Here is a 144,179-nt window from a genome sequence, read left to right on the forward strand (position 1 = left end):
GCGCTCTTGTAATGTTTCTCTGGCTACCAGTCAGGAGCTTCTGCAGTGAGACGCAACGACTTTACCTTTGACAATTGGCTCTTTTATTTAGAAGGCGGGACCTATTCCGCCGTACCGCGCATTTTGCACTGACTTCTCTTATTTTTATAATAATATTATAAATTGACCGTCTTGCTGCTCTTATATCTAAAGTTTTCGCGACTCAAAGAGCACATAGATGATAGCAAAGAAGCAAAGCTAACGAAAGCAGCCATGGCACTGAACGAGCAATCGTTATTATAATTCAAATGGGCAAACATTATTAAGCAAGTTGACCCGATGTAAAACTGCGTTATTAATCACCATGACTGTAAAGTGGACTTTAAAAGCTGGAATAAGCATTAAAAAATTCAATCGTCAAGAGAGGAATAACATGGATGGAACTTTCTTGGAAATAAGGATTGTGCATCACACAGACAGGTACAAGGAGGGAGAAGACTAACTTCTATGGGTAAGACAAAAAGTTTAATTTTCGCTACTTGTTTATTGACTTATTAATAACATTAAGCTAAGAATATTTGCCGGTCGGGTCTGTGTCTTCCCGGACGGGTTCGGGTCCAGATTTTAAATAATAGACGGGTCTTCGTCGGATCCGGGTCCAGCTTTTAAATAATATACGGGTCCGGGTCGGGTCCGGGTCCAGCTTTCAAAACAACAGACGGGTCCGGGTCGGTTCAGTGTAGCACATTTGCGGGTCTGATCGGGTTCGGGTAGGAATTTTTGGACCCGTGTAGACCTCTAGTGTGTGTACGTGTTCACTACTCACTTGATGGGTTAAATGCAGAGGTCAAATTTCAAACATACCTTACCATACTTGGCCATCACATCACTTAACTTCACAGCAATGCATGCTGGTCCAACTGGTCTTTTCGTTAAGATACACAGTTGTGTTAGTTTATCTTTACTGTTTTTTCCACTTCATTCCCTTCTTTATGATGCCAAATCTATGCATCTATGCATGCCACTGTCTGCAGTTTTTTTAACAGTAATGGGACCTGACAAGAGGAATCTTTTGCTTTTGCTAGGGAAAAAGGAGGGAAAATAGTTAAGCAGACATGGCAATAATTTGGCAATGGAAGTCAGGTCAAACTGTATGCAATGATATATTAACACAAGGATGTGCTTTATCAGTCTTTCATACTATTTTTTAAGGGTTTATATAAGGGATAATTTATCACAAAATACAATTTTGTAATACAATATTTACCCACTTATCATTTCAAACCTGTGTGTGCTTCTTCTGTGGAACACAAATAGACTTGTGCTGCGTCCGAAACCGCCTACTTCCATACTATATAGTACGCGAAAAGCGGTATATACGTATATACAGTATACTATACCTCCATACGACAAATTGCTTAAAGGAATAGTCCACTTTCATAAAAATGAAATCCAGATAATTTACTCACCCCTTATCCAAATTGTTTATGTCTTCATTTCTTCTTGACTAAGCAATTAGTTTTCTGGGGAAAGCATTCCAGGATTTTTCTCAATTTACTAGACTTTATTGGACATCAATAGTTTACAGTTTCAATGCAGTTTAAAATTGCAGTTTCAACGCAGCTTAGAACAATCCCAAACGAGGCATAAGGGTCTTATCTAGCAAAACAATTGTCATTTTTGAAAGAAAAATAAAAAATATGCACTTTCAAACCACTCATCTTGCACAAGCCTTGTGATGTGCCAGTATGACCTCACGTATTTGTGTAATTACGTGGAAAGGTCACGCCTTACAAATGTGAGGCACTCTTGCTGACCATTTTAAACACTAGACTGACACAAAGACATTAATTAGTATCATTCATATCACAACAACATCTAAACGGTCCTCTTTCTCCACACTTGTAAACACTGAAGCAGTAGTTTCACATAATGTCATACGTGGCCTTTGACGTGATTAAGTAATACTTAAGGTCACATTGGCGCATTGCGGCTAGTGAGAGACAAGAAGTTGTGGTTTAAAAGTGTATATGTTTTTATTGGCAAAAATCGTTTTTCTAGATAAGACCGTTTTGCCAGTTGGGATCATTTAGACCAGGGGTCGGCAACAGGCAACCCGCGCCCGCCAGCAATATTTTCTGGCCCGCCGGATTATTTTGGAAGTTCGTTTTTTTATTAGACTATTTTTATTTTACAATAACAGTTTACAAATATGGCTCCTATCATTCCTTCATTCGTTTTTTCGTTTTTTAAACCAAAAAGAAAATAAAGAAAAACGACTTGTTTCTCTATTATTTATTTTTTGAACTAAAATGAAAAAAAAAAACAAATAGGCCAAACGACTCGTTTTCCGATTTTCTGATTGTGCGCTCAGATCAAAAATAGAAAAAATTAATGAAACGGGTTAAGACAAATTTTTATTTAACACCTTAGCAGACATATACGAATAAAATAATTTTAAACAGATCAGGTACTATTGTGTTAACAGATTACAGCCGTTTTAATAATGGTTTGAATAGCAACCATGCGCCAGTTTTATTCGCTTACAGTCCGACTTTTGAACTTTTTTCATTATTATTTATTCGTAATAAATAATATGTATTCCCTGATAAAACATATTTGCACCAAATGCTGCACAAAACTCTTCCACTAGCCTGCTTGAGAAAAGCCGTAGCCGCGCGGCGATTTCCCCGCTGCATACTGTATGAAGCGCCCAAAAGGATTCATGCGGTGCATGATGAAATTTTAAAGTATAAAGACGGAACTCTGGGGTACCTATACTTTGGACGGAGCGTGTGGTCTGACTGACAATAGCCCTTTCTTGACAGCGTATCCGCACTTCATTCTGACCACCTGTACAGCTTTAGGAGCTGTTTGGTGCTGAAACCATTGTCAGCCAACAACATTATTTTTTGTGCAAGTAGTTTGAAATAGTTTGGCAGAAAATAGCTTACTTCATTTGTTAGTAGGGCAATATGGTTTCCGTTTATGTTGGTTAGAAATTTGAGTCATAGGCTTTGTCCTATTTATGTTATTTATATTTCATTATTTTTTCTGTGACATTTTTTCTCTGCTGACAGTACAATGTTAAAATAATATTTATATTGACACGAACACAATTTTTGTATAGCATTTATAATTGTTATAGGCTACTTAATCTCTCTCTTTCAGTTAGAGACATTTGAATTTGAGATTCTGGAAACTGTCGTGTTTGGGTTCTTTGTATATCTTATAAAGAAGCAGCAGAGCACAACGACATGGCATACACACTTTTTTATTCACACTCCAACTTCCCTATAGTCCTAGGAAGCCCCTCTACTGCCCCCTAGTGTACAGGCATACAACATTATTCTTGATCACACCACATCTCCCTTTCTGAAAAGCAATAAACTTTAGATGTAATCCTTAAGTTACATTAAACTCTTAATTTCACTTTTGTAACACTGTGAAATATCAGGTCTACTATAATACATTTTTGTACAGACCTATTTAACACTTTTCTTACCAGAGAACACATAATAAGAAACCAGATTACATTCAACAATATCAATATTCAGTTATCTATCTTTTTGTTATTTTTTTTGTTTGTTTGTGGAACACCAGTAGTCTGAAAAACATTCAACACTCAACAGGATTAAACTTCCCATTAAACCCACTTTTAAGACTTAACACCTTTAACCATTTATTTCCCTGTTGCTTTCATTGTAGTTTCCACAGGTCCAGTCTATCTGGCTTTTTGATAATTCTGCCAGACTTGGTTCTTACAGTTTGCGGAGAGCCCGAAGGCCCGTCCAAAGACATCTGACCTGTCTCTGTTACTGTATCTTGCGGGTCAACCTCTGCAGCATGACCAAGCGCTTCACTGCTGTTGTCTGCTGATATGGGCACAAGGTGACGACGGTTTCTCCTTAAAGTACCCTGTGATCCACTAACCAGGTAAGACCTTGGTGTTTCATGTTTAGACATCACAGTACCAGTAGATCTTGTATCTGTAATCCACACTTGATCTCCTGGAGACAGGTCTGGAAGGTTTCTTACTCTGTGTCTACGGTCATAATTGCTTGAGTCCATCCATCTTTTCTCCCTTTCCTTATGCTGTAACGACTGAAGGTCTGGGATGGCTGGCTCCAACATCGCCGGGTGAACTGGCACCATTGTGCGCAGGCAGCGCCCCATAAGCAGCTGAGCCGGACTAAAGCCATTGCTCAAAGGAGTGTTCCTGTAAGCTAGCAGCGCACGATACGGGTCAGTTGCTTTCTTTGAACGGCACGCTCCGCCTCTCCGTTACTCTGAGGGTATCTTGGGCTGCTCGTTACATGCTCAAACTCATACTCAGTGGCGAAAGCAGTCATGTGAGCCCCCTTGAACTGAGGCCCATTGTCAGTTACTAGAATCTCAGGTATGCCGTGCCTGGCAAAAATTGACTTGAGGTGATTTACCACATCTGCACTTCTTGTCGGCCCCAGCTGGGCCACCTCCACATACCTGGAAAAATAGTCCACAACAAGCAAGTAGTCTTTGTTTTTCAATGTAAACAAATCACCCCCCAGCTTCTGGCATGGCCTATCTGGTAGCTTGGAAGGCATAAGAGGCTCTGTCACGTTGGCACGTTCTTTAATGCACAATGTGCATTTCAACAGCAGCTCTCCTATCTGGCTACTCAGCCCCGGCCACCACACAGATTGTTTGGCGCGTTCAAGGCATTTAACAATTCCCTGGTGTCCTTCGTGAATTTTCTCTAGCACCCTATTTCTCATTACTGAGGGGATAACTAGCCTAGTACCCCGCAATAACAGCCCATTGTGAGTGCTGAGAACAGATCTTTCAGTCCAGTAGGGTCTTACCAGAGCATCCAATCTACTGCGGTCTGGCCAGCCTTTGATGCAGTATTTCATCACTTCAGCACACACGCTGTCTGTCCTTAGCTGATCCCGCAGGTCAGATAGGTAGGTTTCGCTTGCTGGTAAATTTGCAATCACAGAGTCGACATAAATGTTTGTTTCCTCCATCAAGCCATCACCATCAGTCTCTCCATGCTTCAGCGGCACTCGTGACAGGGTGTCTGCTGTAGTGAGGCTTTTCCCTGGGACGTGCCTGATCGTGTACCTGTACCTCATGAGTCTCATCCTGAATCTTTGTATTCTAGGTGGGAGGGAATCCAGCGCTTGACTGCCCAGCAGGCTCACGAGGGGTTTGTGATCTGTCTCTAACTCAAAATGAAGGCCGGTGATGAAGTCACTGAATCGTTCGCATGCCCAGGTCAGTGCCAGCGCCTCTTTTTCGACCTGAGCATAGCGCTGCTCTGTGCTGGTGAGTGCCCTGGACGCATACGCCACCGGCGCCCAGGTTTCCTGGCATTTCTGCAGCAGAACACTGCCTAGCCCGAATGACGATGCATCAGCAGAGATTTTCAGCTCTTTGTTTGGGTCGTACAGCTGCAGTACTGGAGTGGACGCTAACTCACGTACAGCACGTGTCTTCTCTGGGTCTGGGCTTATCCCTTCTGCAGCGATGATGTACCCGAGAAATTTCACCTTGGTTTTGCTAAACTCACACTTCGCTATGTTAAGCGTGATGCCAGCCGCCTGTGTCCTCTGCAGGACTGCATGCACCCGTGTGTAATGCTCATCCTGGGTGGAACCCCATATAAGGACATCGTCCATGTGGCAGACAACTCCTTCTAAGCCTTCAGTCACCTCAGTCACCATTCGATTCTGAAAATGTTCAGGAGCCGAGGCAATCCCAAATGGCAGGCGGTTAAAAAAGTAGCGCCCAAATGGGGTGATAAAAGTGGTGTAGTGGGCACAGTCTTTTGATAATGGGATTTGCCAAAACCCCATCTTGGCATCCAGTTTGGTGAATATCTTTGCTCCCGACAACATGCCTAGCGTCTGGTCCACAGATGGGAGGATAAACTTTTCCCTGCACACGGCTTCATTGAGGGGAGATAGATCTACACAGATACGGATCTCATCCTTCGATTTTTTTTGGTGCGACCACCATGCCAGAGCACCACTCTGTCGGCTGTTCGATCCTGCTGATGACCCCTAGCTGCTCCATGCGCTGGAGTTCCTGCTTTACTTTTCCCATTAAGGGCAGTGGGACACGGCGAGGCACCTTTAAGGACACTGGCTTAGCATCTGGTCTGAGTTTAATTGTGTACTGATGCTGTACTAAACCCAACCCGCCACACAGCTTTGGATATTGTTGTTTAACAGAGTCCAAGTCAATGCTATCTACTCTGGCTACAAGTCTGAGGCTAACTGAGGCGGGTCTACTTAGTAGAGCTGTGTTCAGATGTTTCACAACATAAATGTCCTCGGTGGTGCGTTTATCACCACATTCCAGAATTTCTCTGGCTACGTCCACTACAGAAAGGGGTACACGGCCTGGCCCAAACCGTGTTTTGTTGCTTGGAGTGAGGCTGTATGCGGTGCCACTGCATATCCATCTATACACCTGCTCTGGTATGACAGACACATCCGCTCCAGTATCAATTTTGAATCTCACTTTTGCGTTCCTTATGTGTAAGTCTACAGTCCATGCATGATCTCCAGCATCAACAGTTCCCAGAAATATATCATCGTCTTCAGAAACAGCACTCACACTTTTTGTGGACTTGCACACTTTACTGTAATGTCCTCTCTTACCACAATTGTGGCAGTCTGCATTCTTTGCTGGACACTGGAATTTAGCGTGTGACTTACCACATTTTGGGCATGACTTAAGCTCTGCTCCTGAATGTGTTTCATGTTTGTCTTTGTGCTGTTTCACTGGATGTCTTTTATTTTTCCAGGCTGGCTGTTTTCCTTTCCTAGTGTGTACTGCATACACTGTCATTTTAATAGCATGTGCTGCATCTCCTCTCAGATCCGTTTGTTGCTGTTTAATATCCTCCGCTTGTCTGACCATATTAATGGCTTTAGCCAGATCCAGCCTGCTCTCCATTTGCATTTTCTGTGAAAGCACCGTGTCTCTAATGCCGACTACGATCCTGTCTCTCAACAGTTCATCACGCAGTGCCCATATTCGCAGTCTTCCGCCAGTGCATATAAAGCAGTTATGAACGAGTCTGCAGATTCGGACGGCCCCTGAGCTCGCTGGTTAAACTTAGCTCTTTGGTATATCACATTTTTCTTCGGCACGAAAAAGTTTGTGAAGCCGTCTCGGACGGAACTATATATCAGTTTCTGTTCCGTGGTCAGTGTTAAGCCTTTCAGCACATCATCTGCCTCGTCCCCCATGCAGTAAATAAGCGTGTTCACCTGATTCGCGTCAGACGACTTATCCAGGTCGCTAGCCACTCTGAAGCGCTCGAACCTTCTTATCCTCGAAGACTTTTCCCAGTCTTGTGGCTTCGAAAAATCGAAGGATTCCGGCGGATTTATTGAGAACGTTGCAGATGCTTTAGCAGGAAGCAGTGGAGGATCGTTCTGTTCAGCTTGCTGTCCTCGTTGTGCTTGCGACATGCTTGCTAAGTTTACTTTACTGTCTCCCTCTTCTCATATAATATCCGCTATCCTTTCGCTCAATGAAGCACCACTTCTGACACCATGTCGTGTTTGGGTTCTTTGTATATCTTATAAAGAAGCAGCAGCGCACAACGACATGGCATACACACTTTTTTATTCACACTCCAACTTCCCTATAGTCCTAGGAAGCCCCTCTACTGCCCCTTAGTGTACAGGCATACAACATTATTCTTGATCACACCACAGAAACGAGATTTAGGTTTTGTGTACCCGATCAGGTCGGGAAAATAAAGCGTGTGAACACAGAGTGTATTTTAAGCGTTGCTGAATAGAAACTTGTGGGAGCTGCAGACCTTCTTAAACCTTAGGTGTGTATGTGTGTGTCCCGAATAAATTATAATTAAAAAAGGAATAAAGTTCAAAAGCCGGACTGTAAGAGACTTTCATGGGAGCATAAATGCCTGTAAAATGTTACTACTAGTACTTGATCTGCTTAAAATGATTTCATTGATATATGCCTAAAGGTGTTAAGTTCAGGAATAAATAATAGTTTTTTTCATTTTTTTATTTTTGTTTTTAATGTGAAAAAACGATTGAACGAATGATACACGGACCCATCATATTCCATGATTATAGGCCTATTGCGGGTGCAAACAGACAAAGAAACAGCAGAACAACCATGTTTTAAGCAATTTTTAAGGCCGTCTTTCGTCTTTTAAATAGGAAATTAAAACAATGTTGCTTGAGAAAAGATCAGATTCAATTCAAAATTTAAAAAAAATTCAGCTGGCCCGCCATCTACTGGCTAAAAAAATATTGGCCCGCGGCCAAAGTTACTTGCCGACCCCTGATTTAGACCTTGATTAGCCTGTTCAGGTGTGTTTGATTAGAGCTGGAGCTAATTTCCACAGGACTGCGGCCCTGTCCCAAATGGCACACTCCGGACTTGTGGTCCTCCTCAGAGTCCACACTTTGATGACATCACGTAGTCCAGACTTTAGGGACCCTTGATGCGAGTCCACGTGGGTGCACCGGAGTCGTATTTTGGGACAGACTCGAGCATCACACCGGAAATAGGTAGAGAAGTTGCCCGTCAGTGTGAACTACTCCCTTCCGTCGTCTGATTGGTCCGATTGCCCTTTCGCAAGGACTTCTGGGTTGGCAAAGTGCGCGAAGCCTGCTGCAGTGCGGGCTTCGCTGAAGACCGCATCAAGGGGGCAAAGGAGGCGCTGATGAGCACACTTCAAAGCGTAAAAATGACAGATGGGACACCCTACGGACTCGTAGACTAAGCGAGAACGCGCAATTTAAGGCCACGAGACCGAAAGTCCACATGAAGTAAGCCATTTGGGACAGGGCCTGCGGCTCTCCAGGACTGACGTTCGCCACCCCTGGTTTAGTTGAAACGCGTTGACATGTAGCCATTTTTTGATTAAAGGCTTTTTTACATTTATCAGGAGTGCCCCATTTTTCTATTTTCTCAATCCTTTAAATGTTTACTAATCTTTGTAAGTTACTTTACTAATCTTTGTAAGTTGCTTTTAATAAAAGCATCTGCTAAATGTAAATAAAATATAAATGAAATGTAATAACAATTATAGGCAACCTTAGCTTGCTTTTATTAAAACTAAATTTGATAAATTATTTGATTAAAAAATTAGCTAAATTATCTTATTAAAATTATTTGGCTTATTTTGGGTTTTTTTTGAGGGGGGGATCATAGCAGTTGCAGCACCTGACCTCTGCAATGAATTTACATTTAACAGATGTCTACTTGGATGCTGGTAAGCTTTTGCCTATGATATCAAATCCATAAATATTTTTTAAAATAAAATTAAAATTCTAGTTTTACATTGGTTACATCACCTGACACAGAAAGTGTACCAGCCTACCAATTACATTACAAAGTTGCTATTTTTAGTATTGTGCTTTGTATGAGAAACTTTTTAATCTAGACAACAAAAATTATAATGTAATCTTAATAAACCAAACTAGTGTAGTGCTTCAATTAATTCGATGGCAAGCACTGCAAAGACAACTTGGCGACACTTTGTCATAATAAAATGAAACCTGGTACTGTGGAAGGATCACATCAGCTTGGTGATGGTAAAAAATAGAAACAATTCTAACAGAAAATAGAAAAAATACCTTTCTGGGGTAGTTTAAAACTATTCATTTTTTGCATGGAAAATATTTTCCAGACGTTTTTTTCAGTGTTACAAGGTGGTTTCAGCAATTAAACATTTCCTCTCACATAGTATAAAAAATACACACAATAGGCTCAGTCTTAAAAACTTCATTTTATTTTATTACTTTTTTTAGTAACTACTAAATCATGTTACAGAAACGGGAAACAAAAACACATTCTTGTCTTTTCCAAAAATGATCTCCACTAATTTCACTAAAAAGGTTTTAGTATGTACAACGTTTAATAAACAGAGGAAAATACTTCATAAAATAAAGAATAGAAAGGTTAGTCTGTTTAACTATTGCCATTATGATGATAACACAAATCTCTAGAAGGTTAGACAACAATTTGAGAAAAATATCTTGCAGTTATAATAGGTCAAAAGATTAACAGTACTAAAAATATACACTAAAAACATTTAAAAATGTAGGCTCGCTCACGCTTTTATTAATTTATTCCATATATTTTTTTAATAATCTCTTAAACTGTGAACTTCAGTGTATTCACTCTTTGCAAAAATGGCAGTTTTTCAAGCAGCATGTTAAGGAATCACCCTGAGATGCTGTTTTAACAGTTATGAAGGAGTTCTTTATCTTTTCTGGCCTCTTGTTGTGGCTGCTTTTTTGTCATACATTTTAAAACATTTTTATTAAACAACCTTTTAGTTTCCCAATGAAAGAAACTTGTATTTTTGCACAGTTGAATGTTTGTCCACATTATACATTGTCCATGATATCATGTACATGTGCATGTTGTTTTTAATACTTAAAATTGGTGTATTTTGCATCTCTTTTAATTCAGATTAAAATTATGAACTGTATGGTAATTATTAAGATCAATGATGTATACGGTCAAACTAGTGCCACTTCCTCCTCATCATCATCATCATCATCATCATTATCTTCATCGTCATAATACCGATTCCTCTTGATTATTTCCTCCACAGTCAGAGACTCTTCAGTTTCCTCATCATCCCAGAAGCCCACATCCTGGGATGTCCTGTGGGCTTTATTTTCCACATGTGGAAGAGAGAGGGTTTTATTCTCATCTTTCCCAGGACCTTTCAGAACCCCATTTATTCCTTCTTGTGGCTCAGACTCACTTTTTGCTTGTAGCTGAGTCTCAGTTTTTGTTTGATGAAGCCGAGTTTCCTCTTTAGTTTCTTGTGGCCCCGCCTCTTTTATTAATTGTTGTGGATCAGCCTCTTTATTCCCTTGTTGTGACTGGATTTCCTTTTTTGGTTCTTTTATTATTTGTTGTGACTCAGACTCCTTTTTTGCTTGTAGCTGAGTCTCAGTTTTTGTTTGATGAAGCTGAATTTCCTTTTTAGTTTGTTGCTGAGTTTCCTTCTCTGTTTGCTGTAATGGAATCTCTTTTATTTTTGGCTGTTTCAGAATAGAATGGGGCATCGTTTCCTTCTTGAGCTCAGTAGATATCTGTGCATCCTCTTTGGAAGTGGTATCTTTATTCTTTAACTCATTCTCCTCAGTTTGCACTTCAGTTTTCTCTATTTTTGATATTGACAGCGAGCGAAGCTCCTTCAGTGAGCCTCGTCTAGGCACACCAGAAGATCTGAACTCTTGTTCTGAAGGCTTGGAGAGTGTCAGGCCAGGTGCTACAGAAAAGGGACGGCTCCGCTCCTTGAGAGATGAACTACGTCGCAGGCTTTTCAGTTCTGCTCTTTCGAAGCTCTTTTGAGAAGGTGGAGCTTCCCCCTCTGGAGGCCACTTTGTTCGGAAAAGCCTGGATGGCCCCTTTCCACCTTCAGCGGGTGTGCTGGATACTTTGGAGCTTCCCTCACTGTCAGCAGGTGGTGGCCATGCGACTCTCTTTCTTCTTGTTTCTGGTACAGTGGTTTGTGATCTTTGTATGGAGCTGGTGGCTTGAACTTTATTCTCGAGAGCTGTGATGTGGTCAGTGAATTTTGACTGCGACAGCTCCTCGTTTTTGGGGCTCAGCTGTTCTTTGTTTTCAGGCTTTATGAGAACCAACGAAGGATCTGCCACAGAAGCCTTTGGCTTTTCACTTATCTCAGTCTCATCTTCCGTTGCCCGCGGTGTCCACAGTTCCTTATGAGGACGATGACCAAAGCCCTCGTCGTAGTTGCCTTTAGACTTGAAAAGCTGGCTGAAGTGAGGTTTACAGTAGATGTGGCCATGTAATGATGCAAAGGTCCCCAAACTGACCAAATGAAAAGGAAAAAAAAGAGACAAGATTTTTTAATTGCAAGATATCCTCCCTGTTATTACTTTGTGACAGTTTGTTGTATTACAGTATGACATACAGTCATAAGAAGCTCATAAATATTGGGGCAGAGGCACACTTTGTGTTATTTCAGTTGTTTACCAAAAATTTTTCCAGTTACAGTTATATAAATGTTGGCTTTAAGTGTAGACTCTTAACTTTACATAAAGGGTATTTATATCCAAACTGGCTGAAAGATTTAGGAATTACAGTCGTTTAGTATATAGCTTCTGCTTTTAAAGGGGTAAAGTTGACTTTAAAGCTATTTTATGGACAGGTGCTGTCTATTTTTTAAATCATTTAATCTTAAACGAAGGATGTTAAAGGTCTGGAGTTGATTATAAGTGTGCCATTTGCATTTAAAAACTGTGGCTGTGAATCCACATCATGTGGTTCAGGTAGATCTCCATGCCAGTGATACAGACCATATGTAAACCCCCTATGTAAAGCGAGAGTCTGTACTTTAAGCCAATATCATTATATGACTAAAAGAAATGTTGGAAAACAGCTCAAATAACATAAAATGTGCCTCTGTCCCAATATTTATGGCCCTAACCGTACATGGCCTAAAGTAATATAATCCTTGAACAACTGATGTTTGTCAACATCTGTGAGTACAGAAAATTATTTTAACTTGCCAATTAAGTCTATAAAGTAAACAACTATCATACTGTTTTACAATTTTAACCATACCACTTAAACATTACATGCGTTACTGCTGTGATATAATACTGTAGCTTACTGTTCATTTACAATGATTTAACTATGTAAATCCAGCAATAACACACAGAAAGAGACATGATCCAAATATTTACATTGAACCAATTAATGCACAGCAGTAGCACTAAAAAGTGTCCCTTATTAACCAAAGTTTTAACCCCAAAGATTTCTACTGTAAGTTTTGTAAGTACTATAAGATTTCTATAAAAATCTTTCTATAAACTAAGTCACTGATATGTTAGGTGTTTTAAAATGACCTGAGTTTGGTACTGCAGAAGGCACAGCAGAAGCAACTCTTGTGGTAAATCTGCTGATCTGCGATCATTTTCTCCAGCGGGTAAACAGTCTTCTGGCACGATACACAGCTCTCCTTTACAGGCAGATAAAACTTCTGTCCATACAAACAACAGTATAAACATCTCTTCAGTATTAAAAGAGTACTTCATCATTTACTCACTCATGCCATCCTTCCTCAGATAAATACAAAGAAATAATACTGTCTAAAAATTTGATACATAATGACATTAAAATGATCTTTTTATTGGGAATCAAAAATGTCAAAGCTTCATAAAGTTGATTGGCTTTTGTTTGTCTCATGATGAAATGCACCAAATTGACAATTATTTACAAAACGCGTGATGACCAATGATATATATATATATATATATATAAGTTATTGATTTATCACTGTATCTGAATTTTGCTCAGTTTCAGTTTAGCTTAGATGACATGAGAAAGAGTGAGAAGATAATGTTTATATTTAGATGAACTATTCCTTTAAAGGGACAGTTCACCCAAAAATTTAAATTTTGTCATTTGTTTTTCCTACTATACATGGATATCAGCTGACGTCACTCACTTGTCTTCCGCCATTTTAAGGACTTGAAGTGGTCGCAAAAGAACTAGAAGCTATGCCTTCAATATGCTGTGAGCATCAAAATCGCTATTTTAAAAACACTAAGAAGGCTCAACACAATATGATATTTTGCTCGAAGTATCGCCTATGTCTCTACACGTGAACTCGAGCATTGAGAACATTGTTTGTGAACAGAGAGTTAACTAAAAAGAAGGTTTTGAACAACTGACTTTGGATGATTTGGCGTCAGCTCGCCGCCTTCTTCCCAGTCAAGATGTATCGATCTCCAATTGCGACGTAAGGAGGGAGGATTGTAAAGATTGATATCTCCTAAAGCATAGTTCCATAAAAATGCACGGATAAGTCGTTGTTTTGTCGCAAGTGAAAAACAATATTGACCTTCTAGATGAAAAAGGAGCCTCATATGATATTCATTCATTCCCCTTCGGAAATCGATTATTTACGTCTGGCAGAGATGACAAGCGGACACCATAACAGCCAAAGTCAGTTGTAACAAAACCTTTATTTTTAGTAAACTCTGTGTACACAAACAATGTTCTCAATGCTCGCATTCATGTGTAGAGATCCAGGCGATACTTCGAGCAAAGTTTCATGTTGTGTCGCACCTTCTTATGTTGTAAAATAGTGGTAGTTCGGTAGCAGCGGACAGCGGCTGGAAGAACGCATCAGGGATCGAGAAGGCATCACACCCTAACCAAGATATATTTTTTTAAAGTAGCGTTTATTTTCATGACAGTCGAGATGCGACATGTTGTCTTTCGTAGCCCTTTACTGTATCCGTAAGAATCATAGACAGTAAAAGATAAGAAATCCGTAAATCGTAGCAAGGTAGCCAATGCTTGTCAATAGCCTACTGGTACTCGGTAGGTCCTAAAGATGGCGGCATGATGTAAAAGGTCACGTGACTGAAATCCATCTATAGAAGTCAATGGTTACAATCAACTGTGTGCTTTCAATCATTTATCAAAATATCTCCTTTTGTGTTCATCAGAAAAAATAAACTCATACTGGTTTAGAACAACATGAGGATGAGAAAATGACAGAATATTTATTTTTGAGTGAACTATCCCCTTAAGCATGTTGTGTTTATAAAATCTCATACTGACTGGTAACAGACTGCCTAACAAGCTTTAAAGCATTTTAACAAAATTGCATAGTTAATACGACTGACTAACACAAATGATAAGATGCATCATTTTTAGTTACATTAGCCGTAATATTGTTTTCTCTATGCAGAGTTAAACCAATGCCAATCAATCATTTTATGTTGCAGGGTAATGTCTTTTGTTACAGTTATGATATAATTTACTTTGGTAGAAATTATTTTTTATGCTACTAACCTTCAATGGTTTAGGTGGATCTTTTTTCTCTGAAACAGGAGCTGTTGTGAGACTTGTTGTGGGAACATGCATACCTTACGGACACACAAATACATGACAGGTCACAAGATATTGCATGTTGCATTAACTACCTTTTAGACACCAGCTTTATCAACTTTCTTAAGATAAATCACTCATAAATCCATTTGTATGTCAAATGTCATATTGAATGGAATAACATTTATGTAAGAATGGTTATACAAATTATTTACACATTTAATCTAATTGTGTCTAATGAATATAAACTAGTGACAATAAACACATAAATGCATGCAAAAACATTTATCCGAATGATAAAATCAACTCAAGGCTTTATTACAGAATTGCATAGAGACAAAAATGAACTCACCATTGGTCTTTGGACAGTTTGACTCTGGAAATGTGTTCTGTTTAACAATCAGAGAGAAAGATGAAGGAGAAAATAAAAATATCAAAATAAAATAGTGTTTGAGCATTATGTTTGGATTTTGACACTACACTGGAATGTAAAGACTGGAAAATAATTTAAATGCAAATTTGGAGTGGACTCTTCTTCATTTTTTCCAGAGCTGTATGTCATCACAGTTTTGACCTGAACATACATGCACAGTTTTGTCACAGTGACACCTACTGGTCCTGAGATATGAAAATTTTTTGATAAATCAAAATACTTTTGATTATAACTTCTGAAAACTTTGGTCATAAATCATGAGATTAGAATAGTTTTATATATTAACAATACCCAATTTTCATCGGTGCGACATTTCGGCTACACGGATGTGTTAAAAACAACACAATCAGTATTAGTTTAGGGACAACACACAAAATGTGTTGTTCCAGAATACACACATATTTGTGATATTATTTGAACAACACATTTAGTGTGTTACTTTCAACACATCTTCTGTTTTATTTTAACACAAAATCAACACATATTGGGCCCTATCTTGCACCCAGCGCAATTGACTTTGTCAGTGACGCATGTATCATTCGTATTTTGCACCAGCGCACAGCGGGTTTTTCCCGCCACAGACGCACTTCCGCAAACTAGGGAATGAACTTGCGCTCCCTGGGCGGTTCTGCGCAAAAAAGGAGGCGTGTTGCGGCGCAAACCATCCCTGATGCTATTTTGCCGTTTCAAAAACAATTGCGCCACTGAACAGAAAAAAAAAGTTTAAAGTCAGTGGCGCGTTGCGCGTTGTTCATTATGCTATTTTAAGGGCGCATGCTTGACCATAATGTATAGCGTGCACAACGCGCACACAATTTGCTTATCTAATCTACACAGATGCAACAGTTATTTTTGCAAATCATAAACTGTTACAATAAAAAATATTAACACATGAGATAAGGGGAATCATAGTGGTGAGCATTGTGGTGATAGTTTTTAGTTATTGTGTGGCTGCGTTAAAAAATTCTCATGCAAATAACGATACAAATATTTTCATAAGTTTGTTGTGTGGCTGTATTACATTTATTTTATGTAAATGATAATTAAAATGTTTTCATAAGAAACCTTAATGTATATGAACTTGATTTGTAAGTTTACTTTGGGGTTGGACCTTGCTTTGTATTGGCATTTCTTGGGTCCGATTTCAAAGCCCCCAAACCCTTTCAGCGGTGAGGGTGGACGCAGCGATGTCCTCTGCTGGCGTCTGTGTAGAGGCAGATCCACCTCCCGTTGCACGGCGTGCCCGATTTATGCTGGCAAGCTTGGGATTCCCCGTCTCCTGACATTATTGTAGCACTTGGCGCAATGATGGGGATGCCAGCTGATGAGACTGTGGCTATTTCCTCTCACGCCTGTTTAACCAACGCTGATTTGGGTGGGTTTCTCCTATCCCCATACAAAACAACTTCTCTGTCTTTGACTGCTCTTACAAGAACGTGGGTCTCCTCGGCTGTAAACCGCTCCTGGCGTGCGCCTGGTAAATCCGTCATAATAATAGCAACCCGCCATGGAACTTGCGCCCTTGCGTTTAAAGGGAATGTTGGCTAGCGTTCTGATTGGTTTATTTGACGTAACGCCCAAACCACACCTATGAATAATGAACCTACTTCAGACCAACCCCTTATTGATTTGCGCCTGGCGCAAGAGTTATTTCTCCCGCCGGGAAAATAGCAACAGCGCCCAAGATCCGCCCACAAACTCAGAACGTTAAAATAGGGCCCAATGTGTTAAAAGATTTTGAAACGGGGGCAAATTTGGCATAAAACATACAGAGACACTCCTAGCCAAAAGTTATGAAGTTCGTGTTATTGATACAAATTTGACAAGAAGACGCCCAAATGATCATGCAGCTGCATTGTCGCATAAATTTTGTGTATTGACATAAAACTTTGTATGTTTCACTATGAGCACTTTTGTCAATCTCAAGTGTTTTAAGTGCTTTCATCTATGTTTTAAACTGAAAGTCCTTATCAGATATGACCACATTTCTAAACCCAAGCAGAATACGAATGTGAAGTGTAACTGGTCTTTCTTATACTTTTATACACATTATAAAACATGTACGCACCACTGTCTTTTCATCACTTCTGGGGGGCGTATTCTCGTTATGATCCATGCTGGGAATACTTCCCTCTGATTGGTTAACCTGTATAAAAGTGACAACCACGTCAAGTCAATACACAATGATCCAATACTCTATATAACAACAATTATTTTCTATGCATTTTACACTACTGTTCATTGTATTACTGCAAATTATCAATGAATGTAACACTCCAGCTCTTTTCAGGGTCATTTCCATGGGTGGGGCAGTTGTGGCCTAATGGTTAGAGAGTCGGTCTTGTAACCTCCAAGTTGCCGGGACCCCCAAGGTAGTGACCGATAGGTGCCCTTGAGCAAGGCCCATTTCCCCCAAGTGCACCCAGGGCACTGCTTCGGGTGTCGACTTGCACTGCATGTGTTCACTACTCACTAGGATGGGTTAAAGGCAGACGTCACATTTCGAGTTTGGGCTACCATACTTGACAATCATGTCACAATAAGTTTGAAAGGCATGTCTAGTTAATATAACGCATGTCATCTATCTTATTAACTATTGGAGAAAGCTTCCCCTACTGCAATCCACCAAAACAGACAAGGATCTGCTTGGAGCCCTTGCAAAAAGTATAAGAAGTTGTGGGAACTTTGGGAATGTGGCCCAGATAGGGTCACAAGAGGGAATGAGATACAGCCTTATGGCAACCCTAAGAAACCTAATGACCAGGTCGTGTATGCTCAGGGACTGTGTCGCAATGTGCGGCGATTCTGTTCATACACACTTTCAAGGAAAAGGGGATGTCTAACCTCCAACTTTTCCTGCAGGAAGGAAAGCACCTATCCGAATGTGGGTATACACATCAAGAAGCACACCTATCTGCAAACAGGTACAACCTTAAAGCATCTACAGATGCCTAGTAGAGCCCTGGCTTAAAAAGGACCAGGACAATGAGCCAACAGTGACCGCAACTCTGCCATTGTTGTTTTCTTGCAGTAAGGACGTGAACCATTCACTAACACTAGAAGGCACGGCCCACTAACGAGAGACGTCGGGAATGGTGAAAAATATTGACCACAACCAGGAAGACGTCACTGACTGAATGGCGTCTTTAAAAAGAACCTCTGCTAGCATGGTGATCATTTAGCTTAGCTTGCTGTAAAGGGAACACCCTGCACTCATCTGTTCCCACCCCATACAATACAAACTCATTTCAGTACCTCTGGTCAACAATGCGTGTCAACTTCTCGCTTTGAAGACCAAACCTGAATGAGTAAATTTCACTTGCCAATTCTCATTGGCCTTATATTGAATATCAGAAGTCATTGAGGCTCCCTGTATCAACCCCTAATGCCATTGCATTGACAAAATTTGTGACAGATAGGGAACTGCACACATTGGATTTTAAACTGTTATGCCTTTAAATTATCATGTTTTAGCAAAATCCTAGAGCTCTGTGTGTAAACTGTGGCTAAATATACTCACAGAGCGTGGTGTAGTAGAGGTGGCCTGTCTGGTGACTGCAAGCTGATACTTCGCCATCCTGTCTCTTACAGAAGCACTGCGCTTCAGACTGGGTGTACCTGTGACAGTAATCTCAGTTAATAATAAAGCAGAAACATGCAATTATCATAACCTCAAAGCACATGCATTTAATGATTGTGTGTCCTGGCAGCTTATATCTGAACGTTGTCACTAAAACTATTACTGACACTTCTCATGTTTATTATATTCTTAAGACAAATAGCGTATTGGTTTTTCAACTGTAAGTCAGTTTGGAAGAAAGAATGCTTAATCAATAAATGTAAAAATAAAATAAAAAATTAGGGAAATGTTTAAAATACTACTACATTGAACAATACAGAACATGACAAACTCTACATTATTACTATATTTAATATGTCAAAAGGCAACCAACATCCCAGAGTTTAAAACGTGACTTTTGTCAACCTGCATAACGTTTAAATGTTTAGCTTTTTAGTTGTGCTTTTCCTGCTTTAAGGAGTTCTCTCTTCATGTTTAACCATTCCTTTCCTTTTATGTAAAATTTACCTATGTTTCCAGTCTGTGTGTCCATGTCCTCTGTGATGCTGCTTGCTTCTGTCTGTACCTGAAAAAAATAGTAACCCTGAGACATCAGACAGATGTATAATTCGCTGATAACTTTTCATACATTTAGAAGAAATTTCAGTCTGAAAGTTTTTGTTGAATCATGATTTGTTCGTGAAGACGTCCGTTTTCACATTTCATGCACAAAGTCGTGTGTATGCATTAGAGATGCATCAATATTAAATTTTTCCGCAGATACTGTTAGCCGATTATTCAGACAAATATCGGCCAATACCAATGCCGATAGCTTGGCACATAATGTTCTAAAATGACATATGATCTGTTAATTAACATTAAATTTACATTAAACAAAAATTAACTCATTCTTTCTTAAAGTGCAGAGTCGCAGAGTCACATTTTTTGGAAATCCTGCATTTTATGTGTTATCTAGTGAAGTTCATCAGTTATGGAACATTTCCGCATACTAGTAAAACAACTATGTTGAAGAACAACTATGGTGGCAGCACGTCAAATCTCATTCGTTTTCACAAGTTTGTCACATGTTGTCATGTGCCTGTTTAGTAACGTGACACAAAAGAAACATGTGAATTAATGACTAAATAAGATCAAAATAAGATTTTTTTACAAACGTATTCTTTAACTTAAGAAGACATTGATTTAATAACCCAATGGAGTCTTTTATAATGAATGTGCTTTTTGGAGTGTAAGAAATTGGGCAGTTTTCAATGGCATTACCAAGCTGGAAAGAGGCGAGTAAGATCCAGTATGGGCTTTCAATTCATTTCTGAATTAATAACTTTTTTGCGATCCCGAAATAAACAGTATTACATTTTAGTTTAAAGCTAATAGCCATTTAATTTGCTTTATTACAGCAAATAGTACGTTTAATTTTATGATATAAAAATTTAATTTTTTTCATTACTACATGAATGGAAATTTGGAAAATTATCTTTGATATTTATCACATAAAGAAACAGATGTTATTAAGGTATTCAAGCTACAATCAAAGCAAAGTAAGAAAACAGCACACAGAGATTGTCTCATTATCTCACCTTGCTTTTCTCTTTTTCAAACGTCATTTTGCGGCTGTTGAGAGGGACGGCAGTTTTCTCCACAGAAGAAGATTGAGATCGTGGATCTGATTCAGCTCTGTTTTCTGCCACTTCCTCCACCCTCCTCTCCTGTTTGGTCTCCATCTCTCGCTTTATTTTTCCGGGTCTCTCATGGGACACTGGCTGCTGGGTCGAGCTGGCCTGTTGCACGAGTTTGTTTGGTTCTGGTGGGGCGCTGGGTTTGGAGAAAATGGAATGGGTCGCTTTGCTTACAGGTGCCACACTCGGCTGAGGAGCAGCTTTGTCCTTATGTTCCCAGCGTTTCTTCAGCAAGCTCAGGTTTCCAGATCGCAAGGATGAAGACAAACTGTCAGCAGACTAGACAGGGGAAGTGAGATTTATTATGTGAAAAATAAGCAGACATTCAAATAATATGAGTGAAGTTTGCCATGATAGCAGGTGTTGCTATTAGAGTTTTACTTTTGTTGTCTTTTATATAATGCTGATCATTAAGTTCGTCTCCTTAATAATGAGCATTATGTATCATTCACGTCTAAAATACAAATGCCTGCAGTACACGTTACACTTAAACTTTCAAGTTAGCAGTTTTGGTCAGATCACTAACAATAAAAGTAACAACCTATTCATTTTTCATTGTTGCTATTTTCCACAATCTTGAATAATCATCAAACGACCTTCTCAGAAAAAAAGATTAAAAACTAAGCTGGCATGATAGCCTTTCAAAAAGTACACATTTGTTCTGTACCTAAAGAGTGCATATAAGTGCCTCAAAAGTACACATTGGTACAAATTGTATAAATATCTGTGTAACATGTAGTCCATTAAAAGGCATAAAATGGATCTAAATGCAAATAATAGGACATACAGCGGGGAAAATAAGTTTTTGACACATCAGAATTTTTGTCAGTAAAGGCACTTCTGAGTGGGCTATTCCCTTACAAAAATTAACCATGGTTTTACTACAGTTAAAACCAAAAAACCATGGTTACTGTAGTAAAACCATGGTACCACAAAATAACCATGGTTTTGACAATTATGGTTTTCAGAAACCATAATTAAACCATGGTTAGTGTAGTAAAACCATGGTTTTGCTGATAGAAATCTATACACAAAAAAACTATGGTTTCTACACTTTTACCACAATAAAACCATGGTTTGTTTTCATACACATAATTTCCACCAGATGTAGCCATCAAGCCAAATATTTAATTCATACAAAGAAATCAGAACATTTAAGTATACAAGTTGAGTCATAATAAATGTAAAATGTAAAAAAGTAAAATGACACAGGGAATAAGTATTGAACACATGGAAAGTTTCTGGAAATTCACTGGCACCCTTTTAAACCTATTTGCTACTACGATGAGCAACAAATTATTGTAAACAACAAGGTTCATACGCAAGCTCCCATGTCGTCTTCTCCATTTTTAGTGTATCTCAGTGGCAGAATTACAACGCCACATACTGGTCTGACATGTATACTACATCGATTTTTTGTCAGTTTCGGTGGTTTCATGTGTACACCGATATTTCTTGAGACGACGCCATGTTTACAGACTTTATTTTAGAATGAGGAAAAATTAGGAAAAATACGTCCAGACAGGGTTGATGAAAACATATTCAGGAATGAATCACAACCATACCACATTATTACCTGTAAAGCACTGTAATTTCTGCACTGTAAAACTGTAATTTCACCAAACTACAGGCATATTTCTTCTAACACTGATGTAGCAGAAGAATTGTATTCAAAGCATTGGCAATTCAAACAAAAAAGTTTTTTTATCTTGTTTTGTCTCATCTCTCCAGCCCACAATAATACACTCAGAAGAAAGAGCATAAAACATTCATGCAACCACAGTTTTTGTGAAACCTTTTCAAATGAGACACATCAAAGAAAAGTTGTGTGAGATGGGAGGAAAGACCGGGTTGGACAGGTTGATATTTCAGTTTGTTCTCCATTCTGCTTGCTCTGTGCTCCTTGGATGTCACATCAGTGATAATACTCTGACAGACTACTAGAAGACACTTGAATCCAGAATCTTTGAAAAACTCATATGAAGAAATGAAGGAGAAAAGAGAGAAAGAATGTGTGTGCGTCCGTGCATGTGTGTGTGTGTGTAATAGAGGGGTGGGGGATGAGTAAAAGATGCCTGCAGTGAAACCTGCAGACAGAGAATGATGCATGTGATGAAATTTAACTCTTTTCTGTCTATTCTGAAAAGTCCTTACATGAGCATGTTAACCCATTTTATCCCAATGAATGCAGGCTTAATAAAAAGGGGTTTAACATTAGGGTCAGGATATATAGTGTGGCATCAAAAATCACATGCCCACTTTAAGTTGAAAATTTTTAAAATGTAAATGCTTAAAGTATTACATTAGGACATTGTTTCCCAACCCTGGTCCTCAAGTACTCCCACCCAGAAAGTTTTAGATGTCTCCTTATTTAACACACCTGATTTAACTCATCAGCTTGTTAGGGAGACATGTTTACCATTTTGGAAGAATGCTGATGAGTTGAATCAGGTGTTTTAAATAAGGAGACATCTAAAACTTTCTGAAAGGGGGTACTTGAGGACCAGGATTGGGAAACACTACATTAGGAGATAAACCAAGAAGATAGTGTAGTATCACCCAATTATAAATGCAATCGCACCACTGCTCTAAAACAACAGTATATTCATTTGAATAAAAAGCACCAAATTATGCATCATTTGTCCAGGTTACCAGCACACCACAAATCAATAGTCATTCTTTTCATATTTGACCAAACATCTGAAGAATTAATCTGACAATTATTCAAAAGAAAAAAAAAACATAGCCTAATTTTTATAAATTACAGGTGTTCTGTGTGTGATACTGATTAATTGTCCATGTTACCAACCAGACCAGTATGTCTATTGTGTTTTGACACATATACCTATGGATATATAAAAATAAGCTACTGTAGGCGGTACCCTGTACACCGCATGCTCCTTAAATAACCTTTTCCCAGCTAGTTTCTTGGGAGCTAAATAAATGAAGTGACGTTACCTCAAGGCCAAGCATGGTAACCAATTAGTACAGAAGATTACTTCAGGACTTCAGTCTCCCCAAAAGATGTGCTTAGTGCCAAGGAAGGTCAAACTAAATACTGACTTTTTCCTGAAGAGCCACTTTGTTCAGAAAAGTGTAGGTTTAAATAAAGGTACCTGACACATTATGACTAATGCCACCATATTTGATTAAAGTGACAGTAGCAGTAACCTTTATAAAGTAAACTCAAAACTTATCTGTTTACTCAGTACTACCATTCATTCTGTATGTATATATTTAAACTCTTGCGATATGCAATCACTTACTGTATGTCTTGGACGGTGGCAAATGTCTACTGCACATTTCTGTGTTCTCTTTAATTGTAAATTGTTTGATCTATTATAACTGTCTTTGTAAAGTTTCCCTGAGCATGGTAAAGGCGCTATAAAAATTAAACATATTATTAAAATACTTTAGGAGAACTTACTGGCTTTTTTCTGTCTGCACTATTCTCCTCAGCAGCTTTCTGATATCTAAAAACAAACAAACAAACAAACAAACTTGTTAATATTACTATAAACCTTACATTACAGTCAACTTTTTATCACTGTATCAATGTATCTGATTGAAAGAACTATATTATAAAATGTGATTGTATAAAGGCTGTTATCCTATTATTCTCACTGGATGTTCAAATTTAAAATATCAAGCTTGAATTGTTGTTTTAAGCAACAATTAGACTCTTAAAAATAAAGGTGCTTGTCTTCACAGCAATGCCATAGAAGAGCCATTGTTGGTTCCTCAAAGAACCATTCAGTCAAAGGTTTCTTTCATACCTTTGTATAATCTGAAGAACCTTTTATGAACCTTTTGGATTTTTAAGGTTCATTATAAAGACCTCTTCAAAGGTTTGATTAAGCCAAAAAAGGTTCTTGCATCATGAAGTACCTTTAGTTTTAGAAGTGTAAGAACTGGAATAGTATAATGAATGATGTTCATTGCTATTCCAGGGGACATGAATTTATAAAGTGCTTGACAAGTGCAATTTTGTCCTGTATTGGCATGTGTCCTATTGCAGTACACAGTTTAAAGAATGATGTTTCATCCTACCACTGTAAATATATTAATATTTACTTTAACAAGAATATAAGCATTAGCCTAATACAGTGTTTCTCAACCCTGGTCCTCAAGGACCCCCTTCCAGAAAGTTTTAGATGTCTCCTTATTTAAAACACCTGAACCAACTCATCAGCCTCCTTCCAGAATGTCTCCATATCAAGCTAATCATTTAAATCAGGTGTGTTAATTAAGGAGACATCTAAAACATTCTGGAAGGGGATCCTTGAGGACCAGGGTTGAGAAACACTGGCCTAATAGACACACGCACTGACATCTTTCAACTAATAACCAACAAAATTCCAGTTTTATTTCATGGATTTCATACGAATAAACTGTACTGAAAGTGACCTATAAAACCAAGGCACACTTGTATTGTTTTAGGTATATTTGTATAAATGACTTTAATGTCCTAATAATATCTAAGGCTTAGTCCTGGATTCATCTAAAGTGTGTTCTTCAGAACTGTGCAGAATTTTGCACACACAGTATAGGCTTTTCATTAAAGTTCACACAATCCTCTTAAAAATGTTATCATATGTAGACAGTTCTCTTACTTTGAAAAGCGTTCAGCGATGGCATTGCTTTTACCACGACTTCCAACCAATGAGATCTCTTTGGCTGTTATCCGTAAAGACTGCGACGCCCACTGTTTCCTGCTAAATGGCCCTGAGTCCATTTCTGCCTCTACAATAAAACATTTATGAAAATATGAAATAAAGATAAATGTTTATTAATGGATTTACACAAACCACAATGAACAAATACAACTTCATAAAAAGACAACAATCTAGTCAATACACATATACATTTACATATTTATGTCATGAAGTTAAACTATGAAGTGAAAGTAATGTGAAATATACCTGAAAAAAATGATATGCATTGTAGTGAAAACACGCATTGCAAGTCGTAAACAAAAAGACACACACACACACAAACACACGCACAGCGTGTCTCAAGGGCACCTCGATCAACCCCACTTGTTCTGTTGATTTTTGCTACCTTGTCAGATTTTGCTACATCCCTTAGAAAACATCCACACAGTAAGAAATGATTATGTGCCTTAGTAGATTTTAATTCTTGTTTTTTTTTTTACCAAAATTTGAGTCAAAATAACATTAAAATGTGAGTAATTGAGTAATTCTAAATAAACACATGCTTGTCTCGCACTTCTGTGTCCCCCGGGATGTAATTTTTACTCTAATAGGCGTTATGCCCAGCTGCACTATTTCATGAACTTCAGCCAGCTCCTTGTTTCATGTCTGCCATTATTGGACAAACTGATTAATCCAGGTGTGCCTGACCTCAGTAGTCACAAACAAATTGATTAATCCAGGTGTGCCTGATTATTGTTGTTGTGACTACTGAGGTCAGGCACATCTGGATTAATCAGTTTGTCCAATAATGGCAGACAGGAAACAAGGAGCTGGCTGAAGTTCAGGAAGTAGTGCAGCTGGGCATAAAGCCTATTCAGGTGTTTTCAATACCCAGATGGTAATATGAGGTATGTGCTCTTCAGTTTCTGATTGGCTGTCTGTCTGGTGCTCAGCATCGAGCCAGAACATTCTAACACTTCTTCCTTTCACACTGCACACGACTGGCACCACAATGTGGGGTTAATCTCACAACAGCGGTGCTAACCCTACTTTGAAGCGGCGTTTCATAACCCTGGGTTAATTTCAGGGATAACCCCGCTTCTGAATTACAAGTGTGAAACGCTCCTTAACCCAGGGTTAAAAGTGGGGCTTAGAGTGAAGATAACCCGGGGTTAAGCACATTGTGAAAGCCCTATTGAGTAATAACTGTGGTATATAATAATAAATATGTAAAGACATTTTTACATGATTAAATCAAGAAATTTTTAAGTAGATATAAAAAAAATTCAGTGCAGGACTAACCCCTCCCCCAACCTAAACCCAACCCTAAACCTAACCCTGTGAGGGTTAGACAATCTAATAGATAGGATTAAATATTAGACATCAAGTAAGTATTTGTTTAAGGTATGGGTCATTTGTCTATTAATGTATGATGATGTTACATCATGACAGTCGCACTCATACTGGAATTGGCTATAAAATGAGGACTTTGACCTGAAAGCTGCTACTGACTGACTGAGAGAGATTCAGAAACGAACATTTTGTCATTATGTACTCACCATTGTATTGTTTAAACCCCTTATTTCATTTTTCGTAAACAAAAAGGAAGTAACTGTTGTTTTCGTTTTTTCCTTATAATATAGTGAACGCCTCTTGCTTCCAAATGACACAAAAGCTATTATAAAATAATTCATGCAACTTGTGCTGTATAGACGGTTTCATCGGACGCACGTGATACACGTCTGGATCCGAACCTTACTTCCGGTTTCGTTTTTATAATGGTCTGACTAGTTACTAAACTGATCTCTTGAACGAATGCCTCGTCAAAAATAACAAATGTTTTGGTTTCTTAGGTAATCTATGTGTTGTTTTTTTGCTTGTTATATAAATAAACTACGTTTAAAGAACTTTGTTGTTATTTATTCTTAGCGGAGTTTACCGGAAGTTACGTGCGGACCGTGACAGCCGCTTGTTTATATTGTTACTGCTGAAACGGTCTATATTTGTGTTCTAAAGGGTTTAATATAAAACAAATTAAGGGCGTATTCAGACTGGGTGGTTGCCTTGAACCGTGCCCAAGTTGGATTGTCCTCATATACAAGAGTGAGTACTGACGACATTTTAATTTAACGGCGAACAAATAAAAGTTTTGATCTACCTATACCAATAGACAAACACTGCTGGAAACACAAAATGTAGTAATAATTAAAAATATAGTGCTTAGTCTGCGTTACTGGAATGCATAAGAAATACATCATATAAAAAATAAAAATAGGAAAAACTAAAATAGTTTTTGTGTGCATACATAGAAAAGCTTCCATTAGACTCATCGATTCATTCACATTTTATTTTCTCATTGATAATATCACCAGCATTGTAATGCAGGCTGCTCCCTTTCAGATATTTTAGGGGATGTCTGATTTTCCTGGCTTCACAGAAGTGGAAATACTTTCCAGTCTGTGCTCTATTAATCTTAGACAAAACCAGACAGTTATTTTTGGTCTTCTGGTGTCATTAAACAAAACTGGAAAAATAATAAAAAAACATGTTTCCAAGCACTCCCCTGCTGTCTGCTATTGATCAACCTATAGCAAATGGCATTGGTTAAACCAATGTTGCCGTATTAGATGAGCCTCTCACAAACAGGGCGAGATTTACCTCTTACTGTGTGACATAGGGAAAAAGATATCTTAGGCCCATTTTTTTACAACCCAAAAAGCAAACAAAACTAAAAGTTGGTTGTTTTCTTCCTCATTTTTTTAAAGGGTGTTGCACACCGGGCGAGAAGCGCAGCAATTATTTTCCAAAAGCTTGGCATAATAATTCACCACAAAGTGCCACTCACATCTTTTAACATAGAATAATATGATATTTCTCACAAATCAATGTTAATTTACAAAACAGACTTCACCCTAGGCCCCGAGATACTTTGATGAATGGGAAACCATTAATACTGCAAAAGCTTTTATAGGTGACATAATTCCACCACATATTAAACAACAGATAAAATAACTGGTTTATCCACGTCCATTTTCCATTACCAAACATACAAGATATTTTACATTTCGTCATTTATACAGTCATTGTCTTCTGATATTTTAGCATTAGAGTGAAATAATAACACCAATAACAACAATTAATGATGATAATAAATATTATTTCGGCCTCCACTGGACATGCAAGCATAGGCACCTGTCTACTGTAGATTGCCAATGCATAAATTCGGCCTTGCCAACACAAGTTAAGTGACTTACAGTTATTGTGTGATGTTTTGAGGCATTTTGAATGCATTTGTTTCATGGAAGTCAACACATGAAAATTGTCAACTATCAGTCATAGGCAAAAAGTGAGTAGTGTACAGGACTTAGTTTTAATCCTGTGTTTAGTATTGTAATACTGCAGTATTGAGTATAGGTTTATTTTTAGCAGCCGTCTACCAGCAGTTTTTTCTTGCTGTGTTAATGTGTAGAAATGTCTATTTTTCATCATTATTTATTGATGTCACACAAAAACTAAACCGTGCTGTCTGTCTCTGTGTTTCACATGCTGCTGTTTTTGCCACAGGGTGTTGAAAGAGAGATTTTATAGTGAGATCACAGTGCATTTGTTTCATTTTGCCAACTCAAAACTGACTCTGCAGGTCTGAGTTTATATAACTCGCTTAATGAGACAATGCATGCTTAGACAAACAAAACAGCAATGTTATGATAGTGTTTATATAGTTGAAAGTTTTATACAGGAAGTATTTCAGCATTGAAAGAAAACTTTAAAAGTCCATTATATATATACATTTACATATACTATCCAGCAGTATGACCTGTACAGCTATTTAGAAATGTAGTTATGGATTGTTTTCTTTTTGAAAAAACAAAAATACACTTTTAGTTGAGTATCAGTGTCATGTTTCATTTAGAGGAACAAATAAAGACCTTTGATCGCTCATTTTGATATACGCCCTCAGTAATGATTGACACACTGTAACCAAAGCAAAGACCTAAACACTGAGTCATCAAGAGCAAAGACACCTGAATACACAATATACATACACGAAATGCAAACAAAAAACAAGCGCCTACTTGTGTATTCACCTATAAACAGGGTTTTTTTATATAAACTATAACTTCATTTTTTAAGAGATACAGGGTTGCACTGTTTGGAGAAGCAGACTGAAGACATTAGGTCACTCATAGGTGAGTTTGCTTTGCATACAAGTCAGAGTTTGCAGTTAACAGTTTTCCAAACAAAACTAGGTGAAGGTATAATGGCTGGTTTAAATCCGTTTTTTTCTTCTTCGTTTTACTTAGCAGTTAAGTGTGCATACATGTTTGTCTTGTCTGCTCTGCACTGCTGTCACTCTGGCAGAACACAAAGGCTTTCCTCTTCCTCAAAAGGTTAGTTGTCAAACTGGATCATCACCTGACGTGGAATACCGGCTGGCGGAAAACCTTTCAAACCTCCTGCTAAACTGCACGTCTGTTTACGTCTGACTAAAATCTAAGAAATGTCTAACTTTTAATTTGTTTTTAGCTGAAAAATACAGAAACTTTCTAAGTTCATTGCTATTCATCAGTTTCTTCTCAGCATGAATATTTGAGAGACCCACCTCTGTAAGCCAAATGCAGTTTCTCCTGTCTTCTGTCAAAGGTTGTGTTTGTGGTTCAAAGGTTCAGTGTGTCTTGTATTTTCTTATTGAAGACTGCAGTTCAATTACACCTGCTTTTCGATGAGTCACTCTGGAGAAAACCTTATATGTGACCGATATCTGACACTGCTTGCTGTGCCTGTTGAGGTGAGTTTGTCCCGTGTGACTTTACAAAGGGAGGAGTCAAGAGAAAGGTCCACCAGGAGTGGCTGAAGTCTCATCATGTGACAGCCAGCACCGGTGGACTCAGGCATCGTGTGTCACCTGACAGGTGTGGCACAGTAGCCGAGGTGTGTGTGTGTACCTGTGCTATTTAACGTTTCTGCTGTTCTAATGCAGGGCGTCTCAGACTTGTCCTAGTCCAGCACATTTTGTATGTTTCTCTCATCTGATCAGTTGAATCAGGTGTGTCAGATGAGGGAAAACATACAAAATGTGCATTACTAGGCCCTTCTTTAGGACAGGTTTGAGAAGCCCTGATGCAATGGGTTAACTGAACAAGAGATGACTGACTAGTATGTACTGACTTGATTAAAGTGCAATGTGTCTTTGTTCTGTTTACAGAATTTAGATCATGTCAGAGTTCATCATTCATAATTAATTTTTAATCATTAAAATTAGTAGTAAGATGTTTAAGTTCAGTCATTTGAATAAGCCCTTAACCCTTAGGAATTGCATTTGAATACATAACTCACAATTTAATTTGCTCACAATTAAAGTTTTGCTGTACACACACATACCAGCGCGCCCACACACACACATTTGTTTTTATACATCGTGAGGATTTTGTAATGATTTTTACAAACTATTATTAACTAACCCAACCCCCTTAACTTAACCCTAATCCTCATGCAAACCTTTTAACATTTTCAAATAAACATAATTATGCTGCAATTTGTAACTATTAGGGGGTAAAAATTAACGCAAGTCAATTATTGAGCAATTAAGTACTTAAATGAACAGTGTTTAAAGAGCACCTATTGTCCGATTCACGTTTTTAAATTTACTTTGGTGTGTAAGTGTGTATTAGTTCATGTTAACCATATGCAAAAGGTACAAACCTCAAAGTAAACAATGTCGTGAGTAATCGTCTCCAAAGAAAATCTCTTTTCTTGAACTACAACAAACACGTGGATTGTAGGCAACAGTTTACTTCCTGGGCCTGTTGAAGTTGACACGACGCTCATTATCATATATCCTCCTGCTTCGGACTCACAGCCTGTAAGTTTACTCATGTTAGCAACCGAATATTTCAAACATGGTAAGGAGCATCATATTTCCGACTGACGTCAGATATTTAGACCAATCGCAACGTACAGATTAGCTGGCCAATCAGAGACACAGAGCTTTTCAAATCTGTGCTTTTTTAAGAGAGTGAAATCTGGAGTTACAAAAATGTACCGTGTGGGGAAAATAATGTGTAAACAATCCTAATTTGTGTCATTTAGTCACAACTGGAGGTCCCGGCTACTACTGTACATGATATTACACGTGTGTGCTGCTATGGATCATGAAGAGTTTGTGTTTAGCCACTGTTTAAACTTAGATGGCAGCATTTATACTGTAAAGTTTTAAACAATACTTATCAGAGAAATATCATGTATGTCAGGGGTTTTCAAACTTTTTGTGTGTGTGGACCACTATTTGTAATCAAGAATTTTCGCGGACCACCTCATAATACTTATTATAAAATATGTCTACACAAAGTCCTGAATTAATCTGCACATCTAAATAGTCTTACTAGCACTAAAACTATAACTGGTCATCGCATCAGTACAACAGGTTTCTTAACCTTTTATCATAATTATTTATATACATATTCTTAGTGTTGGGAAAGTTCACTTTCTACATGAACTACCCAGCGGGCACCTTGACGTCAATTTGACATCAACAAATAGTCAAGATTTTGACCACCATGTATAACGTGCATGAATATGCATATTTTCATTATATTTTGTAATTATTTCCTTGTGGTTGTAAAGAGGCCCAACAAAGGTATCGATCTGACATGTTTTTTCTGGTCCCTATATCTCAGGTCAATATCAATGACATTAAATCGATGTTGATTTGATGTCAGGAAATAAGATGTCAAATTGATGTTAAATTTATGTCAAAACAATGTCTGTAAAAGTATATTTATTACTCATTGTAAATCAATGAGACTCATTTTTAACATCTTGAAAGTTGTAGGTCTATGTATTTTGCATGTGTTTTTTTTATTTATTTAAATCCTAGCATGTTTACAAGTAGTTCACATTTAAAATGACACTATAATTGCATATACTATAAAAGGTCAATTTAATCTGATATCGAAGCTTGATATTGAATGATCCAAGCAGTCATATGACCGACCTTCAACGTTGAAATTTGGTTGAAAAAGCTTAGTTGTTTGTTCAACGTTGACACAACGTTGAAACAACAGTGAATGGTAAACAGTTGCAAAGGGTCAATAAAATAAATGTTTAATGACATTGTAATTTGTGAATCATTCAGTAAAAAGCTGTAAAAACTCGTTTTATGAAACTGATAAAAATACTATTTAAAAATTTACCAAAAGTAATTGGGAGAGTTAAAAATGTAATAGACACATGCAAATAAACTATTATTATTGTTGTTTTATTGTTATTATATTTTCATCACAGTGTCTTAAATATAACATGTTAAATATAAATTTTAAGAATACCATTAATAATAAAATACATCAAGACTTTTATCGGTTTAATTCATACAAGTCAGTTTGGAATGTTTGATCCTGACTAAAAAAGTAGCGAGGTAATCTCGCGAGATTACAGCCTCCCCATATAGAGATTACACGAGACTGGAGAGTTTAACGGCTGTCTGCGTGATCATCGAGAAAGTGCATTGAGGTAAGGAAATATCAAGTCAATAAGTCAATGTTTAAAACGCGTAACATTATTTTATTCACACATAAAATGTTTTATGTTTAATATGCATCGTGCTTTTTCTGTTATTTTTGAACGTATCCGTTATAATGGTTGATTCGCTATTCCACGGCATGTTCCCGCCGAAATTGGACTACGGTTACATTAATATGATTGTAATATGAATATTAATCAATTAATATGATATCTGGTCTTATCAACTTAACCACTTGGTTGTTTATTGCTTCAGAAAAGCACCTAAATGTAAGGGCTTTTTGGACAACTGTTCGGTAGAAAAGCGTTGATATCGTAGTTCAGTCAGTGAATATCTGATAGGTCTTACAGGCGCCACAGACACCTCTGTCAGTCATTTGTAAAGAGGAGCAGCACGGCAGCTGGATGAGTGCGGTCAGTTAATTAATGCTGCTTGCTTAATTTCATGTTACTGATTAAGTGTGTATACTTAACGTTAGATGAGATGTTGGTGTTTTATTGCTCGCGAATTTGCAATAACTGCATTTATCAGGCATCACACGTTACGTCACACGCTTATGCTTGTATCTGCGGTCCCTCGCGCTGTATCCATGATTTAAAGCGGAATAAAATTCTTAACTCCTTTGTAAGGAAAAAGTCAAACAGTGTAAGTTGTTGGCATGTGCTATTTGAATTGAAATGAAGTGTAATGGTATTATTTTGCTTACTTCTCTTGATGAATAATTAGCAAGTTTAATGGAACTTGAAAATATTAGTTCCAGACAAATGTGCTCTTGTTTTCAGTGTATTTTTATAACTCTTTTGTAATGTCTTTGTTATCAGAGCCCTTCAAATTAAAAATACTGATGGTGATCTTGTCAATGCTGAGATTTTAATGCATCAACAGCCATTACATCTGGCTGGATCAGGTAATGTTGTGACATGTTAACCCTGATATTTCACAGTATATACTTAAATGCATTAATGCAAGTGTATGCATTACATTCTGATGAAGGTCATCATTTATAGAATTCTCTTTTACTATTGCACTAATTTTACTTTTTTTATATGTTGTCAGGATTGAACAAGAATCAGACAGCAAGGGTTGTCACATCAGAAACGTAATAACACAAACATAAGAAACTTCACAGGTAAGCTTTTTAAAACCACCTACTACTTGTTTCTCAGTACTGGTTTATCATTGTCATTAGGAAAATATAAGAAAATAATTCAGGATGCAATGGTCTCTGTTCAGCACAGCAATTAATTTCTTCTGTATGTCACTATTCCCTCTATATTATATACATGTTTCACACCCTTTGTTTTCAATAGACAGAGCCAGAATTTAATTCATAGTTCAGAGCAGATGTTGATGGAAGTTTTGAAAAGGGTTCATATTGACAGACAAAATGGATCTTTGTGGTTGTGTACATAACAGCTTTCTTTCCTTCTTATCTTTATTAGGGCTGTGACAGTGACAATATTTTACCACCGCGATGGTAATGCACCAATTCACCACTGTGGTGCGGTGGTTATAGAATGTGTTTGTGTGAGGGGGGAGGTATATATCTTTTATATATATAAATATATATATAATGCATACATATATTTTGAAATATAAAAATGTAAACAAAGATCAGATATGATGTTTCTTAACAAATGTGTGTGTTCATAGGCGGCAATTTCTTTTTCCGCCGGTGGGTGCTCATCACAACCTCAAGCTTTACTTCGCAATGCCAGGTGCTCTAGAGTCTGGAGCGCTCAAAGGCTTTGAAGAGGTGGAAAGTGGCGCAGTCACGTTTTCGTGTGAATTGTGAAGTTAAAGGTAATGTTTTTCCTGTGTTTTTGATTGTGTTCATGTTTTGTGTGAAAAAACAGTATTTTTCACACAATTTACTGTATAGTGCTGTTTTCACTGTCCTCAAAACGGGCTGATGTCTTCCTTGTTCTATGAAGTCCCTCCTTCAGAAATATGTAACGAGTTCTGTTGTGTAGTTTGTTTAGTGTGTTGTGATTCAACAGCAGCTTAGCTTAGTCAGAGCTAGGGCTGCACGATTAATCAAACACGATTGTCACGCACATCTCGTCAGTAAAGCTGGTTCCTTGATAAGTAATAAATCCCCATCAGCTGCTTTCAGATGGAACACCATTTACTACACAGACCCGACAAAAGGAGAAATCATTGCCGATTATGAATGCGATATTTTCCCTTTTGTCAGTGAACTACGGCTCTGTGTAGTAAATGGCGCTCCATCTGAAAGCAGCTGATGGTGATTTATTACTAATCAAGGAACCAGCTTTACTGACGAGATGTCCGTGACAATCGTGTGTGATTAATTGTGCAGCCAGAGCCATTTGAGCTTAGCTGGCGACTGACGTGTTCCTGTGGGCGGAGGTTAGTCAATGCTCGTCATTCAACCAGGAATTAGAGTGCTATAGTACAAACTGGCCGTTCACTGTATGGTTTGAAAGGGGAATATATCGCTTGGCAGTAGGCTTGTTGCGATAGTCGGTGAAACGGTGATTACCGGTGCTTCAGCCTCTCACCGTTTAGATCACCACCGCGACACCGTCTTTCACCATCGTTTTGATATTTTCTTGTAATTTAATCATTTAGTTTCGTTAGAGAGAGCAAACACTTACAACTGAATGTGTCTGCTGTTTGAATTCAGCGGAGCTGAACGCGCATCATCACAGAGCAGCGGCTGCGGGTGTCAGATTTCATTTATTCCTGTCAGACTGCGGCGAGCAGATGATGGCAGAAGCCGCGTGCTTACTCGTTTTTGTTATAATATACATATATGATGTTTAATATAGGTCAGATCGTTTTGTTGTTGTGTTTTTCATTAAGAATAATAATAAACCCACCATTCAAGCAGCGTTTTATGAAGGAATAGCCGGTTGCTCTGCTTGGGACTGGCGGGTTCTGTCAGAAGTACCTGCGCACATTGACTCAAGCACTTAAACCAGCTGTTGTACTCGCATTTGCACGCAAATTCATACGCAATTTAACGCAGCGTGCACAAGCGCTGGATTTAAACAACAGTTGCATCTAATTCAAAAGTGAAAGTAAAATGCCCCTATATAATGCATTTATAAGCCCCTTGGTGAAACCGGTATCACCGGGTTTGTCACGCGCTGATTTACCGGTGGGAAAATTCTGTCACCGCAACAACCCTACTTGGCAGTGAACTTAGAGCATAAATAATACCTTAGCTCAAACAGCAACATTACACACATTACACACGAACTAAATTTGCGATCAGGAAAAACAGTACCTTTAATGTGAATAAACTGAACATATGTGCTTTGCCATTTCGCTGGGTGCTTGAGCCGAGCTTCTGAGCACCCACGGGATTGGCGCCTATGTGTGTTTATTGTAGCACTTCAATCCATGAAACAAAAAGTGAGAAACCTTATTGGGGTTACAATGTTTTCAGCAGCACTAAAAACATGTTCTGATGGTGTACGGGTAGCGCAGATTGATACTTTTTCGCAACCTTGAGTGACCAAGAAAGAATATTTTGCCTCTGTTCTGCTCCCAAGCCACCGTGTCATCACTGATATCAGTTGCAAATAGCGCTCTAACTCTGAATCTGCTGGCTGTTTGCGTTCACACAAACTTGAAGATATCTCGCTGGGGGAGATTGTACTTTATATTTTTTCATAGTTTGTGACGTGCACGCAACCGCAGGCCGCACTTTACCACCACGGTGGTTATGAGAACTGTCACAGCCCTAATCTTTATGTATTATGGCTCTAATCATCACTTTTAAAATTATGGCTATGCCCATGAGTTATAAAATTCAAGTTATCACCAACCATTGTAATCCACCACCAAGCTACCATGTAGTAATGGAACCTTACAATAGATTTTTTACTTGTTTTGGATTGTATTCCGATCAAATTCTAGTAATCCTAATAATTAAGATGCAGTGTTTTGTATTTCACAATTTATGTTTTCTTTTTAAAAGGGGCTATGACTTGTTTTTTATTTTTTTATGTGTTTTATATTGTAGGCAGATCACCGTGCAACTTGGTGAAGTCATGTGTCTTTCCAGATGGCCAAATCTGTACCCCTCAAAAAGTAAGGAAATAATAGTGTCCCATGACAAAAAATGGAAACATTCTTAATTTTTTTTAATAGTTGTGCTTGGGCCACAGTTTTTTTATGTTTTTGTACAAATGAAATATGTTTTTTTTTTCAGAACTTTATTAAATGCCATGATAGACAAGATGAGCCTTAAGAGGAGATTTGGGAAGATGCTGTTTCATAAGTCTTTGCTTTGCCAGATTATTTGTGGTAAGTTTGTAAAATCTATATTAAAAATAGGACAAGAATATCTCCTAATCAAAATTTTTTGATCAGGTTGGGGTGTCTGCCAACGTGATGCCTTGCTGGTCTGGTTTGAGTTTGAAGTCTCTCACAGACAGTCCAGAAGGTCTGGAGTCCATCTTAGCTTTCATTGGTAAGTGACTGCACAAGAGGCTGTTTGACCCACACGTAAGGTAAACAGTCAATGTTTGCTTTGTTTAGCATCTCAATTTGGGGGGGGATATAGAGTCAATATCACCCAAGTATTCAGACCCTTTACTCTGTATTTAGTTAACGCACCTTTTGAAGCAGCAGTTACAGCCTCAGGTCTTTTTGGGAAGGATGCAGCAAACCTTGCAACACCTGGATTTGTTTTTAAAAAAACAGTTAGAAGCACCATTCACTTCCATTGTATTCTTTTATCCTGCTATGGAAGTCAGTGGTGCTTCTGGTCAGTTTGGTTACAGACATTCCTCAAAATATCTTTGTGTTCATCAGAACCCTTTAAGGTGTAGAAACATCAAGACCAATAGGAGACACCTGAGCTAAATTCCAGGTATTGTTGGAAAGGGTCTGAATATGTATAATGTAAAAAATTATACATTTGCAAACGTTTCAAAAAACGTTTGCAAATGTAAAAAAATGTATGAGGAAAAATGTAAACAATTGCAGTATCATGAAAGAACATAACAAAATTGAAAAGTGAAGAGGGTCTTAATACTTTCTGAATGCACTGTAGATGATCTTAATTGAAGCTCATTGTCACATTTGTAAACACAACAGCTTTCTTCCTTCATCAGCTATGCTATGTTTCTAGTCAGACCATTAAAGAACACACATCTTGCCTTCATGTGCAATAACTTTTTTTATACATGGCCTAAAAAACAGCATTTTTGACAATGAAATAACATGCGGTTTGTTTTTCCTCTTTAGATGCTGTCATCATTTTTTAAGTGCATGAGCCAGAATGGACGGGTGGTGGTGGCCATAAGAAGACTGTCAACTAAACTAGGGTGACCATACGTGCCCTTCTTCCCGGACCCGTCCTGTCCAGTCTTTTGGAACTCGTATTTGTCGACCGCATACGTCACAGAGGATTATTATTATTATTACAGAAAAGCAACCGTTACATTTTAAGGTAAGAAGAATGAAACTACGATTGTATATCTTATGTTTTTAACTGAATGGCGTATGCGGTCAACAAATACGACTTCCGGAAGACGCACCGAAATCCTGGACGGGATGCGTCCGGGAAGAATGGCACGTATGGTCACCCTAACTAAACCAACAACAAAATTCATATTTGCAGTTATAAATGAAATGACTTTTAAACCTGATTTTGTTTTCTTATTTTATGATTTCATTCTATATTTGGAATATTCCATTTTTGCACTACTAACTGGAAACTGTTTGAAAGAATGTGTTTTTATTAAAAGACAAATTTCAAAGGTGAATCATATGCCGGCTGGGATATCAAAATAGCATTAAAATGACATCAACATCATAACATCCTGATATCAAATAGATGTAGAATTGACATCAAAATGACATCAGCAGGGGTCAAAATCTTGACATCAAATTGACATCAACACTTTGACGTCAAAATGACTTTCATTTTTGACCTATTCTGTGACGTAATTTTGACGTCGATGTTTGATGTCAAATTGATGTTAAATTGACATCAAATGCCCGCTGGGTAGTTTAGTTCACAGATCACAAATTTTAAAATGAACTAGTTCAGTTCATAGTTCATATTTGAAAATGTTAAACTAGGTCACAGTTCCAAAAATGAACTAATTTATAGTTATTTTTTCCCATATTATTTTTTTAAATGATTGCCATTATAGCCCATATAGAACCACCAAACAGCAATTATTTGATCAGTTTTAACACTGAAGCTAAATGCGTCAGATTTCATCTTCATGTCCAACTTTAAATCCTTATTCAACCAGGGTTTACATTAGCGTTGACTGTCTTTTAATTTTTGTATTTGCTTACACATACCTTGAAAGGCTAGCTGGGTGGGGGTCGCACACCGGGCAAGAAGCGCTGCGAGGCATTGCGTGTTTGACAACTCGCAGGTATTGCACTCCACACGTGCACGTTAAATAGCGGGAGCTTAGTCAAAGTCTATTTCAAGATCCGGAATATGCGTTAGCAGCCTATGTTAATCGTTAACGATTTAGGACAAATATGATGTTATTTAATGTTAAACTATTTGAGTTGCGCGGCAGGAATTTCAGAAGCGTCGGTGTTGTTGTGATGACGCATGCAGCGTGACTGGTGAACACCGAGTGGTGGCGGTGTTGCCAGATTGGTTGTTTTTTCCGCTACACATTAAGGCCTGTTTACAGTGTGTTTTAGTCGGGTTTTCGCCTGGAAGAATATACAAATCTGGCACCCTATTGAACGACGTTAAACTGAGAGAGCGTGCCGTTCACAGGCACCAGAATGAATGAGTTCACAGTAACGTTTATTAGGCAGCAGTACACGTTCGCCCAAAATATGAAGTTTGTATATTAAAATATAAATATTCTTATTTTGCCTTTTCACTGACCACCTGCAGTACCCTCACGGACCACTAGTGGTAAGCGGACCACAGTTTGGGAATGGCCGATGTATGTGACATGTGATGAATTACTTTAAATCCTGAGATGGCTTTTCCTCTTAACAGGACATCAGCAACATGATTTATATTAAAACATTTGGGTTTTCATTTATGTTTTCAGATATGTGACCTTTATGATGTACATTTAACTGTCATGTGGATATATAATGACATATCCGCTCTGATGCGGTGATCACAGACATTAGATTCATTTGTGTAGAATGGCAGAGTGAAGCACAACACACATACAGGAAATTACTCAACAAATAAAGAGGCACACATTACAGATTGCAGCTTTAATAAACAATATGAATTGTGGAGACATACAATCCTGGTTTTAAAGTACAGACAGAAATATTGGCAGCCTTAGTGAACATGGCAAAACTGGCATGGTGGCTTGGTTTCGAGCATACTCGGACACCTGATACTTCAAGGTTTCACAGGTTGAACAGGCATTTGCAGTGCACCTTTGCCAACAAAATGCTGCCACCTGGTGGAGAACAAGGTTTCCTTCCAAGGCCTGTAAGTTTACCTCGTCCCTGCTGGCAAGAGCTTACAGTGTTGCTGGGAAGGTCGCCTCCAACTGTACGCCATTCCTTGTTGTGACACATTTTGCTTAACTGTGCGGAGTTAAGGATGCATAGAGAGTTTGCCTTCTTAATGCTGCTATGTCCCATGGTGGCTTGTTTGGTAATATTGTCAAGGACTTCGCCCAGCAAAATCTTGATGGTGAAAAAGCAGACTGATGCCATCAACGGGTGTCAGCCTTCTAAACACTGAACGCATGAAGATGTGCCATGGTTTAAAAATCTCCCTGACTTTAAGTTTATCAACTATTGATTTAATTTGTTAATTTTGTTAATTAGTTGTTGTTTTTTTACATATAAGAGGTCATTGTAAAAGTTTCAAAACTTCCTCATTAATGTTATGAAAAGCTTTTTATTAAAAGCAAGTTATCAAAATGTTTTGTGTCAAAGTTTGCCTCAGTTTGATTCATGAGCATGTAGTTGGAGGTAAGACACAAACACAGGAGTACTCAAGCATTAAAACAGTAGAGATGCCTCCAAGGATTATAAAACAAGAAAGTATGTTTTTGCATTGCCTGCATAAAACAGAATGCACAGCATGTTGTTTTTTATTAGATTCAAGAGCATTATCTATATAGGTTTACATGTAAAATGAACAAAAAACAAAGCTTCAAGCCACAGGTTGAAGAATATCAAGACAAATGCAGAACTGAATGACAGTACTAAACTGAAGGAGTGGAGAGGATCCTCTAGGTCAGTGGTTTTCAAACTTTTTTGATGTGTGGCCCCCCAAAGAATATTTATGACAAAACATTGTAAAACGTAAAATTTGAATTAAACAAAACTTATTAAAATATACAATGTATTGCTGTTGTTTAGTAACCTTATTAGAGGTTTAGTTACATAGAATTCATGATTAATTCATGTATTTTATATTAAATGTGATAAAAATGTGATCTCGTGGGCCCCCAGTTTGAGAACCACTGAGTAGTTTCATTATTGTTTTGTGCATCAGATGGATGTACTGTACACTTCATTTGACGCCAAATTAATACCTAAGTCCTGATGAATTCAGTCATATCTACTGCAATTTCATAACCACGAAATTCCATAATTGCAGTTTCTGTTGCTTTGTTACAACATTGTAGACCAATCGTCATATGTTCAATATTAACCATATTGGCAAAACATTTAGCAATAAAAAATTACTATAAAATAAAATAGGCCTACAATACATAAAAAATACATTCACTTACATAAAAAACGTAATATAATGAAAAATAATACACAGCATCAGATAAACTAAAGTTTGGTATGCATAGCACATATTTCTGAGTATATGTTTCCTAAAAGAAATAAACTGTATACCCACAGCATCTTACTAACATCTGTGAGTCTATAATGTAAATAAATTAAAATAAAAAATAGCGTCCTTTTATGTTTGCTATTTGAAATAACATCTCTTACTATCTTGTAGGCTCTGACCAACCTAAAAGGTTTCTTCTATCACTTCACATCATGTAATACTGTACTTCTAATTTTGATGGTTTCTACCAGTGGTGGCCGGTGACTTCTTTTCCGAGGTGCACAAATTCAAAAAATGTATTCGGAGTGTCTTGTGTGTTCCTCATCATGTCAAAATATGTATTTGTTGCATCATGTGAACCTATGTGCATCATCCGTCTTATGAAAATACACACACGCGTCAAAAGGGTTTATAATAGCGAGTATTTGGCAACCGTGAGCATCTCTATTATTATAAAAACCTTTGAAGCATCTAGCAGACACATATTTTGACATCACCAGTGATGCACCAACACATATTTTGAAATGATGAGCCACACACATGACGCGCTACATACATGTTGCTTCGCATCATGCACCCTCGAAAAAGAAATCACCAGGTGCCACTGGTTTCTTCACTCTCAAACAAAAGCTGTCACCTGGGCATTACCCTTTAAAAAGTACCCCTTTGTACCTAAAGAGTGCATATAAGAACCTTAAAGGTACAAATATTTGTACCAAATGTATACATATCTATAGGATCTTTTAAAAGGTAACGTCACAGTAAATCATTTATTTGAGACGCTCTTTTGTTTTTTTTCGTGTGGCTTTTGCTAAAAGCAAAAATAAGGAAAAATTTAACATAACATAAAATAAACAAATGAATAAAATGGAAAGTTGATGCTCATTTCCCTGATCTTCATGGGTTTTCTCTAAACTGTATCGTTGTCTTTGACAATGAACGCATTCTCTGAAAAAGATTTAGAAACACATCATAGATTTAGTCTAAGTTTCTGAATGCGAAGAGCTGTTGGTGCAATCCTACAGGATATGAAAAGTAAATTTAGCTGCTTACCTGCAGAAGTGTCTTCAGATTTGCGGATTTTGCAACAGTAGCAGACTGCCACCACCAGTATGGGAACAGCAACAATACAAACTGATGCACCACATCTAAAGATATGTGTAATAGAAATGATACTTTTATCATAAGGTCAGCTTTTACAAAACACACAAAAGCTAAAGCTAAGAAAACTTACAAAGACGACAAGGTCCAAATTTCAGGTTCAGTGAAAGAAATGTCTGCAATAAAAATAGGAAAGAAAGAGGATTTGTTAAAATAAAGGGGACATTATTAAGATGTAAAATAAATCTTTTGTGTCCCCAGAGTATATGTGAAGTTCTAGCTCAAAATATATAGATAATTTATTATAACGTTAAAATTGCCACTTTGTAGGTGTGAGCAAAAAATTTGCCGTTGTGGGTGTATAAACAAATTTGATTTCGATTTTCTAAGACACTTTTTGCTAAGAAAGGACATATGCGAGGAGGCGTGAAAGCTGCTGAATAATCTGTGATTGACATCTAAGGAAACAAAGACTTGCATAATGAGCCGCATATTGAGCTGTTTAGGCAGTAATGTTAGAGGAAACTACGATAATAACTACGATTTCCCTTACATCATTTAAAAGTAGACATTCCAATAATTATGTAGACATTCATCTTTTGTTTGGCTGACAAGTATTCGTTAAGTTACAGTTAATTTTCTGACGCGTTTCTGAAAGGATTTTACTGAGGGAGAGAGAATAAAACGTGCATCATGTTTATTTTCTTAATTTTGCGAGAATTTGGCTAGAAAAGACTATCAGCCAATCAGATTCGAGAAAAAAGAACTGTTGTATAAATTTATGTACAAAGCTAACCAGACTGTGCCAGATACACGCATAAATACAATATAAATTGACAAGAATCACACTTACTGGCACACTGTGTGTCTGAGAAAGCAGTACAGTTTGAGACAGTCTCCTGACCATATTCTACAGAAAGAGAAAAAGAATTGTATACTCAGAAAAGTCGTTATAAAAGGTTTTCATTTCATTATGATGAGCTATTACATATGTTTGTAAACATTACTAATATCCAGGCTAGTTGCCATAAGAAAAGGTCTATTATAATGGCAATATCTTAGTACCCATAAGATTTCGTATTAAAACCCCAATTACAGCTGAAGAGCTGCTTGATATGTGCATTACCTGTTGGGGAACATTGTATTGTTTTCTCAAATAACAGTGGAAAACATTGCAGCCAATATGACTTTAAAATATGTGCTTACACAAAAAATTACTTCCCAAAAATTTGCCTAGATACATTGGCTGGGGTGAAAAGTGTGACATCCAATTAGGGATGCACCGATACCGATACTGGTATCGGGTATCGGCCTCGATACCACATTTTCTAAAGTTCTCGTACTCGTTAAAAGTCCACCGATACCAGGGATCGATACCACGGTCTGAGAAATGTCTATGTTTGAGCGGCGTGGAAGGGGTTAATGCCTCTTGTGTTGTCCAAAGAGGCAGAGTTTACAACAAACTGGAAAACTAGTCCCTTGTTTTTTTGTTAAATTATATGACTAAAGCTGTTACCTGTAAATTTAAATCACGTTTTTTAGTAAGTAATCGGTATCGGTATTGGCAAGTACTGAAATGCAAGTACTCGTACTCATATTCCAAAAAAGTGGTATCGGTGCATCCCTACAACCAATGCAGGTCTTCAAAGAGATAGGGAAATATAGTAAACCATACCTTCACAGCTGCCACATGGCTTGCAAGTAACACCAATGTATCTGCTGGGATTAGGTCTTGAGCAGTTCTTGAAAACATACATACCTGTAGATTTGCATTGTATAATTAGTCAAAACTCATGTGTTTTTTTAAGATTAACAATTTTAAGATATAAAGTAACAGTTTAGGTTCACTTTGCATTTTTACATCTAAATAACAATAAACTATGAAACCCTCTCAATGACAGAATCGTCTCTCTCTCTCTCTCTCTCTCTCTCTCTCTCTCTCTCTCTCTCTCTCTCTCTCTCTCTCTCTCTCTCTCTCTCTCTCTCTCTGTCTGTCTCACACACACACACACACTCTTGCGCACACATGCACGCACACGCACAACCACATGCACACACATGCATGCAAACAGTCCATGTTTTGTGGTGACATTCCTTAGACGTAATGGTTTTTCTAACACCAAATATGTAATATAAATGTGTATGGGGGTGCAGTTGTTTATTTTTATGTTCTTTATAGAAAATAAGCCAAGGCCAATGAATCTGAGGTTGAAACAACAATTACATAGTTTTTCTTTTAGTAAACATTAAAAACGGGTCCCACAGACCCGAACACCACACAAGGGTTAAAATTAATAGCTTGTAGGTTAAATTGACTTCCAAAACACGCCTTCAGCTCAGAACGTTTATAAAATCATAGGAAACATTTTAGTCAAATAATATTTTGACTGGTTATCTATTTAGTATTAATTTAGAGGCACTTACCTTCTGGACAGTATGTACAGCAGTTTTTCTCCAGTTGAAACTGTTTGTCCATACATGTTTTTGAAAGTTGGATTAATGTCCCCACTAAAATGGACTAAAGTAAAGAAAAATATTTTAAAACAGGCAGAAAAAACCAATAAAACCTAGCCTATAAAACGTTCAGTAATATTTAGTTATATATAATATTATATAATATTTCAAAGACCTACCAAAGCACACTTGGCATTTGTTTGCCCCATTTTCATTCCGAGACTGCAAACAGTTTATATCTTTATCTTCTGACAACCCTCGACTACTGTACATGCTTTTATTCCCAAAAAAGTGACGCATTTAAGGCGTGGCTTTTAAGACTTTTCTAGACCTTTTTTGTCATAGGTCTTTTATGTGCAGGTGGTCAGAGTTTCAGTTCATTCAACAAATCATTTATTTTTATAGCATTTTTACAGCCTGCATTGTTGCAAAGCAGCTTTACAATAGCATTTCAGGAAACATTAAAAAGACATAAAAATAGAGAAGATATGTGAAAAATATACAAAGATATCATCACTGAATAATAATTTGTGACTCTGGCAATAATGTAAAACTATATGTATTTATTTAAATTCAGAATAAATCGGTGTGTCTTGATCTTGTTTGTTTGCAGAGCTTTGCTTAAGATTATGAGATATAAGATTATATTGCCCCTCATCACAATTCCTGTTGGACCAGTTTTGTTTTTATTTGTATTTGCCTAGCAACAACATAAAACACTTTTCCTTTTATTGACATTTCAGCGGTAACAACATAAACAAAACTTAACTTCCGGAAGACTTTTACATATAATCAATCTAGAGTAGATAATTTTTTATATAACAAGCAAAATCTATCTACCTATCTATCAACAAATGACTTATAGTATTACTTATTTTAGTACACTACACATATCTAAAAATTCTTTATTCAAGATAAGTCTAGATTTAAAAAAAAATCTGCCGGAGTATCGCTGGATAGTAGTGTGATATTTATCTATATCATCACGGCTGTGATAAGGTCAGAGGCAAGAGGCCGCAGGTCGAGAGGAGGAAATCACAGCCATGATATTATAGAGCTTTATCACACGACTCAGAGAGCGATATTGCTTTATACAACAGTTTGATGGCACACGTTTGAAAAAAACAAAAACAAAAAAACAACAACAGAGTTATTTGAAAAGTGTCTTTGGGGAACTGCTTTCTTCCGCCATGGATTTGAAGCTCGGAATGACAGGTAAACCTTTCGGCCGTTTGTAGACAGAATAGCTGTTGTTCAATACCTTTTCTTGGTCACAAAGTGTAGTTTTAAGATTATGCATAATTTATAATATTCTAATCTGCAGTCGATAAGTAAAGATAGCTCCTATTTGGGTGTGTGTGTGAGCATTCACTCTGTTGGCAACTTTTTCCAGCAACAATCAGATTTGAGAACCAAGAAGAACTGTTGTATAAATATATATATACTCCTATACACTCACCTAAAGGATTATTAGGGACACCTGTTCAATTTCTCATTAATGCAATTATCTAATCAACCAATCACATGCACTGTTAGCCCATACAGGTTGATTGAACCTAAAACATTTATGGAAACTCGTTGCCCTAAAAAAGTTAATTTTGCCTGGTTGAAATAACAAGTAATTTTAAGTTTAATGTACTTAATGTTTTAATTTCTTCTAATATTCCTGCACTCTTAACCCAGATTCGATGACATTATGTGTGAGGAAACCCATTGCATATAACTTTAGTTTTTATTACTTTATATTACATTTGATGTTATAAATGGTTTTATAACAAAAAATGACTTTAAGTCAGCCATTGAATAAACGTGATTCTCCACAGAAACACACAAAAAATGTGTTTTGACATACATTGTCAGTACTGTGGAGAAAAATACAATATAATGTTCTGAACAGGCTTCATGTAAGGAAACACTGATCACCTGAACGGTGACTTCACAAAATTATAATTTCAACAAAACAACATCAATAATATAAGAGCTTGAACCTATATGACATTTTATTAACAAATATTTGAGTACAGAAAGTTCTTATCAGTTTTTAATTTGTGAAAAAGCAGAAAATAATCAAAATATTCAGGCGCAAAGGATTATGGGTATTCCTCACAACATGAACTAATAATTTTAAGTTCATTTTACTTGAATGTTTTAGTTTAATAGATTTTGTAAGGTTAACAGTTAAATCAATAAATCAATTTAAGCTTTGGCTTCAAAACAGAAAATATTAATGATTTTTCCTTGATTGTTTGAGTAAAGACAATTTCTGGGTTAACAGTGTGGCAGTTGCTTCAATGCATTTAGGGGTGCGGTCCTGGTCAAGACAATCTCCTGAACTCCAAACTGAATGTCAGAATGGGAAAGAAAGGTGATTTAATCAATTTTGAGGGTGGCATGGTTGTTAGTTACTGGGTTTTTCATTCACAACCATTTCTAGGGTTTACAAAGTATGAAAAGTATGGTGTGAAAAGGGAAAAACATCCAGTATGCGGCAGTCCTGTGGGTGAAAAGGCATGATGCTAGAGGTGAGATGAGAATGGGCCGACTGATTCAATCTGATAGAAGAGCAACTTTGACTGAAATAACCACTCGTTACAACCGAGGTATGCAGCAAAGCATTTGCGATGCCACAACACGCACAACCTTGAGGTGGATGGGCTACAACAGCAGATGGGCTACAACAGCAGAAGACCCCACCGGGTACCACTCATATCCACTACAAATAAGAAAAAGAGGCTTCAATTTGCACGAGCTCACCAAAATCGGACAGTTGAAGACTGGAGAAATGTTGCCTGGTCTGATGAGGAAGTTGCAGTTTGAGTTAAATCCGTCCTCAACTTGGCTCATCTTTGTTTTCACCGTCGCAAACGGAAATACCTATGACGCAGTTTTTTACCTGATGGGAGGGGTTCTGGTGGACCAATCACAGCGCTTCCGGTCCGCGTAGAACTGACGAGCTGTTAAAAATTTCGCGAGGCGCAAGTCAGGCTACACAGAGCTACGCACAGGCTATGGATAGCCTACGCCATAGCAACGGCGTAAAAGTTATGCACGACTATAAATCAGGCTTTATACTCAGAGTCTGTTTCCGGGGTAACTTACTCTGTGAACCTAACCTGGTCAAGAGCAGGTTTTATCCTGTAAACTCTACGTTTCTGGCAGTCTCCTCCCCATTTTTAAAGGAGTAACTGTGTTTAATCTTGTTAGTTGCTTTAGTACATTCATTCAATGCACACATTTTTATTCTCATGTGCTTTTATAGAGGATCCTGTAGATGATGATGTTGCATTCATTTGTAGGAATTAATTTATGTTGCGAGAGGATTTTGAGACCCAGAGTGGTTTTTTGTCATATCCATTTGCATTTATGTGAGCGGAATTATTATTTTTTGCAGTCATTTTAGATATATAAATATCCTTACGTGAGTAATATCAACCTTTGTGTCCGTGCTCTTATTTTTTAACAGTTGCCTTTACATTTCTTATGAATCTCCTCATCATTACCGCTGGTCTAGTGGGTAGTGCTGAGTGGCTAGACATACTATCGGCAATCTGAGTTTGAATCATGCCTTGTCGTATTTCTGTTTTATTCATGACAAACATTTGTAAAGTTCGTAGCATTTTATGCCCAAGTATTATGCTTAATTTCATTTTTAGCTGCTGTCATCTTTTTGTCCACAGGATTGAATGCATAAAAAATGAATATAATAACGTACAGTCCTCCGTTTATTTACTTCTGATATATTAACCGTGATGAAAAATTTAATGTTTGCATTTACTAGAATAGCAATTTCCAACAACAACTCTTTTCTTAAAAATATATGCTCGTAGTTGCTGTACACTTGCAGTAACACTTTCAGTTTAAGTAGTAAAAGGATTTAGACCTCTTTGTCACGTGCTGTTGCCATGGTGAATCGTAATATCAGAGCTCTATTGATGATGGCTTTTCATAGTGGTTGTGCACGCGCTTAACTCAGAGTCAATTGAAGTAACTCAGATCAGCTGTTCTGTAACCGAAAACTCAGAGTTTCCTATCTCAGAGTAAGTCAACTCAGAGTTCAAGTTTTAACTCAGAGTTGGTTGAACCTTCTTATTGAAACGGGCCCCGGGACACGTAACCCGTGCTCCTCACAGAATGTTTGTAACCAAAGTGTTTATGAGTCCCATTTACTTCCATAGTAGGAAAAAATACTATAGAAGTGAATAAGGCTAGCCTACTGTTTGATTATGAACATTGCTAAAAAAATCTTAATTCGAGTTAATCAGAACAAAGAAATTTAAACTGGTTTGTAACAACATGAGAGTGCGTAAATGATGAAAGAATTTTGTAGCAATGCAAAATTGAAAAACTTACTATTAGAAATATAACTCATTTAAATATTGATAATTTATAAGTTATAAGATATAAAACTTACATTAACTTTTAAATTATGATCAGTATTGTTTATTATTTAAAATTGAAAGATCAGAACACGCTGATACCTTCGCCTACGTCACTGAATACCATTGTCGAGCCTGTGGGGTTTTTACAAAGGTGTGTATTTAGTTTCAATGACATGTACTTACATGTCAAGTCACCGTTATTTTTCTTTTTATAGTGCTTTATTAATGCTTTATACAAATTCAAAGAGAGATGTGAGAGGACTTCTGGTAATAAAAGAACAGTAAATCCACATGGGGGTTGCACCAGCTGGATATAAAATAGTTGGATGTTAGCCACTGATGTATAAAGAATAGGGCCTGTATTGTAATGATATGGTTGTAATGATAATTAAATTTTAAACGATAATACTAACCGTCAGGACATTTTACCGTTGTTAATTGTGAAACCGGTAATCATCCCATAGTTGTTAATTGGACTGATTTTAAACAAGCCCAATTTAACCAAAGGGACAGCTGTAAATATTTGCATTTGACTGCTTTTGGACATTTGGACAAACAACGCCTCTCCTTCTTATTCTTTGTTGGGAACTCCTCTCCTGGGGTCTCATGGGATAGTAAATGAACACTTCAGGATATTTGCCGGAAGTAGTAGGTGATCCGTATTACTTTTTTAGGAATAATATAAATTCGGGCATACTACTCGCCTCGCCTACTACTTTTTACCTACTATATAATATGGAAGTAGTTGAATTATAAGAAAATAATGCACACCCAAGGTGGTAATGCAGCACGACGCGAAGTGGAGTGCCATTACACCATAGGTGTGCATTATTTTCGAAAAATTCAAAGGACTTGGGTCAATTATTCTGCTTATATCACACATATTGCTCTAGTGCCTATTTTTAAGACACTTGACACGTCAGGTGTGCGGTTTACAGAATAATAATCAACACCCATGGAACATTTCTCAACCAATCAGAATAAAGCATTCAACAGACCTGTGGTATAATTTAAAATAAGGAACTCTCAGATGTCATTTGTAAAACAAGCCACAATATTCCAAAAATGTAAAGTTTTTTATTTCAATAACATTGTGACTTTAAAATACAGCAACTTTGTAATGTTTCGACTTGGTGTAAGCAGTTATAATGTTTGGGTCTACCCAACAGCACAAAACATTTGATAAATACACATGTATTACTACAGATTTGGGCACACAGTCAGCATGCCAGATTTGCCGGCAAATAAAATCTATTTTAATGACCCTTTCCCAAATATAAAAACTTTACTTCCATAGGCTAAATAAAATAGTATTTACTTATACAAAATCTGTTCACATTTAACAATATGTTATAAAGTAGGCTAATCTGATTCTGCGGGAAACCACTGACTTGACAACACTGGTTTAACGCCTTGGACGTTCCAATATGGCGGACGACTTACGTATAACTGCCCGTAGAAACAGCTGTAGCCTATGAGAAGCTCAGATGCGAAAAAATGCCAAATTATATTGAGGTGGGAAATATCCTAAATCACAGTTGTCTGGAACGCAGCATAATACGTCGTGCTTGCACCCATAATTATAAATAGTATTTTATTATATACCTAAAATAATGTAAAAAATTTAATTTTCCAGAATTCCTACATGGATTGTATGACGTATCTACTAATTCTTAACTGATTTTATTGAATTCTGTCTTAAAGCCGAGCTTGTACAATAGTCCATTTCACTTTGCAGCTGTGTTGTTGCTCACTCAAGAACAGTCAGTGACGTTGCAACCAGTGTGCGCGTTCTCGTGGAGTTGTTCCGGTGGCTTTTCCTGTGTTTGTAAACTGAGCTGAGGTGGAATAAAAGAGCGAAATTTTGAACTATTGAGGTAAGATATTTAAACGCTACACTCATCGCTTTAAAAGAAATGCATCATGTGTCTTGCATTTCCCGACCACTGCGGTGCGATGCGCTTTCAGGCCTTTGCGTGGATTTGATAACATAAAAGCGTCTGTGCACGAGACACAATCTCACATGAACGCGCTTACAGTCATCAGCGACCAAAGAAAAATAAACAATTACTGCTCCAAGACCAACGATCACGTGTTTAAAGCGATATACATCATTTAAGCATGGGTTATTGTGTGGATTAGGTGTCCTAGATAAGGACTTTTTGTTTTGAGGAGAGTTTAGGGCGAAAAGCAGCGCTTGCTGAAAAGATTTTGCTTTAATGCATTGGATTAACAAATGTTGAATTTATCTTTAAGGCGCGTTCTGTTAAGTCTGCAGCTGCTGCTTCATGCAAGTGGCAGTACATTCCTTAGATCATTGCCTAGATATCTGACACATAACCAGAATTGGCGGTGTCATATAATTTGTCCTTGTAAAACAATGAGCAAGATCGAGAAAAAAAGTCTTGGATTTAAATAAACATCTTTGTTTGATGGGGTTTAATGCTGTGAAACTGACAATTACTTTATCAGTCTTTCCTGACTGTAGCTTAACACTGTATGACGATAGTCGTCCATTGGTCAGCATAACGTTACTTGACAACATTGTGACGACATCTAGATAACATTACAGTTTTAAAACCCTGCAATAACGTTGCTTTTTATTTGTTTTCAATGATTGCCTGCCTTCCCTGCTTTATACTTATTGTATCTATGTCATCCAAGATTGTTTGATACTGTATCAGTATGTTTGGGTTATACTTGCAAAAACAAAAACCCTGCAATAACGTTACAGAAACACTTGGCCACGTCCTCAATTAACATTGATAAAGAGCACCTATTATGTTGCTAAAACAACATTATTTTGTGTATTTGGTGTAATGCAATGTGTTCGCATGATGGTAAAAAAACACATTAAGCTCGTTTGAGATGAGCAAATCACCGCTGATCGCCGTGAGATGCATTCTGGTTAGAAAAGTCTTAGGGTCACGTCTGACTTGCTCTGATGTCGCTGATGTGTGCCAAAAAAACTTTCGATGGTGAGACGGCTCGTCGGATTCTGCAGTCGGGCACAGTTGCTCTCCACCGACTTGCCTTGACGAAAAGCATGATGGGATAAAACTTGCAAGGGCCCATATTTCATTGGTAAAAAGCACATTATTTTGTGTATTTGGTGTAATACAATTGGTTTGCTTAGTTTATCAAAAAACACATTATTTTACACATACCGTACATTATTGAAGCTCCTCTAAGTCCCGCTCTTCTGTAACGTGTGGATTTGTACAAAGCTCATCGTTCTGAGAATGCGCGGTGTGATCCGATTGGCAAGCAATCTTGTGCGTTGTAATTGCCCGAACGGTTTATACAGACCGTTTAGCGCGGCAAGCGAAGGAGAAAAAACGCTAATAGAGGCACTGCCAGCTTCATTTAAGTCTACTGCAGCAGCGATGCTCAAGAAAACGTGGACAAAACTGTCAAATTTGTGAGTGCCATATGCTCAAGGAAATACATCTAATATGACGAGTCGCTTGCACCGTCATCACCAGGGTGTTTTGATAGCACGCAATCGAAGGTGAGACCGAAATTGCACACATTGCCTTCTGTGTTGAAATGTTAACAAATTGATCTTGCAAAAAAAACTTGAAGATAAAAGTTACTCTGTCAGTGTTCTAAGCCATTTTATGTTCATTATGAATTGCACTGTATGTTGGTACATGTAGTGTAATAATGCAAGTGCTCTTAGTCTTAGGTGACAATGTTGATTTTGGCAGAGGTTAAAAACTGCTTAGGTTTTTATTTTTGTAAAGAAGGCTGTTGTGACCAAAGTGTTAGGTGTTTGTAACTTTTTTGTCCACATAAACATACACACACACCGAAATGCACCGAAAGTGTGACCCTAAAACCGTGACATGCACCGAACCATGAGTAATTTGAACCGTTACACCCCTAGTTTACACACACACACACACACACACACACACACACACACACACACACACACACACACACACACACACACACACACACACACACACACACACACACACACACACAGAGCCACTGAAGGAGCTGCTCTGAGAAACAGCCAATCACAGCAGAGCTCAACATTATTATTCATGACCCTTTCAAATAAGGTAATAATAGACCATTTTATTCTAAGTGCAAATCCTGAGGTTGTAAATGGAGATGTACAAATTTTTGCACTGAATAAAGTCACATACCTTGTTTGAGGTATGTGACCACAGGCTATAGATTTTAAACATCCTTAATCCACACTTAGTTCAAGTTCAAGAAACTTTGATTTTAAATCAAAATCGATCAGGCTATGTTGGTAAAACTACGCGCCAATTGAAAAAAAGAATTAGTGAACACAAGAGCTCTATTCGAAGAAAAGACATTAACTATCCGGTTGCGGCACACTTTATGGCCATGAGTCATGATGTCTCTTCTCTAAGTTTTTGTGGGATAGAAAGAGTGACTATGCCACCGAGAGGCGGCGACATTGACATGCTCCTACAGAGACGCGAATTATTTTGGATTTTTACTTTACAAACATTATCGCCTCTTGGTTTAAATGATGAAGCCCTTTTCAATGTGATGTTATAATCTTGAGAGGAAAAAATTTGTGTTTTTTTTTTTTTTTTTTTTTTTTAATTGTTGATGGAGTTTTGCACTATGCTTATTCCAATTCTTCATGCAGTATGTACGGTTTGTGGTGTTTTCTCTTTTTTCTTGTCGTTATAGAGTGTTTCTGATTTGTGTATGATATTGAGGTTGTTGATGTGATGGAAATAATTGTAGACAAATTTGATTGGTCATTGAAGGTCTGATACTGTGATTAGTCGGTGACTATTGTCTGTTGTGATTGGTCCATGAATTTTTTTTTAAATACTTTGTGATACCATTATCATGTTCATATGCCTGAAGAAGATCTTACGATCGAAACGTCGCAATAAATATTTTGCAAGTTATTAGTGTGCGGGATATCTCTTTTATATACATGTTTGCTGGACTACTATTGTCTCTTTATCCTACGCACCTAACCGGAACTCACAGGTGTGCGACATTGGTCTTTCATTGATTAAATCAAAATCGATCGAAATTAAGTCCCAGCTTCGAACTTCGAATTAAAAAATGGGATCGTCGATGCCGCCACACCCCCATGTCACGTCAGGTCGGCTTGCAAAGCGAGGGAAAAAAACTCTCAGAGATGCCTTTAAAAACATCTGTCCAGCCAGCGGAACGCGATCATATTTTAAACACGAGGGATGCTACAACTTGAAATGCATATCATAAACAGGATTACTACCTAGTGATCTGACTTTGGACAGAGCCCAGCTCTCTGCACGTGCGGGAGAGAGCCGCTAAGATGCAGCGGATTATATTTTAAACAAAGGGGATAGTTTGCCTCAGCTCGCATGAAACACATAAAACTGAACAAATACATAAGGATTACTACTTTAGTTTATGTTTAGACTTCGGACAGATGCGAGAGCGCGTGCACGTGAGACCGAGAGAAGCGCAGCTGCTTATGATGCTGGATTTATTTCAGATGCTATGAGTCCAAGACACGTGCATTAAGTCCATGTGCATTAAGTCCATGTGCGTGCAAGAAGGAATCCTCACTCTACAAGCTCTTGCGTTAAGTGAAGCCCACAAACCCCCATGCAAGTTGTGCAATGTGCATGTTAATGTTAAACTATAATAATAATAATAATAAATAATGGCATATCATTTTTGTCTTCAAATTTTTTTTTTTTAACCGAGAATCGGATCGAGGATTTGGAGAATCGTGACACCCCTATTCTATATAGATAATAGTGAACATGCTGTATCAATGCATTTTTGGCAACTTTAATGTCTTGAATGTTTCGAAGTAGTTTTGCAAACATGATGCATGCATCTAGCATATTAAGAAGACTTGGAATATAGTGCATATAACATTTATGGTGTTTTTAATACGTGGTCCTTTTAATAGCTTGACAGTAACAACCACAGGAAACATGCAGTATCAGATTTGGCATTTATAATTTAGTGTGTACAGTTTTCTGTCATAGTTTCTTGATTCTTTTTTTGTAAAAGCGTATTTAATAAAAACAAATATTTTTTACCATTACATGAAAAGCCCCGCCCACAATTAATCAAGTACTTGTTTTTCTGACCTATGAATTACTTGTTATTAAAAGTGACAAAAATGCACACCTCTAGTCCCATGCATCTTCTAATCTGATTAATTTGTCTACATTTTTCACGAAGGGATAAACATCATTGCCAGATGATAAAGGACGGAAAAACTTAGTGTATGATACCTGATCTGGACTGACGTCTCATCTACACACATCACCTGTCCTCACACCTGCTGTCAACAGCTATGTCGCACATTCCCAGCAGCTCCGTCCGTGACCATATGAAATGGGTTGGTTTTTTATAATATTTATAATAATTCCCCATACTGATGTAAGCTGTTATTATTTGTAAGGAAATCCCAGGATTTGTAATACTGAAAACGACATTAATTACCCATTTAACATTAGAATTCATTTTCTTGTCTTTATTCTGTCTTTTTGTATTTAAAGGCAGGGCTGTTAGGATGTGAAGCAGTCTTGTCCAGCATGGCTTTGATGCAGGCCAGTTCCATTACTGCCCCTAAGAAATTGATGACACCGTTGGGTCCGGCCCCAGGTCACTGTTCGGCTCAGAGGGATCCACAGGACCGCGGGATGCAAGGACATATGGTTTTGCCAACGGGCATGACCTGTCCCCCACTGGTTAGGAGAAAACTGATCTCTAACAAAGTTCTTTACAGAAATGCACTTATTTCAGCTTTTTGTTCAAAATGTTGTATTTTTTTGAAGAAACCTAATATACTTTTCAGAAAGTGCTGGTGCTGGCTGGCAACTTTATTTAAAAAATGGTGGTGGGAGAAGAGTTAAAGGACAAGTTCGGTATTTTACACTTAAAGCCTTGTTTTTTGATTGTTTATGATGAAATAGAACGGTTTTGAATTTTCGACATATGCGGCTGGCCCGAGAATTTTCGGGTGTTTCTTGGATCACCTCCCATCTCTATAATGGCTATATAGGTACACTGGAACAACCCTTTCTAAAATGCATTAAACTTTCGTTTACAAAGACGTGAAATTCACCGAGTGGTCAGGGGTGTTCACTGATATTCTCACACAAAAATTGCTGCAAAAGATGCTTTCCAACAGGTGTTTTAACATTCGTTGAAAACTTGTGGACCTATTTTTCCAAACACCCGTATATTCTTCCGTTGAGAGCTTGAATAATAAACACTCCAGGCCAGTTGGTGGCGACAATCCGCCTTTGCCAGTAACAAGAAAACAAACAACATTCCCGGCGCGGAGTAATACCGTACCTCACAGCACATCTAATACAAGTCAATGGAGTTGGACAAAACTACGATAAAACCTTTTGGAAAGCATCTTTTCCAGCGATTTTTGTGTGAGCATATCAGTGAACACCCCTGACCACTCAGTGAGTTTCACGTCTTTGTAAACAAAAGTTTAATGCATTTTAGGAAGGGTTGTTCCAGTGCACCTATATAGCCATTATAGAGGTGGGAGAGGTGATACATGAAACACCCGAAAATTCTCGGGGTAGCATCATATGTCAAAATTTCAGTCAAAACTGTTTTATTTCATCATAAACAATCTGAAAACAGGGCTTTAAGTGTAAAATACCGAACTTGTCCTTTAATGTCACTGTCCTAATGCATTAAACCACATTCAGTGCTTTATAATGTTTTGATGCAATTGCTGGATCAAGTGCTCCCAGTTTAGCACTGTAAGTCATAAACACACTTGCATCCAAAGTAGTGGGGTTACAACTGCCCCCGTAATGACAGACATAACACAAATCTCCACCATCTGCTGGTCAAAAACAGTTTATCTCTCTCAAGCTTGATTTCGGTGAAAATGTTAATAATATAAAGATGACATGAGATTCGAGGTTTTGATCCTACATCCATAATATATTAGCTAGCATGCACACTGATAACATCACACTGACAATTATTTTAGAGTTATTTTGCGTGCATCTTTAATAACTTCATATTATTAAATAGACTGAGTGGAATATTTGTATTTCATTACAGGTTTAAAATTAAATGGTGATGGTAAAAATGTGAATGACAATTATGGAATAACTTTTACAGTTACAGTAACTAAAAATATGGTCTCTTTAATTTCTCTCTCTATATATATATATATATAATTATACATTGATTTATTTTAAATTTGAATTAACTATATTTTTCTATCATTCAGTTAAATATTTTTATCAACCTCTATTTTTCTCAATTTTAGCCATGTCATTGGTCTACACAAAACCAAAATAGGTTAAACACAGCATGATAGTAGATAATAAGGCTTTTTATTACTCATTTACTCATTTTGTGGTTGTTTTCTAAGGCCATTATTTGTGTGTTTGTGTAGCTCCTGCGGAAGGAGGCTGATTTTACTGCTCCCCGACTGCTGGATGAGAAGGAAATGCGACCCAATGAGGACATGCAGCTGAAGAAAAAAAACAGGAAGGCAGGAACACCCTGTAAAGTGAGAGAGCAGGATGGGCGAACGGGCAAGGTCAGAGTGTGTGTGTTTGTGAAAAAGTTTGTTGTGAAAATGTTTTACTGTGTGCAGTTTTCTGTGTTACAGTTTTGTACACTGATGGTTAAATAGTGATGTCACAAGCAGTTAAATGGCCTTTTCCTGTGTGTTTTTAGAGGAAAAGATGACTGGTTTTGGTTAGGGGGAAGGGAATGGTGTGGCAGGGGTGGTCTGTAACAGGGAAGGGAGGGTGAGCGACAGCACAATCACTGTTATTGTGTGTTTTCACAGTGGCAGTATCTACTGTGGTTTATAACTAGGGTTTGGTACCGAAACCCAGTACCAGTATGGCCGGTATCTAGTGGACCGAATCAAATTACAGATTTTGGTGCCTCTTAAACGCCTGAATGGTCAACTGAAATATTTTGCTCTGTGCTGCAAAAAGCATGTTCACACCAGCACCGCGAATGATCGCTAGTTAAATTATACTGCACTCGTATGGGGTAAATCATTTACTGACATAAAAAAATTCATGTGAATGTGAAAGTCGGAAAGCTTCAATAATACATATAATGGAGTTAATAATAACAGTTTTATTGCTTTTAGGGATGCACCGATAGGATTTTTTTTGGGCCGATACCGATTTAAAGAGACAACTTCTGGCCGATGCCGATACCGATATTAAACACTTGTAAACAATACTATACAGTTGGTCTATTAGCTAGTTTATTTCTGCATCAAATTATTTTTACTGAACATGGATTTGATCTAATTAACATTCAACTGACCAACATAATAAGAGAGGCACAAATTAAGCTAAAACAAATATAAGAAGACAGCATGACAACCTTCAAAGGCAGTTTTGGCTATTCAGCATTTACTTTAATAACAACATTAAATCATTTTTTTTTACCTATAATGGATTTCTTTATGCAGTTAATTAATAAACAATCGGTATCGGCCTTTCTCGTGCTATTGCCGATATGCCGATGGTTTCAAATTCATCAAAAATCGGCCGATAAATATCGGTGGCCGATAAATATCGGTGGCCGATACATCGGTGCATCACTAGTTGCTTTGCTTAACTTGGGTGAGTTTGTTCATGTTTTACAATGTTGTAGTTTTATACTGATTAAAAAAAATGCAAGCCAATCGTTTGTTTAAAAATAATCTAAGGATCTTTAGATTTATTTATGCTATAAGGCGGGTACAATGTTTTCCATCAGTTCATTTTTGTTAAACATTCTGTTTAATATAAGCGAGTGATTTTATTAATTTATTGTTGTTCTGTTGTAATAAAAAATAATAATGAACAAATACTAAGCATTCGTAGTTAGATTTGTGTTTTAACACAGATACCGCACGTCAAATTTGTTTTATTAATAAAACAAGCTGTTTAATATAACAAGTTTGTCATTGTACTAATTTATTGGTGTTGAGTTTTTCATTTTATATATATATATATATATATATATATATATATATATATATATATATATATATATATATATATATATATATATATATATATATATATATATATATATATAAAATAATAATCTAATGTATAAGATCAAAAGCCTACTATAGATTTTGAACTTCTTTGCCAAATTAATTTTTGTTTAAAATATAATAAGTTTAAAAAAATCCTCACCTGCACATCCCTAATAATACAAATCTAATGCATGAAAGCGGCAAAATATGGATGGTTCCACAGGCGGATAGCTAAAATATTTGGAGTGAATTCTAAATGGCTTTTTGCGCCCTTGAAGGGCACTTGGCGAAGGGGATGTCACATAAACATTCAATCCAAATAAAGAGAAAAAGACGCTGTATATTATTGCTCTATTGCCAAGTGTATATTAATTACCCAAACTATTAGACACATTTGCCAACTTTCTCTAGAGTTTATACATCAGGAGGGCATGAGGGATGAGCACTTTCGATTGGATTTCACACTTTATCTTTTCATGATGAGCGGCAGCCGCGTAGGCTTTAACCAATCATTGAACGTAATCATTGAACAGGTTGTTAACAACCAATAATAGTAGATTTTACTCACCTTACCTTTATTCACATTTTGGCAAGAATTATGCATCCCTATTGGTAATGCGGCGCGAAGCGGAGTTGCATTATTTTCTAATTATTCAAAGGACTGGAGTCTCTAATTAGTCAAAGGACCGTAGTCAATTATTCTGCTTATACCACGGTTACTACAGCCATTGCTCTGGTGGTTATTTTTTCAGACATTAAACTGATCAGGTGTGCATTTGATAATTGTAGCCTTTTTACTGAATATTTGTGCATTGCTCAGCAACATTTGTGTGTAATGGAAACTTTTTTTTTTTACGTTTCAGGCAGTTGTGGATGAAAATGGAAATTGTCCACTTTCCAAAGTCCAGAAAAACTTTATTTGTGATCACTGTTATGGGGCTTTCAGGAGCGGATATCATCTGAAGAGACATATTCTCATTCATACGGGTATGAATATCAAGTGTTATTGACTCTTTCAAACGGTAAACTGTGTGGCTTGATTCACCTTGCAAATATTTCCTTCTGGTTCATCTTCAGAAGTTACAACAGATATTTACATATTCCTCACTAAATATTTTTCTATTGTAAATTTATATTTTGGTTCAAAATATGTATTGCCTGTTTCATGTTGTAAATGCCTGTCTGTGCTTGCCCTCAACTGTGCGTGAGATGGACAAAAGTTGAAATCAAGTAGAACCGAGCTTTAAGTCTTCCAAAAAAGACTCGTTGTTTCAATTTAATTTAACTTTTGACCCAGTTAAAGATGCTTTGTGCCTAATTATGTCTGATCAAATAAGGCATACATTAACTGATGTGTAAAAGCATATTCATCCTCTGAAATGCACTTTTTTGAGACTATATTTTGTTGTCGATAGTACTGCAAAATAAAAAAAAAATTCATATGAAATAGCTTAGCAGGAAATACTAAATAATGCCAAAAAATTTAATGGTCCTTGTTTCTTCTTTTATAAATAATACATGTTTTGCTAATTCTGCGAGGTGTTTGAAAAAGTATTGTTTGCATACTTACTGTTAATAGTTACTCAAATGTAACTTTTTATTTTAGTTTGTTTCACGGCCAAACACCTTTCTTTCTCACAGGGGAAAAGCCGTTTGCATGTGGCATATGTGACATGAGATTTATTCAGCGTTATCACTTGGAACGACACAGCCTTACTCACACTGGTACGTCTCATTCTTCACTGTGTTCTGCTTTGATTTTAAAACACATGATGTTACATGCTTAAAAATGCTGGCTTGGAATTTGTTCTTTATGTTCTTGTTGGTTTTAAACATTGAAATAAAATCATTGTGTGCCATTTATCTTAAATGTCAAGTGATGTAAAGAAGTAAACAGTAAAAGAAAGAACATAAAAGGCGGAGGGATGGGTCTCTGTATGTGTGTGTGCTCTTCAGCTGCAGTGTAAGAGGGCGCACAAACGCCCCTTTTCCACCAAAGCAGTTTGATTGCTGGTTCAGAGCCAGAGCCTAATTTCAAATCAGTTCTTTCTTTTTTGACACCCAAAGCGCCGACTCTAAAACAGGAAAAGTGGTTCTTAAGTAGCACCAAAGCATTGCTGGTCTAGAATTAAGAATCAGTTGTGTCAGGGGCTGGGTGCAGGGTTACTGTGGCATGATACTAGGAGGGTAGCTACATGCTAAGGCTAACAATGTTCTGTGTGAATGATAACATATGTTATGCCCAATGGGTAACCTTACGATGTCTTGATGAAGCCAGTACGTAAGTGACTTAAACTCTTCATAAACCTATGGGTGACGTCACGGACACTATGCCCATAGTTTTTACGGTCTATGGTTATGCCCGTACCATTATTCTCGATTGCAACCTCCGTTAATATATATTGCGACGAGCTGCACGTACGTGTTGGATTGGCTGCGTTAAAATGCCAATGTATGTGCGCATTGACTGTTAATAAAAATGCATGAGCCAACATTGTAAGTGGTTTGTTTGGCGCTGCTGCGTTAACATTGCTGGGAAAGATGAGTTGTATACAGTAACGTAAGACTGGTGGCTCTCTAGCGCATGGAAAGGCAAACCGGTTCTTAGAAGACTTGCCAGTTGAACCAACTTCGAACCAGCAACAGCACTAGCTCTGAACTAGCACCCGGTTCCTTCTGGTGGAAAGGGGGTAAAACTGTTCTGATTGGTTGTGTTTTGTGATTGATGGCGTCGTGCCACGTCTCTTTCTCTCGTTCAGCATAAACAGACAATTTGCCAGAAATAAATCGCATCGCAACTGGTTAGGACACGGTGCTGCAATTCCATTTCTTGTATGTTACCAGTGCATTTAACAAAGCACACATTCTAAAACTCAACAAAATGCATTCTTCCTGGAAAAAAAAGAAAAGCAGTACACATTCAGGCACTCACGTAGGTTTTGATATTTAAAAAGCCTTTTTTCTAGGGCTACATATAAAAACATTAAACAAGAACAATTGCTAGGGTGCTAAAAACATCTCCTCACTATCTGCTAGCTGCCTGTCCTCTGAACACACTGTAAAAAATGCAGTCTCTGTAGACAGCCCAGGCTCCACAAACTCCAACAAAAACAAAGTGGTCAAACCTACCAACACGTAACATAACAAACATGTTCCAGCCAAAAAACGACAAGAAGGATTTGGGAGTGGGGGCTGGGCGCGTTCATGACTCATTCAGAAAGCATGGAAGGGAGGGGGAGGGGAGGAGTTAGCTACGCTCCATTTTGTTTGACAACACTTCGAATGTCAACAAGAAGTGACGTCACACAGATTCGCTTAGAGCGCCTTTTTTTGTCAATAATAATTAAATTCATAAAACTTAACAATGTTCAAATAAGCAACGTCATGCACAAAACACACACAGCATACACACACACATGGATGGAGGGTAATTTCCAAATGGTGCTTCAGGAAGGAGATGCAGCATAAACAGTCGCTCCACATAAAGTAACAATTACATTGTTTTCATTGCTCTATTTGCCAAATGTATTTTAATGGACTACAGTATGAAACACAGTAGCGCAACTCTCTCTGAAATGTACACATCAAGAGTTCTGCGTCTTTTTGCACTTAAATTGTTTAAAATCACTTAAGTGTTAACATTTGCAAGACCTTGAAACATGTGCAAATGAAAGTTTGCATATTCATCCGCGAATCGCATGCGAGCCTAACTGCAATCCAGTACACCCCTATCTATGTGAGTGCCTGGATGTGGGGTCTTTTCCTCTTTAACTAGTAAGAATCTAATTTGAGTATACTTATGCTATGCACTGTTGCCTTGAACCTTTGTAATGTGTGCAGTTTTGAGGAGGGTTTTGACTGTGTAGGCGATCATTGAATTTGCCACTCTGTACATTTAGGGGTGAAGCCGTATGCTTGTTCCATGTGTGACATGCGGTTTTTCCAACGTTACCACTTGGAGAGGCACAGCCTCACTCATACGGGTATGTTATTACATGAGACAATATTGCAAATATTTTACTTTTTGAAAACATCTTTATTTATATTAGCAAACATAAATACAAAGTCTTGCATGCAAAACCTTTCGGAGGTTTTTGATTTTGGCCAAATAATTACATTGTTTTTAACATCACTTTATTTAGATTCTCAAAAAATGGTGTAAAATATATCAAAATGTTGTGAGCCGTTCAGCGATATATTTTTGTATTTAAACAGAGTTAAAGATCATAGAGCGTCTACACAGAACAAAAACCAAGGATGTAATAACGTAGTAATTTGTTTTTGATGTACCATATTTGTGTATTTGTGAGTTAGCAGATGTATGGTTTTTTTTTTTGTGCAAAAATATTTACTTGGTGTGAATAGGCCCAGAAACTGACTTGATCTCTGCATTTAGGGGTCAAACCTTACGCTTGCTCCATGTGCGACATGCGATTTTTCCAAAGATACCATCTTCAACGGCATAGCCTCATTCATACGGGTATGAATCACGTCTTACCCATCACAACTTTCTGCATTGCTTTCTTTGCTCATTTGACGCTTTTAAATCACACAATGTAACGCTCACTCAGCAAAGCTGTAACTTTCTCTCTTTGCTGATTCAATTCTGTGCTTGTAGCTTTTTTGCAGTGAACATGAGCTTCATTTTCTTTGCTTTGTTAGCATACGAAATGTTTTAAGCATGGCTTGTTAAGTTTTTTTTTTATATAGTGCTTTTTACAATGTTGCATTGTTTTAAAGCAGCTTTACATGAAAAGAAAATACAAAAAATGACAGGATTATTAATAGTACAGAATAGAATTTTATATATATTATTATATTATTTATATCTTAGATGGAATAATTACATTATAGCAGGAGTTTAACATTAGATACAGAACATTTTTTACCAATACCATGAATAGCAGTGCAAAAACATCAAGTGCACCTCATACTTATAAAAGTGAAATAGTAGGCGGATCATTACAATAAAAGCAATATCAATTAAATTAACTAAACCCTAAGCTAATCTAATGGCAGCAGTCTCCTAGTAAGCAAGCAACTCTGTGACAGAGGCAAGAAACCGAAACTCCACAGAAACAAACCTTGAGTGAAACCAGGCTTAGCATAGGAGGGCAGTTCTCTTATTACTCGATACAGCTGCGTCTGTAAGTTTTGGTTAAAGTGGAGGCTTATAGTAGTGATTTTCAATTTATCGAATTTGAATATGTCACGTCTGTTTTTGTAGAAGGTGTACGCAAATGAACAAAGACAAATAGAATTAAAAGGCTTACGGTAATGATAGTTTTATAGTTTTCTTTTAGATTAAAACTGCCGGGATGGATAGTGAGGCACATGTGAAGCGGTAGAATATAAAAAAAATAGGGCTGTTAAAATTAATGTGTTAACAATAGGGCTGCAACAAACGATTATTTTGATAATTGACTAATCTAACGATTATTAGACCGATTAATCGACTAATCGTCAATTATTTCAACGACTAATCAGTATGTTTTGAACGACTATTCAGCTTTTTCAATTAGTTAAAACATTACGTAATACATATTCTAACTAATAAATAAAAAAGAAAATCACTTCAGCATTTGAAAAAGTTGTTTTAATGAACTTTGAGCAGGTCATTTTCTTAAGTTTTCGGATTTCTGTCCAACTCAAAATACACACAAATGCTTACTAAGGATTGTTTAAATATTCTGTTCTCTTAAAAGAATAAACACTAAGCAGCATTACAGACATATATTTTTTTTAACACAAACATCTTTTGTCAGCTTTCTTGGTTTAAAGTTTTCAGAAATTTTCGTGCTGATACATTTGCTTTTATCTATCTTCTTCTATCACAAAGTTATAAGGGCTGCATTACACTCTAGCGTTAACGCATCATAGCGGTCAAATTATGACATTGCAGGCCCTTACATTAGGTAAAATGAAACCAAACGACTTCTTGACAACAAAGATATTTGTTGACAAATTTTAAAGTTGGGCATTAACCACTTTTTTTTTTAAACATTATCGGCTAGTTAAATCGGTAATTGGAAATTAGGCCCGTATAATGGATAGATGTTTTTATTTGATTGTAATGATATTCATTTTTTTTATAATTCTGTATTAGTGTGCCTATTTCACACATTGCTTGCTAACAGTAAACCAACCTTCATTTACATGGTTTTTACACCAAACCCAAGCAGCATGATAAAATGTCCAATTTATTCATCAAAACTTTCTATATTTAATAATTTGTGATTAGACTGTAGTATTTGTCTCAGAGTTGTCTTAGAGTTTAAATTTGATTACTTTATTCAGTTTCTGTACCTGAAAACTACAGATGAACCTGAACAATGTGAAAAACACTTCATTTCATTTGTAGGTTTGTTCCGTTGGATTCATTTGTGCTATTGCTCATAATTTAATGTTTTGTTTTTATAACAGACTGTTTAACCTGATAAGGAACACTGTGCCGTACACGGCACACCCCCTCCCTTGCACGTGAGGCTGCATTACGTCATTGTAACTTTGAAGCATTAAATCTTCAAAATATACGGTCATGCGGCACATCGTTGTAAAGCTTAGACTTTCGGGATTCCATTAAGCGCACACAGAAAGCATAATATGATTTTTAGCAGTCATAAAACTGTAATCTAGTTGTTAGTTACCTGAACCGGGCGGCGCCGATTTAGGATATTTACTTACCTTTAAAATCTTTCCTTTATCCGCTTCGGTGAAATTGTCCAAAACAAATTGTTCATAAATCCCCAAAAGTCCAAGGAAATGGAATATCCAAGCCTTTTAATCCAAAACGATTTGTTCATCTCACAATCTTGACGTTTCTGACCGAATTTCGATATAAATAGTGTATACAATAAGTTCACTAACAGACATTCATTCGAATCTCACTTTTCATTCATGATTTATAATGAATATATTCGGATGTCATGTTTATTGTGCAACGTCTGAGGAACAAATGCGCCCCCTTGTGGAATTTCAGCCGTTCCATAAGAGGCTAATAGTCTTTAACAATATTTTAAATTTATTTGAGTTAGAACTTGTAGTTATTTGGTGTTATGCTCCTATTTATTAAGGTTAAAGGGGCATTCCACTTTTTTAAATATGCTAATTTTCCAGCTTCTCTAGAGTTAAACATTTGATTCTTATTGTTTTGAAATTCATTCAGCTGATCTCCGGGTCTGGCATTAGCACTTTTAGCATAGCTTAGCACACAGAAATTAGAAGTTGCAATATTCTAGTCAGATATGGCTAGGAACTATACTCTCATTCTGGAGTAATAATCAAGGACTTTGCTGATGTAACATGGCTGCAGCAGGCGTAGTGATATTCCGCACTGCCCGAAAATAGTCCCGTTGGTTACTTTCAATAGCAGGGGACTATTTTTCGGGCACTGCGTAATATCATTGCGCCTACTGCAGCCATGTTACATCAGCAAAGTCCTTGATTATTACTCCAGAATGAGAGTATAGTTCCTAGCCATATCACAAAATCACAACTTTTATTTTCCATTGGTCTTAATACACAATGTAACTACAGAAGAGTCAAGTTTTAAATAGGAAAATATTGAAACTCCTTTTTAGATATTTTAGCGCAATGCTAATGGTCTAATCAGATTCAATGGATTGTGCTAAGCTATGCTAAATGTGCTAGCGCCAGACCCGGAAATCAGCTGAATGGATTCCAAAACTGTAAAAATCAAATGTTAAACTCTAGGGGAGCTCGAAAATGAGTATATTTTAAAAAAATGGAATGTCCCTTTGGGTTACGTGCGTAAAAACAATAACCAGGCCTGTATTATGGTAGTGCTGTTTTTTTGTGGTGGGGTCAGTGAAGATTGTGGCAGGGAAAGCTAAATTCAGAATCGTTGGTGTTGAGCCCTGGTTGTTGGAGAAAGTAATTTTCACTGTTTATTGACGTTACTATAGCATTTTTTACTAGCGTGACTTGTGTACTGACACCAGAGAAAGCATTTTATTTTGTCTAGTAAGTCCAAAGTTATAAATAAATAATAAAATGTTGAAATTGAGAGGTTTGGACTTAAAAGTTTTTGTTATTATACCGAGAGAAAGGTATGGAAAATGGTATCAGTGGGTACTGACATTGATATTCATGTACCGATACTGGTTAAAGTGTGAAACCAACCCTAAACTGATTTGCCACTTGTAGAAGTTGTGAGTCAGTGACCTAAGCTGTGAAGTTGTTGTTGTTTTTTTCACATGCTTTTCATGTGTTTGCAATCATCTTTTGTGCACTTTCAGAAATACCTGTCAACATGCAACTCTGTATAAAAAATTGTGTTGCATAAACTTTATAAATCTCACACAGTTTTGCTCTGGTCATTTAGGGGTGAAGCCGTATGCTTGCTCCATGTGTGACAGGCGTTTTTTCCAACGCTATCATCTGCAGAGACACAGCCTCACTCATACGGGTATGAGCCGTCTCTTCTTACCCTCTTTCACTGTTGCAACTGACTGCACAGATGCACCACTGAGCACTATTGCCAACTTGTCAGAGCTTGTTTTTTTATCATTTAAGATTATTCCTGTTAAACATTACCCCAGTCATACTCCCCTGGCAAGTTAAAGACTGTTTTGTAAAATCTTGTTGTTTCCTTGGAAATTATCTATATGCCCCAATTTCAATAAACATCCTGGCCAATGCGGGGGTAACATTTGTACATATAAACTGTTCTTACCACTGTTAAAGTTGCAATGGCAAACAGATTACAAACAGTGATTCTTAGAATATTTTCTCAAATGTTACTTGCCTAATAATTTTAAAAGTTGGCAACAATGCTTAATTCAGATAGTAGCAGCTATAACACAATTTTCAAACATTGGTCTGGCTGCAACAAACTCGAGTTTGGTTACGTTAAATGCATTGGGGTGTTGGACATACTGAGCTGAAAGTATCATTGAAACTTCATAGACTGGTACTGTGTTTAGTTATGCTTGTTTCATGTGTGACATAAGGTTTTTTCAGCATTAACATCTGCAATGACACTGCCTTATGCTGTGTGCACATCACCAGAGGTGGAAAGAGTAATAAAATATTGTACTCAAGTAAAAGTAAAGTTACTTTAATAATATTTTACTACGTAAAAGTAAATTTACTTGTCTAAAAATCTACTCAAGTAAAAGTAAAAAGTAAATCATTTACAGCGAGAGAGGTGGAGGATTCTAGTACAGTTCAAAAACTACAAGGGAATATAAATCTCAAACTAGTTCAGTAGTTCAGTTCTCAAATCTCAAACCTGCGCATTCTCGAGGACGTTCTGAAGTTGTGTTTGACTTGATGCGAAGCTGCTAGACCTCGGAAGATAATGCGCATGGTATTAAAAACACGTCGTGCAAATGAGCGGTAAAAACCCGGTCTGCAATTTCGGACTCAAAGCATGAATCCTACCTTTCATATGAGAGAAACACTCGCTTCGCGTCAGTGGAAAGTGGTCGCTTAAATATGACCAGGGGTTTCTTTTATAAGATTTGAACTAAGGCGGGTCTGCTTAGCACGCGCCTGTCTCATTCGTCTCCATGGTTCTTTTTGCGCGTTCCCCCGCCCATCAATCATCCGTTGCGCGTCTTTATCACCTTGCTTTTTAAAAAAAAATTTACTCAGTAACGGATATTATTTAAAATGTAGTGAAGGACAATACTTTAAACAAAACATACTTAAGTAAAAGTAAAAGTACAGATTTTAAAAACTTCTCAAAAAAGTATAAGTACACAAAAAAACTACTCAATTACAGTAACGTGAGTAAATGTAATTCGTTACTTTCCACCTCTGCACATCATAAGCAACTTTGTCAATATGTGTCATATTTTATTAAAGTCATTAGTAGGCGTTCCTAAATTTGGGTGACTTAGTAACAATTATAATCAAAATAGTAACCATGTGCTAGTAACTGTCAAGAGACAGATCATGTGAACTCTTTTGCTTCACTCTTATTGGTGATCACTCACGAAAGTCACTCATCATGTGCGCCAAGTTGAAATGAGATGAACCAATCTGGTGTTACACAATGTTCGGCAATCCACTGATTAAATCACATATCCTATTGTCATTTTGTATTTGTCTAGAAATATAATTTGTTTTGTTCAGATTTGCTCTAGAGGCACGTCTGCTTTAGACTAGGTTGACAGATCCTGAAAAGCATTGTTCAGCCATCGGTCTGGTGTGTCAAAGCCTTTGAACACTTTAATGTGCAGCCTTCTGTGCTTTGTTACTGTTATTAACATTAGCACTAAAGATGTTACATATACACATTTGCTATATAAGTGTATTTAAGCGATAGTTTGCCCAATTATGAAAATTACCTCATGATTTATTCACCCAAGAAAATCAGAAAATGCCACAGCTTTATTAAGCATTATAATTGTTGAAAATGGGGTCCACAAGTTACAAGCCCAAAAAATGTGAATCCATCCTTTACAAAAGGATCCAGAGTGGTTAATGAAAACCAACTGAGGGTAGTAGATGCAATTTTGTAAGAGAAATATTCATATTTAAAACTTTACAAAATAAAATAACTAGCTTCCGTTAGAGGCCAATAGGGCATTATGCATACTAGGGATGCCACAATTCTCAATATAATATTTAACCGTTCGGTTCGAGTCCCCCACGGTCCAATACGCGCATATGAATTGCGGTTTTTCGGTTTATCCATCTAGATCTGTCAGTTTTATATTTCCTGCACTTTTGTTAATGTGCATGCCCGCGTGATCTGCACGTTTAAACGCCACAGCGAGTTGATATCCAGTCACTGTGCGCTAGCTGCTTCTGCTTGAACTCTGCTTGCAATGCTGATGTCAGATTTCATTCGCGCGCGCACACACCCAACAGAAGTACAACAACAAAAAGAAGCAGCACCACTGTCTTTTAAAGGTGTGGATTAATTATATGCGTGAGTACATTACATACAACATCAATGTAAAGATGTAAATTTGCGTGGGGCAATTCGAATGACGCAAATTGGGCTTGTTATTGATGCAAACGCGCGTTATTTGCCTCAAACACGTCTTCCGCGCAAGTCGAAAAAGTTCAACTCGTTCAACTCAAAGAGAATGCGCATGATGCTAAAATAAATCCCACCAGTATTCTTGATTTTTTACACAGACAGCATGATGTTGGACTAACAGTACTGCAGTATGGTATAGCCTTCATTTACTATGTAAAGTTTAATTTACTAAGTGGTATATATAATGGCCAATTTATGTAATGTAATGAATAAACATGTTCCCCAGTTTGAATAGGATATCACTTTTATATGTCTTTATTTAATTATATCTTATATTATTATATCAATACGCTAGAAATGTGTAAGATGATTTTTGCATTTACATAAAATAAAGAGAACTGCAATTAAAACCAGTATTTTTTCTTCTTAACATCTCACTGTTCCTGTTACCTAAGCATAGAATAATAAAAAAAACACTTTAATAGGCCAAGGCATCAGAACCGAAACCGAACCGAAAACAGCGGACAAGAACCGAAAATTGTATTGACCTGGAACTAATTGTATTGTTGCATCCCTAATGCATACTGTACAATGCCTAAGATCCATTGAGAATAGACTCTCAAAAGAACTGGGCATTGTGAGTTGTTTAAGCTACAGATATTGAGTTATCTATCCTCTTGTCTTATATCAAAATCCTCTGCCATTTTCTTTAAAGTCCTCTCTGCTCTGTGCCTCTGCATTCAGCGCTATGTCACTACGAAATGTATGTAGACTACACTAATAATCTTTCCTGAATGCAGAGGAGTCTAAAATCGAAGGTATAATAAGGCCGTCTGTGTACATGACGTTATTTTTGTTATCAGGAGGGTCCACGGTTATCCACGCACACCGTTTGCATGCACCATCCATGTGCAGCCCAAAATTTGCGATACAGGACACACCTCTGCGAACAATTACACACATCATTGTGTTTTCTTTTTTTTACTACTCTTTCGAAGAACAGAAAGTTGTTAAGCATAATGTTTGATTCCTGTTATTTATTTTCTTGTTGTTTATTCTAAACATTTTTGCAATGGTGGATCCTCTACTTTTCTTCATCTATCCTAAAATTTGTATGTACTGTAAATGTCGCGAAGCAGTGCTGCCCTGGCGGCCTGGTACAGTAATAAGTTAAATAAGAAATCATTTGTATTGTGTACTTGTCGAACATGTAGCCTCGTTTGAGTTAAGCTGCATGGACGCTTGCGCGCGGGACTGGCATGGATGCAAAAAGAAAGTATACCCAGCCCTTAAGATGGCAGCATTATCGGAAGCTAGTTATTTTCTTTTGTAAAGTTTAGAACACGGATATTTTTATTATGAAATCGCTTACCCTCAGAAGACCTTTTTGTCGTTCAAAACATGCTTTATGCAATGATCGTTTATGTTAATGAAAGTTAAATGGCAATGTCATGTCTTAATTATGTGTAAAGTCTATATGCCAAACTAAAATATTTCTGCTATTGTGGCTAAAGCATACATTTAAACATGGGTCAGTAAAGGTGTATTCTCCCAATGAGGGTATTAAATGTCAGATTTAGGGAAGGTCGGTGTAACATTTCTGTCATGTGTTTTCTTCATTACAATATTTGTTAATTGTTTTAATGATTAAATTGGTTGTTAGGCATTTGACAAACTATTTAATGTAATTTTCTACAATGTCAGTGAAAACATACCCCACTTTATGTAATTGTGGGTTGTTTTTTTTGCCCCAGACAAGTGTTTGATGGCACTTTCAGCTGTCAAAACTTTTATTTCACAGTTAAAACTGGCACACACAGCATTTGTGAACAAAAACGGATCACTCGTTACTTGTGATCTGTTAACAGATTTAACTTAGTATCTGTTTGTCTTGTAAATTAACTGTTATTAATATTTTAATCAAATAAGTAAAGGTGATATCCACAAGTGCATTCTAATACTAGTGCTCTGTATTTAGGGGTGAAGCCGTATGCTTGCACAATGTGTGATATGAGATTTTTCCAACGCTACCATCTTCAGAGACACAGCATCACCCATACGGGTATGTGTCGTCTCTTTGTACATCTTTGAAACTGCTGCTTCTCTTCAACATTTAAACGAATGAGCATAAAGTAATGACTTTTAACTCTTACACATGATAATCTTTAAAATGTTAAGTAAGCACAGATATTGAGTTCTTAAAGCGTATTAAAAACACCACATACACACATAAACAACAATACAAACTTGATTTTCACCACATGGAGACTTCGAATTTAAAATGAAATGTTAAAATGTTATTGGTACAAATTTATTCGTATTTTTAGCATTCACCATTTATAAATTGAAGAGACCGATAGTTCTTTAGGTTGGAAAAGTTATAAAACTTTGTACTGCATGTAGTCAGTGGTATAGGATATGATTAAATTGAAAAAAAAAACAGGTCGTACTTTAAAAGAAAAGTCCTGTGCTTGTCAATTGAAGGATTTTTCTAGTTTTCCACACAAAAGCCCCTCAATTGTTAGCACAAAATATGAATAAAGCTATCGCAAAGCATTTTTCCACAAAAACTGATGTTAATGATGTTGCTTTTATGTACGTTACGTACGGATTGCAGCTTAATGTTTACAAAATGCAGAAGTATGTTTATTGTTAGTTCACTATAATTTAGAAATAAAACTTAAATGCTTTGGACATACAGTATTATGTTTTTGTTGTAAATTGACAGCAATCTTTTTTTCTAAGAAACCCAATTCTTTAAATGAAAACTTCATATACTGGTTTCTTTAAAGTAGCTACTCTAGAGGCAACCCTGCACACTCGTTCCTCTTGATTAACTTCATGAGGTGCATCATGGGATTTTTAGGGCCTAAGGATCATGGTACAGGGCCTAAGGATCGTGGTTTTTTTCTCTAATGATATTTTTTGCAGCATTTTAGGGTGTGAAAGATGCTCAGAAAGTCTCGAAAATTGACACACACTGCAGTTGTTGGCCATTAAGCTGGGGCAAAGGTTGAGGTTTAAGAGGGGCTCTGTAGCACCCCCTATAATGGGGCACAGAAAGATATAAAAGCCTGATACATATATTGTTCTCATCAACCCAAACAACTTTCTTGAGCTCTGCCCAACAGGTAGTCGACCAATTTGCATTTTCTAAAAAGTACATATTGTGAACTTTTAAATACTCATCTTACTGGATTTATGTGATTGCTATCAAACTTGGTCAACTTGATACCAAACATGGGCGTCAAAACATTATATGTGAGTGGGACAAGACCCACACAGTTTTTAAGACCAATTATTTTGTACCCCCTCACTTTTTCTCTAATTAAGAGAAAATATATTTTAGTCTGTAAAAACAATTGTTTGTTTAAAAGACACCAGAATACAAGAAAATGGCCTTTACTTCAGTAAATGTTTTGGATCCACCAATTTTTTTCTGGCTTCCGACGCCCATGATGCCAAGACATTGAAGATGCTAAATTATGAAATGAGTTTTAATATCTTGAATGCTAATGCCATGGCGATGTGATTAATGGTGAATAATTGGAAACAGGAAATCCCTCTTGTCTACTGCATACACTGAGTGATGTACATTCAACTTGAGCAATTTTTTCAGTGTTGTGGGCCGATGTCATTAAAGCGGCTTTTGTGAGTGATGGTAGTATCGCCCCCAAACTGGCAATTCAGTTATAAGCGCTTTTCACAATTTTTTTATTGTTTCAAAGCAGCTTTACATTAATAAAATCAGGAGAAAACACAGAGAAAACAACTGCCTAGGGGTTAAAAAAAAACTGAATTTAATCAGGAGGACAAAGTCCATCGAAAGAGAGCCAGACATAGTTGATGCTAGGATATACTGTATTTTAGATACTATTTTATACAATTTTATGGGAATTAAAACATTTAAAATGAACATAAACAGAGGTAGATTAAACGGGAGGATGTCGTTGGTCAGACATCGGCTGGGCATCACGTTGCAGGAGGGCCAGTAGATCAATGGTGTGATGAAGTCTCAGTGTCCTCAGTTTCGAGGATGAGAGGGAAAGAGAAACAAAATCCTATTAGCATATGGGGCCGTTTGCATGTAATGCAAGTGTCATATGGCGCTTTTCCATTGCATAGTACCCCACGGTTTAGTTTAGTTTGGGTCGGGTCAGCTTACTTTTGGGAGCTTTTCCATTGGGTGCAGTACGTAGTACCGGATACTTTTTTTCGTACCACCTCGGTTGGGGTTCCAAGCGACCCGAGCTGATACCAAACGTGACCCGAAAACACTGTAGATCACTGATTGGTCTGAGAGAATCGTCACGTCATCGCTGTAATGTAAATATTAGCTTTAGCTTACTGCTAGCTTGCGCTGTCTCAAGCAAACATGTTGTTATCTGTGTTCTGCTATAAGTTTCCAAACACCCTTTTAGCGATGAAAAACATCCGCAGGTTGAGAATCCGGGACACCATAACAGTTTTTTCCAGACTTGCAGTTTGTGGCGGCACATTCGCGACGCATTATATATGCTTAAATGCAACTTGAATGAGGCTCAGCGGAGCGCCGTCGACTGACGCCACGGGTCGGGTGTTTGAACAGAAACTGTCATGTGAGACAGAGGTAGTTATAAACGCGATGTGCAAACATCTATTTGTGGTGGCCAATTTTAATTTTGTGGCAGACTGAGAAATAAATGAATGTATGGGAATGTACAACAACGCTCTCACGTGTATGATGTCACAACAGTAGGAAGCGTAAATATAACGACACGCCTATAATCCCTCCCACTCCGAAGTGATACTAAACTCGATGGAAAAGCTAACCACGCCAAAGTGAGGTGAGCTGACCCGACCCAAACTAAACTAAACCGTGGGGTACTATGCAATGGAAAAGGGCCAATACAGTATTGTGGTTAATATACGCTTTTTTTTGGGCTGGCGCTAACTATTGCGGCATAAGTATATTACCAAGACGAATTATGTGAATGCTTTGTTTCGGACATGCTAACTATTGTGGCATAAGAATATTTACTAGACAAGTTCTGTGAATGCTTTGTTAAAAAAATATGTCTTTAGTTTAGGCAACCAGCAGTGTGTCCCTTAAAACACCAAAAATACAGTTTGGTCAAAACAAGGTCCACTTACATTTACCCAATCACTTCAAACTTTATTTAACTTGTGTCTTGCTAACATGCATGACTAGTAAGCAGCTCATATAATAATTAAAGTTTTGCTAATGCATCAAGCCTATATCATGACCATACATAATGTATTTAATGTATTTGCATCTAATAATGTCCTTATAATCACCACATACAAATTAGGTGGTAACAAATTAAAATGCACTAATGTCACATTCATACATTTGACAAAGCACGGCAGGTGAATAGGATAAACTAAATAACCAAGGCATTTTACCAAAAAACTTTTCCGGTTCCCAGGTCAATGTGCTTAGAAAACTTACCAGAGAAATGTGTACTAACGTATTCATGCTTTGCGTTTTTTGTATTCTGTACGAATTTGAGACATGTACTTAGTTAAAGGACTATATTAGTGTTTTAAAGAAAAGTAAGCATGCTTACAACATTAGAAATTAGTGATTAGCCAACAGGAGAATAACAAAACAGATTTTATGTACACATTGTGCCACTCTTATCTCAAAATGAGGTCATATGTTCCTTCTCATTTTAACAATCCATCATTTCTGAAGTTCTTTTTCCTGTGAAAATGTGTAAAATTATGTATTTTCTGTGTTGACCAGAATCCGTATTGTGCACTAAATGAAAATGATTTCCCCTATTGAACTACTACGTTGTTTTAGGATGATTCATACTTAGCTCCACAGTGGCAGTCCTGTGTATTTTGTGTTCAGTAGAAGCTCACTTGTGCTTGTTAAAGCAGCAGTTACATCAGTTATGTTTTATGTTATCAGCTAACGGTTTCCTTAAATGCTTGATGCTTAATTTGTTAAGTGATGGTAAACTTAATACAGTGCAACTTTCTGTGTTCAGGGGTGAAGCCGTATGCTTGCACCATGTGCGACATGCGTTTTTTTCAACGCTACCATCTTCAGAGACACAGCCTCACCCATACGGGTAGGTGAAATCTCTGTGTACCGCTCTTTTATATGGCATGAATGGCCTCCCACAGTTTTTAAACAACAACAAACTCGAGTTTGTTTTTTTCTATTGATCCTTTTAAGCATAAATTGACCTGCTGGTAATACCTTATTTGTCATGAATAAACAAAGAAATAAGAATTTGTAAAACAGGAGTGTTTTTTACATACACCTGGGCCTGGCTTATCAACAGATGTTTTCAATAACTAGAATTTATCTTGAGGGACAAATAAAGGTAATAATAGAAAATCAATGGACTACATAACATTACTAATATTTAAAAAAAATTTGTTTATAATTTAAAGGAATATTCCACTTTCATAAGAACAAATCCTGGTCATTGACGCACCCCCATGTCATCCAAGATGTTTATGTCTTCTTTTTTGTGGAAAGCATTTCAGTGCGACCTTGCGTATTTCATAGTCAGGTTGAAAAGTCAACTACCACCCCAGTGTTTACAAGTGTGGAGAAAGAGGACCATTCAGACATTGTTGTACTAATTAATGTCTGTGTGTCAGTTTATTGTTTAAAATGGTACGCAAGTGTGCGTTTCACATATGTAATGCGTGACCTTTACACGTCATTATGTTATATGTAAGGTTGCACTGGTGGGTCACATGACTAGTGCAAGATGAAAAGTTGTGGTGTAAAAGTACATTTTTTTATTGTACTTGCCAAAAATGATGATGGTTCCACTAGATAAAGACCCTCATGCCTCGGTTGGGATCGTTTGAATCCCTTTGAAGCTGCATTTAAACTGTAAACTGTTGAGGTCCAATAAAGTCTAATAAATTAAGAAAAATCCTGGAATGTTTTACTTAAACTTAATTTTTTTCTCGACTGAACAAAGAAAGACATAAACAACTTGGATGACATGGGGGTGAGTAAATTATCTGGATTTTTTTTATGAAAGTGGACTATTCATTTAATTAGTGCAGAGTACTCATTAAGTTCTCATTGCATCAAAGCAGTCATTTTTCTAGTTTTTTTTTCTCAAAAATGCTATATAGCTACATATGCATACTTAAACTGTTGGTGCTCTGTGCATTTAGGGGTGAAGCCGTATGCTTGTTCCATGTGTGACATGCGTTTTTTTCAACGTTACCATCTGCAGAGACACAGCCTCACTCACACGGGTATGTGTCATCTCAAACCCTCCCCAAGTTTTAGTAGATTTGTAAGTTATGTGTATGTTAAATGGCCTGAATCAATGCAGTAACAAATAAACATTCAGTGAGAGGAAGTTATTTTAGATCATTTCTATAAACTCTCTTTAAAATAAAGAGACAAGATTTACATTAGACAAACAACTGTTGATGATTGTAAACTGCTCCCAAGACAAAATGTTTATTAAAGCTGAGCTTAGTGCAGAAATGGAAAAATGATGTCAGCATGTAAAAGATTAAAAGAAATATGAAGTGAATGTTACTGTTAGCATGCTCTTCATTCTGAACAGCATAATAAATGTGTGCTGTTACAATGATTTTTGAAAACATTCACTAAAGAATTGACGCTCTGCATTTAGGGGTGAAGCCGTATGCTTGTTCCATGTGCGACATGAGGTTTTTCCAACGATACCATTTGGAAAGACACAGTCTAACTCATACTGGTATGTGTGCTTTTACCCTTGGTTTTGTAAGCAGACCTAGATTGGGACGAGAGAAGTTATTTGTAGCAATGACTTACTGAAATTATTGCTCAAATCCGCCTATGCTATTATAGGTTTAATTTGTTTTAACTTCTGTCACACAATATTTGAACGTTTCTCCTTCACCATTAGACCCTTTTTTTCTGTACTAAATGCAGAATAAATACCCATGTCCCACACCAGTTTTCTAATTTTTACAACCAAAACCCCATTGCTACATTAGTCTGAAGCAGGTCTTGATTCCATATTTAATTACATACCTTAACAAACTCGAGTTTGCATGAAGTCACCCATTTTTCTGAGCTTTAAACATTTTGAAAATGTGTTAGTTTTGGTGATGTGCTTAAAGAAAACAGGGACATCTGTATGAGATAATGTATGATATAATGTATGATATAATCTTGATTCATACATATGGGGATCAATGTTTAAGAATCTGTAAACGTAAGTGTTGTATGAATGGGTTTCTTCTTGCATATTTTAATAAACCCGTGGCTTTTGTCTGCTAGGAGAGAAGCCGTTTGCTTGCGACATGTGTGACATGCGGTTTATTCAGAGGTATCATCTGGAGAGACACAAGCGTGTTCACAGTGGAGAGAAACCTTATCAGTGTGAACGCTGTCAGCAGGTAAGAACTTGTTTCTTAAATTACTGAATGTTAAATTTTTATAATGAGCTTAACATCATCATTACATTTGTTACAGCAGTCTGAAAACCCTATTTTAAAACGTTTCGTTTAAACGTTTAAACGATCCCCAATTAGAGCATGCTTACTTCACATCTGCATTTAAATAATAAATTTGCATGTGCAAAAGACACGCAATTTGAACAGCCCCTTAGTATGTGACGGCGCGGTGATTTAACGTACAGGACCATGACGGGGAAAAGCGTTCACAAAACACTCAAGTTTTATTTCTTTGTTTAATGTCATTCGAGTTTGTCATTGGACTCTTTTATTGGTTCTAGAAAGCTTTTTACATGCTGTTGTTGCTCCATAAAGCAACGAGCGCCTCGTCTTTGTTTGTCTCTTTGCTGCTAACTTCCGGATGGCGTGCTTACATTTGGGTGGAGTTATGCGCTGACATATGTGGTTTCATCAACCAGATGTATTTACACTTGTCCACTTTCATGCGAAATGCATCCCAGACCACCTCCTGAAGGGGTTTGAGCGATCGGATTTAAATCCATCTCGAAAAAGATTCAGAGGGCATTTACACCTGGTCTTTTTACGATCGGATAGCTATCCAATCAGAGAAAACGCATGAAGTGACCAGGTGTAAAAAAAACTAAATCTGATCACTGAATAGTGTAATGCAGGGGTGTCAAACTCAAGGCCCGCGGGTTAACTTAAATAAACCAGGCTTGATGGCGCTGCATATGCAACCTCCGCAGGCTGCACCCTTTGGATTTAGAAACGGACAGTATCTGCTCGTTCTTTCTCTCGTTCTCTCGCGCACGCTCATGTGCATCAGCGAGGAAATGTTTTCCGTCCCGTTTACAGAAATGTTTCGCGATGTCCAGCTGGGATTAGTTTACAACGCGTCTTTTCCCGCTAAACACGCAAACTAATGACTCATCTGAACCGATTACTTTTAATAAACGATTGAAACTATTGATCTGATGCCTACAACACTGAACTCATGAGATGCCAGTTAATCAGACACTCAAAGCCAGGTAAAAAAAATCACAGCTTTTTTGCAAAGAGGGCAAGAAATGACAAGCGAGAGTAGATGTGTCTAATAAATGCATATTGTGGTGGAGATTGTAAAACGCTTTATTAGTATTTGAAAATGCCTCTCGTTTTCTTACCTGCACAATGAAGGATAACAGAACATTTTGAGTGTGCTCACATACAACATGTGTTTTTGTCACCACAATAATTTGTAGAACAGTTGTACACTATACACTTTGTCATCTACTTTCAAAGCTAGGTATTAATTGAGTTATTAACAAAACCAATAGTAATCAAATGCAGATAAAATTATGCAATGTGCAGTAATGAAAGAGTTGATACATTCATACAGTCGTTCAAATACAACCGGCCCTTTGAGAGCAACTGTAATGCTGAAGTGGCCCATGATAAAATTGAGTTTGACACCCCTGGTGTAATGAATAGTGTATTTTCATTTTGCGCGGGAGTAGAAGATCGGATTCATATCCGTTTTCACAAGATGCATTTATGTTGCCAAATGTAAATTGAACAGTTTTAACAAATCAGATCAGAGAAAACGCATGAAGCAACCAGGTGTAAAAAGCCCCTACACGTTTGTGTGAAGCGTCTGCCGTTGCAAAGTAACCTAAGCATTGCTTGACCTTATGACGAACACGCACTTGTGGAAAAAGAAATTGGCGCCTATGAACACGCACATTTGTTATATTTATTATTATTTATATTTAAAAATATATAAATGCATTATATATAAGCCTATACGCATCAATGCGCGCATGCACATGCATGCACACTAGGGTTGTGACAATTAATCGTGCAATTGCACATTTTCTCAATGAATGAATTTGAATGATTTACTGTGAAATGTCGCCACATTTAAAAGCCAGAGGGCGCTTTTGTGCAGAAACTCCATTTGTGCCACAGAAGAAGTATCATTACAAACACTATTCCAGGAAATATCTAGAGGCATATTTATAATGCTGTTCTTCAGATTGTTTCAGGTATTTTCATGATAATAAAGAATATTTAGAATGATTGTGTTTGACGAGTGTTGCTTTTTTAAATGCACGTTATAAACGAGTCAAACTCGTAGTGATTTTAGATTGATAAGGACTTCCTACTGCTCACGGAGCCGTAGTACATGCACAAGCTGTGCATGAAACACAGTATCGGAGCCTTACGATTCAGAATCGATTTTAGACACGATGCATCGATGCACATCCCTAATGCACACACACACACACACACATTTTATTACCAATAATAATAATGCCGCCATCCCAGTCCTGATAAAATATATTGCTTTTTATTTTATTCCGATTTTTATTTTATTTGCAGAAAACCAACTGAATGTTATGTCCTATGTGAACTGGTGCACATTCATGTTGAAAAAACCACCAGCCATTGTGACTGGTCGATACAAAACTGCCTACACACATCACCTTTTTGTTTGGTTCTATTGAAATTTACATTGATTTCTGTTTTCCATTCCAAGAACTTTTCACGGACAGACAGGCTGCTACGACACCGGCGCTTGTGTCAGGGTCGTGGTGTGACTAAAGTGGAGGCTCAGCCATGCTCCTTCCCCCAGGAGCCTCCCCAAGCCCCTCAGACCACCTGGAGTCCCCTGCACCCTACCACGGGTCGCCTCACTGCCTGATCGAATGCTTCCCAGACAAACCTTGAGAAGACGGCACATCCAGACCTCTCCCAGCACCACCAAAAGTGATGGAGAGATGCGCTACAAAGAAAACAAAGAAAGAATGTCATTTTCTCTTTGTGGTAGAAAAGTGAAGTGAAGTGGATTGGACTTTATATATTTTGGTAATATATTATTAGGGTTAAAGAGAGGGGCTTTGTGAGTTTGAGTCCCTTGAGTAAGGGAACAATTGGCAGAACCATAACTGAAATGGAAATGTTTTGTCACCAACCATCTAACCAAACAAGGTCATTTTTTCATGATGGTACAAACCATCTACTAACAATCATCTAATCATACATACTTTATGTATGTGAAAAGTATGTTAAGTGCGTGGTTCAAATGAGCATCATATATGATGTATAGGCCTGCTGTAAAGTGATACGGTTTAGTACCCTACTGCCATAGGGACTCAGGTAATGTATGGCTACCATCGTGAATACTTTTCATGTTCATGTGGAAATGCACAGTGTAGATATATATAAATATATATATATATATATTATTCATTTACAACATTCACATGCTTTTTCTTGATTTTAAGTGTTTGATATGATATTGTAACTATGTATGATGTGTATATAACTGTGTAACAGCTGGTTTGTTCTCTATTGTTGCCATGAGCTGGTACAGATTAAGCTTATGTCTCTGACGGCAAATATTAACAAAAAATAAATTAAATAAGAAATAATAGTTTGCATAAAGAAATTCTTCTAGGACAAAGACGTTTTTTGCACTGTAACAGTACATCTCACCTAACTGTAATCATTTAATATCATATAATGCAATAATTCTCATTAATTAAAAAAATATATTTTTTATTGTTAAGTTCTTGTAAATCATCGTCTTTATACTGAAGAAAAATAAAAATTTATTTGATAAGTCACTGTATTTTATTAATCAAAATGCAATTACAGTTGAGAATAATGAGAATTGTTCAAATTAAATGCATTATTGTTAGGATAAAATATAATTCACATCATCAGATTTTCTTTATGCAAAACATCATTTTTTGATTTCTTTTAAATATACTGTAAAATATGACATGTTTCGTAAGATACTGTTTGTTGGTAAAAGACATGAAGAAAATGTGCAGAAGACTCCCTCTATTATGTACAGATTTATATGCTCAATTTAAAACAAGATCTTGTGGCCTTAGGATGTGTTCATGTGTTCGTTTTTTTAAGTACCTAGGTAATAAAATATACATATTATTTGACCAAAATATTTACATAGGACAGACTGCCTTTTTGTTTTTAAAGGTCAACTTCATGTTGCCTCATATACAAGCACAGCTGTACTGAATTCTCTCTCTGATGTAGATTTGTGTTTTTTATTTTTTTGAAAAGACTCTAGTGGGGCCATCGGCAATGAAAAGCCAGAAAATCAATGCTGAAATGTTTTATCTGTTAACTTTGTATCTTATTGTTAAATGGATTTCTGCTGTTTGATGAAGGCCTCTTTGTATACATTTTGGTACCGATGGACATGCTAGATCATGTTCGGGTGTCTGTTAGCTGCTTACAGATTACAGTTGTCAGCTGTTAATGCTTTCATTTTTTCTTTCTTTTTAATCTTAAATGTATGATTATTAAACTAAGGGGTTGTAATCCAATTTGTTAAATAACAAGCTAATTTATGTATTGTTCTGACATTTATCATTGTAATATAACTTTAAAACACTGGGGAGATAAGTGTGGGCAATACACACACACACATATATTTTTTTTTGAGAGAGAGAGAGAGAAAGAGAAAGAAACATAGTATGTATCTATTAGACAAAGCCTCTCTCCACAATGTCAGTCTGAATTGGTTTGGATGGATATTTGAGTTTGCTTGAGAAGTCAGAAATGAGAAAATACGAACTGAACAGAAGTATTTAAAGCTTTGCTCTGTTTTATGTTGTTTTCTGTTTGAACAGACACTAGACTTTGCATCAGTTATAGATAAACCATAGTTTTATTTATTTTGTATTGCTTGACTTAGCAGAAATTTTTGTAAACATTTTATTAATGTCCTGTTTTTCAGCTGAAGAGGTTTTCCAGAAACTCCTGAATGCATAAATAACTAATTCTGTTCAATGTTGTAAAACTGGGCTTAACTGTTTCTTAAAATAATTTCCAACACCCTTGTGATACAATTAATTTTCATTGTGTTGAAATAAGAAAGGGGCTTATGCATAAATAAAATACTAAAAGAAAGTTTTTCATGTTTTGTTTTTGTCACATTTATTTAAATTCTGCGTGTCATCTTCACATTAAATTTTGCTGTACTGTACCCTATTCTTTACAGCAGCAAAGTGAAATTGTAACTTTAAAACCACAAAATGCCACAGTAACAAATGTCCCATTAAAGGGAAGTGAAGTAAAGTCTTCTGACTTATTAAATAAAAGAAAAAAAAGAGAGCAAAAGAGAGTTTGGTACTGTATTAAACCATACAAGTATTTTTTACCAATGTACTCATTATTAGCAGTACATGATAAGCCTTCAGGCTGACTGTTTTTAAGCATGACCTATACATACATTCTGCTAACAAAGCCGACAGAATTATGTACACATCAGTTTAAGAAGTTAATGAACTGGTTGATGCTGCAAGTGTTAAAGGACATTAAGGACAATGATATTACCATAGTACCAGGTAAATAGCAAAGGTGTTAGGCTTCTGTGTTGGCCTAGAGTAGACAGTGATGTCACATCTGAAAATTATTGTTATCTGACACCAATAATCACTGACTTCAATAAACATTTCCTTTTATTATCAGTTAAGGAAGTACTTGTTGATGTTTATATAATTAACATTTTATGATAAAAATGAAAAAAAAAAATGTTTGCCTGCTCTTTTATAGACAGCTTTAATGACAAACATGTCCTTTTAATTGTATGTTAATGGTCTGATTATCCCTAAATAAAACTAAAACACAAGAATGCTCATTTACTTAATGGTTTATAATTTATTTAAAAAAAATAAGAAAAACTTTTTTTTAATATGTGCAATTGTTTTTGAAATACAGTAGTACGTGTCAAATGTTTGTGGACTGATCAGCGTCCATCTTTTTTCACCAGCAGATGTCGCCAAAACATCTCTTATTTTTAACAGTGTTTCGAACGTGATTCATTTTGCGAAGCAATTGGTTCAATTGTTTTAAAGCTTTTAAAAGCCTTCGTTTCTCCTATTACGAGTTTATAAATTAAGAAAACCAAGCTTTTGTTTTCCAAGCACATTTTAATGGAAACGCGTCTTCACAATCATACAACCACAACGAACAATCCGCCATTTTATCACGCCAAAGAACACGACGTGACCCCGCCCTTGTTTATGACGCAACGGCGCACTCTGCCCTTACGTAGTACATTTGGCACGGGATTGTCTGCTCCCGCATACTGAGAGGTCGCCATGTCTAAGGAGGTAAAATATATTATTTAATGGTTTAATATTTCGATTTTATTATTTGTGGAGTTTTGTGTATATTGTATTAGCAGTGTGTAACATCAGAATAACGAATTAATTCATTGAAAAACATCGAGTTTGTAATAAAGGACGTGTTTGTTTCCTGCTTCATTGCGTCTCTTTGTTCGCTGCAGCGACTTGCGTTAGCTGAAAGCGTTGCGTTTGTTACGTTTTATAAAAAAAAATGTTTGTAATAATTTTATTTTCTTATTTACTCTATAAAACAAGCGAAATGTGTTATGTTAATATATTTTAATCAATGTAGCGTTATATATTTATATGTCGTGTTTGGTCAATGCTGTAGGCCTCGAGTTCTCGCGCATCACATATAGACACGATTTTCCTTCATAACTGCAAACTTCTTACCAAAATTGTCGATGGTTTATTATAACCATTGTGTACTTATGGGATTTGAACATAGGAACCACGCATTTATCTTGGTCTTCTTAGTAACCGTAGTTTATAAATGATATGCAGTACTAGTAGTAATCGTAAAATGACCGTACAAAAATACGTCGACATATCTGATCTGATAGTGAAACTGAAATGTAATAATAATTTTGTAATAAATATGTTTGACTTCCCAGCAACAGACCCCCCGTGAGCCCGAGCAGCTCCGCAAGCTGTTTATCGGGGGTCTCAGTTTCGAGACAACAGATGAGAGTCTCCGGGCACATTTCGAGCAATGGGGAACCCTCACAGACTGTGTGGTGAGTACATCTGCATGCATTGACGTGCTCATCCATAAGACTGACCTCTGAATGAAACCAATGATCTTATTCACAGGTCATGAGGGACCCAAACACCAAAAGGTCGAGGGGTTTTGGGTTTGTGACGTATAGTTCAGTGGATGAAGTCGACGCAGCAATGGACGCTCGCCCGCACAAAGTGGACGGACGAGCCGTTGAACCCAAGAGAGCCGTATCTAGAGAAGTAGGTTGTTATTGTGTGTTGTATTTAGGGTTGCAAAATTCTGCAAATTTTCAAGGATGGAAACTTACCATGGGAAATAAAGGGAACATATGTAAATAAACTGGGAGTTTGAAAAAGTTGCAGAGTTGCCTATAACAAGCAACTTAAATGTAGTTTTAAAATATCTTGCAGCATAATTTTGTTCATAACAATAAGATTTAATGTAGTTTCAGTTGAATTTCTACCCTGCACATTCCTCAATCACATGTAGGACACTGCTCACTTGAATGATTTCCGGAGGATTTTGATTAAATAAATACAGACTTGATGAGCACAAGTATCAAGATTCGTAAAGAGAACAATTTATTTAAAAACAAAAATCTTTTGTAACACACTACCGTTCAAAAGTTTGGGGTATTTTTTTCTTTTTTTAACGTCATTTTTAAAATTTGTATTACCTTGCATGCATGTCTGCTTATGACCAAACAAAATTTATATTTGTATATGATATAGTTTACAAAATTTCCCATAAATTCCCATTAGGTCTCCAATTTGTAATATTTCCAAAATTTCCCAGATTAAGTTCCCATTGAATGTTTCTGAATTTTATTTTTTGTTGTTTGTAAAATTACTCTGGCAACTCCGTGCAATATTACCTGTTACATTATAATATTTATTTTTAAGTAGGAAATATTCACATTGATTGGTGCACTTTTTGTAATTCTTTTGTAGTTCACAACCCAGATTTGGGCATATTTGCGTCTTGTTTGATTTAATATTTTTTATCTTTTCAGGACTCGAGCAGACCAGGTGCTCACTCCACTGTTAAAAAGATTTTTGTGGGTGGAATTAAAGAAGACACAGATGAGGAACACTTGCGCGAGTACTTTATTCAGTTTGGTAAAATTGAGGAGGTGAACATCATGACAGAGAAAAACAGCGATAAGAGGAGAGGCTTTGCCTTCGTTACGTTTGATGACCATGACTCTGTTGACAGGATTGTCAGTAAGTGACTGTCCCTTGTTACAATTTAACTTTATTTATAATTACATATGAACATCATCAGTCAAATTTCTGGTTTATCTCTTACGTACAGTTCAGAAGTACCACACAGTGAATGGACACAACTGTGAAGTCAGGAAAGCTCTCTCCAGGGAGGAAATGAACAGGGTTTCCATGAATCCACGAGGTGCGACTCTCAAATAAGCTGTGTTATTGTTAGCACCACAGTGAAGCTCAAATATAATAAGAGGCAACATTTTTTAGCTCTCTCTGTGTAATGTAGCAATATCATTTTCATTTAAAAATCTGTTCAAAAAAATCAGGTGGCCGAGGAGGAGGAGGCGGCGGCGGAGGTGGTGGTGGAAACTTTGGTGGAAGAGGAGGAGGTGGATATGGAGGTGCAGATCTAAGTTTGATCATATTTATTAAAGTAGTAGTCCACATTGTATTGCATGTCTATAATCGCAAAATGTTTTTATCCTCAAGGTGGAGGATACGGTGGAGGAAGAGGAGGTTATGGAGGCGGTGATGGATATAATGGCTATGGAGGAAATGGTAAGAGTGGTTTAATCAAAATAGGCAGTTCATGTTACAGTTGAACATCCAGCAATGTCTCTAAATGTTCCCATGTTCTTCTCAGGTGGCTACGGTGGAGGTGGACCAGGTTATGGTGGTAATCGCGGTTATGGCGGTGGTGGAGGAGGTGGTGGCTACGGCAACCAGGGAGGTGGATACGGTGGTGGTGGCGGCTATGACAACTACAATAATGGTGGTGGAGGCAACTTTGGAGGAGGTCAGTCTTGTAGAGCAATTTGTCATCTATTTGTATTTCTGGGCTTACACTTAAATTAAGCTTCTGTGGGACCCTGGCAGTTTAATAAGAAAGTTTTAATGCTTCAATGGATTTTTGCAGGCAACTTTGGAGGGGGTGGAGACTACAATGACTTCGGCAACTACAACAACCAGTCTTCGTCTAACTATGGGCCGATGAAGGGAGGAAACTATGGCGGCGGTGGTGGTGGAGGTGGAAGGAGTGGTGGTGGCCCATATGGAGGTAAGTTTAAACATTTTACTGTGTTTTTTATTTAATTATTTTAATTACATTCTTTGACTTGTCTTTCTGGTCAATAACCATATTACTAGGGTCAAACACAAAGTGCTGATATCCATCTGTATTTGTAATTAATTTAATTATTATTATGGGTCACTGCTCTTAAGTCTGTGTCACCCCATTGAATGCTACATAACAAAGTAATAAAATTTGATACACAGATAGACCAGATGATGATTTGAAAACTGCAGCCTCTTACTGAAGAGGTGATGATTGGTTTTAAGCAGACTACATCACTCCATCGCTTTGAGCTTCATAGATTTTGAACATGAGTATTCGTTTTCCTTCAGCTTGCTTACATTGATTAAAAGATTACGATAGAAATATCCAAAAACTCACTATTACATGCGACTTGTTTTTTAACATGAAATAAAAAAACATCCAAAGCTGCACACGCGCAAGTATTTGTTTCACAAAAATTGACACAAATTCAGTTGAAATTAAACTTAAATTCTGTTGTACTATGACAAAGAAAACTAAAACTGAAAGAGAATATACTTGTGTGTTCCCAATATTTGTATTTTAAAATATTTTGGTGGCTCTTGAGAAAGATTATACCCATCTAGATGGGTCCTGGAATAATAAAGTTTGGGAACCACTGGTGTATTATTACAAAATAATTTCCTGAAGGTTTCTGTGAAGTCTTGGGGTCGGCTCCACCTAGTAGTCAAAAAATACACATTTGTAAAACTGCTTACTATTGAGACAAATTTTCCCCATTTTCACGTAACTGAACTAATAGAAAAATCTCTGAACTTTACAAAGTGTTTTGTTTAAAACATCAATACCTTGTCGTGAACTCTTAATGATGCAATTTTAACAAGGTTTTTGTTTTTAGAGATCAGTTTTTTATCTAGCCAGACTGATACATAAATAAATACAGACTGGAAGTTAACTTCGGTTCAGATGTGTGATGTTGCGTTTACACCAGCCGCGGTAGAGGCAGCAAAAACACGCTTTTCGCGCGTAGTTGGACGCTTGAACATTTGAGTTCACTTGCGCGTGAAAGCCGCACGTGAAATTCTAGTTATTCGCGTCATGGGAGGGGCTTTCTGTGACTCCGCCGATACTCCGCCACTCTGCTCGCTTCCTGTTATCACGTCACTACTACAGCAAGGTCCTGATTGGTTAACGCGCAGTGGAAATCCGCCGAAGTTCATATTTTTCAACTCGCGTTTCCCGCGGCAACGCTCAATTCGCGTGGAACGTGCCCGCAGGATAATGATCCGGGTGTAATCGTGTCTTTGCATTGACTTAACATGTAAGTCACCCTCGCTTGCCGCCTTTACCGCGGATGGTGTACACGCAGCATAACAACGCGCATGCGTCCAATGAGGCTGTGTATAGAGATCCATCTGTATTCTATTGTATTTAGTCTGTCTGCATGTGAATATATATATACAGATTATTCATAGATCCAGCAGGATTATGTGAGAGAGTTGTAATGCACTTCATTTATGAGACAACAGGTTTGCAATAAACGCATAATAATGTTGCTAAATTCTAAACAAAGGAAATGTAATTTAAAAATGGTTTCATCGTGGCCTTGATAACGGGATCTGATAATTACGCTTGTAGCTATACTTCAAATGAATATCTACAGATCCGGCCTCTGTGTCTGATTAATAAAAGATTCGCTTCTTTTATAGGTGGTTACGGAGGAGGCTCCGGCGGGGGTTATGGAGGAGGCTCCGGCGGTCGACGATTTTAAATTTTTGGGTAAGAATTGCGGCACTTGTGGAAAACGGGTTCTGAAGTTAGCCACGAGTATTTACTGATCCATGCACATAAGATGCGTAACCCATGCTAATGTTAGTGCATAATCACTCATGAATTGGAGCGTAACCTAGTAAAGACATCAAGTTTTCAGTACAGGGAATCCAGCAGCAAACCTTCAAATGTTTTTAAGCTAAGATCCAGTATCGAGACGAATGCTGGTTGAGTCGCGTCCCGAAACGTCCGGCTGCCGACACGTGCGCAGACTCATCCTCATTGTCCTAACCATACTCTCTTAGCTGACCTGAAGGTTTGCTTCTGTGCTTCTGCTACTCATTCCCCTCCAGTTCAGCTCTTGATGAAGACTAAGCAAGGTTGCAAAGTGTAACTGAATTTATGTTCCATATTGTCCAACAGGCCACAGTACTTAGAGAAGAGCCAGAGAGACATGACAGGGAAACGAGAGAAGCAAGCAGGTTTACATCTAGATCTGCCCAGCCAAGCAGCGTGGTGGCAGTTTTAACGTCTGCCACGCCAAGAGAACTTGTTCAGTAGGGGAGGGGGGATCATGTGGGGTGGGGCGGGGCAAAAGTACTTCAGTCCTGGAAGACATTTTCTAGTTTGTAGTTTTCCCCCATTTTTTTGTCTGTGAAGTGCAAAGCATTCCAATGAGGTTTTATGCAGGGTTTATTTTCTGTGTTGGCTTTTTCTTAAACCTTTAGGTTTTTTCTTTTCTGCTTTTTTTATGTAAACAGTCATCAATCAAGATTAAATAAACCGCTCCAGTCTTTTTTATTTAAATGTATTCGTCAGTGTTTTGATTTGGTAGATTCAAATTGACTCGACCAGTAGCATGAATAATTTCGATTTCCCATACTGTTACCCCATACTTGCACTGTTCAAATCTTTGTTGTCTCAGGGTGTTTTCAGACATGTAGACCGTTTTTTTTTTTCTTTTTGGTTCAGTTTGCTTTCACATTGACAGTTTAAGAGAGGACCAAAATTTATAAGAAATAAAACTCGTGTGACATTAAAGTGTCCTCTCATTGGATAGAAAGCACTTGTGTATGTTTACCTTGATTCCTCTCGTAGCTCTCAACAGCTGTGGGTTTCGTTTAGATCACAGCACTGTTCCACCGAGCGATTTAAGCTCATCTCTTTGAGACGTGCAGTAAACGCCAAGTAAATTTTTTTGTTTTGTTTTGGTCAGTTGGTCTGAAATGCGTTTCTCATTATATTCAGCCTGGTTTGTCAGTCCTTTGGGTCCGATTGCTTTCTCTCCACAAGCGAACCGCTCCAGGGTTAATTTTCAGCCGAGACCACCTCATTCTGGCGGTCTTAGACAGAGCCTGCTTTGAATCCAAGCACAATTACTGTGTCCACAGATGTGTAAACGAACCGAACCAAGGGAGAAAACTGAAAACCTGGGGACCAGGTTCTGAAACAAACACTCAGGTGTGAAAACACCCTTATATTTGTGTCTGGATTTAAACCTTATTAAAGTAACTTATGCCCAGTTTCACAGACAAGCCTTGAGCTTAGTCCCAGAATAAAAGGAATGTTTGAGCATTCTTGACTGAAAATAACTTGACCTGACAGCTCTTAAAATATGTCTGTCATTGTTTTGTCTCAAGATATACACAGGTAAAGGCATTTTATAAAAGTAACTTAATTAATGAATCCTAATTTAACGAAGGCTTAAGCTAAAGCCTGGTACACACCAAAAGATAATTGGGCTGAATTTGTTTACCAGTGTTCGCCATGTTTGTTTACTGTGAAGTCATGTTTGGCAGCGAGAGACCTTGTGTTATCTTCACAAGACTCGCATTGCTTTTTAATAGGGATCAACCGATATGGATGTTTTTTTTGTGCCGATACAGTGTTTTTTTTGTTTCATCAGCCTTAGCCGATGACCGGTACATGCTGATGATTTTCTTGAGCCGATATTTGGAGCCGATACTGCTTTTGCTCACTCAATTTACATTTTAAAACACGATACAATGATGCCAAATGTTACAAGTCTCAATTTGAAGTTACATATGTTGAACAAAAAAAAAAAACTATGTTTAACAAATAGTAAAAACAGTTGAGGGAGCTATGGAACCATGATCTGCATTCTCCACAATGACGAGGAACTATCAGCAAATGATCAGCTGTTAGGCCGAGCTTTTGAGGTTGTTTAGTCACATGACCTGCAATCACTTGGGCTTCCAGCACTCTGTCTGTAAATAATGCCAGAAAAATCGGCGAACACAGCAGCAGCAACATATCGGCTGATGACGATACACATAAAGCTCGCAAAAATTTATCCGATATATCGGTCTATCACTATTTTTGAAGTTATTCTGATGGTGCTTGGTGTGCTGTTATGAACACATAGTGGCACTCCACTCACTATAGGAACAAAAGTGTTAAATCGTAAAAAAATTTCATCAGGTCTGTGGTCTCACGTTTTGAAAATCTGATAAGATTTAAAAAAAAATTGGTGTGGCCTTAGTTTAAAGGAAAATACCACCATTTTTCAGTAATCAAAGTGCTGCAAGCTAAGTGCTCTTCCGCCAGACAGTATAGTTCTCAGTTTTCTTTAAAAAATCGCCAGTTTTATTTTGTGCCCAACTACTCATGTAACAGTCTTTAAATAGGGAAAAGTGTTTGGTGGCTTCTAAATGCCTGTTTGGATCCTAAGGAATGAATGGGGCTAGGCTACATGCTAACACATTCACGACGTTCTGTACAAAGATTAAGTGCACGCATTGAATAAGATGGGTATGTATTAATTCGTCTAAGTTTAGGTAAGAACGTAGTAAAATATTGAAAAACGGTGGTGTTTTCCTTTAAGCCTTGTCTGTAAATGCGGGCATTAGAGTTTATTGATAAGGTAAAGGAATTAATGCAACGTTTAGGTCCAAACCTCCCAGTTGGATTTCACGTGCAAGTTAGTTTGGTTAAATTGCACAGTTAATAATTTCAACAACAGTCCGAGGTATTTTTACATTTCTCTGGGGGAGGCATGTTGTTTTAGATGAATAAAATGTCTCCATGTTTTTGCGAATGGAACTCTATGAGAGGATTTTTAGCAACTCTGAACCAAAGGCGATCTCGAAGGCGTTAACGGTCAGACTATCTGATGAGGTACCAGCAGAAATTCTGGCCATCAGGAGGAGCCAGCTTAAAGTCTAGCCAAAGACAAGACTGTTGAGAAGCGATCCGTGGAAGAGAGGCTAGCCGTTGGGATGAGCCAGCTGATGAGAGGCTAGCTTATTGGAAACGCCAGCTAAGGGAAAGTAGCAAGATCTTCGCTTGGAGCCAGAGCAGCAGGGGACAGCAGTCTTATTGAGAACAGATGTAAGACTAGCGAGCTACCAAAGTAAGGTCTTAAACGTACCAGACTGGTAGGTAAGAGGCGAATTTGAGTTTTTTGTATTTCATGTCAATTTTTGTGCTCATCAAAACCGCTGTAAAGATTTCGTTGCTTGGTTGTTTCGTGGTTGTGGTGAAAACATGACTTCTGATCTTGTCCCAGTGACCAATCTTTAAATTCTGTAAGCTATCTAATTTTGGATTATAAAGTATGCTACGACGTCTTTGTGTCAGTGGTGCATGTGACACTTATGACTTAAGACATGATATGCTTTGGTCTCTCAAAATGTGGTTTTAAGTCTGTTTTGTTTTTTCCAGGGTTGTAAACCAGTGAACCGATTCCTGTGACGCATCAAAAGTTCAAATACGGCGGCCTGATGATCTTAAAGGTGTGTGTGTGATCTCATTCTGAATAATTTGATTTAAGCATTTTTACATCTCGATTCTGCTGGTCTCTTATTGTATATTTTTCTTCACCCTCAGGGTAGATAAAGACCGTGCCGCAAGAATCTACTCGAGCAGTCCCTGCATGAAGTTAACATCTCAATCATGGTTTTCAATCCAAATTGAAGTTTGACAAATATTGATTTGAACAAATTGTTACTGAATACTAAAGTGGCACATCCTTTGTGATCTGTGTATTCGTGTTCAATGTCAGACATATTACAAACATGAAGCGTGTCAGGTTTGTTGAAACGATTTTATTGGAGTCATTCAGTTGAAATACTGTACAACGGTGTGCTTGTATACAGTCGTGTACTGCACGAAACTGAACAATAGCTGCTGGGCAGCATTAGAAACTTTTCTATTTTAATGTTTTATTCATTATAAAAGCTTTTTTTAATGTTTTAATAAAAGTTTGAAAAACTGTTGAATGGAGTGTAATGTTTAATTAAGATTAAAAGTAAGGATTTGATGAGAAAGTGGTTTGCCAAGATCATGGGAAATGGTAAAAAGCTTTTAAGGCTCTTAACAAACGTGCATTATCTCAAACAATCGTGGATTATTGGGTTGGGGTAGATTACCGTGTTTAACTAAGGAAATAATAAAAAATTTGACTTTGGTTCAGATGATTGTTTCAAGGTTTTTGCGTTTCTCAGTTGTAACATTTTAAACCGTGCTATTATTAAAACTTGTCAAATTTAAGGCACTTCAGATGCTTCACCAGAAGAGAAATGATTAATAGTTTATGCCCTGTGGTTCTCAAACTTTTTTTGTCTGCCCCCTTGTGGATGGTGCATCCCTTCATGGCCCCCCCCCCAAAAAAATTGGCATAAAACTTAAAGTCGCCATGAAACGGAAGTATCAATTGCCTAATTTTCCTTTGGTGACGACGTGTATCTGAGTAAAACCGGCCTCTGAAATGAAATAAGGCAGGGCTGGATTTGAATTTGTCCATTGAGATCTGATTGGATCATATGAAGTTGGGTCGTGTTGCTAATTGTTGCTATATCGCAGCGATAGTCTCCCGGACCTGCCCACCTGTCACACATTATGACCGGAAGTAAAGAAAAATCGTTTTGTGGGGGTGATGAGATTTGCATTTTTGATTAAAGATTCATTTTTTAAAATTAATGAAGCTCACAGATAAATCATTTGTAAAAAATACCACAATTACAAAATAAATTACAGTTTTTTTTACTTTTCATTGCGACTCAAAACTTTGTATTATTGAGTATGTTTTGTTTAATTTAATGTAGTGCTTTTGGTTAGTAACCTCATTTTTCTGTGGTTTAAGCAATTATGATCATTTTAAGTGGACCTTTCACTAGACTTTATAAACATGTAAAATAAATTTTTGGTGTCCCCAGAGTACATTTGTGAATTTTAAGCTCAAAATATCATATAGATAATTTATAGTGTAGTTTGTACTACTTTGTAGTTGTGAGCAAAAATGAGCAGTGTCCTTTTAAAAGCAAATTAGCTGATCTCTGCACTAAATGGCAGTGTCGTGGTTGGATAGTGCAGATTAAGGGGCGGTATTATCCCCTTCTGACATCACAAGAGAATGGTTTACAAAAACTAAGTTACTGGGTTGATGGAAGCACTGGGGACCCAATTAAAGCACTTAAACATGGAAAAGCTTCGATTTTCGTGTTATGTCCCCTTTATTGTATTTTATAAAACTGGGGCCCCTGGCACAATCTCACTGCCCCCCCAGGGAGCAACATCCCCCAGTTTGAGATCCACTGCTCTAGTGTGTAGATTTCCCAATATATTTTTGCCAATAACTTTTAACAAATAATGGAGATTTATGTAAGGAGAGATGGTATGGCCCATGGCATCACCCCCACCAAACACACTCATGAGGTTTTGGGAAGCCTAAAATGAAGACAAATTGGTGATTTCCTGAACAGGGTTTATCCTAGTCACAGACTAAAATGAGTTGCCTTAATCTTAACATATATATCAGTGCCATTGTTTGTACCAAGATGCACATTAGCCTTTTTTTGTGTACGGTATGTTTGTAAAAAATTACTTAAATGGCCTAAAATAACTAAGGCCTAGTCCTGGATTAATCTAAACCCTGTCTGGGGAACCACCCCTGGATGTTTAAAATGTTCTTATACCTGCAATAACTAAGACATGAAATAGGCCTACAATGGTTAAACATCAAAACAGATTCCTGCATTTGTAAAGGATTTGTTGATTTCAGTACCTCTTGCAGGGTCCACTATACAAATAATTAAAAAAGTATTCAGACCCCCTTCAAGTTTTTTTTATTTTGTCATATTGCAGTCTGATACTCCAATTATTTTAATTAATTTGTTTTTCATTAATCTACTCTTAGTAACCCGAAATTACAAAGTGAAACACAAATTTTTTATTGAAATAAAAAATAAATAAACAGAAATATCACATTTATGTATTCAGACCCTTTGCAAAACACTTTATTTAGCTCAGCTCCCTCTCATTTCTCTTGATTGTTGCTGAGATGTTTCTACACTTTGGAGTTTACCTGTGGTAAAGTAAATAGATTGGGGATAATCAGTGAAGTCAAACACCTCTATTAAAAGACCTCACAGCTAACAATGCGCGTCAGAGCAAAAACTGAACCATGAGGTCAAATGTGCAGAGCTTAGAGACAGAATTATTAAGGCACAGATCTGGCAACCATGATGACGACTACAGCAGCACTGAAGTTTCACTATGCTGGTCGTTTTGCAGAAGCAGACAGTGTGTTTTATTTTAGATGTAAATTTTGAAATTAATTAGATATATTTCTAAATAGATTCCCATCAGTAGAGCAGAGGTTTATTAACACAACCAGGAATGTGTTTTTATTAGAGCTGGGCAAAGATTAATCTAGATTAATCTCATACAAAATAAAAGTAATTTTTTGCATAACATATGAGTTAATTATTATATAAATACACACACATTTATGTATGTATTTAAGAAACATTGACATGTGTATTTATATTTATTTATATTTTTATATATTCTAAATTATATATAAAAAAGATATTTAAATAAAAAAATTCTTAAATGTATTTATATGTTTGTGTGTGTGTTTAAATATACATAATATTTACACACATTACAAACTCATATATTATGCAAAAAAATACTTTTATTTTGTATGAGATTAATCTAGATTAATCTATGCCCAGCCCTAGTTTTTATCATACTAAATAACAGATTGCATTATAATTTATAAGCATTTTTATTAACATAAGACACAATACATGATGAAATCTTTACAAATATTTATACATTTTGGAAAGTTGGTTTCATGTGATAGTTACCTCTGGTTTGCTCACACTGAGAACAACTATTCAATAATATATTTGATTATAATGTTTTTCTGTTTTTTCACACAAGCTTCAATTCTCAAATATAGAGAAAAGATGCACATTTTTAGTAACTACTAAGGTTTATTTCTATAGCACTTTTCACAATTTTGCAATATTGCAACTACGGCTGTCAATAGGTTAATCGTGATTAATCGCACACAAAATCAAAGCATAATATATGTGTGTGCACTGTTTGTAATTACTATTTATATATGAAAACACACATACATGTATGTATTTAAGAAACATTTATATGATTGTATATATATTTATTTGAATTTTGATATATTTTACATTATATATATAAATAAAAAATAATTACAGAAATAAAATGTTTCTTACATTTATTTGTGTATTTATATATACATCATAGTTACTCGCACAAATATGTTAATTTCTAACACAAACTTTGATTATAAATGCAATGAAGTGAAAGAAACATATCTTTTGTGTTACATACTGTATGCCTGTATCCTTACCTGTATGTTAATCAGATTTCTGTACAGAGAAGATTTGTTTGTTAAAGATGTCTTTCAATGTTTTCTTCCTTCATAAATCATGTGGATATTTATTTATTTTAAGAATCAGGGATTTTAGGAACATTAATAATAAAGACAAATTATAATTAAATTATAAGAAATTATAAACTAGCCGTTATAATACATCAATGATTAATGACATAGCCTATACATTTATTAATTCATTTGGTTTTTCATTGTAAGAGGAAGCAGTGTGATTTAATTTATTATATCTTATATGCACAAAAATCCTTTGCTTTGAATTTTTAAATATGACTTATACAATACCTTTTAATCATTTACTTTATTTGAAAACTGGTTTATTTTGCTCAGTTTCTTATTATGAATCATTTAGAAGCTGCATCCAAGCTATGATGAATGCATGTACAAAATTGCACATGACATTTTCTTGAACACTGCCGCTGTCCTTAAAGATTTTGGGTTAGGGTTATTCTAAAGAATAGATAAGAATGAAATCTTTTTTAGATATCATGAGCAAGCAGATAAACAGTAGATTACTTATATAGTTCATTTTTAAATGCTTAACAGTATTTTATTACCAAAATTATAAAATGTAATATATCTGTGTAATATTTAAAAAGCATTAAAAACATAAATACAATACAACACTTCACTGTATTCCTGATATTGATCATCATTAATGTTTAGAAACACAGTATTGGGAATGAATTCAGATAATTTTGGTCAACTTAAAAAAACAAATATACCTTTCCAAAGGTCAACCTCAGCATATATATATCATAAGATAAATGGCATTTGTTTCATATGCTGGCTTTTTTATTATTAATCTTTTTGATCTGAGGTTACTGTAATCTTTTATAGACCTTTGATTGTCTTTTGTAATTAAATTAAATGCGTCATTTTAAAACGAAATAAAAGGGCATATCTTGTATAAATGGAGTGCTTCATCATTACAATTTTGTAAAATGTAATATTAATTGCATTATAATTGTTCATATCCATTAGCTTTATGGTAGTGTAATGAAATTAAGTTTAATATAAATAAAATGACTGGTCTTGTTCTTATTCACTTTATACCACTAGGTGTCGCTATTAAGCTAGTCTTTGAGTCTTAAATAGGATCATGGTAATATGTGTATGATTGATTGTTTTTTGTTTATATTGCCAGTGTTAAAACTATACAATCACAAAAAAACTGCTGGGGCCACGATTAAGTAAAATATTTCCATAGTCCATATTTGACACAACTGTGGGTTGAAACAACCCAGCATTTTTTACACTTTAAAGCCTTCATAATCAATCTGACTCCGTTATCATGAAATGTCTATAGTGCACCAAAGAAAATAAGATGTGAGCAAAATATGCAAATATATGCAGTTAAGAAAATCCCTAAATATATCTATAATTTACAAATGTTGGTATTATTTTATTATATTTGAGCTTCCCTACAAAAATACACAATTGCTCACTTTCCACTTTAAAAAAATTCATAAAAAGGAGTTAAAAAAAAAAAAACATTGTAGAATTTTGTACAAATTACTGAAATTATGATTTGTAAAAATAAATTCTTTAAAACAAAATAGTGCAACAGTGTAAATAAGAAAATGCAGTGGATTCATGGAATAAACAATAGTTTATAATAGGCTATTCAAAGAAAAAGAAGAGTGAGTCTCTAGATCCGGATTAGTTAAACAACAGACTATTGATTTAAAACACATTTCCCTAAATCTCTTCAAACACCATAATAATAAGAATTTATGTGTGTGCTTGTTTACATTGAAAATGTGACACTTAAAATCATTAAGCAAGTTTATTGTTGCCAAAATTAGATTGAGGGGCTATTCAGCTTAATAACTGACACTTCTAATGGAGATGTGTTTAAGAAGTGGCAACATGGGACTTTAGAGTGTGTCACATTGATTTCAGAGGAGAACATGACAAATGCATTTAAACAGCAACATATATAAACTGTTCACTTTACAATTTACACCTACAACCTCAAAACACACAGATTATTGTTATGAAACATGGGTTTTAGATCTCTATTATTTGTTTATTCAGACATTTTTCCCATTAATTGCTAAAATCCTTTGCAAAGAAAAATGCATTCCAACGAAAAGATCAAAAGACCCAAAGATCCTCAAAAGCTACACATCATGTTGAGATCTAAAGAAATTCAGAACCAAATCAGAAAGAAAGTAACTGAGATTTATCATTCTGAAAAAGGTTATAAAGCCATTTCTAAAGCTTTGGGACTTCAGTGAACCACAGTGAGCGTTATTATCCACAAATTGTGAAAACATGGAACGGTGATGAACCTTCTCAGGAGTGGCCGGGCAACCAAAATTACCCCAAGAGCGCAGCGACGACTCATCCAAGAGGTCACAAAAGAGCCCACAACAACATCCAAAGCACTGCAGACCTCACTTGCCTCAGTTAAGTTCAGTGTGCATGACTCCACCATAAGAAAGAGACCAAAGACGAAAAACGCTCTGAAGTAAAAAGAACATAAAGGCTCGTCTCAGATTTGCCAGAAAACATTTGTGATGATCCCCAAGACTTTTGAGGAAATACATAATACCAACAGTCAAATGGTGGTGGTAGTGTGATGGTTTGGGGATTATTTTATGTGTTTACTGAGTGCAGGACATCACACTGAATGACAGTTTTACAGTTTGGAACATTATTTCAAACATATTTCACAAGATTTAATTTTCACAAAAGTTATTTGAAACAACAAGGTAGAAACTTTACTTGCATTTAACATGCCTATGTATATAAAATGCTGAGGATGTAAAATGGATGGCTAATACCTTTCTCTATCTTGATGACAGCAAAAATGAGCACAAATGAGGTGTTAGTGATTTTAGTAACAACCTGTTTGCACTGTTTTCAAATGTAGGGGAGAGTGGGGTACAACCTAACACTTTTTGACTTTAGCTCTATCATACACATCATTCAACACTTAATGTTTTCAAACCCAGCTATCAGTTACTAAGAGTTGCTGACATGTTTCAAAATGTTATGTTTTAGGTAACAAGAAGGTGATTAATATATAAAGTTGGATTTGATGATTTACACACCCAACTAAAAAAAGATTTTTTACCTTTTTTTATTCACTTTCATGTCTCCAAAACACTCTTTGTTCAATATCTTAACCAAACAACATGAAAACTTTTCAGAAATTCACAGGAGATCATCTGACAGTAAGAGATAAAGACCAAAAGCACAGATTGCTCGACCCTGTATAAATATGTAAAGAGGGTAACGCAGCGTGTACTAGTTTGTGCCCGCTCACCCCTATACATACACAGACAGACATGAGAATTTGGTGGTGATGGTGATTGATTCAGTATTAAAATTCAATGACCAAGCACTTGATGGGTTTGTTTTATGGAGACCTTCATTGCTTACACAAACAACAAAATGTAGCAATGTCACTTGAAAGATAAAGCAATTCTCCTGTGCTGACACTGAAAGAAGTAAAACTTAAATGTTTTATGTCTTTGTACATCGGTAACCACATCAATATCAAATGATGCTGACATTTAGTGTTATGCATTCTTAAATACGTCCTGTTAATACATGTTGATTTTGGTGAATGTATAGCCTAAAATATAATGAGGAACTACAGATCCCAACACTGTCAGTTACCAGAAACTGTAGAGCATGTACCTGTTAGCTGTACAAAATATAAATTAGAAAGAAAAGAAGATATGTATTAATTAATATTATTAAATAAATAATAGGAATAAAGTAGGCTACAAACTGGAATGTGGCGAAAATGGCCAAGGCAGGAAAAACGTGTTCTGGTGGTGGTATAGATTCATTTAGATTAATTTGTGCTGTGTGTAAATATTATGTATATTTAAACACACGCACGCACGCACGCACGCACGCGCGCGCGCGCGCGCACACACACACACACACACACACACACACACACACACACACACACACACATATAAATTTAAAAAATGTTTTATTTATATATCATTTTTATATAGAGTATAGAATATATACAAATATAAATAAATATACATACACATATATGCTAAATGTTTAAAAATTAATGCAGATTAACCTATGCCTAGAGAACTTCTATTAACAAGACTTTTGGAAATGACTTCGTTAATTATCTCCAGAAGATGGCAGTAGTGCAACAACATGCAGGCTGCCGTTGAAATCAACGAAGAAGAAGAAGAACTGCAGATCCCAGAATGCCACGCGGTCTGTTCGCTCCTTTGTTGCCGGAAAAAAATTCAAAGAATGGAGGCACATCCCGATCCTAAGAGGTAAACGACATTATTTAATAAACACTGAGATTGCAAGCGTGTTTATTAGATTGTACACCAATTCAACATTGTTATTGCATCGATTAAACTGTTTGTAGTTCTGAATTTAGTCAGTGTTTATGACAATTTCTGTAATGATCAAATGAGAATTGTTGTGGGATTAATTTTGTCTAAACTTAACAGCTAGAAAAATTAGAAGTTATTAATGCACGTGTAGATGCAGCAGCATATGTAATACTTCAAACATATGAAAATTACCCATGATTTTACAAAAATATGCTTACTATATTTAATAATTATTATGTAGGAAAAATGAACAACAGTTGAATTATTAGAAAATAATGCACAAGCAAGGTGGTCATTAATTTCAAATTACTCAAAGGACCGGAGTCAGTTATTTCTCTTGACAGGTCATGTGTGCATTTTATTCAGAAATAATGCACACACGGAATCAGAATAAAGCGTTCAACAGCCCTATGGTATAAATCTATGTCTGTTTGCCTGTTTGTTGGCTATATTACTGCTCGCGTGTATATTTATACAAAAAAGCGGTGTGTAAAGTACTCAAGTATTTTAACATTACTCAAGTTCATTTTTTCAAGTATGTGTACTTTATCAGGGGGTTTTCTTTAGCAAACTTTTACCCTACTACATCCAGATGCATGATACTGTACTTTTTACTCTACTAGATTGTATAAAAACAAGTAGTTTTTTACCTTTACTTAAATACATTAAAATCTAGTACTGTCTTATGTATACTTTTACATACTCATACTTTAAGTACTTAAAAGTAAAAGTAAGATTAAAAGTACTTAATCAGTTACATTAAAGGTCTAGTACTTAAGTATTCAAATATATAATTAATGTAAAATGTAGTGGAATAAAAAGTATATTATGCTTCACAATGTATTGAAGTAAAAGAAAAACATCATGAAAAGTACAAACACTTGAAAGATGTACTTTTAATAACGTAAATAAGTCTTATACACCTCTGTGCAAAAATAGGTAAGGGGCTGTTTACACAACAACATTTTAAAAACTTTTTATGCAGTTTGGATGTTAATTTACATGAAAACACCGTTTTGTGGTCCTAAAAATGCTATTTTTTTTTTAAAAGGACAGCATTCTTGATTCCGTCTAAATGAAAAACATGCAAATCTGTAAAAAAAAGCTGATGTCATGCCCACGTGTATTACATGTACAGTACTTGACAACCATAACAATGACGGACTACAGGACTGTGTTTGTGCTAAAGAAGATACGTAATGCTGCTTTATATCCAGGGTCTCTTTTACTTGTTTTTGGTTCTAAATGGTTTGAAAATGTTCCCCAAACTTTATTTTGTATTCTTTTAGCAGCACTGCACATCAGTAATTAGTACATTATGACGTGTTATTTATCTTCTGTTTATCTAATATATGCAGTAATTGAATGCAGTACCATTCAATTAAGTAATGATGGTACATGCAGGGTGACAAAAAAATAAATAAACTTTTAAGTAACTGCTCTCAGGGAACTACGGGTCAAGGCAAGCATGCTTGATGATCACTCATACATTTATTCATGTAACATTCAGTCAGCAGTATGTGTGAATGAGTCGAGTTATAAAATCTCTTCATTTGTAGGTTGGAAAACGGAGATGTATCTCAGCAAGAGGAGTCGCAGGGAACAGATCTCGCAGATCTGGCTGTTGAGCGCTTTATCAGTAGCTCTACGCCGGCATCAAGGTTCCTGCAGGCTGAGCTGGAACTGAATGCAAGGTTACGTATGATGTCCTTTGGAAAACCTGTGCGATACACGTACAACCCGCTGGAGTATGCCTGGGACACGCATCAATGTTACGTGGAGACGTACTGTCGAGAAGGGCAGAGTATTCTCTTTCTGGGAATGAACCCAGGTCCTTTTGGCATGGCACAAACAGGGGTCAGAAAATTTACTTTTATTCTGAATCTGCATTGTTCTTGTTGTTGATCATGTTTGATGTTAAGTTCACTTCAACCTGCAATACACTGGGTGCTAAAATACTAAAGAGATCAACAAAATCTCTCTCTCTTCATTTCCAAGGTTCCATTTGGTGAGGTAAAAGCAGTTCGTAATTGGTTGAAGATCACTGGAACGGTTGGACGTCCAGATGACGAGCACCCCAAACGGCGAATCACAGGGCTGGACTGTACTCATAGTGAAGTAAGCGGAGCACGTTTCTGGGGCTTTTTCCAAGAGCTTTGCGGCGAGCCACACAACTTTTTCCGTCACTGTTTTGTGCACAACTTGTGCCCTCTCATTTTTATGAATGAATCAGGCAAGAACCTAACGCCACCTGAACTGCCCGCCGGGGAGCGCGACGCTCTTTTATCCTGTTGCGATGGTGCCCTTTGTCAAGTTGTCACTGCATTAGGTGTTTCCATGGTTATTGGAGTGGGCAAAGTTTCTGAGCAGCGAGCTCGGCGGGCTCTATCTGAAGCAGGTATTAAGGTAAGAGTGGAGGGAATTATGCATCCATCACCAAGAAACCCTCTGGCCAATAAGGGTTGGGCAAACATAGTCAGGACCAAGCTAGAGGAACTTGGACTTTTGAGTTTGTTCACAAAATGACAATTCTTATATCATAAACATTTTTAAAATCACTCAAGAGCAGTGTTCGAATTATGTCAAAGATTATGGGGGTCCCCAAACTAAGCTCCACCCACCCAGGCCTCCCCTCATTATAGGGTTGCAGTGATTTCAAAAAGTAAGATCTGATCCTGATTAAAAAAAAATTGTTGGTCCTGGATCAATGTTTTAATCAAAGAAACCCCAATAACTCAAACCCTAAAATTTTTTACCTTTCAAATAAGTATAAATTAATGTTTGAGAATAATTCTTAAAAGGCCATAACCCTAAAGATTACTAAATATATTAAATAAAGATAATAACTAAAGATTCTTACCATCAACGAGATGAAAATAATCCACATGTAGATACATGGCTGCATTTCCCGCATTTGTAGGCTGCATACGTCATTAAGACGTATTATAAAGTTGACTATTATTTTAGTTAATCATAAATTGTTGTAATATGTTAATGACTTGCGAATGTAATGCTCAGTTAACTTAAACAAACCGAGCTTGATGACGTATACAGCCTGCATATCTGACCTCCGTATTGACTCGTCTGTCAATTCCTCCAGAAACGTTGTGCTTTGTGCCAGCGCAGCACGAGAATTTTAAATTCATGTTGTATTCTAATTTGAATACAAGGTGACCTCCCTAATTTATATTTTTGTGATTTATAGGGGTCCCTCATTGCGTATAAGAGGTTCGGGACCACCCCAGACCCCCTAATTTGAACACTGCCCAGGAGTACTTTTGAACTCTAATATAATCAATGTTGTACCAAGACATTGTTGTAATTGTTGATTTGTATTTTACGTGTGTGTGTGTGTGTGTGTGCGTGTGTAAGTGGATGAGCAGGTGCATGCGTGTAGTTTTTAGAAGTGATAATGCTTACAAAATACAGCCGTGGAAAAAATGAAAGGCGGGGTGCATGATCTCTTAAAGCCAATGTTGACATTTGAAATCACCTGAACAAACACACCCCTACCTCAATAAAATGTTTTCCACATTTCAGTTTTCTGCAAATAAATGCAAACAAAAAAAAAAAATTTTATTAGGAACATTAGAAATGTTGTCGGTAGTTTGCAGAATTAAATAAAAATGATCAATTCACTTAAACTAAATAGGAAATTTAAAATCTCTTAATTTTTTCAGCGACTGTATAGCTCTTTGTTTTTGACCATATTTGAATTTCTATGTCCGAGTTGTAAAGATATATGTCATAATATGTTATGAATTAATGTGTTCCTGTAACTCAGTTGGCGGAGCTTTACGTTGCCGAAGCAAAGGTTACCTGAGATCAAATATACTGAAACATTGTATAGTTTGAAATTACTGTACATTGGTTTGGATGAAAGCATCTTCCTAATGCATAAAGGCAAATCTAGAAATAATATAATTGTCATAAACTAAAACATTATCAAAATCCTGAATATATGCAAGTCTACACTGACCACCAGACAACAAAGACTTCTGGAGGTTGGAGGTCAGCACCTTCGTTTACTATGTGTTTATTTCTATGTTGTTGCCCCAAAAGTTGGATAAAATGTTTGAATAATGGCAATAAATTCTACCTCATATACAGTACAATAAATGAACATTTTATGTGTATCCTTATACATCATTACAGATATGTTAAGTCTTTGAGGTGAACTCTTTAGGCGTAAAGGTGTACTTTTATTTAAAGGGAACCACCCAAGTGAGAGCTGGGTTACATATTTTGACAGTGTAGTGTTTATTTGATTTATAAATATATAGTTAGATACTGTAGATTCAGGCTGTATATTTAAACTGTATATTTACAACAAACTAAAGAGATTTTGGAAGAAATATCCTTCATCCAGAAATGATACAAAATGAAAAACGTCAAATATCACTAATTTCATGATTCCTAAGCACAGCTATAGACAAACTGTAGTATTTTATGAATCATTCATGTCCATGCAGTGCACAAACTGAGAAATAATAAATGCCTTCCTTACCAAACCACAGTTGCAATACTCTTCAGTGCTTTGTTGTTGTGTAGTAAATACACAGTTATAATCTGTCTCTGTTGTCTTGACACAGTAAACTCCCGATGACCTGATAGCATCATGTATGAGGAGACACTAAATGTACATTAGTCCCCGTTATATAGCTGATGCTTGTCAGATGCATCAATACAATGACAAATGAGAGCTTTGGGTTATTAAAGGAGAATCAGAGCACAAAATGTAGATGTTTTCGCAATATTTAATCAAAGCATTATTAAGTTTGTACAGCTACAAAACTTAAAACATTTGCAAATCTGTATCATTTCCCTTTAACCATTTTAGGGTTTCTATATAATCTATTCCACCCCAACCTAAACCTTACCCTAAACTCAAACCCTTTATATACAAAAAAAATTAAATATGTAATGTATTCTTTTTATATTATGCAACGTAACAGACTGAAATGTGTAGGAAAATTTAGTAACAAACGTTTTGGGACACCCCTCCAAATAATTGAATTCAGGTGTTCCAATCACTTCCATTGAAAGGAACTCGTAATGCTTCATCATACCAGGACATTTTCATGCTCCCAACTTTGTGGGAACAGTTTGGGGATGACCCCTTCCTGTTCCAACATAACTGCAAACCAATAAAATATCTTTGGGATGAATTAGAGTGGAGACAAAGAGTGAGGCCATCTCGTCCAACATTAGTGTCTGACCTTACAAATGTGCTTTTAGAAGAATGCTCAAAAATTCCCATTAACACACTCCTAAACCTTGTAGAAAGTCTTCCAAGAAGAGTTGAAGCTGTTACTCCATATAAAACCCTATGGATTAAGAATGGGATGTTATTCAGGTGTTTTAAAACATAAGTAAATGTACAGTGGTATAACTCTGTGTAAAAATACACAAGTACCCTCATGAGATCACACTTTACAGACACTATACTAGATGTGTTGCAAATGTTAAACCGTCTTGAAGGAACTTGCCATTTTTGCTTGCTGTAAAAAAATCCAATAGGCTTAAATTGAGGTGAATCAAAAAAATTATAACTTAGACTTGGGAGTTATTTTCCTCAATGTCACAAACTAACACTGGGACAGTAAATTTTTAAAAAGTCCTAATATTTACCTTTGAGGTACCATTAAGCACATACAAAGGTGTGCCTTTTAAAAGTGTATCGTCTTCTGTAACTTCTGTAACTTTTTTCTGAGAGTGTAGCAACCACAGACCAAAATCTCAGAAGTCCTTAGAAAGACTTTAGTGTAGTAATAATGTGCTGTAATTCAGAAGGATACATCCGGAGAGCTATATTCATTTATGATGGTCCATTCTTGTTTTCACTATATCCCTCTTAAGAATTGGCTCAGTCTAATCTTCCCCCTTAATTTCTCTTCAGCGATGTTTCTCTGCTTTCGATGTTGGTTTATTAATTGATTTTTTACTTAATGTCTCTTCTAATTCTAGGTTGCCTGCGTTTTCATTACACCCCATGGAGTCATTAGCAGAACTCTGCTGTCCATTGACGCCATGCTGTTTTATTAATTACGTAACACAGTAATGTGATTTATGTTCATATGTGTGTCTATATGTCACAGAGGCAAAAACTTGTAAAGCAAAAATAGTTCCCTCTATACCACCACATTCACAGACAGTGATGCCATCGACATATACCTTATTAATAGTGCTTCAAATACAATTGATTTTAATCATCTACAGTAATTGTCTTTACAGTAAAATCAATATCTTAGCATCGCTCTTTCATATTTAGAAGGAGAGGACTGTCACACCAAACAGAGCCTGATTTAAACCATAATTCTTAAAGCACTTTATGTATAACTGTGTTTGGACAAAAAAACCCAAGCTGAATTGAATTGTCTATAACCTCATTCACATAGCACTTTGGTCCCAGATAATTTCCGTAAAATTGGCAGAGAGGCTTCTGTGTGAACAAACACATTCTGTAAATGTTCTGGGATCGCTCTCGTAAAGAGGACCTGGTAACACTGCCATAACATTCACGATGATTAAAATCAAATGACAGTTTTTACTTTCATGGAGACTTTAACGTTAACAAATGCTACCTTCTTAAAAGTATTCCCAAATCACTTTTACAGGAATAAGAAATTATAATCAATCAAAATTCATTTAAGCTAAAAGGCTGATCCTAGCTTTAAACTATAGAGTAGACATTTAACTTTAGCAGCCCAGTAGCTCTTGTAACTGAGATATAGTGTGCAAGACAAGTTCAGTTTTATAAAACCAGGTACAATACTTGGCACAAATAGGCAAAACTTTTCTACTTTTCTTTCTACTGGATCTCCAGTAGCTCACTAGAAAAATTCAAGCCTTTGGTCCCCTGTGCAGCACAGTAAAGCATAAAAGATTTCAACCCAATGAAGAAAACAGGTTATAAATCATAATACATTATACAAAATGTTCAAAATAATAGCAGTACAATGTGACTAACCAGAATAATCAAGGTTTTTAGTATATTTTTTATTGCTACGTGGCAAACAAGTTACCAGTAGGTTCAGTAGATTCTCAGAAAACAAACAAGACCCAGCATTCATGATATTCACGCTCTTAAGGCTGTGCAATTGGGCAATTAGTTGAAAGGGGTGTGTTCAAAAAAATAGCAGTGTCTACCTTTGACTGTACAAACTCAAAACTATTTTGTACAAACATTTTTTTTTCTGGGATTTAGCAATCCTGTGAATCACTAAACTAATATTTAGTTGTATGACCACAGTTCTTTAAAACTGCTTGACATCTGTGTAGCATGGAGTCAACCAACTTGTGGCACCTCTCAGCTGTTATTCCACTCCATGATTCTTTAACAACATTCCACAATTCATTCACATTTCTTGGTTTTGCTTCAGAAACAGCATTTTTGATATCACCCCACAAGTTCTCAATTGGATTAAGGTCTGGAGATTGGGCTGGCCACTCCATAACATTAATTATGTTGGTTTGGAACCAAGACTTTGCCCGTTTACTAGTGTGTTTTGGGTCATTGTCTTGTTGAAACAACCATTTCAAGGGCATGTCCTCTTCAGCATAGGGCAACATGACCTCTTCAAGTATTTTAACATATGCAAACTGATCCATGATCCATGGTATGTGATAAATAGGCCCAACACCATAGTAGGAGAAACATGCCCATATCATGATGCTTGCACCTCCATGCTTCACTGTGTACTGTGGCTTGAATTCAGAGTTTGGGGGTCGTCTCACAAACTTCCTGTGGCCCTTGGACCCAAAAAGAACAATTTTACTCTCATCAGTCCACAAAATGTTCCTCCATTTCTCTTTAGGCCAGTTGATGTGTTCTTTGGCAAATTGTAACCTCTTCTGCACATGCCTTTTTTTTAACAGAGGGACTTTGCGGGGGATTCTTGAAAATAGATTAGCTTCACACAGACGTCTTCTAACTGTCACAGTACTTACAGGTAACTCCAGACTGTCTTTGATCATCCTGGAGGTGATCATTGGCTGAGCCTTTGCCATTCTGGTTATTCTTCTATCCATTTTGATGGTTGTCTTCCGTTTTCTTCCACGTCTCTCTGGTTTTGCTCTCCATTTTAAGGCATTGGAGATCATTTTAGCTGAACAGCCTATCATTTTTCGCACCTCTTTATAGGTTTTCCCCTCTCCAATCAACTTTTTAATCAAAGTACGCTGTTCTTCTGAACAATGTCTTGAACAACCCATTTTCCTCAGCTTTCAAATGCATGTTCAACAAGTGTTGGCTTCATCCTTAAATAGGGGCCACCTGATTCACACCTGTTTCTTCACAAAATTGATGACCTCAGTGATTGAATGCCACACTGCTATTTTTTTGAACACCCCCTTTTCAACTAATTCAACTAATTGCCCAATTTTTACAGCCTTAAGAGCGTGCATATCATTAATGCTGGGTCTCATTTGTTTTCTGAGAATCTACTGAACCTACTGGTAACTTGTTTGCCACGTAGCAATAAAAAATATACTAAAAACCTTGATTATTCTGGTTAGTCACATTGTACTGCTATTATTTTGAACAAGACTGTATGTTTTAAATGTAAAAATGCAGAATGTTTTCTTTGCAGGTTACCTGCTTTCTGTGTATACTTACACTCATTTAGATTCAACAAAACATGATTTATTTACTATAACCACAGTATGATGTTATAGCTGCAGTCAGTTATGTTATGACTCCATCTTAAACATCTCTGTGTATAAAACATTCCTCAACCACTTGACATAGCCACACAATCAGACCCAACAGTTCATAAAACAGCCCACATTATAAATTATCACCCAAACAAAAGTTGTTATCTGTGTGCTTAAAGCATTCCTCAGTCATTTGACCTTTTAAAATCAATGAACATAAAAACAAATCATTATTATAAGCTTATGGATTGCATCTGTGATGTGTCAGAGGAGAACTGAACCTCGTAACTTGTCTGGTTTCTCACAGGTTTCTTTTTTTCAACAAGTAGTTTTGGTTTCTTGCAGCTGTCACCATGTTGGTGCTGACTATAGCTTAATTATGTTAATATAGCTTTTGTTATAATGATCTACCTGCAATCTTATGGACCTACTGTCTTGATTTACTTTTCAATATGTAATGCTAATGTTCATGATATGTTATTATTTCAAATTCTTTATGTTACACTCATTTTCTTATCTAATAGTCTCTTCTTTTAAGGGGTATTTCTGGAAAGACATGGTTCAGTAATAGATGAAGGATTGATTAAATCAAATTAATTAGAACAGTACTTACCATTTAGTGCATTGCAATCTATTCATGAGGACAATAACATTTGAATTAATACCTAATTCATATCTTAATGTAACAATGTTAATCCCAATGACATTAAAATACATGTTAAATCTGTTCAGAAGTGTATTTTGATATTATACCATTAGAGAAATTAAAGCGTTATGGATGTGACATTTATAATAAAAATAATACCCAACAAAGGATTGGCTCTTCAAAGAACATTTCATATTTATTTAATTTTAATTTTGTATGCACATTTATTAGGAAGAAACATGTTATGGCAATTCAAAAATTTGCCCTTAATTAACTATGGGAAAAAAAATGGTTTAAAACGTAAACAAATATTGACATCTGAGATATAAGTACAGTTAAAAACTTGCAAAAAGTTTCATAATAAGATTGAGATTTGCATGAAATTGCCCATTTACATTTTTAAGAGAATTTGTCACTGGTGTCAATGTTTTTAGCGTTTATCTTTGAATTACTAATACTATAAAAGACTTAAGATCATTAATTTAAGTATGTTTATTTAGTGCACAAACTAAACTCAACGTTTCAATATTGTGTAAGTCAGTAAGTTTGGGATGACTACAAATTATCTTAAAAAAAAAAAAAAAATGCTGGGTATAGTTTCAGCTCGGCTTTGGGACAAAATGGGACACACCCAGCCTTTGCATTAAATTAACCTAGAAAATGTTTATATTTAACCCATCATTTTGGGTTGAAACCCAGCATAGGTTAAATTACAACCTAGCAGATTTTTTCCATTTTTGACCCAAAGCTGGCTTGAAAATAATCCAGCATTTTTTAGAGTGTAGTGTTCAAATAATTGACAACATAACGATAACCTTAATGTTTACAGAATAAAACTCCTACATAAATCCTAAAATAATACTCCTATTATATTTAAATTTTATACTTAATGTGCATGATAAAGGGGATTGAGAGAGTGTTAAAATGCATTTAAAAAAGTAAATGAAAAACTAAATGAAATTTAAAACTAACACAATTTTTCAAATATAATGTAAATAATGATATTTTATCCACTACTGAACAAATGTAAAAGACAGACCTAACACGCATTAAAAGCCCTACTGGGGGTTTTCATTGGACTCTACATGCAGACTGCAATCAATAGCACATTCCTCACATTTGCATAAGCAAATCCATTTGTGTGACAGTTTAATGGGGTCATGAAGGGTCCACCTGAATCACTGCCCTCATCCTCTCCTGACTGCAGGCTAATTGATAAATCTCTTATTTATTATTGCAGTCTGGATCAGGATTTATTATAATTTAATAAAGAATGACTGTATAAACAAAGTTCTCATATGGTTTTCTGGACTTTACCTCATTGGCTTAAGGAAACTTTTTTATCTGTCCAGAAACACTTTTAAACAATGCCAATCCTATTAATTGGCCTGTTGTGTTTTTGCCACACCTATTTAGGCTCTAATAAAACAATGCATGCATAGATGTGCACATACATTTGAAGGAGAAAATATAGGAGGACTGTTTCCAAGTCATTTTTCCTGCTGCCAGTTTGTGGCGCTATGACAGTGACTCACAATAGCCACATCAATGTGATCTGACAATGTGACCAAACTTACAGCTCAAGTCTGATCAAAATCAAGTATTTAATGAAAGGGATCAGTCCAAAAATTGTGTGACACCTGGCAACCTATGATCAGATACTTTGAGAAGATGAAGACTCTCCGCTTTAACTAAACACTTATACACTTGTAGAAAATGGATAGTTTATGACCACCAGTGCTGTTCAGTTTATATATGTATGTATAGACCACAAACAAATCAAACTTGAACTGTATCTATAACTGTATTCTAAAATTTTCCTCTTTTTTTCTTTCTTATTCACTCATTCTTAATATTATAAGTGTATTGTTATAGTAATATTTATGTCTAATGGTTTTGGGGAAAAAAAGAAAAATCATAACCAATTGTAACAGTCTTTATCAATACTCTGAAGAATTTATAAATAAATATAAAAATAAATAAAAAATCCCTCGGTGCATGCAAACTATATAAAGCACTCCTTGTTTCCCTTGTTTGCCATTAGTTAACTCCCTTGCCAAAGCAACAACATTCCAGATATCAAAAATATTTGTGCAGTTAAGAATCTTTAACATAAGAAGACGGATCCATTTCTACTGATAGGGAAATTATGGGGATTCTAAAACAAATGCACCATGTAAAAGTTATTTATATGTCATGTTATTAATAATAATAATAATAATAATAATAATAGTATTGTTAATTATTATTATTATAAATGATGATAATAATAATAATAATAACAATAGTTTAATTTATATAGTGCCCTTCAAAAACCCAAGCACACTTTACATGAAGTTGATAGATAATATGATCAACAGATAGACAGTGGTATAATAAAAAAGAGCAGAATATAAATTTTAACAACATGTAAAATTAAACGGCTAGCAAAAACTTGAGAATTGGGTGAGGCCGATTAGGCTGCAAATACCCGAGTGGCACCTCCCCTAACAGATGTAATCTCACTCCAAATTTAAGCTCACTCCAAACAGGGCTCTCAAGTTTTACCAAATGTTTGGAGTGAGATTACATCTGTTAGGGGAATGGCCACTCGGGCATTTGCAGCATGCTGTTTTGTTTCACAGATGCTTCTGCCACGGGCTGAGGTGCCACATCTGTGGTCGCTTGGTGCCATCCATTACCCCGGTACATTCAATTGTGTGGCCGATGACCGGTGCTTCACCGGTGCTATATGGCACTAAAAATGGTTCTTCTATGGTTACGATCCAAAGCAACAGTTTTGGTGCTATATAGCACCGTTTTTTTTTTTTAGAGTGTACTGTAAAATTCTAATTAGAACCAACCTGCTTCATTCATTCATCCATTGTTTTCTATTGCAATGGTTTTCAATACTTTTCCTGATGACACACTGATGCGCACAGTTTGTATCTCTCTCTTATCAAACATACAATATAAAAAACTGTTAACGGTTCAAAACTTTTCATAGCCCCACTCGCGTAATTTGCGGGTGAAAGATGTCCCCACCGCTTTATGCCAAAGTTGATTGTGTCCCGAGTCCCAAGCACTTATTGGAAGAATTATTGCATTAGGGTTCATTAACATCTGCAAGGAAAACGCAGGACGTGCCACGTCTAAAAGCTCTCGCATGTGAACACGAGTTTCGTTTCAGACGCGGTTTTTTTAGTGCGCTTGCCGCGCATCTAGATTTAAAATAAACTTGAGCGCGACTTCATACGAATGGCCTATCTACAAATCGTATTTTTTAAAATCTAAGTCATTGGTGTAACAATGAGTCGTCTGTTAATAATCATTTGCCTATTCATCCTCTATTGCCAGAAACAAAAATCAATTTTATGCAAAACTCATCTAGGTTTATGGATAAAAGTAAGTTTCATATAAAGATGATGTTCTTTCAAGTAAAACAAAATGTTGAGATATATATATATATATATATATATATATATATATATATACACACATACTGTGTGCAGAATTATTAGGCAAGTTGTATTTTTGAGGATTACTTTTGTTATTGTACAACTACAGTGCTCTTGGTCAATTCAAAATGTTAACAAACCCTCAAACCTGAACATTTAAGTAAAGGCCTTAGAGATGAAAAACTAATGCCATGGCCCCCTTCTTCACCTGACTTAAACCCTATTGAGACCTTTTGATTCCTTCTTAAGCAGGAGATTTACAGTGAAGGTAAACAGTACACCTGTGGCTGTGGCTGCACAAAATGTTGGTTCAGACCAGATCAAGAAACTGACTGAATACATGAATGGAAGGCTTGTGACTGTTATCGAAAAGAAGGGTGGCTATATTGGTCACTGAGTTTATATATTTTTTATTTTTTATTGTTTTTTTTTTTGTAAATGTAGAGTTTGTTTATTATTCTCACTTTAACAGGTGAAAAAAAACAAGTGAGACAGTAAAATCTTTGTTTTTCATTTAGTTGCCTAATAATTCTGCACACTAATGATGTACATAGAAATATTCTCTTAATAAAGCCAAAATTTCACTTTTACTACTTAAATGTATATATATAGAACCTAAGGCCTACCTTACGTTATTTGAAATATATAATCTAAGTACTAAAATTTAAAAAAATATATTTTCTTTTTCTTCTGCTTTCCCTGCATAAATCTTGCTTGTGTATTATATATCAGTGGTTTCCAAGCTTTTTCAACCAACAGGGTAGTCTCAAGACCCACCATCAAGAAAATAGAAATATAGGAGAAAACACAAACACATTTGTTCCCTTTCAGTAGTCTTTGAATAAGTTTACTTAAATAATATTAAAATACCTTATGGTAGGGCTGCATGGCGAAAATCATAATTGTTTAGGCTATTGTATTTGCATTGAATTGTAAATTATATATTTGAAAAATACAATGAATTGCAAGGCTTCAGAGAACAGTGCACTATTGCAGACTTATATACTACTGAAGATTTTATTATAATACTTTAATATAGTCTGTCATGAACTTAAGGGCATCAAACTCCAGGGCTGAAAATGAGTCCCACTCCGGCCCCGAGTCAGGTGTACACTTCACTTGTTCGGAGTTAAAGCACTCGGTAAAAGGTCTTGTGTAGTGAACCCAGTTAAGTAGGAAATTGTGGCTACACTATAGTGCGTCCTTAACTGAGACTAAGAAAAAAAAACAGAGAACATAATATAGCAGTACACGTTGTAAAAAAAAAAACAGGGCCAGTGCTAATATTTATATCTCTTTAAAATTATACAATTCTTTAGAATTATATGTAAGATTATTATTATTATGCACATTGTGATTTTCATCACAAAATAAAATTACGTTCAGTATACAAGATGCTTGATTATGTTATAAAATTGCATATTCAGATTACTTATTAGTAAAGAAAACTGTTCTTGTCTATATTTAATTTTAGCTGAACTGGTTCTCAAAATCAACAACATCGGTTGCAAAGCAATTGTCAGGTCTAATCCACACAGAATTTAATTATGAAATAATGTACAGCATCCATCCGAAATTATTGCATACAAAATTATTTCGTCCCGAGTTATTTCAAAATGCATCTATGTTTCTATTTTATAGACTTTGAGGGCATGATGCCAGAGTATTGTTTTTACTCTTCTACAATGTTTTATTCTTCTACACATAATGTGTTTCTAAATGTCTACATTGCAGATAAAATAGGTTTAGGTTTCTTATGCATTCATGTAGTCGGTCATTCAGTGTTTCTAATGGGCTTGATCGTTCCTGTTGATTAACATCTATGATAGCAAAATTACTTTTCTCTACTAAAAGGAAATCGTCTTGTTTCATGATTTTTTTACGAGTAAATCTATCACAGCGCTACACTTAAACAAACCCTTAGGTTACACTTTAATTGTATTTATTATTCTAAATGTTTATATTGTTATTATTATTAATGGTACTGAGAAATATTCCTTAACAACATGTACTTAGTATAAAGTGGAATTAGGTTTAGGGTTGAATTTCAGTTTGATTGCTTGTATAGAATTAACTGAAAAAATTAAGCATAGCAAGAACTGTAACACTGTATTATAAAAAAATCTTAACTATTGCTTTTTTTCCTGATTTGTTCAGGCTTCAAAACTTTCACTTTACGAAAATCACTTGATAAAAAAGATTAAACATCGTTAACCCTTGCAACTTATAATGCATAGGCCATGTCTGCAGGTATATTAGTAATAGCAGGTATACGACTACTCCGTATAGTAACTAGACGTATACAGGAAAGCAGACAAACTTTATTTGGTATTCTTATGTGATTTGTATTGTATTCAAGTGCTGCAACACATTATTTATGACGCTTGTCATCTAACACCACAAATTATTAAAATGTGGTGCTGAAGTTTACACCGTTGTTTTTAAAGCATAAACAATATTATTGTATGAATCGAATTATTTACAAGCATTTACAAAGCGCTTGCGCAACGAATATCATTTACACTGTTAAAACAATTTCTACAAGTAAACAATTAAAAAGATATGTCAATACACATGCGGTAATATTTGAAATTCTCATAACAAATTGATAACCACATAATTCGTATTTTCACAGTCCCGTTTAGGATATACCTCGGGAAAAAGCCATACACTGAAGATAAACATTCTGTTCGCTGCATGTTTAGAAGCTGCTTTCTTTGATGTGTGTAATTTCCAAGGGATTTCCAAGGGGCTGTTGTTTGGCAGGTAAAAGTTTTTTTTTTGTATGAATACAGCCAAACAATAAAGTTCGATAGGTAGCCTATATATATTATTTGTCAGATTTGATTCTCCACACGCACGTCACATGGTGCTGGCCATCAGTTTTAGTCCTTTTCTTCAACTTTATTCCCTGCTTCCACTTTGTCTCTTTCCTGGCAAGCTCCTAGCGAACCAATTTCACTGAGGGTGGATGTGAGATTGCTCTCCTTCTTCCACTTCATGCGTCGGTTCTGAAACCAAATTTTGATTTGCCGTTCGGTGAGACAAAGCGCATTGGAAATTTCAATTCTTCTTCGCCTTGTTAAATAACGATTATAATGAAACTCTTTCTCAAGTTCAAGAGTTTGGTATCGTGAATAGATTTGGCGACCTCGCCGTCGGTCAGACCCATAGCCAACTCCTGTCAGAAAAAAAAAGTATAAATATATTGTTTTCTTGAAATCAGAGAAAATGCTAGCCTACGGTTGGGTAAACACATAAAAAATCTGATATTTTACAATGAGGTTAAAAGTCAAGTTTGTCAATATAATTATACACATAGGTTTACAGGCATTATTTTCATGCTAAACTTAAATCCAGTTCTCCTTACAAGTCCCAAAAAGTTTTTTTTGTAGGCTAACCTACTTTATATATTGGGTTGATGACAAACAATCGAAATGTGTTTTCTTCAAAGATAAGCCTTTATTGGAGTATCACATATTTATGGGGTTGAATATACCTGGCCTCTCCTTCCTGTATATGCTCTAAATACTCACCACTGTGCGAATTCATTCGCTGCATCCACGGATATATTTGAATGGCTACTTTTGTTTCTTGAGACGCAGTCCTGCATTGGTCTAAAGCGTAATCCTGTGTTTGTCCAAGGTTATGCCTGCAACTTGGAAGCACATCCTTGTCCTGGTAGATCACATTTGATCCGTACTCATACGGTGCTCGTCCAGACCCAAACATAACGTTCTCTTGTGGTGAGTAGAACGGATTGGAGTATATCCGGTTCTGGGCAACGGCGGAGCCATATGAGAAATGTCGCACCGGGTCATAGTTTGTCGAGCTAAGGGCGACGTTGGAAAGAACTTCCTGACCGCCGCTTAAATGGCACGAGAGCGATGGGTTCGTAAAATATGAATTCATACCTTATCCTAAAACCGTGCTCCAGCTTTTCTCTCCTTCCCTCACGCTCTATGAACGCTTTGATTTCTCAGTTGCTCCTCTTCCTTGTCAACTCTTTTTTTAATTACAAGTGTTTTGCGCCAATAAAATATTAGTTGCGCCAATTAACCTTAGTTATGAAGAGAACACGATTACAATGCCAGCTGAACAAATTTAATCTAATAAAAAACAGGAAACAAAAACATAAATACGAAAAAGACTGACTTTCTCAGCCCCGTACCACAGCTTCGGGAACTTGAACAAGTGTGCGCATCCCTTTTATTCAGAAAATATTGATTTTCTATCTCTCCCACTCTTCCAATATTCTCTCGCTCTAAACACACATACACGTAATAGCAGGACGTTCATTTATTATTGTTTAAATTCAGATTAAGATGAGCAAAATTATGTGTCTCAATGAGGTAAAAGGATTTTGGACAGGGCAATTTTAAAATACAAAAATAATATCTATTGCAACATTAAGAATGTTGTATATACATAATTGAATTTAGTTGATTTTAGTGTTTTTACTAGATTAATTGGCCATATATGTCATGTAGTGCGACCGTGATTTATCTTAAAATTTATTAATTTCCTTAACATGCTTAACATTTTTTTTTATTATTTTCTTTTTTTCCTTTTTGTACATAATAGTGTCATATTTTTTATTATTTTAGAGTTGCCTTCTTATAAATGTAGTCAACAGACTTATTTTCCCTGTAAATCGCATAAATTTGATAAAATATGTTTTAAAAATGCCATTGACTTAAGCAAACTGCATCAGCGATTCATATTTCAGCCACAGAACTGAATTATTTTCAACGAACATTTCATAAATATTTTACAAGCATTTTGCAACAAGTGCCAATTTCAGGCAGTTCCTTTGACTCCATGGTTGCCCTGAAATGCATTGTCAGCTGTCAGGTAAATATTTCAGACAGTTTGTTTTCACTTTGTCATTATGGTACTGCATGGGTACGCGTTGATTAATGAGAAAACAATGAATTTAAACATATATTTAAACATAATACTTTAAACAAAGTCCTTGTATTTTCTGGTTGTAATCTTAAGATTTGTAAAAATAATAACATTGTATGTGGTCACTATACCATTGCAAAAAACATAAATATAATGGGGACATGGTGGACTAAGACTTCTCCACAGTACTGTAGCGATACCACTGTAATTTTGTATAATAATTGTCTGTTTGTTGTCTTTGTTTATTTTCTTATAGAGGTAATGTTTTGTAGCACAGATTTATGTCCACAACCCGCAGTCACTATAACGATGTTTCTTAATACAATTATCCAATTAGTGAATGGCCCTAGCTGCAGCTGTCTGATACAAATCGATTAACATTATTGTCTGCAGACGCCTGCTCATCTCATAGGGTTTCTAGTAATAGTGAAACAATTATTATTCGAATTTACAAATACAAACATGGACTAGAGCTTTGTAGAGCTTTCAAATGACCTCAATAAGGCTCTTTGCACAAAGTAAATAAATTGCATCATGTTAAAAGAGATGTACGTAATATTTTTTTAATTGTGCAAGCTGTATAATTTATCTACACAAAAGTGTTCGTTTCACAGCCACTGGGCGACAATAGTGACATTTAGACATTTGATTAGGATGCTGTACGATAAAGATTTTAGTTAAAATGTCTCAAATTTCTACATTACAGTAAAGGTTAAATTGTAACATGTTCTCAAGGTAAAGTCTGGAATACTACTGCATTCAAATACAAAAACAAAACTCTTCTTTAAACATATATTCCAAAACATAATATCATAATTTTTACTTCACTACATTTCATAATTTTAAGTTTTTGGTTTAAATTTAATATTTAATTTACACATTTAGTAATTTTTTGTACTTTTACTTAAGTAAAAATTATTTTCGTACTTTTACTCAAGAAAGTAAAAGTACACAATTTTTATGTAATTAGGCATTAAATCAATTTTAATATGCAATATATAATGAATACACAGTATGATTATATGCTTTAGAATGTAGTGAAAATGTTTTAGTAAAGAAAAGTACATTTTTTCCCCAAGACAAACACTCCGATAAAGCACAGATGCTTGGAAAATGTAACTAAAATACTTAAGTATTATACACCTCTGGCTAATATATATATAAATGAAAGACCACTAGATGGCAGCGATAGACTTCATAAATGTTTACAAAGGAAGTTTGTAACTCATTTTGACATTCTTTGGATGGCTGAACTACTGTTTCTGAAACATAAAATATGTTGAGAAATTATAGCATCATAACTATGTTTTTTAATATTAATTTTCTTTACAGGCAAGCATGGACACAAACTATACAGTAGCCTAATGTTAGGCTATATAGATTCCACTCCTTTACCACCAAACATAGTAACGACACGTACCAAAAAGATGAACATGTCAATTTTTTAAACAGGTTAATAGCATGATGGATAGATTACTTACCAACGCTGAACATGCAGTCCTTATGATGGATATATCTCAGAGAATTACGGAGCATGTTTAATAAAAGATGTAATCCAGGGCTATTCAAATCTTAGTTTTGAGTTTAGCTCCAACACTGATCAAACACACCTGAGCAAGCTAATCAAGGTCTTCATGATCACAAGACAATCACAGGTGGTTAAGGTTGGAGCTAAAATCTGTAGTGCTCCGGCCCTCTAGGGTAAGATTTGAACAGCCCTGATGTAATCAATATTTGTTAAGTTTAAGTCCTAGTTTAATTTCAAAGATGGCACTGTCAACAGTGTACTGCTGTGGTGGCCACCAAACCTGTTCTGTCCTGCAAAGTTTAGCTCCAGCCCCAATCAAACCCACATGCTAATCAAGCTTTTTATGGATACCTAAACAATTAAAGACAGGTGTGATAAAGTAGGGTTGGAACTAAAGTATGCATGAGTTGGTGACCCCTGTTGTAGTCAATTTCCACTAGCTGTATGTTAAAATGCACTAGTTGCATCACTTGCACGTTAAGAGGAAGCCAGAACTTACCAGAGTTTAGTTCCAATCAAACACACCTGAATTTCATTTTCAAGTAATCCTGAAGACTTGAATTAGATTTTACAGGTGTGTTTAATTAGGGTTGGAACTAAACTCTGCAGGACAGTGGCCCTCCAGGACCAGGGTTCCCAACCCCTGATCAACAACAACCTGATTTTCCCAAGAGGTCTCTTATTCAAGTACTGACCAGGTTAGGGTTGAGCCTGGTCAGTTCTTGGATTCAGTGGGCAAGCTGTCTTATGGGCCATTCATATGTTTTTTTGCACGCTCAAATCTGAAATATTAAACATAGACCCATGGCAAATGCAAAAGATGGATTCAGGTGTCACCAACCCTGCTCCTGTAGAGCTACCGTCCTGCAGACTTCCATACTTTATTCCAAGTGCTATAATTGGGTTCCCAGTGCTTTTAACAACCTAGAACATGTGAAAAAGATAAACTCAGTAACTTAGTTTTGGTAAACCATTCTCTGCATGTGAAAAAATAGCTAATTGAAATTTGGTTCTCTTAATGATGTCATAAGGAGATCTTATAATAATAATACCGCCCCTTAATCTGCACTATCCAACCACGGCACTGCCATTTAGTTCAGAGAGAAAGAGAGATAGAAAAAAATAATTGATATCATAATTAAGTTTGAATTGCAACAAACCACCATCAATGTGATCAGTGTTTTTTCATTTCATCAGCTCATTTGCATTTTAAAGGACACACCCAAAAAGGGCAATTTTAACATGTTATAATAAATTATCTATATGGTATTTTGAGCTAAAACTTCATATGTGCTTTGGGGGCACCAAAGATTTATTTTACATCTTAAAAAAAGTCTTGTGACATGTCCCCTTAAACTCGCTGGCAAAACTGCAATATACATCTATCTGAACTTCCACCTTAAAGAACAAGTCTTCTGGTTCCCTATCGAGAGCGGTCTCTCGACATTGCGTCCGCTGACGCTATGGGTTAACTCCTCCCACTTCACCAAAACTGAAATCTTATTGAACAACGCCATTGCAGGGCACTGGCCAATCGTCGCTGACCGCGGGAAAGCGGGAGCCTATAAAAGGCGGTGTAAGAGCGACGAACATCAGAATTCTCTTCTTCACTCAAGATGAAATCTTCAAGCAAGTCTATGATCTGCATTCTCTGCGCGGGACCCCTGGAGCAGCCCGACTCCCACGAGCACTGCATCTCCTGTCTGGGATTTTGCGCACGCCGAGGCGGCTCTCGCGGATTCTTTGTGCGAGCACTGCGCCGACCTCCCAGCACGCGTGCTCAGGAATAGGAGAGCCGTGGCTCGAGGTCTCGCCGGGGAGCAACCCGCTGCCGCCGCTGCAAGTCTTCCAGGCGAAGATTCTGCAGTCGCTGGGTGATGATGTTGATACTGAGGCGGTACGCAACCTACGTGCCGCCACGGATTTTGCTCTAATGGCAACGAAGCTCTCTGCCCAGGCCGTCGGAAAATCTATGGGCTTCATGGTCGTCCTTCATCGCCACCTATGGCTTACCCTAGCTGAGCTGAAGGACAACGAGCGTAAAGCGTTGCTGAATGCTCCGATTACTCCCGCCGGCCTCTTCGGTGACGCCGTGGAGTCAGTCGTCGAGCGTTTTTCAGAGGCACAAAAGCGCTCACGCGCCATGAGTCAGCTGCTTCCCAGACGCTCCTCTCAGCATGAGGCGGCTAGATCGCGCTCTTCTTCAGCCCCGCGATCCGCGCAACGCCCTCCTAAACCAGCTGGTTTCTCCGCACCATCGCGTCAGGAGCCCGATGTGCGCCCTAAGAACTGGCAGCCCCGAGGAGGTCATGGTCGTGGCAGGAGCCCTCGACGCCGCGGCGGACAGCATCAGGCTCGCAAGCCTTCTTCCTGACGGAGAGGGCGAGAGGAGGAGATCGCTCGTGAGGGGGCAGGCGTCTACACGCCGGGTTCCTCTGCCCCCCTCTGTTCCTGTGGGCGACATTCATACCGTTGTAAATACTGTTGTGAATACTGTTATGTGTGTAAATGTAATAAAAACACAAACATCACCACAAAAAGAGCTTTTTCCTCCTCACAGCCATCATATAGCGACCGAAGCCCTGCAGTCAAGCAGCGCGAGGTTGAGATATGTACAAAGTGCTTATCAGTTAAACTCGGGCGCCGCCACCGAGCTGTTAAACGAGAATCAGCTTCTACGTGCCGCCCCGCCGCTGACATTTCTAGCTTCGCAAGGGTCAGGCTCGTTCGTAGAAAACACGTCACAAGCGTCAATGCACGGCCAGCTTCGCCCTCTATGCCAATTTCTAGAAGCTTGGAAGGCGATTCCGGGCATATCAGATTGGGTAATAAGCATCATAGAGAACGGCTATTCTCTACAATTCGGACGCAGACCGCCCCGTTGCAATGGTGTGGTACCGTCATTAACAACACCGCAAAATGCCCCTGTCCTGAGACGGGAGATACAAAACCTGCTCGCGACAGGAGCGATAGAGCGTGTCCCTCACGGCGAGTTGAACAGCGGATTTTACAGCCGGTACTTTGTGGTGCCCAAGAAAGACGGCGGGATGAGACCGATTCTGGACTTAAGACCTATCAATCGTGCACTACGCAAACGTGTATTCAAAATGATAACCGTGAAACAGATCCTAGCGCAAGTTCGCCCTGGGGACTGGTTTGCGTCGATCGATCTAAAGGACGCTTACTACCATATTCAGATATCCCCCCGTCACAGGTGTTTTCTGAGATTTGCGTTCGAGGGCGCAGCTTATCAATACTCCGTCCTACCATTCGGGCTGGCTTTAGCCCCGCGCACGTTCACGAAATGCATGGATGCGGCTCTCTCTCCCCTCAGAGCGAGCGGGATGCGCATTATGAATTATCTGGACGACTGGCTGATTTTAGCTCAATCTCGCGATCTATTAATCAGTCATGTAGATGCATTGCTGCCCCACTTGGAAGCGTTAGGACTCAGAGTCAATGTACAGAAAAGCAAACTCGTACCGAGTCAATCCATTTCTTACCTGGGAGTTCTGTTGGATTCTACATCGATGCGCGCTCATCTCTCGCAGCAACTTGTAGAAACATTAACGCTATACATTCGCCGTTTCAGAACCGGCCGGTTTGTCCTCCTCAGAGAGTTTCAAAGGCTGCTGGGTCTGATGGCATCAGCCGCTCCAGTTTGTCATTTGGGATTGCTTCGCATGCGGCCGTTACAGATATGGCTGAAAGATCGAGTTCCGATGAATATGTGGGCCTCGGCGTTTTTGCGCATTCAGATAACACACAGCTGTGTCAGCGCGCTGAGAACGTGGCGCGACCCGACCCTGTACAGTGTCGGAGCCCCACTAGGACAGGTAGCCTCTCGTATAGCTGTCACCACGGATGCGTCGAGGTCAGGCTGGGGAGCGGTATGCATGAGCACACCGGCGTCCGGTGTGTGGCCGGATCCAGTGAGCGTTTGGCACATAAACCGTCTGGAAATGAGAGCGGTAATGTTAGCGCTCAAGACATTTCGTCCGCAACTCGAGCGTCATCACGTTCTAGTACGGACGGACAACACGACGGTGGTTTCATATATAAATCGCCAGGGAGGTATTCATTCAAAAGCCCTATTCGAGCAGGCGGCCAGCCTTCTTCTATGGGCGGACCGTCATTTACTCTCCATCAGAGCAGCACATATTCCGGGCATTCTGAACAGAGGAGCGGATATGTTATCGAGGAACGGCCTTCCCAGCGGAGAGTGGAGGCTCCATCCCGAATCGGTTCAGCTGATATGGAGCCAGTTCGGGAGGGCGTCGATAGACCTGTTCGCAACCAGCGAGAACACGCACTGCCCGCTGTTTTTCTGGCTCACTCACTCCCCGCTACAAGGGGACGCGTTGACATCACGTTGGCCGGAAACCAGACTGTATGCTTTCCCTCCGATAAAACTCATACCCTTGGTGTTATGCAAAATCAGGGAGGAGAGAGCCACGGTAACTCTAGTCGCACCAGACTGGCCGAACCAGCCGTGGTATCCGAACTTGAGAGAGATGTTATTAAGCCCCCCATGGCAGATTCCCTTAAGGAGGGACTTACTGACTCAGGTGGAAGGTTCAGTATGGCACCCCAACCCAGGGCTGTGGAACCTACACGCTTGGCAGGTGAGAGGAACGTAACGTTAGATAACTTTAGGGATCTCTCGCATCGGGTGGAGAACACGCTCACTGAGGCGCGAGCGCCGTCTACGAGGCGCTTGTACGATCTTAAATGGAATGTGTTTCTAAAATGGTGTCATGACAACGGCATCGACCCGTTAAACTGCCCGGTGACGGACATTTTGCTTTTCTTACAGCATAGGATGGACGCCGGCAGCTCGCCATCGACGCTAAAAGTCTACGTGGCGGCTATTGCGGCGATACGCCCCCCCTTGGAAGGGCACTCGATAGGAAAACACGCACTTGTTGTCCGATTCCTGAGAGGAGCGAGAAGACTAAAACCCCCTCGCACCCCTTCGGTGCCGCCTTGGGACTTAGACGTAGTGCTTAGTGCACTTTCACGACCGCCGTTCGAACCTCTGGAGTCTTGCTCTATTAAAGACCTGTCTCTTAAGACGGCTCTTCTTCTCGCTCTGGCTACTACGAAACGCGTTGGGGATTTACAAGCGTTTTCCGTCAGCGAGGATTGCTTACGCTTCGGCCCGGGAGATTGTAATGTCGTCTTGAGACCCAAGATTGGATTTATACCTAAATCTCTCTCTACCGCCTTTCGCGATCAGGTAGTTACCATATCGGCGTTATCTGCAGCGCCTGCAACATCTCAGAACGCATCTAACCAGGAGACTGTTTGCCCTGTCAGAGCCTTGAGGGTATACGTGAATCGTACTGCCAACTTCAGAGCATCGGACCAACTCTTTGTGTGTTTCGGTGGCGCTACTAAAGGCAGAGCGGTGTCTAAACAGCGGCTCTCTCACTGGTTAGTGGATGCTATAACGCTAGCTTACGAGAGTGGCGGATTGGAGCCCCCTTTTAACATCAGGGCACACTCTACGAGGGCTATTGCCTCATCATGGGCTTGGTTTCAAGGTACTACTGTGCAAGATGTGTGTTGCGCGGCTGGCTGGGCTTCACATAACACCTTCGCGAGGTTTTATTTGCTCAATATGCATTCGCTAGCTGCAAAAGTTCTGTCGGTGAGTACTGAACATTCTTATGCCTCTAAATTATAGCGCCCTGGTTTTTCTCAGGTCGTCTTGGCTTCTAAGCAGCTACCTGTATGTATGTGTGCTTGTGTTACTCTCTTAGAACGCTGCGCTCCATCAGGTCGTCTCTACTAAAGACGTTGTGGGTTTAACGGCGTTACCGCTGCGGTTGTTAACTCTGTGTTGAGACATACCCCAATTACCTCTATCAATTTTGCTATATGTTGCCCGGCAAAGCCGTGCGTGCTACTATTACTACGTGTATTCACTCAAATTACTTGTCTACTTGCCCCGTAGCGGCGCAGTGATGAGTATTCACGTTTCTTAGGTTTGGATATGCAAATTTCATACCTCAGGAATATCTACATCCTATTGGCCGGACACGCCCCATAAGTTACGGGCACCGCGTGTCAGGGTTTTTATTGGTTGTGTTCTAGACAACATTGCGTTGCAGGGCTGACTTCACCCCTCGCTCGGCGTGGTTGTACAATGTTCCCATAGCGTCAGCGGACGCAATGTCGAGAGACCGCTCTCGATAGGGAACGTCTCGGTTACTATCGTAACCTCGGTTCCCTGAGAGATGGGAACAAGACATTGCATTACGCGCCGAGCTCGCGGCTTGCCAGCCATATTCGTTCAGTCGAGTATTCTGATGTTCGTCGCTCTTACACCGCCTTTTATAGGCTCCCGCTTTCCCGCGGTCAGCGACGATTGGCCAGTGCCCTGCAATGGCGTTGTTCAATAAGATTTCAGTTTTGGTGAAGTGGGAGGAGTTAACCCATAGCGTCAGCGGACGCAATGTCTTGTTCCCGTCTCTCAGGGAACCGAGGTTACGATAGTAACCGAGACGTTCTCATGGTCTCCACATTTCTCTATATCCAAGCTGTTTGTATTTGATTTTTCATTGGCCAAAATGACTAAATTGCCTTTTCTCTTATGCAACATTGTTCGTCTGAAATGAGTTATAACCTCTGAAAGTGTGTAGAATGATTTTTCACACGATGCAGAGGACACTCCAATTACTAAAGCTGTCACATACAACCAATGCAACTCAGGAAGTGCTTCCTTGTACCCCTGAACCTGTTTGCACATTGCTGAAAGATCTTATTTGGTGGGAAACTCATCTCACCAACATAGCTTTGGCAACACACACTTCATTTGTTAGACTTTCTTTTTCACTACCAACAAAAGCTGAGTGTATTCAAATCAAGAAAAGCTGTGGCTGCGGGAGAAGTGAGCTCACTGCCTTAATCAATGCAAGGTTTCTACTTATATCTGAATAATTGCTCTGTCCAGAATATGCAGCATTGATCTTTTCAGAGTCATGCTAGGATCATTAGAGACATCTGAAACAGTTTGACCAATAGAGGTGAGGACAAAACTGTCTGACAGGTGTTTGTTCACTGTTCTTTTTCTTTTTTTGGCCAGGGATTTCTGCACTCATTTCAAATCATGATGGAACTGTTTTCATGTCTTTTAAGGCCAGCAAGAAAGTACTGATGACCTCACTTGCTGTACACAGATTCACGTTGTTACTCTGAAATAGAGGATTGTAAGACTCCAAGCAAAGGAAATTGCCAGTTTTAAAGAAATTGTGTTTTCCAAGCTGTACCAACAAGCCAGATGCTTCTGTTTTAATGCCCATGTGTGAAGTTCTGCTGTGTAAAACTTCAAAGAGAATGCTTAAAACATCCTCCTTATTGTCCACAAGACACTTTGCACATGATAGTGGCTTGTCCACCTAATTTCCAGCAGCCCTTTAAGGCAAGGGACATCATAGTTCTGATCAACATAGTGGAGATGGAAAAGTAAGTAGATGCTGAAGATAAATAAAAAAAATGCTTGAGCACAAGGTTCTGCTTGAATTGCATGTACTACAGTTAAGAGAAGTTGGTGGTTCTAACAATGTATGTATGGTATTTTTCTACCAAGTTTCTTTAGTAGCATTGTTTGCACCCCACCCCTGATACCACTCATTAAAGAGTCACCATCATAGGATTGACTGATGATCTTGTCAGTACTATAGTCTTGATCATTCAGGACTGTAAGAATTTGTGAAGTAATGTACTCAGCATCTAACTGCTTAAGGTCTAGAAGACCAATTAGGGCAGTGGTTCTTAACGTTATTCCTGGAGGCCCACTGCCCTGCACATTTTGTATGTCTCTTTTGTCTGACAGACTCAGTTCAGTTCATTGAGAGCTCTTCTAATGAGCTGATGATTTGATTCAGGTGTGTTAAATAAGGGAGACATACAAAATGTGCAGGGCAGTGGGCCTCCAGGAATAACGTTAAGAACCACTGAATTAGGGCACACTTATATTATCATAACCAAACCATGCCCCAGCGCGATTGCCCCTCGAATGCCCTAAAAGCACGCAGTCACACTGTACTTTTATCAATCCTAGCCCGGGCGCATTTTCACAATTAGGATGCAGTTGTTTTGAACAAAGCATGAAATAAAGCATTTTTTTTTACACTGGAACCCATGGTAATGATAAAGATGCGTTAAGTGAATTCAAGGGTTTTAGGCCATAAAACTTTTTTTGTTTCATACAATAAACATCTCCTAGTGAGGAGATAGTGATCTGCTAGCTGCCTATCCCCTGAACACACACTGTAAAAAAAAACGGGTCTCTGTAGACAGCCCAGGCTTCGCAAACTGCAACAAAAACAAAGTGGTCAAACCTACCACCACGAAACATAACAAACGTGTTCCAGCCAATAAATGACAAGAAGGATCTTGAAGTGGTGTTTGGGCGCATTCATGACTCTTTCAGAAAGTACGGAAGGGAGGGGGAGGAGTTAGCTACCCTACGTTTTGTTTGACAACACTTCGAACGTCAACCAGAAGTGACTTCACACAGACTCGCTTAGAGCGCCTTTAAGTCTGTGTTTTTTATTCAGAGTCGTTTGGTGCACGATGACACATAGCCCTCTCACATCATGTTGTTTAGCTGGTCTGTCACGTGTGCAGCCGGACATTCAGATAACCCTCCTGCGCGCATCAGAAGGTTTTTAAGAAGGCAGATGAAGGTGAGTGGTCGCGCATTTGACTTTCTCCTTTTGAATTGCACTCAGGAGCGATTGCGCTCACACTATAGCCTTCCGCGCCTGAGCACAAGTGAACCTCGCTCCACCCCACCTCTGCAAGCTGTCCAGGGAGCGATTAGAGCGATTACACCATAGACTGTAAAAAAAGATGGACGACGCCTGTTCGCTCTCTTCCATTGGTGAAAAGTGAAGCCGCCAGTGTCCCGATATGGCGCTGACATATGGGTCTTGAGTCTGTGCAGTAGCGATTTCGACACCAGTCCTGCGCAGAGCAGGAAGTAAAGTTGTGAATTCAAGGCCACACCCGTGCTCTCGCAGAATCCGCATATCACAGCTGTCAATCATGACGTGACACCACCGTTTTTATAGCATTAAATAACTAACTAAAAACAAATTTATTTTAAAAACAAACACTTGAACTTACATCAGCGTGATAAAAACTACAGTAAATGAAAGAAACCAGCTCCAGACAAAAGATAATTGAAGTGTAATTAAATTGTTTAGTTGGTCTCAAGTCCCATTGAATAACATGGGGGAGGCGGGGTTTATGACCTATACTGGGACCAGTCACTGGGGGGCGTTTTGGCTTCACTTTTCAGGGCTTGTGCGGCACGCTTGGATCACACTAGTGAAACAAAGCAGGCTTTGGGGGTCAAACGCACCCAAGCGCGGTTTGGTTTGAATAATGTGAGTGCGCCCTATGTTCTTCTGAAACTGAGTTCCACACAAACCTTATCACCTGGGACAGGTTCTCCACATTACATTTATCTCAAGTTCCATCACTTTTTATGGAAAATTCTGGTGTGTCTGCACTTTCATATTTTCCTTTAACTTTATTCAGCACACACTGTGCTAAAATGTCAATTATTTAATTTTGCATGTGGTTAGAAGTGTATTTGGCATTTTGAGGTATACAACTTCTAGCCAATTTTGTGTCCTTCATCATAGTATACTAAAAAAGTTTAGGGAAGAGGCCAGTGCTATATTCTCAACTCTTAGATTCAGAATGAATGCTTTCAGTACTTCCATGAAATGCAAGTTAATTGACAGAAAGGAGGAGCACAACCTAAACTAGAGATTTAACATAATAGCGTTTTTTTTCTCCACATGGGACTGTCCTAAAAGACAGGTTATGGTTTCACTGCTGGCCTTTCTATACTCATACTCTGCCCATGGCAGGATGCTTGCTTTTGAAACCCCTTGTCTTTCTCCATTGCAGACTTCCAGTTTGTGTATCAACGGCGAGTGAAACAAGGTCTTTGTCATTTCCAGTTCCAAACAAAGCATGCATCCAGCATTACAGAATATTCCACCAAGGCCTTGAATGATACCAGCTAGAATTAAAAGCTCTGGCAGTGCTACCAAACACGCGTTTTGGGTAAGAGTTTAAGGCCCTGTTTATATTAGAGCATTTGCGTTTTAAAACGGCATTTTAAAATGAAAACGATCCTTGTTTATACTAGCATTTTAAAAAGAATCTTCATCCACACTATACACCACCATAAACGCATGAAACATGACCAATCACGTAACTGGGCATGCGCAGAAAAGTGTAAAATAACTTATTACTCTAATAATAGCTTACCTTTGCGCATTTATGCAGCCTAGGGGTGTGCGATATTGACAAAAATTCATACCTGGGTCCTTTGCTGGGTCCACTGTTTTTGAACCTATAAAATTGTGTTTGGGAAAGTCTTATACTGTTCTAGCTCCCCCCTACAACATATTAATATGATTTATAGGTTAATTTTGATTTTATAACTAAACAGAAAGGTCTTTATGATTTAAAAAGAAAGCATTCAAGTGAACAGTACTAAATGAACTGGAAGCAAAAAGAAATTTCAGCAAATGCAAACTTCAATCAAACATAGTAAGAGGTGAAGTACAGCTTTAGCCTACAGAAATGCTTATTGCATTAATTTTTAAAAGTGTGCGAGGTCCGTGCACGTCCTCCGCTAGCAACACAGAAATAGCTAAAAGCGCAAGCGGCTAAACGAGCATTAAATATTAATGACGTTGAGTTTATTGTTTTTATTAATTTATATTCACAAAACTTATCAACAAAACATCGATTAAAATTAAGAGACAAATTATATGAAACGAAATTCATTTTAAAGTAGCAAACAAAACTTAAATTAAACTGGAAAATAATGTCTGACCCATTACAATTCTCCCTTCATATTGGCCTTTACAACGCCCGATGGCGTTTAAAATTACAGTCTATCTTTCGTAATAAGCTAACTAAATTTAAACAAAACATAAACAAAATTACAACAATATTCAAACTCAACAATCCTCAAACATAAATATAAAAAAGACATTATCTATAAGGATACATGTTAAAACAATCCGATATAGCGTTTATAATAGCTGGTTGGTAGGTGTTTACACTCTAAAAAAAATCCGTAAAAAAACGGACAAAGTACTGTGTAAATATGAAGGAATTTTCCGTATTTATGTTTTACAGGCGTTTATCCGTTTTTTAAAAAAAAAAACATGTTGCATTATGGGTGCAACCTTTCCTGCTGCAATCTTTCACTTTTGCCTCTCTATCACCATCTCTGTTTGAAACCTAAAATTACAACTTGCTTGCAGAGTTCTTTACTAACATGGATGATGTTTAACTTCTAAACAAATGCTGTCAGAACAAGATACAAGTGTTCAACTATTCCAGCATCCACACATGTGATTTAGTAGACAAATCTTCTTTCTGACGTGACGTGTAAGTCAAATGGATATTTACTACAACATTTATCACATTAAATCTACAGTTTGTGTTTGTTTTGGATTCTTTTGTTGTCACCACTGTGGTGATTAGTGTTCCCTTTAGTTAGGCTTTTGTCCCTTGACCTTCACAGAACTGACTCTGCTCTTTTAGCATTGCAACAGTGTTTTTGCTTATAGCAATTACAACTTGTTTGTTGCTTGAGTAAGGGGAGGTGTCTATATTGTCATCTAAGCTTGGTAATTTTTATGTTATGCTGCCTAGCATTTAAATATAAAATGATAAAATAAGAAGAAATAACTGAAATGTATAAGAGTGACACTCTGTGCTGATCTAATAAGACACTGTATTGAATAAGATTGCTGCAAATGTGTCAGCTGTGGTTTTTGCTTCAGAGACATCAACACTTTGGATACAAATCTCAACAATGGTGAGAGTAAATGTTAAGAAAGAGATTTCCACAATCCTGGTACCCGGCATGCATTGCGGCATGAAGCTTTGTTGTTGATTGTCACCATTGTTGCGTTTCATAGGCAGATTGAAGTGTCCCTAAAGGCTACGGAAAAGTTCTGTAAATCTATGGACATTGTTCCATAAATCTACAGAATGTTTTGTTTTTGAATAAACAGAGATATCTGTAAACATAACGGAAAAGGTGCCGGTAATTTTCTGCCAGGACATTATCCGTTTATTTACGGATTATTTTTTTAGAGTGTACTATTTTTGGCAAAACCTCCGTTGCAAACCTCCATTTACCTGAATAAAATAATTTTTACTTTGAAAATGATGCACTGTCACGTTAACATCAGCTGTTCGTTTACATAAGACTCCGTCTTCGTTCATTTACACTCAGTGCGAGTTCTCAAACTAAAACAGGGTCTGCAGCGTTTGCGAACGAATCCGTTTATGAGTGTCAAAAACGGTGGTGTAGTGTAGATGAAAGGCGTAAACGTAGCAAAAGTAACGCGTTTTAAAGGATAAACGCATTAATGTAAACATAGCCTAACACTGGCAGTGTCGGTACCAGAGATGTATAGTAACGAAGTAGAACTACTTCACTACTGTACTTAAGTACTAAAAGGCAGTATCTGTACTCTACTGAAGTATTATTTTTTTCTCCTACTTCCACTTTTACTTCAGTACATATTTTCGATGAGTTTAATACTTTTACTCCGATACTTTTTTATGTGCTGCATCGTTACTCGTTACTCTCGTTATAAAAATTTTACAAATCATTCCAAACCCACATTATCACTGCCGGAGCGGTGACACACATTAGAAACACACACACACATCGTGGTATAAACCAATTGGAGATAGTGAAGGGCGGATCCCTTCCTTCCTCTCACTCACTCACAAATATGAGCTGCAGTTGTGGACAAATGTGAAGCAAAGAGAGAGCCAAAGCAGAGAGAACGAATTTGCGCGCATGAAAGGGCGAGTGTGCACGAAAGAAGGAAACCTAAATACATTGAAACCCCTTGCACATTTACCTATTACCATTTATATCGACTAATATTTCATTAATACTGAATTCTGTATCGTTAAATTAATCTGAATATTCCTGTCCTTGTACTGCTGCTACAGCCAAAAGAATTTAAACATTTGTTTATAAACATTTGAAATAATATAAACAATATTATATTCAAACTTTTGACTGTTTTCTTTAATAACTACATTACACAATACTTGTACTTTTACTTTCAGTACTTGAGTAGTATATTTTAAAACAAACTACTTGCAGTACTTAAGTACAAAACATGTTTAATACTTTAGTACTTCCACTTAAGTGCTGTGCTTAAAGAGCACTTCAACTTCTACTCAAGTCACTTTTTTGATAGAGCACTTGTACTTTTACTCAAGTCTGGGTCCCTAGTACTTTATACATCTCTGGTCGGTACAGTATCATTCAGCTCATGACTAACATCATCTACCCATTTGATCTATGCAGACTGTACACTAGCTATATGTTCAGTGGTGCTTGGAGAACTTAGCACAGGTACAGCATCACACAGGCTTTGCGAAGAGGTAATCGCTATGTTATCAGGCATTGCCTCAGGTTTTCTAAGAGGTATTAAAAACCTTTGCATGGTGACAAGTAAGGAACGAGTTAATTACAGATTCTTCGCTAGCTAACAAAATCTGAAGCTTGCTGTGCGCTGTAAACAGTAAGTACACAAATAGTGCTCAGTAAAAAAAAATTTGAATTAAATATATAATTAAAAAGATTTATTCTGAGTTTTAAAAACCTGTTAACCGTAATTTAATCTTTTAGTAAGAGGGAATATTGTTGCTGTTGAGAGCTCCAGAGAAAATATCCCACTGGGGTCAGTTATGACAGATGCGTCAAGTCTAGACTGAACAGTGTCAAGTGAGTGATAGGAAGCAAAACATTGTTTTAATAATGTTGAAAATGTGGCTTTTAAATTACTAATGCTATTAAAATAGGACACCCAGATTCCTAGCCGTGAGATCATTCATCATTAGAGAGTAGTACAGTAATTAATTTCAATATCATCCAAGTTTAATAATAGGAAGTTGCTAGTCATCCATTTAACATCAACTATGCATCCAATCAGTTTAGTAAAGTCTAGGTCAAGTCTCAAAGAGAACAGAACTGAGTATGATGCTTAGTGAAAATAGTAAAAGTGAAAAAATAACTACACGTCTCTTAATGATGGCTCCTAGAAGCATGCACAGAGTAAAAGTAAAGGTCCTAGTACTGAGCCCTGTGGCACTCTGTACTAAACTCATCTCTGTTTACAGCTACAAACAACCATTAAATATCATTTAAGCCATTCCACTGCAGTTTCACTATTGACATTGTCATTTTTTAGCTGTGATTGATAATATTAAAGGCGGCACAAGGTCGAGTGACAGAATCAGGCACCATTGGACCATAGCAAGTAATTTGTAACTCTGATGAGAGCAGTCTTTGTAATATGGTATGGTCTAAATTTTTATTGGGAAAATACTTGCATATCCCATTTCTTTCCAACTATCCATCTTTTCAAATATTTTTGAAGTAAATTGTTGATTTCAAACCAGTCTGTAATTCATAGGATAGGGTTTTTATTACAAAGACTGATAACAGACACCCTGGTTCTGAAAACTATCCTATTGACAATGACGAGTTTAAAAATATGAAATTTAAATAAATACAGATTCATCCACCACACAATGCTATAATCATGCATTTATTTTTGCTACAACTTATAAACCAATGAAAAATATTTTGTCATTCACTACATCTAGATATTGTCTGACCACATAGGAGGTATTTTCTTCTATTCTTATTTTAAATAAGCAATAAATAGAAGAGTAGTTTGCCTATGACATGAATGTTTGTATTTTCAGATGGACAAGGTTGTAAAAAATAACTGAGATACCTTTTTGATGTTTGCAGTGACACAAAATAAAAAGAACCAATATACAGTTTCAGAAAAATCAAACAAGAATACATACAAAAAGCCTTAAACCCCTAAATCGTAATCTTTCTGCGCTGTCTTTATATTCCAATTTAAATATAAATGGAGCAAATATGAGCTTATTATAAATTTGATTGTTTTGTTAACACTATGTTTTTGTCATTCAAGGATGTACATTGCTTTTATTTCTATTGAGATGCTTGGCCCCTTATATCCGTGACTTTAGAGTGCTTTTATTCTAATAATAATAATAAAAGTAATAATAATAATAAGTGTATCATTACTTTTATTACCTAACTTTTCCATCAGATCCCAGAGTCAAGTATTCCATTTCAGCCTTTCATCTTCTTTATGCTTTCATTTGCCTAACAATGTGTAGCTAAAAACAATGTATATGTGAATAGTGCATGCTGAAATTGTTTTGGTCCTTGATCTGCCCTGAGTAAAAGTGTAATAAAGCATATATTCTGATGAGCTAACATTATGAATTTTGTATAAACACTGAAATATAAAAGCTTCTAATGCCCCAATGTACCAGAATCTTGGTTAAAGTGTTAAATTCAAATTGCCAAAAGGGTTGCTGTTGGACAGTTAATTTATGCAAAAGTGTTTGGTAAAAAGGCACATCAATAAAAAACATAAAGCCACACCATAAAAAAACATAAAGTAGCACAATATGCAAAAAGTAATAATAATATAAAACTGCTTTAGTAAAACAGCCAGACGAGAATTCAACATCAAGAGCAATGTAATGTCAGTCCAGAAAAGGGTCGATCATTCATTTTGTAGTTGCCTTTTGGTAATGTCTCATTCATTGTGTATTTATAATCCACACAGTTGTTAAAAAATGTTTCCCTTACAGAACAAGGCTTTATGAATGAATTCTCAAGTATTTGGCATCTCCAGATATTAATTTTAAGCAAATGTTTAAAAAAAAGAGCTTAGATACATCATTTCAATATGGCTTTGTCTTTATCACCTTCTTTGCTCCATTATTTCTCCAATCTCCATCTTCAGTACATGGTCAAAGATTTTAGTGCATCTTAAAGGAACACCATTTGTAATAATGGTGTTGATATGTTCTCAGTTTATATTTTGTCATTTTTATTGCTTTTGGAAAGTAGAGCAAAAGTACACTTTGTGCAAAGATGTGCATTTTTCAACTATGTTAAGTCATTATGGGATCAATTGGTGTGTCGTTTGTTTAATTGAAGGATGTAAAGTCAGTTCGTATTGGCTGATAAGGACAGCAAATATGTCATCCGCTGATCTATCTAACCAACATGCGTAGTCCTCTTGTGGTGAATCACTGAGCTCTTCCTGTCACACTTTTTCTGGTTCCACCCATCTGCAAAAGATCCCATTCTTCATCCTCACTGTCCCCTCCTTTCTCATTCCCCTTCTCTGTACACCCTTCCTCCTCATCTTCTTCATCGTCCAGAACAGAAACCTCATCCCTCTCATGTTTGATGTCCTGAATGTCACGGGGAGGCAGGGGGGCAGCAGCGCCACTTTCTCCAGAATCAGGGCTCTCCTCAAAGATCTCGGGGTTCTCCAGCATCTCTCGTATCAGAGGGGGCATAGGGCCTGGTATCTCCATCTTCAGTGTGATGGCTCGCTCAGCACCTTAAAAAGACACAAATATGGTAAAGATACTGTATTCCACATTGTAATGTCGTCATTTTGCCTGGCAGTGGCAGCAGGTATGCAATACAATTTTAATTGAAGCCAGTACTATACAACAACATGACATTTGTGTACCTTAGGTCGCAAACTCTATGCTGAGATTTGTACTGTCTGGCTCCAGTTTCCCTTTGTATTGCCTTCAGCTAGATAATCCTGACGTAGAGGCTAAAGGATCAATCTATAGCAGGGGTGTCAAACTCAGTTCCTGGAGGGCCGGTGTCCTACAGAGTTTAGCTCCAACCAGCTCCAACACACCTGTTTGGAAGTTTCTAGTAATCCTGAAGACCTTGATTAAACCCATCAGGTGTTTTTGATTAGGGCTGGATCTAAACCCTGCAGGGACACCGGCCCTCCAGGAATTGAGTTTGACACCCCTGATCTATAGTATATATAATTTAGGATCAGCTATGTCTGTCTCTCTTAAAGGGGACATTTCACAAGACTTTTAAAGATGTCCAATAAATCTTTGGTGTCCACAGAGTACATATATGACGTTCTAACTCAAAATATCATATAGATAATTTAATTTAGCATGTTAAAATGTACACTTTGTAGGTGTGAGCAAAAATGTGCTGTTTTTGTGTGTGTTCCTTTAAATGCAAATGAGCATTTCCACTAAACTCTGCACTAAATGGCAGTGTTGTGGTTGGATAGTGCAGATTAAGGGGCGGTATTATCCCCTTCTGACATCACAAGGGGAGCCAAACTTCTATTAGCTATTTTTTCACATGCCTATAGAGAATAGTTTATCAAATCTAAGTTACTGGGTTGATCTTTTTCTCATTTTCTAGGTTATTAGAAGCACCGGGGAGCCAATTATAGTACTTAAACATGGAAAAAGACAGATTTTCGTGATATGTGCCCTTTAAGGGTTTTTTCTACTTAGTTTTTTCTCCTTTCGTATTTTTTTCAACCCCTTGGGAGTCAGCTGACATTGGCTTAACTTAGAACTTACTTCTATATGTTACAATATTACTTCGTTTACTCGTACAATCTAATCCTAGCCTGTGTACTTTGCTACTTTTGTTGTCCTCTTATTTTTTTCTGAGCTTTCTCTGGTTTTTATTAACGTAAAGCTACTTTGGAACAATAAAAAAATCTAAAAAGCACTATATAAATAAAATTGAATTTTATTGAATAGATAGCTTAATGCGCACATTCTCTGTTTACAACACTGTGTGAGAGCTGATGTAAAATAAATAAAGGATCGCTTTTTTACTCCCAAAGTCCAAAAACATGCAGGTTAGGTGAATTTGTCACGGTGATCCGTGTCATGTTTTGTTTGTGTCTCCGATTACGTCACCTGGACAATTCACGGACTGATTCATCACACCTGTTCCCTGTTAAGTGTTGTGTATTTATACTGCTGTCTGTTTCTCACCTGTCGCCGGATCATTGTCATTGTCACTACATTCATGTCTGTTCCTGTTTCTTCTGTTGGATGTTCCTGTGTTACCTGCCCGTTGTTTTATTTTCGTTCTGTTAATAAATGTTATTTATTTCATGGTGAACCCTGCACTTGCGTCCTAACTTCCTCACTCCTGCATCCCAGTCGTGACAGAATGATCCGGCCAGACTGGACCCAGCGGGTTCACGGAGGGCGGCTCCCCCAGGAGTTTCGTCGAGGGGGAGTAGTGACATCGGGGTTCATTCTCCATCAGCCCCGATGTCTCTTGGGGACCACCGTGAGCGATCGCTCCCTCCTGCGAGCATGCGGGAGGAGGATCGGCCCAGGCGGTCCCCCAACGGTTGAGTCGTCGTCGACGGTCCCTCGGAGGACCACCATCCTGCTCGCAGGGGGATCCGGAACGGACTCGCCCGATCATTTCCCCGGGGTGGCTACCGAGAGAGGGTCTCCGTTTCCGCGAGGGGATGGAAGATGACTTCCGGGGGCAGCTGATCGTCGGCGATTCCCAGGAGGGGGGTAATTCGTCTGCCTCGGTTCTCGGAGCGATCGCTCCGGTTCTCCTGGCGCAGTCCGGCCTACCGTTCCTGTTGGTCTCATCCCGGCGGCTGCCGGCTTCGCCAGGGTCCCCAAGCCCTCCACCCCTCCCTTGGACTCTCGCTACCAGACTTTTGTGTTTGTTTTGTTTATGTGAGTGTCTGGTAGCCACTCGTAGAGGGAGGGGTCATGTCACGGTGATCCGTGTCATGTTTTGTTTGTGTCTCCGATTACGTCACCTGGACAATTCACGGACTGATTCATCACACCTGTTCCCTGTTAAGTGTTGTGTATTTATACTGCTGTCTGTTTCTCACCTGTCGCCGGATCATTGTCATTGTCACTACATTCATGTCTGTTCCTGATTCTATTGTTGGATGTTCCTGTGTTACCTGCCCGTTGTTTTATTTTCGTTCTGTTAATAAATGTTATTTATTTCATGGTGAACCCTGCACTTGCGTCCTAACTTCCTCACTCCTGCATCCCAGTCGTGACAGAATTGGTGATACCAAATTGCCCACATCCCAGCTTGTTGTATAGATTAACTTCAGTGAAATATTTTAAAATTTACATTTCACAGCTGATGGCATTAATATTTAGTGAGTGTGTGCCCTCTCATACCTTTAGTGCTGATCCCTCGTAGGTCCGTGACCTTCATCAGCATTCGTGGGAACATGTGAGGCTTGTTAGGGCGTCGACGGCGAGCGTAGATCTTTAACGCCTCTAGCAGAGGCTCCTGCAGCTGGTCAACTCTGTGAGGTTCCTCCAGGTCCATGCGGTCTACTCATCCAGCCAATCACATAATACACATCATTAGCCAATATCAAATGAAATAAACCAACCATGCATTGTCAACATGTTTGAGAAGCAAAACAAACATAGCAAAACTAAAAAAACACACACAAAAAAACGTTGCTTTTAAAGGTGCACTGTGTAGATTTTACATGCTTGCAGAGAATGGTTTACCAAACTAAGTTACTGTTTTTTTTTCATGTTTTCTAAATTGATAGAAGCACTTTGGACCCGATTATAGCACTTAAACATGAAAAAAGTAATTTACCCCTTTAAAGCAGACATATCATGCTTTTAAATCTTTCCTTTTTACATATAAATCGTCTATTTGTGGTCTATATAAAGCGAAACTGCAATGCTTGGGTCTGAATTCCTCATTATTATAGCCCCACAGGCCCCCTTTCTACCCCTTTTCTGATGTGCATCTGAGAGCAACTCGTTTTGGTACTGTCTTTTTAAATGCATGTCATACCCTGCCCCCTCTCCAGGTTGCAGAGGTGACACTCGGTTAAACTCCACCCCGTTCGGCCATTTTTGTAGTTTTATAGCAGAGATACGATTATCTAGCGGCACAGAAACTTTTTATTCACTCGTTATTCACAAAATGTCAAAAACGGAAGACTTGTCCATTCAGCCTTATATGTTCGCGCCATAGTCGGAAACGGAGCGAGATGAAAATGAAGACGACGAACCTGCAGAACAACGTCTTCATATGGAGGTATCGCAATGGTGTGTTAATGCCGTTTGTCAAACCAAAACCTGCAGCCTCTGGAGGTCGCATTTCTAGGCTGCATACGTCATCAAGGCTGTCTTATTTCAGAATATTAACAATTATAAAGTTGACTATCATTCTTAGTTAATTGTAAGTTGTTGTAATATGCTATAACTTAATCCCGGGTTGATGACCACATGCGCGACATCCGCAGGCTGCAGCCTTCGGATTGAGAAACAGCACTGCTAAACCATGACCACCGTGTACTTTACTGTTTTTAAAGTTATTTACAGCTTACCGAAGTGCTCTGCTCATTGTCTCCAAAGATAGAAGTAATTGACCCCTCAATCAGACGAAGTCTATCGGCAAATCCTACTTTATACTGGTGGAGGTTGGTGAAATAGTTATCCTTGAAGTGCTTTGCGCACAATAAAATGACATTTCCGTGAAAAATAAAACTTAACCAGGCACAGGTTCAACAACCGAACATTTTGATTTACTCTCTCGTAACTTATGCATCCTTGAGCTTGGACTACAATATCGCAGCGAGGAATTGAAAATGGCGGATTGCTCGTAGTGTTGGGCTGGGAGTCGATATCCTTATTTAGCAGTTCCGCTGCAAATACTGTGACGTAATTGTTCAAAAAACGTAATAGATAATAGAAAAATCAGAACAGGTTGAAAAAAATGACCAAAACAGAATATAAAGATATCAACAAAGCACCTGAAGAGACTAATTTAAACTTTTATGTACTTCTAAACACTACAAATATACAACAAAATGCATTTAAGAGCTAAGAAAGTGGATTTAGCATGATATGTCTCCTTTAAGGTAATTAAAACAATACTGTTGATTTGTAAGGTCTTTGTACAAAAGTTATATATATTATATTGCATTTCTGTCAAGAGAGACACAATTACAAAACGCACCTTTAAAAGCTAAATGCATCAATGAGAGACAGCAGTACCTCCACAGATGAGGCAGATGGCACTAAGGAGTCCAGTCTCTGTATCATCCATCTCCAGAGGCAGAAGCTGACCAGCGAAAGCAAACACCAGATCAGTGAGTGGGCCAAAACCAGCATTGTGCATCTGTGTTCTGTTGAGAGTCAGGCCATCCGAGAAGGTCATGGTGTCCTGCTCGGGAGTGTAGCGGGTGCAAATCCTCAGCATCTGCAATGAAGGGAATGTTAACTTAGACTTTTTATTGCTTTTTTAAATGAGACATTCAAACGTAGCTTAGTTCGGTGATCTTTTTCCGGCCGCATTTACCAGTATATCAAGGCAGGCGGACTTCAGCAATGTAATTTGGTCTGCAATGGTGAGAGAGGTGAAACCAGGCACACGCTTTGCAAACTCCACAATCTTTATAATGCACTTGGTGGAGAGTTCACTAAACTTATCCCACAGTCCAAGATCCAGCTGAACCCTGTGATCCGAACTGGAATTCTAAAGCGAAAAAAAAAAATCAATTATTTCTTCATACCGGATGATAACAATTTTATTAAAGGTGGTAGCACACAATAAGATGACTCTGCTTTTGTGTGTTTAGATTTGCTGACATATAGTCACATACATTTCTAAATTATTAAAGAAAGGAAATGCTCACAAAATAAGACTCTGGCTGAAAGTCTAAATGTGTGTTTAGGTAGGAAATGACGGTTACGTGATGTGTGTGGATGTCTGATTCCTGATTTCTTGTGGTTTATTGGCAGATTTCATTTTAACAGACAAAGGGAGGTTTATGAATATAAATGCTTAAGCGTTTAGGACTCACAGTTGTGTATTTTCCGAGCTGACAGAGCGAAGGGAAAGTTTCCCTGTGTGCTTTGCTGACTTTATTGACCAGCTCCTCGAGTTCCCCGCTCAGCTCGTAGCTCTCCGGTAGAAGCACCTCCTCTTTTATGACAGTCTTTTTCTTATTCCTGTCGTTCCGCACTGCTGGAAAAACAAACAACAAATCTTAAAGTTAAATCATTTATGCAAATAGTCTCACTGTTAAAACTACAGTTTTAGATCAGAGGTAGCCCTAACTATGATCAATTTCCATGTGAGAGGACATTTTTAATTCAAAAATCATATATCCTAAGTCTTTATCATTCTAATTTGTCAAACTAGAAGTCTAATGACAGTCCTCTCAAACATGCAATCAGTCAATACAGTGTGCAATGCAATTTTTATACTTTAAAAATAACAATATGGTGCAAATATATTTATAAAAATATATGATTTTTAAATATTTTAATTGGTGCATTGACTTTTCAATTCAATACCAAGGCATTTTTAACACATCAAGACCAAGAATTTAATTTAATCTAAATTTCTTCACGTATTCTGAACAACACAGATAGGACACTATTATTACATTTTTATTACTATTATTACAGTTATTAAGGGTCACAAACTTGCTTATTCAATCTCACATTAAATCAAGAAATGATTGGCTGTCTAAAGTGAAACATTTGTGAACAGATTACCTTCTTTAGACATGCCAACTTCAAAACACTTCTGCAGCCGGCAATACTGGCATCGGTTTCGAGTCACCTTGTTGATCTGGCAGTTTTTGTCTCTGTGGCACGTGTACACCATGTTTTTCTGAATACTGCGACGGAAGAAACCCTACAAAAGAAGAAAGAGCATGATAAACTTATGATTCACATTAAAAATATAAAAATAATTTCATTGCTATAATTAAATATACTAGACTGTAACTATAGACATCGCTAAGACACGTGACAAACTGGGCGGCAACGTCATCAGAACGCAAAGAATTATGGGTATGTTTGGCCCGTTTACATGGACTGGCATAGCAGGCTAGTGTTCTGGCATGAAAAAATGAAAAATTACATGGGAAACAGAATATAAACCTACAAAATGCAGCAGGCTAAAGAAAACATTGTTCAGACCATACCACCTAAAACTAAATCCTAATGTAAAGACGAGATATGTGTGTGTGTGAGAGAGAGAGAGAGAGAGAGAGAGAGAGGCAGGGGCGCGATCGAACAGGAAACATGAAAACATACCCCGTCATTTTGTTCATAGGACATCATTCAAACTGCAAAGTGTTTACATATATTTGTACACTCAACACAACATTGTGCTTTTGTCAAACTGAAAACTCTCTCTATCTCTCTCTCTCTCTCTCTCTCTTCTCTCTCTCTCTCTCTCTCTCAAATGTGTTTTAATTGGTAATATTATTTTATACAGAAATACATTTTTATAATTAAGATGAGAATAAAGTTAGTGTTAATTAAAATGTTAAGGGAAACAAATATATTGATATGAAATATACCAAATTAATTTCAAATTCGTTCAGGTACAATTACCAAACAT

General features: G+C 37.2%; 7 protein-coding genes and 1 long non-coding RNA gene across 33 annotated transcripts in view; 4 read left to right on the forward strand and 4 right to left on the reverse strand.

Annotated features, from left to right (window-relative positions):
* igfbp6a (insulin-like growth factor binding protein 6a) overlaps positions 1-4,134 on the reverse strand; it is an 11,306-nt gene extending 7,172 nt beyond the window's left edge. The window contains exon 1 of the mRNA XM_065242070.1: positions 3,786-4,134. Coding sequence (XP_065098142.1) covers positions 3,786-4,134 — 349 coding nt within the window. The remainder of the gene's footprint in view (positions 1-3,785) is intronic.
* Positions 4,135-9,732: 5,598 nt separating this feature from the next.
* lima1b (LIM domain and actin binding 1b) lies at positions 9,733-30,151 on the reverse strand. The gene is made up of 11 exons (XM_065242007.2): positions 29,804-30,151; positions 25,159-25,288; positions 23,973-24,018; positions 20,447-20,824; positions 19,377-19,434; positions 18,810-18,907; positions 17,358-17,435; positions 15,209-15,245; positions 14,821-14,894; positions 12,861-12,994; positions 9,733-11,820 (listed from the first exon to the last, which is right to left on the reverse strand). Exons 2-11 carry the CDS (start codon positions 25,278-25,280, stop codon positions 10,491-10,493), a joined length of 2,355 nt encoding a protein of 784 aa, XP_065098079.1. The 5' UTR covers positions 25,281-25,288; positions 29,804-30,151; the 3' UTR covers positions 9,733-10,490.
* Positions 30,152-33,548: 3,397 nt separating this feature from the next.
* LOC135719335 (uncharacterized) lies at positions 33,549-38,302 on the forward strand. Of its 3 annotated transcripts, none has more exons than XR_012334991.1 (8): positions 33,549-33,626; positions 33,776-33,848; positions 34,162-34,258; positions 34,373-34,522; positions 36,717-36,784; positions 36,906-37,000; positions 37,067-37,206; positions 37,946-38,302. It is a non-coding gene; the product is annotated as an uncharacterized lncRNA (long non-coding RNA). The 3 variants fall into 3 exon arrangements; XR_010521073.2 differs by having other exon boundaries at positions 33,552-33,626; positions 37,067-37,166; positions 37,946-38,296; XR_010521072.2 differs by lacking the exon at positions 34,162-34,258 and having other exon boundaries at positions 33,550-33,626; positions 37,067-37,166; positions 37,946-38,293.
* A 12,805-nt stretch (positions 38,303-51,107) lies between these two features.
* Positions 51,108-83,670, forward strand: znf740a (zinc finger protein 740a). 16 transcript variants are annotated; one of them, XM_065242008.1, is made up of 15 exons: positions 51,108-51,264; positions 55,583-55,742; positions 55,903-56,094; positions 57,783-57,929; positions 60,251-60,374; positions 61,029-61,112; positions 63,287-63,370; positions 63,784-63,867; positions 67,732-67,815; positions 72,323-72,406; positions 76,344-76,427; positions 77,503-77,586; positions 77,976-78,059; positions 78,608-78,726; positions 81,263-83,670. In XM_065242008.1, the coding sequence occupies exons 2-15, from the start codon at positions 55,698-55,700 to the stop codon at positions 81,425-81,427; spliced, it is 1,464 nt and encodes a 487-aa protein (XP_065098080.1). In that variant the 5' UTR covers positions 51,108-51,264; positions 55,583-55,697; the 3' UTR covers positions 81,428-83,670. The 16 variants fall into 16 exon arrangements, with proteins under 16 accessions (XP_065098080.1, XP_065098086.1, XP_065098085.1 ...); XM_065242014.1 differs by lacking the exon at positions 77,503-77,586; XM_065242013.1 differs by lacking the exon at positions 76,344-76,427.
* A 1,074-nt stretch (positions 83,671-84,744) lies between these two features.
* hnrnpa1a (heterogeneous nuclear ribonucleoprotein A1a) lies at positions 84,745-93,890 on the forward strand. Of its 5 annotated transcripts, none has more exons than XM_073811759.1 (13): positions 84,745-84,872; positions 85,502-85,624; positions 85,701-85,847; positions 86,621-86,831; positions 86,923-87,015; positions 87,152-87,226; positions 87,315-87,383; positions 87,469-87,621; positions 87,742-87,882; positions 88,101-88,145; positions 89,589-89,658; positions 90,073-93,404; positions 93,499-93,890. In XM_073811759.1, exons 1-10 carry the CDS (start codon positions 84,861-84,863, stop codon positions 88,139-88,141), a joined length of 1,065 nt encoding a protein of 354 aa, XP_073667860.1. In that variant the 5' UTR covers positions 84,745-84,860; the 3' UTR covers positions 88,142-88,145; positions 89,589-89,658; positions 90,073-93,404; positions 93,499-93,890. The 5 variants fall into 5 exon arrangements, with proteins under 5 accessions (XP_073667860.1, XP_073667861.1, XP_073667859.1 ...); XM_073811760.1 differs by having other exon boundaries at positions 93,334-93,404; XM_073811758.1 differs by having other exon boundaries at positions 89,589-93,404.
* Positions 93,891-101,533: 7,643 nt separating this feature from the next.
* Positions 101,534-108,609, forward strand: smug1 (single-strand-selective monofunctional uracil-DNA glycosylase 1). The gene is made up of 3 exons (XM_065242028.2): positions 101,534-101,607; positions 103,233-103,530; positions 103,672-108,609. Exons 1-3 carry the CDS (start codon positions 101,582-101,584, stop codon positions 104,197-104,199), a joined length of 852 nt encoding a protein of 283 aa, XP_065098100.1. The 5' UTR covers positions 101,534-101,581; the 3' UTR covers positions 104,200-108,609.
* An 8,135-nt stretch (positions 108,610-116,744) lies between these two features.
* hoxc6b (homeobox C6b) lies at positions 116,745-118,323 on the reverse strand. Of its 2 annotated transcripts, none has more exons than XM_065242144.1 (2): positions 117,951-118,323; positions 116,745-117,592 (listed from the first exon to the last, which is right to left on the reverse strand). In XM_065242144.1, exons 1-2 carry the CDS (start codon positions 118,321-118,323, stop codon positions 117,297-117,299), a joined length of 669 nt encoding a protein of 222 aa, XP_065098216.1. In that variant the 3' UTR covers positions 116,745-117,296. The 2 variants fall into 2 exon arrangements, with proteins under 2 accessions (XP_065098216.1, XP_065098215.1); XM_065242143.1 differs by having other exon boundaries at positions 117,948-118,323.
* Positions 118,324-134,861: 16,538 nt separating this feature from the next.
* Positions 134,862-144,179, reverse strand: part of rargb (retinoic acid receptor, gamma b) — a 105,199-nt gene continuing 95,881 nt past the window's right edge. For 2 of the 4 annotated variants that reach the window (XM_065242030.2, XM_065242029.2), the window contains exons 3-8: positions 143,324-143,465; positions 142,624-142,787; positions 142,119-142,295; positions 141,815-142,019; positions 139,964-140,122; positions 134,862-137,340 (exon numbers count right to left, since the gene is read on the reverse strand). In XM_065242030.2, the coding sequence (XP_065098102.1) occupies positions 137,021-137,340; positions 139,964-140,122; positions 141,815-142,019; positions 142,119-142,295; positions 142,624-142,787; positions 143,324-143,465 (1,167 nt within the window). In that variant the 3' untranslated portion in view covers positions 134,862-137,020. The remainder of the gene's footprint in view (positions 137,341-139,963; positions 140,123-141,814; positions 142,020-142,118; positions 142,296-142,623; positions 142,788-143,323; positions 143,466-144,179) is intronic. The other 2 variants (XM_073811762.1, XM_073811761.1) reach the window with 2 other exon arrangements.

Source organism: Paramisgurnus dabryanus, chromosome 14 (genome assembly GCF_030506205.2).
Source record: "Paramisgurnus dabryanus chromosome 14, PD_genome_1.1, whole genome shotgun sequence".
In the NCBI taxonomy this organism is placed as follows: Eukaryota; Metazoa; Chordata; class Actinopteri; order Cypriniformes; family Cobitidae; genus Paramisgurnus; species Paramisgurnus dabryanus.

Bases quoted from the DNA above. Each gene is read 5' to 3' on its own strand.
- smug1 (XM_065242028.2), top strand. From the start codon at position 101,582: ATGGAGGCACATCCCGATCCTAAGAG. The intron at 101,608-103,232 runs GTAAACGACATT...CTTCATTTGTAG, and splicing joins GCACATCCCGATCCTAAGAG to GTTGGAAAACGGAGATGTAT. The intron at 103,531-103,671 runs GTCAGAAAATTT...TTCATTTCCAAG, and splicing joins TTGGCATGGCACAAACAGGG to GTTCCATTTGGTGAGGTAAA.
- hoxc6b (XM_065242143.1), bottom strand. From the start codon at position 118,323: ATGAATTCATATTTTACGAACCCATCGCTCTCGTGCCATTTAAGCGGC. The intron at 117,593-117,947 runs GTGAGTATTTAG...TTTTTCTGACAG, and splicing joins GCGAATGAATTCGCACAGTG to GAGTTGGCTATGGGTCTGAC.
- hnrnpa1a (XM_065242027.2), top strand. The intron at 87,016-87,151 runs GTGCGACTCTCA...CAAAAAAATCAG, and splicing joins GGTTTCCATGAATCCACGAG to GTGGCCGAGGAGGAGGAGGC. The intron at 87,622-87,741 runs GTCAGTCTTGTA...GGATTTTTGCAG, and splicing joins TGGAGGCAACTTTGGAGGAG to GCAACTTTGGAGGGGGTGGA.
- znf740a (XM_065242008.1), top strand. From the start codon at position 55,698: ATGTCGCACATTCCCAGCAGCTCCGTCCGTGACCATATGAAATGG. The intron at 63,371-63,783 runs GTATGTTATTAC...CTCTGCATTTAG, and splicing joins GCACAGCCTCACTCATACGG to GGGTCAAACCTTACGCTTGC. The intron at 78,727-81,262 runs GTAAGAACTTGT...TTCCATTCCAAG, and splicing joins AGTGTGAACGCTGTCAGCAG to AACTTTTCACGGACAGACAG.
- lima1b (XM_065242007.2), bottom strand. From the start codon at position 25,280: ATGGACTCAGGGCCATTTAGCAGGAAACAGTGGGCGTCGCAGTCTTTA. The intron at 24,019-25,158 runs GTAAGAGAACTG...GTTTGTTTTTAG, and splicing joins ATCGCTGAACGCTTTTCAAA to ATATCAGAAAGCTGCTGAGG. The intron at 14,895-15,208 runs GTGAGTTCATTT...TGTGTCCGTAAG, and splicing joins AAACTGTCCAAAGACCAATG to GTATGCATGTTCCCACAACA.